The 113,772-nt window shown below is 44.6% G+C and overlaps 5 protein-coding genes and 2 pseudogenes across 7 annotated transcripts in view; 1 reads left to right on the forward strand and 6 right to left on the reverse strand.

Annotated features, from left to right (window-relative positions):
• Window positions 1-14,377: 14,377 nt before the first annotated feature.
• On the reverse strand, window positions 14,378-17,033 carry LOC120640190 (annotated as a pseudogene).
• A 2,611-nt stretch (window positions 17,034-19,644) lies between these two features.
• Window positions 19,645-20,580, reverse strand: LOC120640191. Its single transcript, XM_039916054.1, has 3 exons — window positions 20,301-20,580; window positions 20,090-20,161; window positions 19,645-20,012 (listed from the first exon to the last, which is right to left on the reverse strand). The coding sequence occupies exons 1-3, from the start codon at window positions 20,554-20,556 to the stop codon at window positions 19,645-19,647; spliced, it is 696 nt and encodes a 231-aa protein (XP_039771988.1). The 5' UTR covers window positions 20,557-20,580.
• Window positions 20,581-29,490: 8,910 nt separating this feature from the next.
• Window positions 29,491-57,816, reverse strand: LOC120641226 (beta-glucosidase 12-like). 3 transcript variants are annotated; one of them, XM_039917258.1, is made up of 12 exons: window positions 57,590-57,783; window positions 32,766-32,835; window positions 32,494-32,552; window positions 32,340-32,415; window positions 32,050-32,127; window positions 31,873-31,960; window positions 31,136-31,391; window positions 30,842-30,957; window positions 30,523-30,746; window positions 30,405-30,436; window positions 30,202-30,304; window positions 29,491-29,996 (listed from the first exon to the last, which is right to left on the reverse strand). In XM_039917258.1, the coding sequence occupies exons 1-12, from the start codon at window positions 57,755-57,757 to the stop codon at window positions 29,719-29,721; spliced, it is 1,548 nt and encodes a 515-aa protein (XP_039773192.1). In that variant the 5' UTR covers window positions 57,758-57,783; the 3' UTR covers window positions 29,491-29,718. The 3 variants fall into 3 exon arrangements, with proteins under 3 accessions (XP_039773192.1, XP_039773191.1, XP_039773194.1); XM_039917257.1 differs by lacking the exon at window positions 57,590-57,783 and adding an exon at window positions 33,176-33,409; XM_039917260.1 differs by lacking the exons at window positions 29,491-29,996; window positions 30,202-30,304; window positions 30,405-30,436; ... (6 more) ...; window positions 32,494-32,552; window positions 32,766-32,835 and adding exons at window positions 53,304-53,860; window positions 54,063-54,165; window positions 54,265-54,296; ... (6 more) ...; window positions 57,057-57,115; window positions 57,199-57,268 and having other exon boundaries at window positions 57,590-57,816.
• A 5,443-nt stretch (window positions 57,817-63,259) lies between these two features.
• Window positions 63,260-67,976, reverse strand: LOC120641227 (beta-glucosidase 12-like). Its single transcript, XM_039917261.1, has 11 exons — window positions 67,749-67,976; window positions 67,555-67,624; window positions 66,881-66,939; window positions 66,650-66,725; window positions 66,307-66,394; window positions 64,811-65,317; window positions 64,508-64,725; window positions 64,223-64,254; window positions 64,022-64,124; window positions 63,788-63,896; window positions 63,260-63,622 (listed from the first exon to the last, which is right to left on the reverse strand). Exons 1-11 carry the CDS (start codon window positions 67,911-67,913, stop codon window positions 63,454-63,456), a joined length of 1,596 nt encoding a protein of 531 aa, XP_039773195.1. The 5' UTR covers window positions 67,914-67,976; the 3' UTR covers window positions 63,260-63,453.
• Window positions 67,977-69,872: 1,896 nt separating this feature from the next.
• On the reverse strand, window positions 69,873-73,309 carry LOC120640192 (annotated as a pseudogene).
• Window positions 73,310-95,329: 22,020 nt separating this feature from the next.
• On the reverse strand, window positions 95,330-97,129 carry LOC120641228 (beta-glucosidase 12-like). The gene is made up of 6 exons (XM_039917262.1): window positions 97,008-97,129; window positions 96,700-96,917; window positions 96,384-96,415; window positions 96,186-96,288; window positions 95,689-95,797; window positions 95,330-95,576 (listed from the first exon to the last, which is right to left on the reverse strand). The coding sequence occupies exons 1-6, from the start codon at window positions 97,127-97,129 to the stop codon at window positions 95,408-95,410; spliced, it is 753 nt and encodes a 250-aa protein (XP_039773196.1). The 3' UTR covers window positions 95,330-95,407.
• Window positions 97,130-111,850: 14,721 nt separating this feature from the next.
• LOC120640193 (G-type lectin S-receptor-like serine/threonine-protein kinase LECRK1) overlaps window positions 111,851-113,772 on the forward strand; it is a 2,429-nt gene continuing 507 nt past the window's right edge. Inside the window, exons 1-2 of the mRNA XM_039916056.1 lie at window positions 111,851-111,859; window positions 112,628-113,772. The exon at window positions 112,628-113,772 is cut by the window's right edge and continues 507 nt beyond it. Coding sequence (XP_039771990.1) covers window positions 111,851-111,859; window positions 112,628-113,772 — 1,154 coding nt within the window. The remainder of the gene's footprint in view (window positions 111,860-112,627) is intronic.

Consider the following 113,772-nt stretch of genomic DNA (forward strand, 5'->3'; position numbering starts at 1 on the left):
TAAGCAAAGAAAGGTGATTACTCATGGACTAAGCAACCGACAATCTACTCGTACGCCTACAACCGCAGAGTAGTGAACCACCTATGCGGTTGTCACCGAGGCTTTGCTCGGCTGGAGCAAGCTTCCTCGCAGGGAATGAACGCGCCTTGGACCTTCACGGCATGGCTGCGGGCGAGGCCGGCCCTGAAGAGACCACTGTATTCAGCCGCCGCAAGGTCAAGCCGCCGGATGAGGGAGGACGTCGCCGCGTCTTGCTGCAGGCACATTGGCGAGCTTGTTCTTTGCGATCCTTGCGCTGGCCCTAGTAGTAAGCGTAAAGACAGCAGTGGTGAATTGATTCATGAGCTCCACGCAAGCAAAGAAATGAGCCATGTCGTCTCTCTCTCGAGTACATGTCGCAATCGATAGAGCTACTGCAAAAGTAAAATACCAGTTTCCTTTTATTTCATCCTCTCATCCTTTCTCCTCAAAGGAGTGAGCCAGTGAACGCCCAGATTGCTTTTCCTATTCAGCATGAGTTGACTCCCAAAACATGAGTCGAATTTATCTCTCTCTACTCTTCTATGAATCGGCTAGCTCCGATGATTATATGAACCGATCATATCCACGTGGTCTGATGGATCGGCCACTAAAGACGGGCTGCAGATGTACTGGATCTGTGAAATGGCGACCGCTACGCGAGCCCCAGTCCTCTATTTCCTCCGGGCGCATCATATTATTTACTGGATCTGTGCAAACTACTCCCTCCGTTCCAAAATATAGTTCGTTTTGGTTTTTTAGATTCATAGTAATTACTATGCACCTAGATATAACATATGTCTAGATACATAGCAAAATATATGAATCTAGAAAAGTTAAAACGACTTACATTTTGGAACGGAGGGAGTACATATTATTTTGTGTTTTATAATCTGATGCTCTCAGCTTCAATTGACGCTCCTTTGGATACTTTATGGCATGCAAACTGTGTTATTTTCTATTTCCTCTTTAATACCTTAGTATTGACTTTTATTTTGAATAGTATCCCGAGCAACCTGCTAAAATATTAGTGCTTATTGCCAAATGTAATTATAATATATGAATTGATATAGACCCTACGGGTTGCGGATGCCATTCAACAAGTAATACTACTACTATTAATTAGATATTTGCATGAGATATTCTCTAATGTGTCTGTTGTTCGAATCATTGCTATATTGGGTTTCTAATTTATGCTTGGCGTGCTGCTAGCTCGCTCCTTCCCAATTTCTGCATGGTCAACTCTCAGAGACTCTTTATGTCTTTTCTCATTGTTAGGAATAGAGATTTGATGGAAAAATATCCTTCAACAGCTTCTCTAAGTAGTAGTTATTCAAATATAGCCATCCTTTATTCCACATTTCTCGCAAGCCAAAGATAGATAAGAAAATTGACTTTTTACTGTTGGAGAATGAAAACATACAGAAATATGTAGAAGTATCTTCAAATGATAATTTAGAGAGTGAAATTAAATTTAGAAAGACTCTTGGAGATGCTCATGTATATAATCTCTGTTGTTGCTAAATTAGGTTTCTATATATTTGTATATTTCCATTTGCTATCTTATGCTATACTTGGTTATGTATATTAATCTCTGTTTACTTGGTTATGTTCTAGTAGAGTTAGTTTCACATGCCCATGATATGTACTCACGCACATATAGCTAAACTACTGTGATCCACGTGCTCCACGCCGATTCCGCTGCCCTCTGCTTTTTCTCCCACCCACTTCTCATCGCAGAGCTCCTCCAACTCCCACGCATGGTTCACCAAACCGGTGAGAACCGGTCAGGTTTCGGTTTGGGCTGGTTTGTCCAAATTCAAAATTCAAATTTGAATTCAAAAAAATGAAAAATTTTCAAAAAATTCCTAAAAATACTTCAAGGTGCGACGAATCTAATGGTGTCAAATTTTCTCAAAAATTCGTTCATTTAGTATAGTTTGCGGAGATTTGAAGTTAAATAAAAAAAATGTGCATACAAAAATATACAAATACAATGTAAAAGTAGTACAAAAGAGGGTTGGAGGGTTCACTTAGGCTAAAATATGTTATACAAATATTCATTTAGTATACTTTGCGGGCATTTGAATTTAAACCAAAAAAAAATTTGAATTTGGCGGATTACCAGTTAAACCGACCGGTTACCAGTCAAACCGGCCGGTATACCAGTACGAACCATTTGCACAGAGAATTTTAAATTCAAATTTGACTTCGATCGGTTTCGACCGGTTTCCGGCCAAATCGGTCCGGTATACTGGTACCGGACCCCACCGGTTTGATCGGACCGGTCGGTAATGTAAACCTTGCTCCCACGACGCCTCAACCCCTTGCACGCCGTCCCTGCTGCGATCTCTGCTGCCTCTGTTCGGCTGCTCAACATTCGCGCCCATGTGCCGATCACACTGGACTAGGCCGCCTCCAATTAAGCAGTGGAGCACCTTCTTCAACCTCTAGGCTGATTCAGTTTAGGGTTCAGAGCAGCGGCCAATATGCAATTTGCTCATTATATATAAGCCCATGTGTGTACCCGTGCATGTACTTGTGGATGTTAAAATATGTGATATTGAAATCCGGCCTTGGACTTCTTCAAATAAAAAAAAATCCGGCCTTGGTCAGAACAATAACTACACTATTAAAAACTAAAAAGTCAATTGGGTCAGTACGATAACCAAGTTGCGCACGCTCATTGCGAGATTGCATCTTTGCCATAAGGTCAGCGCTGAGTTGGGACAATTTATAATTGCTGTAGCAAAAAAAAACTCAGCATGCGATAGGCAAGCCGCATAGAAAAAATTGGAGCTCAGGTTCGAGGTAGAAGAGAAGCAATGCGGAGCAGCCGACAGAAGAAGATGTGTTAGGCTACAAGATCTTTGATGGTGAACAATACCACCACTTAATGATATATAGAGGGTAATTTTGTAATTATTTTCAGTTATAAAGAAAAATGACACTGCTACAAGAAATGTTTTTAGGAGCGAGAAAAATATATTTTTAGGGGCGGATGCGATACCCATCCTTACTCCTCACAGCTAAAACTTAGGGTTTACCCGCCCCTATAAATATATTTGTAGGAGTAGATCATGGCCTTACCCACCCCTACATCTCTACAAATCCATATGTAGGGGCGGGTGATGCCATGACCCATCATTACAAATCAATTTCCAGAAAATTGAAAGAATTAGAAAGAAAACTCGAAAATAGCAAAATGAAAAAATTATCCCAGCCAACCAGCTAACACCACAAGCCCCTCTACTCGAGGTACAATTCTTTTTGGCAAAATACACACACTTGCGTAAACCAGGTTCGAATCGCGCCTGCATATCTTGCTCTCCACCACAACGCAATCACTTGTGACTCTATGGGACATGCTATTCTTTTATATTAACTCTGGAATCAATTTATAGGAGCGGGTGACGCCATCACCAGTCCCTAAAAATATTTTTCTATTTTATTCTAAAACTTATTTAAATCTTTAAATATAGTAGAACAAATAAAAAAGTAAAACTTCTACACAGTGGTTATTATGAACTATAGATATAGAAAAAATTGTCCAATATATTTTAGTGTATATAAAGGTTAAGATTGTGGAAACCTCAAAGTATGATTTGAGTTGTATGAGATACCATATAGTCATAGCCATATCTAGAGCACAACTAATAAAATGGTGACCATTTTACTAATGGCGAGTGATGGCGTCACCCGCCCTTACAAATAGTTGCCATTTTCAAGGACGGGGGACGCCATCACCCGCCACTAAAAATGTATTTTCAGGGGGCGGGTGAATTACAACAGTAACATCGCTCCATTTGTAGGAGCCGGTTAGTTTTTGGGCCGTCCCTAGAGAAAATGGGGCGTCGATACAAAACACTCTTTAGTAGTGTGAAGATGAGGAATTAGAAAGATATAGTCCAAATGAAGTTGATCCTGACATCATTAATATTTTTTCTATAACACCCTAACACTACCTATACTACTCATGTATACTATCAAACTTTTCAATAGTATACAATTATTGCCATAAAATTCGAAGCGATGAACACGCGGAGCATGACACGGTAAGGTCTGGGAGCTCTGCTTATCTCTAGTGAAGATTCCGCTTTCGAGGTTTTGCGGCATGCCAGCCAATTTGACCTGCAATTAAGAAAAAAATTAATTAGTAATTAATAGGGAACTTATCGTCTGTATTCTGAATAGTTTCATAAAAAAGTGATATTGGCTAAGAACTCTGATAAGCAGAGAGGATCATTAGCTATAAAGCCGATTCGCATGTGATACCAAAAATGAATCCGATCATAAAGAAAACCCCATCTAGCTCATTCAATTCAATTTACCATCACCATTAGTTGATCGGACTTAACCGAGACAATGCTAACAGCTAGGGCGTTAAATCAAATAAATTTTGCAGATGAATCTAATTATAAAATGATTTATTCTTGGCTCATGACTGTGATCGACTAGAATAGCAGATTGATAACTCAAGCTATAGTAGATTGAATCAATCCGATAAGAAAAACCTAACCGCACCACTCAAGGATCAGACCTAACCAAGACAGTTTGAGATGGTAAAATCAAGTTAAGCGAACTAGCCGACAGAATTAACGATACACCAGCTTCAATTTAAGATGAGGATCACTAAACCTATCAGCTATCAACATTATGCAAAGAAAAGGGTTAGACAGCACATAGATATATAAGTAATCGTCGTGGGATAAATTGTAAAATCTAATAAAAGCACATAAGAGATCGGACCATGTAGCCTTACGAGTATTTAAAAGAAGGAAAAGTCTAAATTACTCCCCTCAACTATAACAAAGTTTGGATAACCCCCTAAACTATTGTTTGGTTCATTTTAGTCCTCAAACTATATTTTTTAGTTCAAATTACCCTCTACTACAATTTGTCTTGTTCATTTCTCCGTATATAGGTGGAGTTTGAAGTTGAAATTTTACGAAAAAAATCTATATCACCCCTCACCTATGGAGGGTGGACTACATAACCCTCCAAGGACCCAACCTTTGAAACGGTCTATATTACCCCTTGAACTTTCCAAAACCGATCAAATTACCCACTAAAACAGTTTTGAAAAATCATAGTAAATCACAGAAAAATCATAAAATAAAAAAATCCAATTGTGTTGGACTCTAAATAAGTAGATCTATACAATGAACATATAATATGATATGCTTTAATACATTTTTTACAGTTATGAATAAAAGTATAGATCTAAAGATACAACAAAAAATATACTAAAGCATACTATATTATATGTTCACTGTGTAGATCTACTCATTTGGAGTCTAACACAATTGGACTTTCTATTTTATGATTTTTTTGTGATTACTATGATTTTTTAAAACTGCTTTAGAGGGTAATCTGACCGATTTTGAAAAGTTTAGGGGTGATATAGACCGTTTCATAGGTTGAGAAGTTATGTAGTCCACCCCCATAGGTGGGGGTGATATAGACTTTTTCCAAATTTTACAAGATGATAGTACACATCAGAACACATATTAAAAAATATATCATAATATTTTATCACCACTTTTATAGGTTAGGATATTTAATAATAAATTAATAATTGGAGTTCGATATTGTATGAAAAACAATGAAGAAAAAAATATAATATTTTTTTAAATGCATTGTGATGTTACTACCCTACAAAATTTTAAACAAAAATTCATCTTGTATATAGAGAAACAAAAAAGATAAATTGTATTATGGGGTGAAATGAACTAAATGACATAGTTTAGGGGGTAAACTGAATCAAGTTATAATTTAGGAGGTTATTATTTTGACTGTACTTGAAGGGAGTAAATTGGACTTTTTCCAAAAACGAACTCGGTAACTTTTGAACTCAATTAAAAAAACTAGAGATTGAAGCAATGGCAGCTTTGTTCGATTTAAAAGAGATCGGATAACTTGGTAGATAAACTAAACGAAATCACAGTGATGCATCCATAGTTAAACCTTAGCAAATTTGATAAGACGATGCTTACGAGCAAACGGCGAAGTGATGCAGCACTGTTTATCAAAAAAGTTGCCGAAACTACTCTACTTCTACTCCAAGAGTTTTTGGCGTGATGCCAAAAAGAGATGTATTGATTGATGATTTTTTTTTACAAAACCTGAGGCCTAGTATTTATTTGTACCCTGAGAACTAAGACTCCTAGTTTATTACGATGTGACAGACTTTTTCAAAAGAAACCAACTAAATCTATTATATTTACAAATACTTTCAAAAAAATCGGACTCCTGGATCTTATGAGGACGTCACCTTCTAGTCTGTTTCACAGCCACCCATTACGTAGCCTTTGACCAATCCTTGACCGCGCATTTTTTTTTTTGCGAAAGGGGTTTTATTAAAAAGGAAGCACAGTACATCCCTTGAATTTTACATAAAACACCCTGGATGAACTGAAAATTGCAGCACAACACCCCATCAGAGCTCATGACTCCACAGCTTCTGGCCACCGGCGACGAGCACCCTGGCGAAGATGAATCCACCTTCCTCCTCCACGACCGACTCCACAGCATGGAAATACCGCATGAGCCAACGCCTGACCAGACCACGACGCATCGTAGACGCTGAAAGAATATCAGCCATCAACACGTAGAGAGAGGAAGAGGAAGCGCAGTCCGCCGCCGCCGACCAAACGCGAAGTCCCGCGATGCTGACCAAAGCAGTGAAGCAGACAGAGGGCGCATCCCCAGGGATGCAAGGGATCTCCACCCTTTCGCAAGGACGAAGAAAAACAGACCTAGTACCATCGCCCACGAAGTAGGGGAGGAAGACGATGGAGCCACCCGCCATGCCGAAGATGAGCCTGGATCCACCGTCTTCCCATCCGCCGTTGAAGAAGCAACACAGGTAGACACAGCCCCGCCGCCTGGTCCACCCAGAGCAGCAGAGACAAAAGGCGCCGCCATGAAGCAGATCTCGCCGCCGTCACTACCACGGACGGAGACGTCGTCGCTTGCTTCACCGGCAACCGAAGCTTCCCTGGAGCACCGCCGGAAAATATAGCTCCGGACTTGCCGACCCACACGCCAGCTCCGCCATCACCACCAACCCCGACGCCGCCTTAGAGGAACAAAAGCACCGGCGTGCATCGAACTGATGCCACCCGGAAACGATAGAACCTAGAACCTAGTCTAGACCTAAACTATCTACACTACTGAACGATCACTACTAGAAAACGGGCCATCGGTCCTGGCCAAAGGTACCAGCTACTGTTGCAGCCGGTACCGATGGGTACCATTGGTAGATAGGTACCGGCTGCAACAGCAGCTGGTACCTTTGACCATCGACCGACCTAGTGGAGGGCAATTGGAACCGGGTGGTGGTTCCAACCGGTTCCAATGCGTCACCATAGGAACCGGTCTGAACCACCACCGGTACCAAATGAAGACTGCGCTAAAGGCACCGATTTATAGGAATAACCGGTTCCTATGGTAATGAAACGTGGCAGCTACCAAGAGCTCGGGCCTAAGGCACCGGTTGGTGCCTTGACACGGTGCTATTGAATTAATTTTAGCACCGGGTCATTGAAATCAACCGGTGCCTTTGGCCCGAGCCTATAAATACCCCAGCCCCTCCCCCTCTCAAGCTGTCGTGAACTCACTGTTCATGGCAGCTGAGTGGGGTGAGGGGAGGCGAATTTTTGCTTTTTTTTGAAAAAAGATTAGTTATTTTTCTTTATAACTTAGCAATTAATTTTTAGAAACAGTTATTACTTGATTTAGTTTATATATGTGATAATTATTTTTATTTGTACCATCTTATTGTAGTTATATACATTATCAATTTATTTGATATTTGAATACTATCAAATTATTGTATTTATATGTTTTTTCAATTTATTTGATAAGTGAATAGTATCTATTTATTATAGTTATATGCATTATCAATTATATAAATATATTGTTATAAATTGGTAGTATGAATGAACTATTTGTACAGTACAATGATGTATATAAATGTATTGTGGACCCAGATGAGTCGGCAATGGATGTACATGGCCGACCGGTGTTCAAAGGAGTTCATGGATGGCGTACATGAATTCATAGAAGCGGCCGAGAAACACAAGTATCGCGGTTTCGTTCGTTGTCCATGCAAATTCTGTAAGAATGAGAAGGATCACTCATCATCAAGAACCATCCATAGTCACTTGTTCAATAGTGGTTTCATGCCGAACTACTATGTTTGGACCAAGCATGGTGAAAGATGAATTGTGCTGGATAATAATGTAGAAGAAGAGGACATGATTCCTGACTTTGCAGCCAATTATAATTCCTTTTTCAATGACACTGCAATGGGTGAGCCTGAAGAAGATACTGAAGGATACGTTGTAGAAGATGATCTTGGTCAGATGCTGAGGAAGGTTGCGAAACAGAAAAGGAATCGAGAGATCTGAAGCGTATATTGGAGTACTACAGAACATTGTTGTACCCTGATTGCAAACAAGATCAAAAGAAGTTGGGTACCACATTGGAATTATTGCAATGGAAGGCATCAAATGGTTTGTCTGACAAGGGATTTGAGGAGTTGCTGAAACTTATAAAAAACTTACTCCCTGAGGGTAACACCTTGCCGGAGACAACATACGAGGCAAAAAAAGTTGTTTGTCCTTTAGGATTAGAGGCACAGAAGATACATGCTTGTCCTAATGACTGCATCCTATATCGAGGTGAGTATGAAAATTTGGATTCATGCCCTATATGCAACGCATGCCGGTATAAGATCCCTCGAGATGATCCAGGCAACGTTGAGGGGATGCGTGTCAAGAAGAGGGTGCCTGCCAAGGTGATGTGGTATTTTCCTCTAATACCACGTCTGAAACATTTGTTCATGAACAAAACGAATGCTAAATTGATGCGATGGCACAAAGAAGAACGTAAGCAAGACAATATGTTGAGACACCCCGCTGATGGGTCGCAGTGGAGAAAAGTGGACAGAACATTACCAACATTTGCAAATGATGCGAGGAATATAAGGTTCGGCTTAAGTACGGATGGCATGAATCCTTTCGGTGAGCAGAGCAGTGGCCATAGTACCTGGCCTGTGACACTCTGTATATACAACCTTCCTCCCTGGTTGTGTATGAAGCGGAAATTCATTATCATGCCGGTGCTTATCCCCGGCCCGAAGCAACCCGGTAACGATATAAATGTGTATCTGAAACCACTGATTGAGGATCTTCTATTGTTGTGGAAAGATGAGGGTGTTCGTATGTGTGATGCGCACGCAGAGGATCATTTTAACCTGCATGCAATACTTTTTGTAACCACCAACGATTGGCCAGCACTAAGTAACCTCTCCGGACAATCCAATAAGGGTTATAGGGCATGCACCCATTGTTTAGAAGAAACCGACAGCATGTACCTCAAGCACTGTAGGAAGATCGTGTATATGGGTCATCGTCGATTTCTTCCGATCAAGCACCCATTAAGGAGGAGGCATGCTCACTATGATGGAAAGGCAGATTATCGTACCAAGCCTAGGCATCGTTGTGGGAAAATGGTGTTTGAAATGGCCAAAGATATAAAAGTAGTATTCGGAAAAGGACCCAATAACAGATCAGTGCAGAGTGATGATGGACGTGCACCTATGTGGAAGAAGAAGAGTATTTTTTGGGAGTTACCTTATTGGGAATTCTTAGACGTCCGCCACGCAATTGATGTGATGCACCCAATAAAAAATCTTTGTGTGAACCTTCTTGACTTCCTTGGTGTCTACGGTAAGCCAAAGGATACATTGGAAGCGCGGCAAGATCTTCAACGTATGAAACAACGGGCCGCCCTACATCTAGAAAAAGGGATAAATGACGTCATTATCTAGGTCCTGCGTGCTACACTCTTAGTAAGGAAGAGAAGCAAAGTATGTTCGACTATTTGAACAGTATCGAGGTCCCATCAGGCTACTCTTCGAATATAAAGAGGCTACTGAACTTGAAAGGGAAGAAATTCGCACACGTAAAGTCCCATGACTGTCACGTGTTGATGACACAATTGATTCCATTTGCACTTAGAGGTATTCTACCAGCTAATGTTCGAGCAACAATCAAAAAGCTATGCTCAATTCTCAACACAATTTCTCAGAAGGCAATCGATCCATCGAGTTTAAGCAGGCTACAAGAGGATGTTGTCCAAAGTTTAGTCAGTCTTGAAATGATATTTCCTCCATCATTCTTCAATATTATGACGCATCTTCTAGTTCACCTGGTCAAAGAGATTGGTATTCTCGGTCCTGTTTTCCTTCATAATATGTTCCCTTTTGAACGATACTTTGCAGTCCTAAAGAAATACATTCGTAATCGGGCTCATCCAGAAGGAAGCATTGCGAAGGGTTACGTCACAGAGGAGGTCATTGAATTTTGTGTTGACTATGTGGAAGAACTCTGCCCAATTGGGATTCCAATATCACGTCATGAGGGGCGGCTGATTGGAAAGGGCACACTTGGAAGAAAATCAGTAAATGCCACAGATCATGCCACGTTGAGCAAAGCACATCTCACAGTTCTGCAACAATCAGCCTTGGTTGCTCCATACATGGAGGATTACATGCAAATTGTGCGAAGCATATACCCTTTGAAGTCTGAGACATGGATTACAAAACATCATAACGATACATTCGCCACCTGATTGCAGAAGGAAGTCATGGCCAACGATCAAATTCATGAGCAGCTAGCTTGGCTGGCCAGGGGTCCGGCAAATTCAATCCTGATGTACCAAGGATATGAAATTAATGGTTACACATTTTATACAAGAGCCCAAGATAACAAGAGCACCAATCAAAATAGTGGTGTCCGTATAGATGCCACCGACTCTAGTGGCCAAACGAACTCATATTTTGGTTACATTGAAGAGATATGGGAACTCGACTATGGGCCGTTGAAGATACCTCTATGCAGCAGAGAAAATGCAGCAGATAAAAGACTATCAGAGTTATGCAGCTTATCCTGGAAACGGAGACTCCAAACTTCACAGGCAATCGACTGGGGGTTGCGTACGCCTAGAACTCAGCAACATCTTCAATAGACTCCACCATAACTTTTTCCTTCTGAGCAGCAGTAAGCAAAGGTGAGTACACTTATGGTTGGTACTCAGCAAGGCCACAAGAAATAACCAGAATGTGATTTATATCCATCTTTAAGTTTATTAATCATGTGAGGGTCCAAGCCGCTCTTGACCGTGAGCACGGCTAACCGGTTAGTTTTAACTCTGCAGAGGTTGTACACTTTCACCACAATTCACGTAAAAGTTCCGAAGAACTTTGAACCCAACCACGCAATGTGCTAGCCAGGCACAATACTACACTTCCGAGGTGTGATTGCATAGGGACGCTACGAGGCCTTTACAAAGATTCCCTAACCTATGACAATCCGCTAAGGTTTCAAGTCAAAGCGGTCATAACACTGTCATAATGAGGTGGTACCTTGCCAAATGACCATTAAACAATACCAATTGCCCCAAGAGGACCGAGCTATACCCCGTCGATGCATCCCCTCTTGCCATATCGGTAAGATTATCACAAGCTAGAGTCTCTAATTAATTAGCCAAGACCAGAGTCATGTAGTATTGTGGTTGTACGGTTTTCTTGGGTGGTTCTCCATGTTCCAATTAAATCATATAATCTTGTAAAAAGCATAGATAGAAGTATGGTTATGGTCACTTGCCTTTCTCCAACGAAAAGCTACTCTTACTGCTCTTCAGCTTTTGCTCACTTAGAAAACTTGATCTTCAATCTTCGAACAACGATCCTTCTACTCGAAACAATCTTCAGGCAAACATACAAAGCAACAAACAAAATATACAACTAAGAACAATACACCAAAACAAAGAAAGACTTTAAAAGAATGTACTGAAGGATAAGGCTCGCTGCTACGATGATGAGAGCGCAAGAAATGCGGAAAACGGAACTAAAACGGCGATTCTATAGACTAAACGGTGCTTCAGGGATCTAGTCGCGATTAACAAAAGGGTTAATGACTAACAGAAAAGATTTGTAAGACACAACAAGGTGTGCTCACAGAGGATAACAAGGTGATAAATCTATTGCACATGTCACAAGGATCACGTGAGCGCAAGAATCGCTGAAAACGGAGTTGAAACGTGAAAGATATGGCTAAAACAATGTTCTAAGGACTTGTTTGCGATAGATATAAACTTTCAGGGGCTAGCTCTAAAGAAACCAGGGACTAAAATGAGATTAAACCTAAAATACAAGGGCTAGCTTGCAAAACAGCGCACTAAGGATGGCGTGTCCTATTTTGGAGAAGCTCAGGGGTTAAACCATAAAAGAAAGGACTGGTTTGTAAATTCTTTTCACCTAGCATGGACCGCGGGTTGATTTCTAGAAAAGCGAGGGCCTCTTTTGCAAATCCACCATGGTTGACCGGTACCCTGGGGTTTGACTTCGGTTTAGATCCAATCTGGTCCATTGGATTAAGATCGGACGGGCAGGGAGATTTGGGGCGGCAGCCGGAGGCGCAAGGCGCCGGCGACGAGCTGTGACGGTGGCGGCTTGCCGGCGTTGGCCGGACTCGGCCATCCGGACTGGGATTCGGACCGGGTTTGGGTCTGGAAGGACGAGGGGACCATGGCGAACGCGATAGCAACGTCGGCGCGGTCACGCAGGGCCGGGACGGGGCGCGCCACGGCGACGCTAAACGCCGATGGCGAGGCAGGGGCGGCGGCGCTCCGCCGGCGTAGGCCGGAATCGGCCGTCCGAGCACGAAACCGAACGCGGTTGGGCCTGGGAGCTAGAGGGTGTTGTGGCGAACCCGACTACGGGGTTCGCGCGGGGCATAGGCGGCCACAGAGAGCTCGCGACGGCGAGCTGCGGCGCGCGGATTTCCGGCGAGGCCGCGCGGATGAGAGAGAGAGGGATAGGGAGAAAGGATGGGTCGGCGAGCGTCCCCTCTACCTCGCGGAGCTCTTGGGCGTCGAACTCGTCGAGGAGAGGCGGCGGAGCGGCGGGTCGGCGTCGAGCCCGAGCTCGGCGGCTCCAATGGCGACGGCGCGGCTAGGGTTTCGCGCGGAGGTGGCGGCACAGGCTCGAGGGGATTCGGGGAGGGGGCGCGGTGCTTTTATAGGGGTGAGGACCGAGCCTCGGCGTGCGGGCCCAAGGCGGCGCAGCAGCGTGCGCTAGGCCGGGTCGGACTCGGCAGAGTTCTGCCCGAGCACGGGGAGGAGAAGGCCCTGACGGGCGGGCCCCACGCGTTGGTGAGGGAAAGGAAAAGGAAAGGGAGGCGGGTCGGGCCGGAAGAGGAAAAAGAGAAATGGGCTGGCGGAGGAAATTTGGGCCGCGGGAAAGAAGAAGAAAAAGAGTAGAGAGATTGGGCCGGGCTGAAAACGAGTTAGGGAAACAGAAAAGGTTTTGTATTTTCTGAAAAAAGGCTCAAACACATTCAATTCAAATCCGAATCCAGTGAATTCAAATTCAAATTGGACAACAAACAATAAAACAATGCATTTCAGCATGAATGCAACACAAAAAAACAACCCTATTTAATTTAGAAAAACAACCAATATTTATTTTCTTTTACACTAAATTCTCTGCAAAGAAAATAAATGTTGGGAGAATTTTAAAATTATAATAAAATTGTTGTTTTATTTTTAATTTTAATCACATCTTGAAATCCAAAAATTTCAGGGTGTGACAGGTCCTGGTTTAGGGCCATTATGAACTCCCAAATAACGAATAAGCGTTCTACCGAGGTGTTTCAGTGAGACTGTGGGTAATGGGGTTCCAGTAGTGCATCAAGCTACTGACGACGCATTGGTCCGGTACTTTCTGTTACTACTAAGGGTGAACATTAGTATGATACGAACATTAGCCTTAACCGTTCGATCAAGTGGGAGAATGTTGGAAATAAATTTTAGTTAAGATATTTGTGATCTTCACTATTAAGGAAGCATTTAAACCACCTAAACGTGATTAAGGAAACCTAATGATAAAATCCTAATGGGCTATGATCAGCAGGCCCATTAGGCCTGTTTCCAGAGGCTGGCCCCCAGCCCCACAGTGGCTATAAATATAAGGTCGTGGTTAGCACCTTAATCAACTCATTCATCTCATTCTAAAACCCTAGCCACCACTAGTCTGATCGCTAAGGGCACTGGAGGGGTTTGGAAGGCTAAGCACTCCCGTTGGCGCCCAGAGGATGCCGATTCGCTGCTGCATCTCCTACACCGACAAGAACGCCTACTTTCTCTACGGATCAGGCGTAAATGGTTGCTGCTACTGCTAACGCTGGTATAATGATTACCATTTATTTCGCATTAGATTGATTTGTCATGAACTAAGTTATGTTTAGATCCTGAAGTAATGTGCCTCTAATGTTTAGTTTTGGCAATTCTAACAGTTGAGTCCAATGAAGTCGAATGAACCCTTGATCAACTTGTATTGTCCCTTGGGTGAACTTTGGCAGGCGATTTCCAACCGATGCTCTCATGCTTGCTGGGTAGTCACCTCTAATAAGAGGGTCCATAAACCTGGCCGGAGGAATGTTGATGGTAAGATTTGCACACTATGAGTATATATCTTCTGAACTTTGACTGTGAGATTGCAGCAGCTAGAACCTACCATCCCAACATGAAGTCTGTGGTGCGTCTCGCTGCAGCGTCATTGGTTTTGGAGCGGGAGAAGGGAAGAAACCAGTGCGAGTTTAAAGCTATGCCAATCGTTCCCTCTTGAGTGCGCTGCATTGATTCGGGAAGCATTTCTATAAGACTAGTCTCTGTAGGGAGTGTTATTGTACATTTACCATTCAGATTGGTCTAAGTTTATGCTGTCCATTTAGGGCTATAAATTACTAAGCCTAAGGTTTATCAGTTCAGTTGATCAAAATTTTCACTTTGCAGCTGTACTCTAGAACCGAAACTTCAACTAATTTGCTGCGTAAATAGAACGTGATGGGTGCATCACCTGGTATTTTTCTCTGTACAACTGAACTGTTTCTGCATGTGCAAGTAGCTGGTGATGAGCCACGATGTAAGGTTCCCTTCCTGAATCCCCAACACCGCATCTGCCAACGTCCCATGGCGAGCACCAGTCTGGGGGCAACAAAGCCCATCGCGTAGCCCATTGAGCAGAAAGTCCAGGGCTCATTGAATGTGATCCAACGCTTCACTCGACCGCCAAACTCCTTGAAGCAGATATCAGCATAGTCCTTGAAGTCATTTCTGAGACATTTACAGTCTTTTTTTAACAGCTAGTATTTTTTAGTATGCATCGAGCTATTCGTATTTCGTAAGCGAAGCAATAACTGCAATGGTCACACGGAACCTAGTGGAAATTAATTTTGATCTTATAAAGGTGTGGTAATTTTGTTTTAGAATGCAAAGCTTGCAGGTTGATTCATGATACAGGAAGGCGTTGACTTTGTTATCAGTTACTACAGTAGTACACAACATATATATTCAAGCTGTTATTAGCTACGAGGATTTGAGGGTTTCTAATTAATGTCGTCGTACCATGCAAAAATGTTGACATCATCTTTTTTTGGTTAAATGGTCCAGATTTTGATACAATTAGATCTACATAATAATTTTGAAAGCGGCAGGTTTTTCAGAATGATCTGATTTTAAGAATCAACGAAGCAACAAATCTGGTGGTTAATAAAATAAACAGCTTCAGTGCAGTTAAGCAGCCTTCTATCTTATTTATTTACTGTACGGTAATCTTGTTGCTTTCATGGTTAACTTAAGCTTTGACTTACACAATATTGGGGCTAAGAAATCCTTCATATTTTGCCTGAGGTGTGTCCCAGTGAAAAAGGGTCACATAGGGTTGCATTCCTGCAGATGCACAATGCAAGATTACATCTCAAATAATTCATAAGGTGAAGTAAAGAATGGAGCTGATCAAGGAGTTACATCTAGACACGCGTACCTTTGGACAGGAGCTCATTAATGAGATTATTGTAGTAATTGACACCTTCTCTGTTAATTCCACCGCTCAGACTACCATCTGTTATATGTGCCATAGGAATAGGACATGCACGTTCATAATAAGAACATGTTATCAACTTGGAAATTCTAGTTCATGAAAACAATAAGCTCCCTCTATTTTAAATGTACGATGTTTAGATAAATGAACAATTAGCTTAGTATAAACTTTATATATGTATGCATAATTAGGGAAAGTTAAAAGATAATAAATTCATGTACTTGGAAGGATTCTGCTTCATGAAATGGAGAACCTGTACGCATCCATCCCCATGTCCTTCATGAGGCGCACATCTTCCTGCACATTTGCACACGTTTAATTTTGGTACTGCAAAATATGCATGCTCATGAAGATGAGAGGCTGGCTCGCACCTTGTAAAGATGGTCCACTGCTACATCCCCGTTGCTTCCGTCAGAGATTTTTTCTGCAAACACCCAAAATACCGTGTCATCAGGAAACTAAATTAATTGCATTTCTCATAGAAAAACAGATAGGCAGAAAGCACGCGTGCCTGGGTACGGTGCTGGTGGGTGAAAGTGTCCCAGATGCTTGGTCCTCTGCCCCCTTCCATAGCACCACCTTCATACTGCATGGGAATGAGAGTTCAGGCTAGTAAACTCAGAAGATCAGGCCAAGCAAGACAAAAACGAAGTTGCAACTTCTTTTATAAAAGATGCAGAATAGTTAATTAATCTGTTCTTGCTCCTCGCACGGGCATATCACCCACTAGCTACCCTTTTTCCTGTTCTTATTTACAGTTAATTATGCTGTACGGAAATGTAGGCTAGCGCTTTCTGAAGCTTGCTCTCTCGTACTTGTCGGGTTTCTGTGGCATGCATGCTCTCTTAATTAACTGGGGAAAGGGAAATTAAAGACGGAAAGCTCTTACACGTGCGAATGAATAGGAGTGGACTTTTTCTACCTGATAGGCCGACGAGGCCGTCCCGAAGACGAAGCCCTCAGGGAAGCTTTTCCGGCTGATCGGCGGCGTGTTGGCTGCATCGTAGCCGGCGCCGGAAGAAGCAGCTAGAAGGAGAAACGGGAGCAGGAGGAGGCAGGCCATGGCGGCGGCGGCGGCTGCTCACGCAGCCATTTGTTGGCATATGGCATCCAGTCTCGTTGAGAGAGAGCCGCCTGAGCATTGCTCCATCTCGCTAGCACCTGAAGTACTACACATATACAAGCAACGTGCACACCATCACGAATCATATATATTTTTATTTTAGGCGATTATTGCAATGCAAAAGGATGCATGGTGATAGAGGGAGGTACTTAGTCAATATGGGGGAGAAGTGCAAATTGATGATCCCATGGACTAAGATACAAAAATTTTCATTGCTCATATGGTTCAAACCACACAATTATCTTACATTGCCCACAAGCCATTGTTTCATAATTGCTATCAAGCCGGAAGCATTTCGTCCTATGGACTAATCAAATGCCGGTGGCTTTTTAAATGAGCATTGAAATGTCATCCGAGCAAGCTAAATAGTTTCTAACTTTTCAAATTGGTATCAATTTGATATTCTTGCAATTCATCTTGCTTGCTTTGTTTGTGTTGTCATCAATCACCAAAAAGGAAGAGATCGTAGGAAAAATGGCCTCTTATGTCACTTTTCAATATAATGTTTTGGTGATTAATATAGACAAAACAACACTTGGACTAATGCGATTGTTTAGATGATATCCTCAGGCTTTTAGGTTCAAGTGATGACAAATAGAAGGAAGGCGAAGCTAGGCCCGAAGGATAAGAATTGAAGAGACCGTGAAGAAATCAAGTCAAAACAAACAAGACAAAGACAATTTGCTACCACCGGTTAAACCGATGATGAGCAAATTGCACTCACCGGTGCAATGGACCCAGAAGCTGAGACTAGGGTTTTGCGTCGGTTAAACCAACGATAAAGAAAAGACATACACGGTGCAATGACTGAAGTGAAGTCAGACACAGAAGGACACCGGTTGAACCGGTGATGAAGGAAAAGTGAACGTCGGTGTAATTGTCCAGAGAATTGGTTTTTCGGGAATCAGGGGACAGTTACATTCACCGGTTAAACCGACGATACGTCAGTTGATTGCCCGTACAAGTAACGGATAGTTTTTCAGTGGGCAGTTTACATTCACCGGTTGAACCGACGATGGCTATTGGAGGAGCGTCAGTTTAACCGGTGTTACGTACTTTTTCTGTCAGCTTTCCTCTAACGGCTCTTTTGGGGTATGTGGCTATATATACCCCCAAGGCCGAGTCATTTGGAGAGGTTGGAGACTCTGGAAGTTCTATTGAAGATCAACATCAACTCCATCCACCATATTGAGCTTAGTGCCACATTCAAGCTTAGAATAGCTTAGTGCAAGTGTGAGCTTGAGAAGCTTAGTGCTTGGGAGGAATTGATCTTGCGAGATCAACCTTGAGCAAAGTCTTGCTACGGCAAGCAACCGTGTACTCGTCGTGTGACCCTCCAACTTGGTGTGGAGAGGCAATGACACTTTGTGCGGGGAAGGAGACCCCTCTTGGTGAGAAGCTCCAATAGTGAAGATGGTGCCGTTGGCGTCACTTAGTCTTTGCTTGCCGGAAGCCTTGGTGGCGATCGCAAGACGGTGATCAAGCGAAGAGACTCGGCATCACACTTGTTCTTGGTGGACAAGTGGCCGTGGACGTAGGGAGGGACTTGGTGTCATAACCGAACCACGTTAAATCGTGCGTCTTGGTGTCTTCACGGGAGTTTGCATATTTTCTCCATTACCTCTTTACTTACCGTATTACGTTTCCACATTTACTCTATCTTGCGTGCCTTTACTTTTCTAGTTAGTTTGATTATGATTGGCTATAGATTGCAAGTCTTTTGGGTTAAGTAGAGAGTAGCATAGATAAACCTTAGTCATAACTAGTATGTGCAGGACGTGTTAGGTTTATCTTATACAAGTAGATTGAGCCCTAGGTTAGAAAGCGAATTAGCGACCTTATTCACCCCTCCCCTTCTAGGGGCGGACACCCCGGTGATCCTTACAGCGTGTCGCGCGGGCATCCATACTAGTAGTAGTATATGATCATATTGTGCACCGTAAAAGTCCTCTGCTTTCAGTTACACAGCAATGTGGGTCCTAGCATTATCTTGCTGTATGTATATGGGCAATCCTTTCTCTTCAGCAGGCCATCTTTCTTTGATTGCGGGTAGAACCTTGTTCACAAGAAAATCACGGCTAACTTCTTTTGTCACCGATGTCATGGCTTTTGTTACAAGGACACCTACACATATAAACATTGTTAATAAAACTAATGATTCTTGTAGGATATGCAAAAAAAATTGCAATTTTCCTTACCTGCATCCCTGTTTGGGCTCCACCTCTTTGCTGGTTCCACTTTGACAAAGGAGAAAATACCCAGCTTACCATCAAAAATGCATTGACCATTCTCATCAAATCTAGGCCTCGTAACCACAGCTAGGAGCATCACCTTCTCAATAAAATTTTTGCTTTTAACGGTTCGTTGTGGTCTTTCTTCATCATTTGCAAGGTAATATTTTTGGTTCCTACGAGTCCTATAGAACCACTTTTCATCAATGTACACGACATTGTACATTGGCTTGAAAGACAAAGACTGAGCATTCAACATGGATAAACAATACTTGACGCGGGCCTTCTTGTTTGCATCGGTCAAACTAAACTTGAGTTCATTAGTGTGCCGACAAAAATAGCCTTCTTTGAAGGTTATGAAGTGTGCTCTTCTTAACACCTAATGCATCAGCAAGATCCTTAAAAGTGGTGCGCTGCCTAAGAGGCACATTTTTTATGGATTCCATGTCTATTTCTATTCTTTTTCTACCACAATTCCTGGCCCACTTGTTTACAATACCATTTATTCCACCAGCTTGTCCGTTTTTCCAAATGGACTGCACAACTCTTAGAGGCACATCAAATTTACGTGCAACTCCCTTAGAAACCCCACGACGTAAAATAGGAGGATCAGTTTTTGCCAATAACTCTAGGTATATGGAGATCTTTAAATCATCCGAATAGAATCTCCTTTTGTTGGCACTAGAACCTGCAACAAACAGTATGCATACTATTGGTTGTCCGACAGCGTGCCGAGATCTAGACAGAAGCATGAATGGAACTAACCTTCAACTGTTGCTGTTGATGCACGTTCCAGAAATGTTGATGCACCTTGCAGAAATGTTAATGAGACCATGTCTGAAACATGAACAGAAGGATGAGCTATATGAAACACATATGAAACACTGAACAGAAACTAGAAAGAAAACTAAGAATCCCTTGATTGAACTGAAAACACATGCATGTTGTTCTTTCTAAACCAAGAAAACTCAGTTACCTGGAGATACATGCACACCATCTCCTTGCACGGCATCTGCTTGCACGGCATCTGCTTGCATGACATCCTCGTGACCGGCTTGGTCTGTAATGGAAAGAATGATTGAAATCAGAACATAGAAAGAATTAAGGCTTGGGAAAACAGAAATCAGACTGAAAAAAGCACCTTCGATTCCATCGTTCCAAACCATGTCATACTCAAGTTCATGAGCAGGGCCTTCAAACTCTACAATGTCATCCCAATCTATGGGATCCATTTGGCCAGATTCGGGTGGCCCTAAGTTCAAATCAACATCTAGTCCAGGCATTATTCTTGGTGTCTAGATGGAGAAAGCAAAGGATGAGGGGCAGAGCTTTCTAGAACGCATGGATCGTGTCACAGCCCTGAGAAAAGAAAAAAAGAAAAAAAATCCTTCGCCGGGCCCACCCGTCAGCCTCTCCCTCTCCTCCTCTCTCTGTTTTTGCTCGGCGCGCCGCGCGCACGCGTCGCCCGTCGCCGGCGTCCATCCTCGCGAGTCGCGCCACGTGCCGGCCATCCTCGTGTTCCATGCCAACCCCTCCCTCCTCTCATCGCCTCAAGACCCAGCCCCAGCCCCGTTCCCCTCAAACCCTAACCCTATCCGTTCCCCTCCTCCATTACCGCCGCCCCCAAGCTCCTTGCCGCCGCCGATTCGCCGCCCTCGGTGAGCCTCTCGCCGATTCCTTGTGCGGGGAGCATCTCCTCCCTTCCCTCGCTCGATTTCGCCCCTAACCCGGCCCCCTCTCCCTCCCTGCAGAGCCGCCGGCGAGCGCCTCCGCCCGCCGCCGCCCCTGCTCGTCGCGCCGCCCGTCCGCCGCCGTTCCCCGCCGTCCAACCTGACGGTGAGGCTCGCCGCCACCTCCGCATCGCCGTGCACGCCTCCCCTTCCCCGCTCCGACCCCGCCTCGTCGCACTGCCTCGCGCCGCCGCCGCTCGCCATCGCCGCGCACGCGCGTGCGCGCGCGCACTGCGCGGTCAAGGCCGGCCTCGCCTTGACTTGGCCTGGTGGGCCGCTGGCCCGTGGGCCCTGCCTTTCAGCCGCTGGGCTGGCCAGCTGGGGGTGCATCTAGCATTTTTCAGGGTGTTTAGTTGAGCAGCAATTTTGCAAAATTTGTAGAAATTCATGTATAGCTCAGAAAAATATGAAACTTGTTTTGTTGGATTCTTATAGCTGAGATCTACTTATGAAAAATATTTTTTTGCATGTTAATTTTCTGTAGATTTATCTATAGTTTTATCTTACAAAAGTGAGTTTAATGCTTATTTATTTGTATTTTGCTAGAAAAATCTCAAACTAAATTTTTTAAGGCTCCTTGTGAGGTGTAGTTTCCAGAGGTGCTACTTTTTCATATGCTTCTTTGCTGTTTATCAAAGTTTTAGCTTGTTTTCTTATGCTTTATCTGAAAATGGTTTAATATAGAACTTTTTGCTGGAAAGTGATAAAATGGCAAAACCAATTTGGTTAGATTTTTTTAATACCTAGTATCTAATATAATTTTCTTGGTTTTGTTTGGATAAGTTTGCATGCCTTTTATGATTTATCTTGCTTAGAGTAGCTGAAAATTGATCTATTTATGATTACTTATAGGAAAATGTTTTTACTGCAAAACTAATTTTCATGAGTTACTTTTATTGTTATCTACATGGTCAATTATTTCCATGATTTATGCTTGTTGTTAAGTTCATTTCTTAATTCTTGCCTCGCATTCATGCATTTTAGTGACCGAACCGTCGGAGAACGAACCCGTGGAGCCCGCCGAGTCCGTTGAGCCTGAGCCTGGAGTCCCGTTCGTGGTCGAGTCCGAAGCTAACCAAGGCAAGCAGCTAAGCATGAATCCTTGCTCCTATTTAACCTGAGTTAATTAGTTATCTCACCGGGTAATGTTGGGTTATGTATATTAAGTTTGTATTGCATTCTTGTACCTATCTGCGTGCATTATCCTTCCTTGATTTGTCATCCTTGTTCTTGGCACTAGTTAGTTAGTTAATTACTTAATCTGACTAGATGCTTAGCCCTACTTAGAGTACTTCTTTCGCTCGCTAGACATGAATGTTTTGGAGGATCACATTTACCGGTTACCCTTGTTCGCACTGGTTCGGTTTGGTTGTTAAGGGTTTGGTAGCCTCGAGGTTCGAGCAGAATGGTAGGGCCTAGTGAATGGAGTCACATAGGCAGGTCCGCTTGGATCATTTAAGAACCGTCCGTGGATGATGTCGGCTTTGAGCACCTTCTCGTGCTACCACATATCCAATATAATGGTACAGATAAGCCAATTATCTTCCTTGACTTGATCATTGATATACAGTCCTAGATACGTGGCCAAGGGCTATGCAGAGAGGCTTAGAGGTGTCCCCGGATGGACCTACGAGTAGGAAAGTTTAGAGATGTCCCCGGTGGAAACTAAGTCTCTACGCGTAAGATAGGTGTGAAGATTTCAATGATCGAGCCATGTTGGGAACGGTTGACGCGAGTACCCCTTATTCAACTTTGGCCGGTTGAGTAAGTCGCATGGTCCTTGCATCGTGTGGGTAAAGTAGTACACCCTTGCAAGGTTATAATCAATTCGAATTGCCGCGCTCTCGGTTATGAGCAAGCTCTTTGTCCGTTGAACTCTTCGTAGAAAGTTTCGGTTATGATGGAAATGGTTCATGGCACCTCTGTGACTCATTATTTTGTATACTCTTAATGTACTAAAATTATTGGGGGTTTGGGCAATATTAATTAATTCTGATAGGTGATAGTGTAGAGAGCTAATGCTTCTGCAATAATTATTTAACCTTAAAGCTTTTACTTGAGCCATTTCATGATCCTTGTATATGTAATCGCGTAAGTCTTGCGAGTACCTTTGTACTCAGGTTGCTTTTAAACCTAGTTGCAGGTGAGCCAGAAGTGGTGTTTGGCCACTTCTACCCCGCTGATCCAAACGCGGGGGAAGAGTAGGTCGTGGTGGCTGTAATGATGTCCTTGAGCAAGGCATCATTATTTTAGTACGTCTTTATCGTAATCGAGCTTCGTGAGAGCATGTAAATGCAATAAACTTTCTGTTTAATATGACTTTCGTAAACCCAAGGCTTGTAAGTGAAGTTTGAAACCCACTTATATTGAACTTGTAATATTAAGCGTATAAAATTGCTCTTTGTGGATTATTGGCGATGTATTCGATTGTAAACGATATGTGCATATGCTGATTCTGGGCGTATGTTGGAGCACATACCGGGACTACCGGATTTGATATTATTTTGGATGAATGACATGTCGGTTATTCGTCTCTCTAGACGTGGGATAACACGTGGCACGCTCTCCGGCAAGCACGTGTTAACTCTCATCTGGATGATAATGACCGGCGATTTATTTAAAATAGTATTAAATAGGGCGGTTCTCACATATCGGAGGTGCTGATCCCCCAAAGCAACTTATATAGGCCCGGGCCATGGAACTTGAAAACGAACACATACATGGCGGGCAATGAAAATTTGAAGCACTGGTGTTTCGTTTGTTGCGGGAGGCAAAAAGACGTGATGCACTGGTGCCAATTTTTGGCGGGCGATTTTTGGTATGGGCGGCAACTGATGGAGGGTTATCCAAGCGCAAGGAGAGGAGGTGCATGCCTGCATGCGGCGTGGACCTGTGAATTTCCTTCTAAATGGCGCGGGAGCCGGGAGGTGCATGCCTGCATGCGGCGCCCAACTGAATTTCTTTCGTGATTACAGGCGCCGCGCGGGCTAACGGCGTTTCCAGGGGGCGGGACGGCTCAATTACTAGGGAAGCGAAACGGACGCCAATTCATTAGGGTAGTCTTAATACAGACTTCACTCGTAGAGTCTTAAACCTCAAAGACTTCATCACAAAAAACTATACTTTCTATAAAATGTGTAATAGTAGTTTCTATACATAAAGAAATTGGAAAGTGTGTAATAATATTTCCAATATAAAATACTATTACACATTTTGTATGGAGAAGTATAATTTTTTTTTTGAAATCCGGCCTTAGTCCGAACAACAACGACTACACTATTAAAAACAAAAAGGCCAACTGGACCAGCAGGACAACCAAGTTGTGCACGCGCATTGCGTGATTCAATCTTTGCCATAAGATCGGAGCTCAGATATTATATCGGGAAACATATCAGTGCAAACCACGACATCGTAAAAATTTGTGCAAACTATGGTAAAAAAATTATCTAAATTAATAAAAAAAATCACATATCTAGATGATATGATGATACATAATTTTTTAAAATATCTTGTCCAAACTCGACTTCGTCTGTGAGATATAAAAAGAACAAATTTCAAGCCAGCAAGTTGTCCAGATGATTTGTTAGAAATTTATTATTTTTATATTGCACAAACGAATTTTTATATCGCACAAACGAAGTCGAGTTTGGACATAATATTTTATGAGATTGTGTATCATCTACATATGTGATTTTTTTTTGAATTTAGACGACTTTTTTTGTTGTGATTTGTATGGATTTTCACGAAGTTGTGGTTTGCACTAGAAATGTTCCCATTATATCTAAGAAAGAAAATTAGAGTTGAGATATTTTATAATTGCTGTTGCAAAAATAAAACTGTCCCATTATATTATATCTAATATAAGCCGCCCCAATATTAATATAAGAAGATCTTTTTACACATATCGAGAAAAGCTCCTCCCGCTCGACCGTACCCTTGCATAGGGTGTCCGTTGCCCATGCGAGAGTGTGCCAGACCCATGTACTATGGCATGGTGGCAGGTGAGGGTATTTTTCAGAACTCCATTCTAAAATTCGCACTCTCTAGCTGACTAAGTTAGAGGGCTCAAGCAGCACATTTCCAGGTCATGGGTTCGCCTTCCTGTAGCAAAAACGAGTCTTTCTATAATAGAACTAGCAAGAGTCTTCAGAAATTAGGGCTCAGGCTCGAGGTAGAAGAGAAGCAATGCGGAGTAGTAGACAGAAGAAGCATGTCTTCGGCTATAAGATCATTGATGGTGCACAATACCACCATTTAGCGGTATATAGAGGGTAATTTTGTTAGTATTTCTCAGTTATAAATAAAAAATGACACTTCTACAAAAAAAAATTTGGGTGCGGGTAAAAACATATTTTTAAAGACGGGTGCAATACCAGCACTCGCTTCTCGCAGCTAAAAATCGATTTGTAGAGGCGGGCCCGCTCCAGATGGGTCATGGCCTCACCTACCCCTGCAACCCTACAAATCGACTTTTAGGGGAGGGTGATATCAAACCCACTCCTACAAATCAATTTCTAGAAAATTAGAAGGAAAACTTGAAATAGCAAAAGAAAAAAATCACAGCCAACTGGCCACCTCAACAAGCCTCTCTACTACTAAGGTAGAATTTTTTTTATGAAATATGCACATTTGCGTAAACTGGAGCACGAAAAAAATCTATACGTCGCGCGCGCGGGTGGCGCCGAGGCGTCACGGAAGCTCCCCTCCCCCGCCGCGCTACCCTTGTTCATCTTCTTCACCGAGCCAGGGGAGAGGAGGGGGGAGTGGCTGCCAGCGAGCTAGGGGAGGGGAGGGGGTGGCTGGGGAGGGGTGGTAGGTGGGCGGAGTGGTCGCCGTCATCTGGGGTGGTGGTCGAGGCGGCGGAGCTTTTAGGGTTCTGGGTTGTCGAGGCTTCCATGACCGGCGTTCCTAGAGAAGGGGGCTGGGGGGAGGGTGGTGGGTTGGCGAGCGGAGGGCGAGGCCGTGCATGAGCGCCGTCGGCTAGGCGGGGCCAAACATCCGGTGGGCGGTGGCTAGCGGCGGAGCGAGGGAGAAGACGGCGGCGGTGGACGGGCGGCGCGGCGACGAGCTCGATTAGCATCGGCGTCGGAGGCGAGGCAGGCTTCTACGACGGGAATGACACAAATCGCTGAAAGCGATGAATAGATGCCCCCACCCCGCCGACATGTATGGCGGGGACACTTTGCAAGCATCTCGCGCTCCGACCATGGACGACCGGGCTATAGTTGGCCATCCGGCCTGAGGTTCGTGGGCCGGCCCACATCCCGATTTTGTGGCCCGATATGAAGTTAATCGGGCTCGAGCTGGCCCGACACGGACATCATGTCGTACCTGGGCCAACGTCTCGGCACGTGGGCTGGCCCGACACAGCATGAATAAGACCAGGCCTGACCAAGCACGACAGGCCGGCCCGAACACGGAAGGCCCGATTAACAGCCGGCCCACACACACACTAGCCCATTTTAATCCCACCAAACCTAACTACTACCTCTACCAGCCCTCCTCTCAAAAAAAGAAAAAAAAACTTTCCCTGCCAGGCTGCGACCCTGCCCAAGCGCCGCCCCCACTCCCACCCTGACGTCCCCGTGCTGCCGGTCCTCCTTCTCTGAGCCTCCGCACGACAACCGGCGCCTCCCCTCCTGCACGTCGCGGTCGTTGGTCCCCCTCAGAGCCGTGTGGCGGAGATGCCGGAGAGCTGCCGCTCCCTTCTTTCTTAGGGCTCGGCGCGGCCGGGCTTGCGCGGATCGGTGGCGGCGAAGCCGAGGCGTGCTCGGGCTTGCGCGGATCGACGACGGCGAGGCCAGGCGCGGTTGGGCTTGCGCGGATCAATGGCGGCGTGGCCGGGCTTGCGTGGATCGACGGTGAGGCACGGCGTGCGGCGGCCAGGCATGCACGGGGATGGCGGCGAGACGCAGCTGGCCATGTGGAGGGCGGCGGAGAGGCGCACCACGCGGTCAGCCGGGGATGCGGGTGGAGGACGGGACCAACGTGCCATGGCACGAATGGGCTGTCGGGCCGGCCTGACACGGCTAACATGTCTTCGTGCTGTGCCTGGGCCGAGACCTCGGCACGTGGGCCGGCCCGACCTAGCACGAATAAGTACTCGAGCCAATCAGGCCGGCCCTAATCGTGCCGGGTCGAGTGGGGCCCGGGCCATGCTGTGCCGGGCAGACCGAATGGCCAACTATAGGCCGAGCTCCCCGGCCGCGCTGCCGCGGCGGGCGCCGTGTGTGGGCTCGGGCTCCGAGATGGACTGGACGTGGCTTCGCCGCTGGCCCCGAGTGCAGAGAGGAGAGCGGCTCGGTGCATGCCTATTCGCCCGGGGATTTATCTCGCCTTGGCGGCGGGCGTGCGCCGCGCGCGGCCGTTCCCTCGCCTTGCGGAGATAGTGAGATGCTGACGTCACTGACAGCTGCTGAAGGCTGTGTGCTGTTGGGCAGGCGGTCAGAGTCGTTCGACGATTTTACGGCGTTGCCACTTTTTGGATTCTTTTTTCACTTTTTCTTTTTTACCTTGGCATGGTAGAGTGGACAAAGACGAGAGACGCAATGATTTTGAACGTCAAAATATCTTCAGCATTTTCACCCTCGCCAAACGAACAACGTGTTCGGAGATACTTTCAGACTTGGGCACTTGGCAACCTACTGACCACTAGCAAACAGATGTAATCAAATTCTTTTTCGGAACAATAAAAAAATATGTTGCTAAAACAGCATCTTAAAAAAGGTGTCGCCTAATACTAAGTAGAACACGATCTTGCATTGTCAATCTCTCTCTTTTTTTACCATAAAAAGAAATCTCTCTTTTTTTTCGTAACATCAGAAATACAGTGCGCTTTCTTCTTTCTAGTTTTTGAACAACTGGACGTGCAGAGTGCAGTAGAGCTTTTCAGTGCGTCGCTAGCGGTAGCAGTAGAGCTTGAACAGTAAAGAACAAAGGCCAAGCTGGACTGCATGTCTCGTGAACTGATGAACACAGGAGTACAAGACAAGATCCTGAAGAAAGAAGTAGCTTTCCTAAAAAAGGATATGGGGAAAAAGTAAAAGTCCTACATTTGCTTATGTGATGCTACCACTACTAAAAAATGATTTTTATCAACAATTTATTTTTTCCAGGGGCGGGTCAAAATGTGACCTGCTTGGTGTTATTAAAGCAGTTGACATGCCTATGAAAATAGTCACTATTATTAGGCACATGTGATGTCATCACCCGTTCGGGTGACGCCATCATCCACCCTGGACATGACCACTAGTTTTAGGGGCGGGTGATGGCCTGGCATGACCTGCCTATACAAATGTTCTCGTACAAAAAAAAATTATAATTTTTTTATACGATTTCAGATGAAGAAAAAGTTTGTACCAAAATTGTAGAGCTTGACGAGATCTAAAATTTTGTAGTTGACAAATTTTTCATTTAAGGTCATTTAATAGTCCAAAAATTTATTATAAGTTCTCTAGTTTCAAAATCTACAAGTTTTGATTTGTTTTCGAACAACATCGAATGTAGAATATAGATTAGTTCCATATCAATGTTTTAAAGGTAAGATCTAAAATTTTATAGTTTATACATTATTCATTTAAAATCATTTAGTATCGCAAGATCATTTGCTAGTTGTGCCCTATATATGGCTATTACTATCTAGTATCTCATTCAACTCAAGTCATGTTTTCAAGTTTCCACAATCTTAATCTTTATATACACTAAAATATATTTGGTATATTTTTATTTAGTCTATAGTACACAATAATCATATTGTAGAAGTTTCACTTTTTTATTTCTTCTAATATATTTAAAAAAATTTAGGGGTGGGTGATGGCGTCACCCGCCCTAGAAATGGATTTGTAAGGGTGGACCATGGCCTCACCTACCCCTACAGATCGATTTCTGAGTTAATATCAAAGAATAGCATATCCTATTAATTCACGAGTGACTGTGTAGTGTGGTGGAGAGGATAGTACTTGCGAGGCTTGAGGTAACCATTTTGAACCCTGGTTTATGCAACTGTGCATATCTCATCAAAAAAAATGTAGCTCGATAGGAGAAGGGCTTGTGGTGGTGGCCGGTTAGTAGGGGCGGGTCATGGGCACATGCGCCCCTACAAATTGATTTTATCTATGAGAATTACTAGAGGCGGGTATCGCACCCGCTCCAAAAATTACGTTTTTATCCGTACCTAAAAATACCTTTCGTATTAGTGTACTGCAGAGGAAAATGGTCTACCAACTCCAACATATTGCCAAAACATGGCCAGGGAACACTTATTAATCAAAAGTAACTCACACTTGACTGAATCATGTTTATTTCCACTTTATTCGCAAGGGAACAGAATACTCGAAATTATGCAACATCCACCACTCACAGATCTAGTTAATAATTTTCCTCCGTGACATTTAAAATTTCAGCACCACAACATTGTTAAATATTGACAGTAAATATTGTAGAGCGATATAGAATTTATTTCAGATGAAAGTTGCACGTACATTGATCTTGATTTTATTTGTTTTCTCTGAAAGAAAGCATATGAGCGCTCATCTCCATCTACACTCATCAATACACATACAATTGCAATATAATGTGAACCCTTTTATTGCAGCACACTCTCTCAGGGTATACATAAGTCAACCACACCGTCCATTCATTTGTCCTAGCGCATCTCGTTCATGCTCATTTCTTGAGGAACTTCTTGAACCAGTGGGCAGATTTCTTGGGGTACCGCTTCAACCCATTGTTATAGTCGACGAAATATATCCCGAACCGGACAGTGTAGCCGTTTGCCCACTCGAAGTTGTCCAGCAGCGACCACGCGAAGTACCCTTTCACGTTTGCCCCCTCCCTTATAGCACTTAGCATAGCATGGAGGTGCGCGCGGTAATAAGATATCCTGGTGTCATCCTTGAGAGCCTCCTTTAGTGGCATGGTCTTGTTGTTGACTTCGTCAACACCTAAAATGCAGAAAATGGAAACGTATATGTTAGGTAGTTTCAGTCCTGTTCTTTGGGTTAGGAGTAGATCGAGCTGTTGCTTTTCTGAAGTAGACATGAGAGAAAAACTTGTTCAAAGTTTTACTGCAATTTCTGATGAGCGAGGTTGCAAGATCTTTAAACAGTAGCAAGGTATATATTGGATCGATGGTGTCAAGATCTGTACCATTTTCAGTGATGTAGATGGTCGGATTGCCGTAGTACTTTTTGATAAACAGCAGCAGATCACGGAACCCCGGAGGGTAAATGTAGAGCCAAGATGAACCAGCCTGCATGTTATATATATATTCACGGAACTGAATCGTTGCGCATAAGTGGCGAGGCGAATGAAATTACCACTAGTATTTTCTCAGAATAATATTGAGTTACCTGAGGGCCTATGGGGACGCCATTCCGTACACCTATTTATAATTAATTATAGAGGGTGTTAACATGGTAAGTGAAGGATATAGAACGAGATTGAACATAGCTAGAGACCCGGACTCACCGGTAAGGTTTGCATTTGAATCAGTGCTGTAGGTCTTGTTAATGTTAAGGCCATTTGATGGAGGGAGGTCGGCAGCATAGTTTGTAGTGTAGTAGTTGAGTCCAATGAAGTCGAACGAACCCTTGATCAACTTGGATTGCTCTTTGGTAATCTTAGGCAGGCGATTTCCGACCAATCCTCTCATGCTTGCTGGGTAGTCACCTTTGATAAGAGGGTCCATAAACCTGGGCGAACATTGATGGTAATAAAATTGACATATATATCTTCTGAACTTTGACTGTGAGAATGTGAGATTGTATGAGCCACAGATGAAACCTACCATCCAAACATGAAGTCTATGGCTCGTCTCGCTGCAGCGTCATTGGCTTCGGAGCGGGAGAAGGGAAGAAACCAATGCGAGACTAAAGTTATGCCAATCTTTCCCTCTTGCATATGCTGCACTAATTCGAGAAGCATTATTTCTAAGGTTATGCTATCCATTTAGTGCTAAATCACTAATTCTAGGATTTATTAGTTTAGTTGATCAAAAATTTCACTTTGCAGCTTTACTCTAGAACCGAAACTTCAACTAATTTGTTGCGTAAATAGAACTGTAACATCATTGGTGCATTACCTGGTATTTATCTCTATACAACCGAACTGTCTCTGCATGTGCAACTAGCTGGTGATGGGCTGCGATGTAAGGTTCCCTTCCTGAATCCCCAACACTGCATCTGCCCAGGTCCCATGGCGAGCACCGGCCTGGGGCATTAAAGCCAATCGAGTAGCCCATTACGCAGAACGTCCAGGGCTCGTTGAAGGTGATCCAGTGCTTCACTCGATCACCGAACTCCTTGAAGCAGACGTCAGCATAGTCCTTGAAGTCATTTCTGAGACATTTACAGTCTTTTTTAACAGCTAGTAATTTTTAGTATGCATCGAGCTATTCGTAAGCGAAGCAATAACTGCAGTGGTCACATGGAACCTAGAGGAAATTAATTTTGTTCTAATGACGGTGTGCTACTTTTGTTGTTATTAGTTTGTTGCTTTCAAATGCAAAGCTTGCAGGTTGATTCAAGATACAGGAAGGCGTTGACTTCTTTATCAGTTAGTACATTAGTACACAACATATTCAAGCTGTTTGCTACGAGGATTCGAGGGTTTTTAATTGCTGTCATCGTACCATGTGAAGATGTTGACATCATCTTTGTTTGGTTAAAGGGTCCAGATTTTGATACAATTAGATCCAGATAATAATTTTTAAACGAATGATTTGATTTCAAGAATCAACTAACCAACAAATCTTCTATCTTATTTATTTACTGTACAATAATCTTGTTACTTTCATGGTTAACTTAAGCCTTGACTTACACAATATTGGGGCTAAGAAATCCCTCATATTTATCTTCTAATGCCTGAGGTGTGTCCCAGTGAAAAAGGGTCACATAGGGTTGCATTCCTGCAGATGCACAAGATAACATCTTAAATAATTCATAAGGTGAAGTAAAGAATGGAGCTGATCAAGGAGTTACATCTAGACACGCATACCTTTGGACAGGAGCTCATTAATGAGATTATTGTAGTAATTGACACCTTCCCTATTAATTCCACCGCTCAGACTGCCATCTGTTATATGTGCCATAGGACACGTATGTTCATAATAAGAACAGGCTATCAACTTGGAACTTCTAGTTTATTATGAAAACAATAAACTCCCTCTATTTTTAAATATACGATGTTTAAATAAATGAACAAATAGCTTAGTGTAAACTTTATATAAGCAAAAACTGAGGAAGTACATAATTAGGGGGAAATTAAAAGATAAAAAGGTCATGTACTTGGAAGGATTCTGCTCCATGAAATGGAGAACCTGTACGCATCCATCCCCAGGTCCTTCATGAGGCGCACATCTTCCTGCACATTTGCACACGTTTAATTTTGGTACCGCAAAATTAAATATGCATGCTCATGAAGATGATGCTGACATGGCACCTTGTAAAGATGGTAGGAGTCCACTGCTACATCCCCGTTGCTTCCGTCAGCGATTTTTTCTGCAAACACCCGAAATACGGTGTCATCAGGAAATTAAATTGCATTGCTCATTGCTTAAAGGTGTAGATATAAGCGTGTGTGTGTGTGTGTGTGTGTGTGTGTGTGTGTGTGTGTGTGTGTGTGTGTGTGTGTGTGTGTGTGTGTGTGTGTGTGTGTGTGTGTGTGTGTATGAGCTTCTCATAGAAAAACAGATAGGCAGAAAGCACGCGTGCCTGGATGCTGGTGGGTGAAAGTGTCCCAGATACTTGGTCTTCTGCCCCCTTCCTTAGCACCACCTTCATACTGCATGGAAATGAGAGTTCAGTCTAGTAAACTCAGAAGATCAGGCCAAGCAGGACAAAAATGAAGTAGCAACTTCTTTTTATAATAATTTGTTCTTGCTCCTCGCACGGGCATATTATCCCCTAGCTAAGCCTTTTCCTGTTCCTATATTATGACACAATAATTGAGCCGTCATGAACTCCATTTATCAGTTAAGTTAATTATGCTGTAGTTTAGCGCTTTCTGAACCTCTCTCTCGCACTTGTCGGGTTTCTGTACGGCACGAATGCTCTCTTAACTGGGGAAAGGGAAAGACCGAAAGCTCTTACACGTGCGCGAATGAATAGGAGCGAACTTCTACCTGATAGGCCGACGAGGCCGTCCCGAAGACGAAGCCCTCAGGGAAGCTTTTCCGGCTGATCGGCGGCGTGCTGCCGGCTGCATCGTTGGCGGCGCCGGAAGCAGCAGCTAGAAGGAGAAACGGGAGCAGGAGGAGGCATGGCAGCATGGCGGCGGCGGCGGCTCTCGCAGCCATTTGGCCTCGACAGGCTCGCTGAGAGAGCCGCCTTAGTGCATAGTATCCATGTGACTGGATTGCTCCATCTCGCCGGCACCTCCACTACTACATATATATAGAGGCAAAATGCACATCATCATGAACCATATATTATTATTTTAGGTCATTATTGCATCTCTGCCATATCATATATTAAGCTCGATCAGATCTAGGATACCTTATTTTGTATAATGAATTAATGATATACTACCTCGGTCCCACATTATAGCAATTTTTAGATTTTCTGCAAGTTAAACCTAGATGAAAATGTTTGACTTTGACCAAGGGTAAAACTGTTATATTTTGGGACGAAGGTAGTAGATAATAGTCTCCCCAATCAATTAAGCAAGTATGATGGCGACCAATTAGATGGACTTCTGCCACGGCCAATCAAAGATGTGGCCACCACTACATAACACCACATCGATCTTTAGTCTTTCTCCCAGCTACAATTAAGCCCATGACTAATCTATCTGGGTCCAACGGCTAGGGAGTGGGAGGTCTTTTAGTCTCGGTTGGAGCCACTATTTGTTTAGTATTGGTTGGTGGCTCAAATCGGAAATAAAAGTATAAATAAATATTTAGTCCCGGTTGGTAACATAAACATGGACTAAAAGGTCCTACACGAGTTAGTTCAAAGGATAACATCCCAATTAGAGTCACATGCGCTGCGTAGGTGGGGTGGCAAAGAAACTATATGCGAGGCAAGAGGTCGCAATTTCAAATCCCGCAGGACACATAGTTTTAGTAGCACACAAAATTCTACGTAGCAACCGGGACTAGAAGGGGTTGCCAACCGGTATTAAATTATGTTTCTGTACTAGGGCAGTACAAATGAAACCACATTTTGTTTGTCTTTAAATAAAAAAGTCTTTTAATTCAGCTTTTTTTTCTCAAATACGTGAGAGAGCTGCGTATCTTTGTATTAGGTACAAAGAAGTTTTAATACAATGCGCAATGAGCGCCCATGAGGCCAGTACGGATTACAAGAGAGCAAAACGTAGCAAAGCCGTAAGCAAAGAAAGGTGATTACTCATGGACTAAGCAACCGACAATCTACTCGTACGCCTACAACCGCAGAGTAGTGAACCACCTATGCGGTTGTCACCGAGGCTTTGCTCGGCTGGAGCAAGCTTCCTCGCAGGGAATGAACGCGCCTTGGACCTTCACGGCATGGCTGCGGGCGAGGCCGGCCCTGAAGAGACCACTGTATTCAGCCGCCGCAAGGTCAAGCCGCCGGATGAGGGAGGACGTCGCCGCGTCTTGCTGCAGGCACATTGGCGAGCTTGTTCTTTGCGATCCTTGCGCTGGCCCTAGTAGTAAGCGTAAAGACAGCAGTGGTGAATTGATTCATGAGCTCCACGCAAGCAAAGAAATGAGCCATGTCGTCTCTCTCTCGAGTACATGTCGCAATCGATAGAGCTACTGCAAAAGTAAAATACCAGTTTCCTTTTATTTCATCCTCTCATCCTTTCTCCTCAAAGGAGTGAGCCAGTGAACGCCCAGATTGCTTTTCCTATTCAGCATGAGTTGACTCCCAAAACATGAGTCGAATTTATCTCTCTCTACTCTTCTATGAATCGGCTAGCTCCGATGATTATATGAACCGATCATATCCACGTGGTCTGATGGATCGGCCACTAAAGACGGGCTGCAGATGTACTGGATCTGTGAAATGGCGACCGCTACGCGAGCCCCAGTCCTCTATTTCCTCCGGGCGCATCATATTATTTACTGGATCTGTGCAAACTACTCCCTCCGTTCCAAAATATAGTTCGTTTTGGTTTTTTAGATTCATAGTAATTACTATGCACCTAGATATAACATATGTCTAGATACATAGCAAAATATATGAATCTAGAAAAGTTAAAACGACTTACATTTTGGAACGGAGGGAGTACATATTATTTTGTGTTTTATAATCTGATGCTCTCAGCTTCAATTGACGCTCCTTTGGATACTTTATGGCATGCAAACTGTGTTATTTTCTATTTCCTCTTTAATACCTTAGTATTGACTTTTATTTTGAATAGTATCCCGAGCAACCTGCTAAAATATTAGTGCTTATTGCCAAATGTAATTATAATATATGAATTGATATAGACCCTACGGGTTGCGGATGCCATTCAACAAGTAATACTACTACTATTAATTAGATATTTGCATGAGATATTCTCTAATGTGTCTGTTGTTCGAATCATTGCTATATTGGGTTTCTAATTTATGCTTGGCGTGCTGCTAGCTCGCTCCTTCCCAATTTCTGCATGGTCAACTCTCAGAGACTCTTTATGTCTTTTCTCATTGTTAGGAATAGAGATTTGATGGAAAAATATCCTTCAACAGCTTCTCTAAGTAGTAGTTATTCAAATATAGCCATCCTTTATTCCACATTTCTCGCAAGCCAAAGATAGATAAGAAAATTGACTTTTTACTGTTGGAGAATGAAAACATACAGAAATATGTAGAAGTATCTTCAAATGATAATTTAGAGAGTGAAATTAAATTTAGAAAGACTCTTGGAGATGCTCATGTATATAATCTCTGTTGTTGCTAAATTAGGTTTCTATATATTTGTATATTTCCATTTGCTATCTTATGCTATACTTGGTTATGTATATTAATCTCTGTTTACTTGGTTATGTTCTAGTAGAGTTAGTTTCACATGCCCATGATATGTACTCACGCACATATAGCTAAACTACTGTGATCCACGTGCTCCACGCCGATTCCGCTGCCCTCTGCTTTTTCTCCCACCCACTTCTCATCGCAGAGCTCCTCCAACTCCCACGCATGGTTCACCAAACCGGTGAGAACCGGTCAGGTTTCGGTTTGGGCTGGTTTGTCCAAATTCAAAATTCAAATTTGAATTCAAAAAAATGAAAAATTTTCAAAAAATTCCTAAAAATACTTCAAGGTGCGACGAATCTAATGGTGTCAAATTTTCTCAAAAATTCGTTCATTTAGTATAGTTTGCGGAGATTTGAAGTTAAATAAAAAAAATGTGCATACAAAAATATACAAATACAATGTAAAAGTAGTACAAAAGAGGGTTGGAGGGTTCACTTAGGCTAAAATATGTTATACAAATATTCATTTAGTATACTTTGCGGGCATTTGAATTTAAACCAAAAAAAAATTTGAATTTGGCGGATTACCAGTTAAACCGACCGGTTACCAGTCAAACCGGCCGGTATACCAGTACGAACCATTTGCACAGAGAATTTTAAATTCAAATTTGACTTCGATCGGTTTCGACCGGTTTCCGGCCAAATCGGTCCGGTATACTGGTACCGGACCCCACCGGTTTGATCGGACCGGTCGGTAATGTAAACCTTGCTCCCACGACGCCTCAACCCCTTGCACGCCGTCCCTGCTGCGATCTCTGCTGCCTCTGTTCGGCTGCTCAACATTCGCGCCCATGTGCCGATCACACTGGACTAGGCCGCCTCCAATTAAGCAGTGGAGCACCTTCTTCAACCTCTAGGCTGATTCAGTTTAGGGTTCAGAGCAGCGGCCAATATGCAATTTGCTCATTATATATAAGCCCATGTGTGTACCCGTGCATGTACTTGTGGATGTTAAAATATGTGATATTGAAATCCGGCCTTGGACTTCTTCAAATAAAAAAAAATCCGGCCTTGGTCAGAACAATAACTACACTATTAAAAACTAAAAAGTCAATTGGGTCAGTACGATAACCAAGTTGCGCACGCTCATTGCGAGATTGCATCTTTGCCATAAGGTCAGCGCTGAGTTGGGACAATTTATAATTGCTGTAGCAAAAAAAAACTCAGCATGCGATAGGCAAGCCGCATAGAAAAAATTGGAGCTCAGGTTCGAGGTAGAAGAGAAGCAATGCGGAGCAGCCGACAGAAGAAGATGTGTTAGGCTACAAGATCTTTGATGGTGAACAATACCACCACTTAATGATATATAGAGGGTAATTTTGTAATTATTTTCAGTTATAAAGAAAAATGACACTGCTACAAGAAATGTTTTTAGGAGCGAGAAAAATATATTTTTAGGGGCGGATGCGATACCCATCCTTACTCCTCACAGCTAAAACTTAGGGTTTACCCTGCCCCTATAAATATATTTGTAGGAGTAGATCATGGCCTTACCCACCCCTACATCTCTACAAATCCATATGTAGGGGCGGGTGATGCCATGACCCATCATTACAAATCAATTTCCAGAAAATTGAAAGAATTAGAAAGAAAACTCGAAAATAGCAAAATGAAAAAATTATCCCAGCCAACCAGCTAACACCACAAGCCCCTCTACTCGAGGTACAATTCTTTTTGGCAAAATACACACACTTGCGTAAACCAGGTTCGAATCGCGCCTGCATATCTTGCTCTCCACCACAACGCAATCACTTGTGACTCTATGGGACATGCTATTCTTTTATATTAACTCTGGAATCAATTTATAGGAGCGGGTGACGCCATCACCAGTCCCTAAAAATATTTTTCTATTTTATTCTAAAACTTATTTAAATCTTTAAATATAGTAGAACAAATAAAAAAGTAAAACTTCTACACAGTGGTTATTATGAACTATAGATATAGAAAAAATTGTCCAATATATTTTAGTGTATATAAAGGTTAAGATTGTGGAAACCTCAAAGTATGATTTGAGTTGTATGAGATACCATATAGTCATAGCCATATCTAGAGCACAACTAATAAAATGGTGACCATTTTACTAATGGCGAGTGATGGCGTCACCCGCCCTTACAAATAGTTGCCATTTTCAAGGACGGGGGACGCCATCACCCGCCACTAAAAATGTATTTTCAGGGGGCGGGTGAATTACAACAGTAACATCGCTCCATTTGTAGGAGCCGGTTAGTTTTTGGGCCGTCCCTAGAGAAAATGGGGCGTCGATACAAAACACTCTTTAGTAGTGTGAAGATGAGGAATTAGAAAGATATAGTCCAAATGAAGTTGATCCTGACATCATTAATATTTTTTCTATAACACCCTAACACTACCTATACTACTCATGTATACTATCAAACTTTTCAATAGTATACAATTATTGCCATAAAATTCGAAGCGATGAACACGCGGAGCATGACACGGTAAGGTCTGGGAGCTCTGCTTATCTCTAGTGAAGATTCCGCTTTCGAGGTTTTGCGGCATGCCAGCCAATTTGACCTGCAATTAAGAAAAAAATTAATTAGTAATTAATAGGGAACTTATCGTCTGTATTCTGAATAGTTTCATAAAAAAGTGATATTGGCTAAGAACTCTGATAAGCAGAGAGGATCATTAGCTATAAAGCCGATTCGCATGTGATACCAAAAATGAATCCGATCATAAAGAAAACCCCATCTAGCTCATTCAATTCAATTTACCATCACCATTAGTTGATCGGACTTAACCGAGACAATGCTAACAGCTAGGGCGTTAAATCAAATAAATTTTGCAGATGAATCTAATTATAAAATGATTTATTCTTGGCTCATGACTGTGATCGACTAGAATAGCAGATTGATAACTCAAGCTATAGTAGATTGAATCAATCCGATAAGAAAAACCTAACCGCACCACTCAAGGATCAGACCTAACCAAGACAGTTTGAGATGGTAAAATCAAGTTAAGCGAACTAGCCGACAGAATTAACGATACACCAGCTTCAATTTAAGATGAGGATCACTAAACCTATCAGCTATCAACATTATGCAAAGAAAAGGGTTAGACAGCACATAGATATATAAGTAATCGTCGTGGGATAAATTGTAAAATCTAATAAAAGCACATAAGAGATCGGACCATGTAGCCTTACGAGTATTTAAAAGAAGGAAAAGTCTAAATTACTCCCCTCAACTATAACAAAGTTTGGATAACCCCCTAAACTATTGTTTGGTTCATTTTAGTCCTCAAACTATATTTTTTAGTTCAAATTACCCTCTACTACAATTTGTCTTGTTCATTTCTCCGTATATAGGTGGAGTTTGAAGTTGAAATTTTACGAAAAAAATCTATATCACCCCTCACCTATGGAGGGTGGACTACATAACCCTCCAAGGACCCAACCTTTGAAACGGTCTATATTACCCCTTGAACTTTCCAAAACCGATCAAATTACCCACTAAAACAGTTTTGAAAAATCATAGTAAATCACAGAAAAATCATAAAATAAAAAAATCCAATTGTGTTGGACTCTAAATAAGTAGATCTATACAATGAACATATAATATGATATGCTTTAATACATTTTTTACAGTTATGAATAAAAGTATAGATCTAAAGATACAACAAAAAATATACTAAAGCATACTATATTATATGTTCACTGTGTAGATCTACTCATTTGGAGTCTAACACAATTGGACTTTCTATTTTATGATTTTTTTGTGATTACTATGATTTTTTAAAACTGCTTTAGAGGGTAATCTGACCGATTTTGAAAAGTTTAGGGGTGATATAGACCGTTTCATAGGTTGAGAAGTTATGTAGTCCACCCCCATAGGTGGGGGTGATATAGACTTTTTCCAAATTTTACAAGATGATAGTACACATCAGAACACATATTAAAAAATATATCATAATATTTTATCACCACTTTTATAGGTTAGGATATTTAATAATAAATTAATAATTGGAGTTCGATATTGTATGAAAAACAATGAAGAAAAAAATATAATATTTTTTTAAATGCATTGTGATGTTACTACCCTACAAAATTTTAAACAAAAATTCATCTTGTATATAGAGAAACAAAAAAGATAAATTGTATTATGGGGTGAAATGAACTAAATGACATAGTTTAGGGGGTAAACTGAATCAAGTTATAATTTAGGAGGTTATTATTTTGACTGTACTTGAAGGGAGTAAATTGGACTTTTTCCAAAAACGAACTCGGTAACTTTTGAACTCAATTAAAAAAACTAGAGATTGAAGCAATGGCAGCTTTGTTCGATTTAAAAGAGATCGGATAACTTGGTAGATAAACTAAACGAAATCACAGTGATGCATCCATAGTTAAACCTTAGCAAATTTGATAAGACGATGCTTACGAGCAAACGGCGAAGTGATGCAGCACTGTTTATCAAAAAAGTTGCCGAAACTACTCTACTTCTACTCCAAGAGTTTTTGGCGTGATGCCAAAAAGAGATGTATTGATTGATGATTTTTTTTTACAAAACCTGAGGCCTAGTATTTATTTGTACCCTGAGAACTAAGACTCCTAGTTTATTACGATGTGACAGACTTTTTCAAAAGAAACCAACTAAATCTATTATATTTACAAATACTTTCAAAAAAATCGGACTCCTGGATCTTATGAGGACGTCACCTTCTAGTCTGTTTCACAGCCACCCATTACGTAGCCTTTGACCAATCCTTGACCGCGCATTTTTTTTTTTGCGAAAGGGGTTTTATTAAAAAGGAAGCACAGTACATCCCTTGAATTTTACATAAAACACCCTGGATGAACTGAAAATTGCAGCACAACACCCCATCAGAGCTCATGACTCCACAGCTTCTGGCCACCGGCGACGAGCACCCTGGCGAAGATGAATCCACCTTCCTCCTCCACGACCGACTCCACAGCATGGAAATACCGCATGAGCCAACGCCTGACCAGACCACGACGCATCGTAGACGCTGAAAGAATATCAGCCATCAACACGTAGAGAGAGGAAGAGGAAGCGCAGTCCGCCGCCGCCGACCAAACGCGAAGTCCCGCGATGCTGACCAAAGCAGTGAAGCAGACAGAGGGCACATCCCCAGGGATGCAAGGGATCTCCACCCTTTCGCAAGGACGAAGAAAAACAGACCTAGTACCATCGCCCACGAAGTAGGGGAGGAAGACGATGGAGCCACCCGCCATGCCGAAGATGAGCCTGGATCCACCGTCTTCCCATCCGCCGTTGAAGAAGCAACACAGGTAGACACAGCCCCGCCGCCTGGTCCACCCAGAGCAGCAGAGACAAAAGGCGCCGCCATGAAGCAGATCTCGCCGCCGTCACTACCACGGACGGAGACGTCGTCGCTTGCTTCACCGGCAACCGAAGCTTCCCTGGAGCACCGCCGGAAAATATAGCTCCGGACTTGCCGACCCACACGCCAGCTCCGCCATCACCACCAACCCCGACGCCGCCTTAGAGGAACAAAAGCACCGGCGTGCATCGAACTGATGCCACCCGGAAACGATAGAACCTAGAACCTAGTCTAGACCTAAACTATCTACACTACTGAACGATCACTACTAGAAAACGGGCCATCGGTCCTGGCCAAAGGTACCAGCTACTGTTGCAGCCGGTACCGATGGGTACCATTGGTAGATAGGTACCGGCTGCAACAGCAGCTGGTACCTTTGACCATCGACCGACCTAGTGGAGGGCAATTGGAACCGGGTGGTGGTTCCAACCGGTTCCAATGCGTCACCATAGGAACCGGTCTGAACCACCACCGGTACCAAATGAAGACTGCGCTAAAGGCACCGATTTATAGGAATAACCGGTTCCTATGGTAATGAAACGTGGCAGCTACCAAGAGCTCGGGCCTAAGGCACCGGTTGGTGCCTTGACACGGTGCTATTGAATTAATTTTAGCACCGGGTCATTGAAATCAACCGGTGCCTTTGGCCCGAGCCTATAAATACCCCAGCCCCTCCCCCTCTCAAGCTGTCGTGAACTCACTGTTCATGGCAGCTGAGTGGGGTGAGGGGAGGCGAATTTTTGCTTTTTTTTGAAAAAAGATTAGTTATTTTTCTTTATAACTTAGCAATTAATTTTTAGAAACAGTTATTACTTGATTTAGTTTATATATGTGATAATTATTTTTATTTGTACCATCTTATTGTAGTTATATACATTATCAATTTATTTGATATTTGAATACTATCAAATTATTGTATTTATATGTTTTTTCAATTTATTTGATAAGTGAATAGTATCTATTTATTATAGTTATATGCATTATCAATTATATAAATATATTGTTATAAATTGGTAGTATGAATGAACTATTTGTACAGTACAATGATGTATATAAATGTATTGTGGACCCAGATGAGTCGGCAATGGATGTACATGGCCGACCGGTGTTCAAAGGAGTTCATGGATGGCGTACATGAATTCATAGAAGCGGCCGAGAAACACAAGTATCGCGGTTTCGTTCGTTGTCCATGCAAATTCTGTAAGAATGAGAAGGATCACTCATCATCAAGAACCATCCATAGTCACTTGTTCAATAGTGGTTTCATGCCGAACTACTATGTTTGGACCAAGCATGGTGAAAGATGAATTGTGCTGGATAATAATGTAGAAGAAGAGGACATGATTCCTGACTTTGCAGCCAATTATAATTCCTTTTTCAATGACACTGCAATGGGTGAGCCTGAAGAAGATACTGAAGGATACGTTGTAGAAGATGATCTTGGTCAGATGCTGAGGAAGGTTGCGAAACAGAAAAGGAATCGAGAGATCTGAAGCGTATATTGGAGTACTACAGAACATTGTTGTACCCTGATTGCAAACAAGATCAAAAGAAGTTGGGTACCACATTGGAATTATTGCAATGGAAGGCATCAAATGGTTTGTCTGACAAGGGATTTGAGGAGTTGCTGAAACTTATAAAAAACTTACTCCCTGAGGGTAACACCTTGCCGGAGACAACATACGAGGCAAAAAAAGTTGTTTGTCCTTTAGGATTAGAGGCACAGAAGATACATGCTTGTCCTAATGACTGCATCCTATATCGAGGTGAGTATGAAAATTTGGATTCATGCCCTATATGCAACGCATGCCAGTATAAGATCCCTCGAGATGATCCAGGCAATGTTGAGGGGATGCGTGTCAAGAAGAGGGTGCCTGCCAAGGTGATGTGGTATTTTCCTCTAATACCACGTCTGAAACATTTGTTCATGAACAAAACGAATGCTAAATTGATGCGATGGCACAAAGAAGAACGTAAGCAAGACAATATGTTGAGACACCCCGCTGATGGGTCGCAGTGGAGAAAAGTGGACAGAACATTACCAACATTTGCAAATGATGCGAGGAATATAAGGTTCGGCTTAAGTACGGATGGCATGAATCCTTTCGGTGAGCAGAGCAGTGGCCATAGTACCTGGCCTGTGACACTCTGTATATACAACCTTCCTCCCTGGTTGTGTATGAAGCGGAAATTCATTATCATGCCGGTGCTTATCCCCGGCCCGAAGCAACCCGGTAACGATATAAATGTGTATCTGAAACCACTGATTGAGGATCTTCTATTGTTGTGGAAAGATGAGGGTGTTCGTATGTGTGATGCGCACGCAGAGGATCATTTTAACCTGCATGCAATACTTTTTGTAACCACCAACGATTGGCCAGCACTAAGTAACCTCTCCGGACAATCCAATAAGGGTTATAGGGCATGCACCCATTGTTTAGAAGAAACCGACAGCATGTACCTCAAGCACTGTAGGAAGATCGTGTATATGGGTCATCGTCGATTTCTTCCGATCAAGCACCCATTAAGGAGGAGGCATGCTCACTATGATGGAAAGGCAGATTATCGTACCAAGCCTAGGCATCGTTGTGGGAAAATGGTGTTTGAAATGGCCAAAGATATAAAAGTAGTATTCGGAAAAGGACCCAATAACAGATCAGTGCAGAGTGATGATGGACGTGCACCTATGTGGAAGAAGAAGAGTATTTTTTGGGAGTTACCTTATTGGGAATTCTTAGACGTCCGCCACGCAATTGATGTGATGCACCCAATAAAAAATCTTTGTGTGAACCTTCTTGACTTCCTTGGTGTCTACGGTAAGCCAAAGGATACATTGGAAGCGCGGCAAGATCTTCAACGTATGAAACAACGGGCCGCCCTACATCTAGAAAAAGGGATAAATGACGTCATTATCTAGGTCCTGCGTGCTACACTCTTAGTAAGGAAGAGAAGCAAAGTATGTTCGACTATTTGAACAGTATCGAGGTCCCATCAGGCTACTCTTCGAATATAAAGAGGCTACTGAACTTGAAAGGGAAGAAATTCGCACACGTAAAGTCCCATGACTGTCACGTGTTGATGACACAATTGATTCCATTTGCACTTAGAGGTATTCTACCAGCTAATGTTCGAGCAACAATCAAAAAGCTATGCTCAATTCTCAACACAATTTCTCAGAAGGCAATCGATCCATCGAGTTTAAGCAGGCTACAAGAGGATGTTGTCCAAAGTTTAGTCAGTCTTGAAATGATATTTCCTCCATCATTCTTCAATATTATGACGCATCTTCTAGTTCACCTGGTCAAAGAGATTGGTATTCTCGGTCCTGTTTTCCTTCATAATATGTTCCCTTTTGAACGATACTTTGCAGTCCTAAAGAAATACATTCGTAATCGGGCTCATCCAGAAGGAAGCATTGCGAAGGGTTACGTCACAGAGGAGGTCATTGAATTTTGTGTTGACTATGTGGAAGAACTCTGCCCAATTGGGATTCCAATATCACGTCATGAGGGGCGGCTGATTGGAAAGGGCACACTTGGAAGAAAATCAGTAAATGCCACAGATCATGCCACGTTGAGCAAAGCACATCTCACAGTTCTGCAACAATCAGCCTTGGTTGCTCCATACATGGAGGATTACATGCAAATTGTGCGAAGCATATACCCTTTGAAGTCTGAGACATGGATTACAAAACATCATAACGATACATTCGCCACCTGATTGCAGAAGGAAGTCATGGCCAACGATCAAATTCATGAGCAGCTAGCTTGGCTGGCCAGGGGTCCGGCAAATTCAATCCTGATGTACCAAGGATATGAAATTAATGGTTACACATTTTATACAAGAGCCCAAGATAACAAGAGCACCAATCAAAATAGTGGTGTCCGTATAGATGCCACCGACTCTAGTGGCCAAACGAACTCATATTTTGGTTACATTGAAGAGATATGGGAACTCGACTATGGGCCGTTGAAGATACCTCTATTTCGTTGTCAATGGGTTAAACTCACAGGAAAAGGTGTCGATATCGACGAGTACAGAATGATAACGGTAGACCTCAAAGAGCTTGGCTATCGAGACGAACCATTCGTCCTAGCTAAAGATGTCACTCAAGTTTTCTATGTGCAGGACATGTCTAGCAAACCGAGAAAGGACAAGTCCAGGAATAAATCAAGTTTTGTAGGTGCCGGAGATGAGGTAAAGCGCCATATTGTTCTGGCAGGAAAAAGAAAAATTGTGGGAGTCGACGATGTCACAGATGAAGAAGAATACAATAAGGTTGAAGATATGACTCCGTTCGCAGTGGAGGTTGACACAAGTATTCTTTTAGTCAAAGAGGAGGCTCCGTACGCACGTCATGATCATAATGAAGGGACGATTGTAAAGCGAACCATCGTTAATATTCCCTTAGTTGAATGATTATGTCTTGCAATATTTTCCGTGAACATTATCAGATTTATTATGCAATGACCTGATTTATTAGTCAATAATCAGATTTAATATGCATTTAAATGATTTATTATGCAATTATAAGATTTATTAGGCACTTTAATGATTTATTATGCATTTACCCGATTTATTATGCACTTTAATGATTTATTATGCAATTACCCGATTTATTATACACTTTAATGATTTATTATGGAATTATTAGATATATTAGGCATTTAAATGATTTATTATGCAATTAAAATGATTTATTATGCAATTAAATGATTTACTATTCAATTATTTGATATTGTAAATAACCTATCGGTACCGGTTGAAAACTACAACCGATACCAAATACTTGGCGAAAAAAACGGGCGCGCGGGAGTCGAACCCGGGCCTCGGCGATTAGAATAGTTAGGGTTACCACTGCGTTACACGGTGTTATCGATCTCACTGGCGGCAAAAGGCTTAAAGTACAAATATTTCAGAAGCCTTAGGCACCGGTTTTTTGTTTCTAACCGGTGCCTTAGGCATTTTTCAATTCCCGCCCGTTGTATGCTTAAGGTACCGGGTGGACTTATCACCCGGTGTCTATGGGTTACCTTAGGTACCGGGTGAGTTACAAACCGGTGCCTTAGGCCCTATTATGCACCGGTTGGACTTACCAACCGGTACCTAAGGCCTTTGGGATATATAAGTTCCTGCCCTGTTTCCTTCTTCCTCACTTGTTCCTTCCACTGCCGGCCCTCTCGACTCCCCCGATCGTCCGCCGTTGCCACCTCCAACGATCGTCCTCCGCCACCGCCCGGTCGTCCACCGCCGCCGCCTCGACGCCTGGACCTCTTTCCGCCGTGACGCCGCCACCTGGACGCCTGGCCACCCCCGCCCGACCCGTCTTGGTGCGCCGCCGCCGCCTCTGCCTCCGCTTCAACGCCGGCGCCCCCTCCCCTTCGCACCGCCACCTCGATCCGGCTCTCCCCGGCCGCCTCGACAAGTACACCCCCTCCAATCCTTTCTTTCACCCAGAGCCGAGCCCCCAAACCCCTACGCCCAGAACACCGCCCGTCGCCGCCATGGCCGACCCCTACCAGCCCTTCTCCTCCACCTTTTGCTTGCGCAGCACACGTTCCGGCCCCTCCCCTCTCCATTCCACCCCAATCCGAGCCCCCACTCTCCTCCCTGCGCCCTGGAACGCCGCCCGCCATCACCATTGCCACCGCCGAGCACCACCCCGCTGCGGAGCACCCATCCCCGGTCACCCCCAGACCACGACAACCCCCTATCAAGCTTCGCCTTGCCTTCCTCAAGCTCACACACCGCTTTTCCACATGCAGGTCGCTCGGAGCTCGCTGGGAACGCCGCTCGCCGCCGCCGCGAACGCCGCCGTCGAGACCCGTGCGGTGAACTCCTTCATCCGCGCCGAATCCGTGCAAGACGACCCCCCAAAGAGCTTCACCAGGTCGAGGCAAACCTCCCCGGCACACTCTCCGCCCGAGCCCGTCACTGGAGCAGTGCCACCGCCACTCGACCTCGCCACCGACTGCCTGCGCCCGCGGATCCACTTCCACAGGCCACCTCCGCACACGCGAAGACCCTCTCTAGGTGGACCTAGGTCTCCTCTAGCGATTCACCCACGGGCCGCATGCCGCCGGCGAGCCTCCTCGCTGGATTCCGGCCGCCAGAGCCGCATCCCCTGCTCTGTCTCCGGCCAGGGGCCTAACCGTGAACTGTATTTCTTTCTAGGGGCCTAACTGCAAAGTCTCGTTTTTTTTTGTTTCAAAAAACATAAAACATGTAAAATCGATAATAAATCGTAGGAAAATCAGAAAAATGCAAACTCAACTGTTATGGGTTCCTTATAACTAGATCTACAACTTTTATTGCATGCACTAGAATTAGTAAAGAATTAGACAGAATTCATGATAATTAGTGAGAATTAGATATATTAACTAGAATTTATAAAGTGTTTGTATTATTAGATATATTAACTTGAATTGAATTATAGAAATATTTTTAGAATTCAATTATGGATATAGTGTTTTCTTTATTATATATTTGATAAAGACTTGTATGTATCATATATTTATTATTTAATTATGTCATTCAAAGACTTTATTTCATCATGTATTTAATCAAGTATTTAATCATGTATTTATATATAAAGTGTTTGTATCTCTCATGTATTTATTATTTAATTATATCATCCAAAGGCTTTAATTACATGTATTCTTCATTCTTAATTCAAATGTGTCATTTATATTACTGATCGAGCTCGCAAACTCGCGCTAACATGCAAACACACGCTCGGTCTCTCGCTCACTCACTTACTAACACACACACACACACACACTCACTCACACTCACACACACACTCACTCACTCACACTCACACACTCACACACACACTCTCTCTCTCCCTCTAACATACACACACACTGTCGAATACACTCTAACACACACACACTCTCTCTCTCTCTCTAACACACTCTAACACAATTGTATAAAGTATCGACCCTCGAGACACACACACACACACTCACTAACTCTCTCTCTCTTTCTCTGTCCCTCTAACATACACACACACTCTCTCTCAAACACGCATATTCGTTCAAAGAATTGAATTCTCCTGCTTCATTTAAGGATGGACACATACTCTAACACATTTTTACGGTTTCAGTTAAGGATGGACCCCTTCGGTGATGAGCAGGCCGCCGAGCAATACATGTTGGACACAATAAACGAAGATACGAGGGCCAACACCACCCAGCCAATCGCTGAAGAAGATGCTCGGACAGCTGATTCGTTCCTGAATATATCTGGAGATGCCGATTAAGAAGATGATGACTTTGCGCCGCCGCCCAATCAACAGCAGCATGTTCCAGTACGAATCTTAAAACTATATGCATGGTGACTTCGGTAGATTAGTTTTGCGATTAACATATCTTTTCTGTAATTTAGTCGATCTCCGCATCGACTTCGTTGAGCCAGTCAAAAGGGAGACGCCGGCTAACCAAGAAAATGGAGGGAAGATAGGTCGTCACAGAAGTGGACGCAGAGGGCTGTCCAAGTGCTCCAGAGGATGCTAGCACAAAATTTATCAACCAATGTGGGGTTATTGTTCAGGCAAGAATTCCAATCACCACAAGACTATGGAAAACGACCAAACCCGAAGAACAGCAACACGCCATGCCTGCACATCAGAAGGAAATGCTATGGGCAGAACTCAAGGATATGTTCATTCTTTCTGAAGGAGTTGACCAAGAACTTGTGAAGAAATGTGCCTTGAGAAAGATGGCCCTTGCCTTTGCAACTTTCAAGAAGAAGTTGTACACCAATTACATCAAGAAGGATAAGGAGCCGAACTAGGACGATCTTCCTCAGGTTAAACCATACTGGGAGGAGTTCAAACAATACAAACTATCAGAGGAAGCCCAAAAAAATCCGAACAAGCCAAGGTGAATGCAGCAAATAAGAAGTACAACCACCACCTTGGGGCTGTCGGGTACAAGAAGTCAGTTAAAAAATGGCAGAAGATGGAGCAGGACCTTATGGATAGAGGCATCAGGCCGACGACTTGGGATTGACCGGATAGATCCAAGTGGTGGTAATTTGCTAATGGCGTGACACTAAACCAGTTGGATGGAAGTTTGGTCATGCCCGAGCATATGCAAGAAGTGTCCCGCAATCTAGTCGCTGCAATAGATGAGACTCAACAAGGAACATTCCATCCTCAAAGGGAGAATGATGAGCTGACAAGGGCATTAAAGAATCCGGAACACCCTGGACGAGCCCGCGGCATCGGCGTGGGCCCATGGAAAGTTGCTTGGGCCGGAGGTCCCTCTTACAAGACTCACCGAAAGAGTAAAGCCGAACAGGAAGAGAAACTTCGTACCATAGAAGAAAAGATGAACAAGAAGGTTGCGTCCCTGGAATCTCAGATGGACGCCAGGGTCAATGAGGCGGTGCAGCTAGCTCTGACCCAAAGGGGCACTGCTGGGTCGCACCCGGATGTTGTGACAAGCCCGGCCTCTCAGCGACGCAGCAGCTGTGCATCCACGGCGGCGCCCGACATACGAGCAGAACATCAATCCCCAGATTGAGCCAACGGCGGTAGATGACCAGAGGTATCCAGTGGATGATATCACCATGCCGACACCATGCAAGCTTCATGTGCGAGCAAGAAATATATCCATTCATGTCGCATACGGGTCAGTCCTGCCCCTGAATCCTTCTACTACAATTCATGGAAGGCCGATACCCCCTGGCTACACCTCCGTCACAGTCGAGCAGATAGTTGGAAACAATGAGGATCTTGAGCTCGACTTCGTTGGAGGGGATGGAGAGAAGACATTGGGAGACGCACTGCATGGGGTCGTTCTATGGCGCAAGGCCGACATCAAACTTACTGCAAGCACAACGGCTCTTGTGCAGACCGATCGCCCGTCTCCGCGGCCTACCTCACCGCCGTCCCCACTACCACCTCCTTCACCACCGTCTCCGCCGGCGCAAAGGGCCACGAGTACTCCAACTCTTCCTACACCAGAAAAAGGGAAAGAAAAAGACAGCATCCCTCCCAGCGGCTGGACCCTCAAAGAAGAAGCAGAAAATGGGCGAAAGACAATTAACCTACGAGAAAACCGTTGAGGAGTTGGAAGAGGAGACTGCTTGATATATAAAAGAACAATTGAAGCCTAAAGTCCCCCCGCCGAGGGAAAAGGTACCTCTAGAACTAGGGAAAAAGCTTCTCGCAAACCTAGACAACCCACCAAAACCGAAAAGCTTACCCTCGGACTATGATCGTACTCTGACAAAGGCACACAAGGTGAGAAATCTGAAGAAAAAATGTGGCAACACCATTCCTCAGCTTGGCACACAACAAAAAGAACTCGAGCCCCTCCGGGTGCCAGGGTTGCCACTCCTACACTCGACGGACGTACAACTCTAGGCGGACCTACAGGCCGCAATATTTCTTTCTAAAACTGGATTAACGCTAGAGGAGGCAACGGGGCATGTGGAGGCAAAAATCCCTGTCGCTCGCGCTATTACTTCATTCCAGCATGGAAAACCTTTTGTCACTGAGGAAGAGGAGAAAAGTCTAGGCACGCAGATGTTCAATTTGCATAGATGGTACTTGCGAATGGCGAATGACGAAGGGAAAATGTTTGGAGTCAAGTATCGTGACCATGATTTCTTCCGCGGGGAGGACGACTTCTGGGTGTACTTCCAAAATTTATATCACATTTACCATCGACAAGCCCTCGACGCCTCTATCATCACCATTTGGGTTTTGTAAGTATCACTTACCTCTATATGAATACTTTTTGTTAACAAGAACATAATTATATGTGTGCATTATAAAATTTCTATTGCATCATTTAGACAGGAGATCCAAAGAAGCCGAAAACATAGATGGCACCATCAGATCGGCTTTATGTCTCCTTTGCTAGTCAACCAGAAATTCATCAACGAAAGTTACAAGGAAACGTGCCAAACATGTACGATTCGTTGACTAGGCAAAATTACAAATCCTATATATTCATACCATACAACTTTGGGTAAGCCTTGGTTGACTCAATCCTTTGTTATATTACTAAATAAATACTAAGTTGTCTAATACATTTATGTATATATCCTATCTATATCTGCAGTTATCATTGGATTTTACTCATACTTTCCGTAGAGACCGGCAATCTTATAGTCTTTGACTCAATGAGAAATCCAAAGTCCGCAATCCAACATATCATAAACCCCTTGAACAGGTAAGTTCAATTTGCACAATCAAATCCTTTTTCTGTTAATAACAATTCCTGAATATCAAACTTAACTTTGAGCGCAGGGTTTGGAAATTTTTTGTGAAAAATAACAAAGGACGTGGTCAATGGAGGCCCGAACTGAACGTTAACATGGATTATCCGGTATGTTCATTCATAAAGATTTGTCTAGTTAAGTATATAATCCCAAATTATTCTATAAATTGAGTAATTTATTTGTTTCTCCTTAAGTGTGCGAGACAACAACAAGGAACTGATTGGTGCAGGTACTACGTATGCGATTACTTGCACATCATGACTCCATGCGGGAAGGCTACTGATGAAGAAACGAGAGTACGTCCAAACCGTTCACTAGTATATTTTTATAATTGTACTAACGCACATGATGTTAATCTTTTTTCCCTAAATGATAGATGTCTCAAATGGGGGATGAATGTTACTCTACTGATCGGATCAACACCGTGTGCGAGCAGCTCGCCGGATTCATTTTGAACGAGATCTTGGATCCTAGAGGCGAGTTCTACCACGACGGTCACATCTATAGAGGACTTCCATCGACCTCCTGAGGGGACTAGTAGTTGGACTGCTAACATGACTTGTACATTTGTAAATATTTTTAAACATTATGCCTTGATGTTTGTAAATTTGTAAATATATTAGTTCATCTAATTAGCTTAATTATATGCTCGCATTTCACTTTTAGTTAGTTTCAAATATTCTTTGAAAACGAACACGAACGACCAATGAACATATAATACTGTAGAGCTTGAGTGCGTTTAGCAATTATAAAAGAATGAACAGTAATAAATATAACAAACAAAACTGGATTTGGGGAAAAAAAGGAAAAGTTCATTGGTACCGGTTGGAAATACCAACCGGTACCAAAGGGGCTGCCACCTTACATCAGCGTGGCAGCCTCTTTGGTACCGGCTGTTCTTTCCAACCGGTACCAATGGAAGCCTAAGGCACCGGTTGAAAAATCCGGTGTCTTAAGGCGAGGCCATTGGTCGCGGTTGCGGGGCAACGGTTGGAAAACCGGTGCCTTTAGCCCTTCTCAGCCGGTGCCCAAGGCCCGTTTTCTAGTAGTGGATTCGGCTTCCCCTCCCTCTCCGGCGGCGACGAGGTCGCCGGAGAGGAGGAAGCGGGCGAATGTAGGCCGGGGGCAAGAAAATCGCTTTCCGCCTCAGCTCTCTACTGTAGCAAGGGGAAAGGGGAAATGGTCTCACGCACAAAGCTTGGATTCTCTCCTTGACCGCGCATTGACCACACTTGCGTTAGCTCTGACCAATTAAGCATTCTGACAGCCTAGACCGAATGGGCCATCGGCCTTCACCGGAATTCTTGATCGGCTCAAATCTTCTTACAAAATTATCTTTGCAAAATTTTGGCGTCAACAACAATTAATCTTAACCATGAAATGTTTCTACACTATTCTTTTTCAAACACTAGTATAGACCAGTAATATGCACCACAAAAGACCTCTAGAGTATTCCTTAATTCCAATAAAAGAACGGACCTCTGTGTGGGAGGAGAGAATATACTCATGAAATTAATTAATTTCCAGCCTCGCTCCCCTTAAGTGTATAGAGCATAGAGTTAACATAATCGTAAAGTAATGACAAATAGTGCTTACTTAGACTAAGGATTGAAAAATTTGAGAATATCATAGATTCGGCCGTTGGGGATGCCGAAGCTTGAATGAATTGTGTTTATTTCCCCTTTATTCACAAGAGAACATAATACTCGTAATTGATCTGCAACATCCACCAGTCACAGATCTAGTTAATAATATTCCTCCATTCCATTTAAAACTTTTCAGCGCCACAAGATTGTTAAATATTAACAGTAAATATTGTAGAGCGATATAGAATTTACGTATTTGGTCTTGATTTTTTTTTCTCTGAAAGAAAGCATATGAGCGCTCATCTCCATTTACACTCATCAATACACATAAAATTGCACTAGAATGTGGACCCTTTTATTGCAACACAATCTCTCAGGGTATAAATAAATCAGCTGCACCGTCCATTTATTCGTCCCAGCGCATCTCGTTCATGGTCATTTCTTGAGGAACTTCTTAAACCAGTGAGCAGATTTCTTGGGGTACCGCTTGTACCCGTCGTTATAGTCGACGAAGTATATCCCGAACCGAACTGTGTAGCCGTTGGCCCACTCGAAGTTGTCCAGAAGCGACCACGCGAAATACCCTTTCACGTTTGCCCCCTCCCTTATAGCACTTAGCATAGCGAGGAGGTGCGTGCGGTAGTAATATATCCTGGTGTCATCCTTGAGAGCCTCCTTTAGTGGCAGGCTCTTGTTGTTGGCTTCATCAACGCCTACAATGCAGAAAATGGAAACGTATATGTCAGGTACTTTCAGTCCTGTTCTTTGGGTTAGGAGTAGACCGAGCTGTTACTTTTCTCGAAGTAGACATGAGAGAAAAACTGGTTCAAAGTTTTACTGCAATTTCTGATGTGGTTGCAAGATCTTTAAACAGTAGCAAGGTATGTATAGGATCGATGGTGTCGAGATCTGTACCATTTTCAGTTATGTAGACGGTCGGATTGCCGTAGTATTTTTTGATATACAGTAGCAGATCATGGAACCCTTGAGGGTAGATATAGAGCCAAGATGAACCGGCCTGCTTGTTATATATATTCACAGAAATGAATCATTGCGCATAAAGTGGCTAGGCGAATGAAATTACTACTAGTATTTTCTCATAATAATCTTGAGTTACCTGAGGGCCTATGGGGACGCCGTTCCGTACACCTATTTATAATTAATTAGAGGGTGTTAACATGGTAAGTGAAGAATATAGAAGGAGATTGTACATAGCTAGAGACCCGGACTCACCGGTAAGGTTCGCTTGAGAATCAGTGCTGTAGGTCTTGTTAAGACCATTTGATGGAGGGAGGTAGGAAGCATAGTTTGTTGTGTAGTAGTTGAGTCCAATGAAGTCGAACGAACCCTTGATCAACTTGGATTGCTCTTTGGTTATCTTGGGCAAGCGATTTCCAACCAATCCTCTCATGCTTGCTGGGTAGTCACCTTTGATAAGAGGGTCCATAAACCTGGACGAACATTGATGGCAATAAGATTGATATATATATATATATATATATATATATATATATATATATATATATATATATATATTTTCTGAACTTTGACTGTGAGAATGTGAGATTGTATGAGCCATAGACAAAACCTACCATCCAAACATGAAGTCTATGGCGCGTCTCGCTCCAGCGTCATTGGTTTTGGAGCGGGAGAAGGGAAGAAACCAGTGGGAGACTAGAGTTATGCCAATCGTTCCCTCTTGCACACGCTGAATGAATTCGAAAAGCATTTCTAAGGTTATGTTGTCCAACCATTTAGAGCTAAATGATTAACTCTAGGATTTATTAGATCAGTTAATCGAAATTTTCACTTTATTTGTAGCTGCAGTCTAGAACCAAAACTACAACTAAGCGGCAAGAAGTGACAAGTATGAGGCTCCCAACCTAAATTAGTTGCATAAATAGAATGTGATGGGTGTATCGTCACCTGGTATTTCTCTCTGTACAACTGAACTGTTTCTGCATGTGCAAGTAGCTGGTGATGGGCCACGATGTAAGGCTCCCTTCCTGAATCCCCAACACTACATCTGCCTAGGTCCCATGGCGAGCACCGGCCTGGGGCAGCAAAGCCGCCCGCGTAGCCTGTCGAGCAGAAGGACCAGGGCTCGTTGAAGGTGATCCACCGCTTCACTCGATCACCAAACTCCTTGAAGCAGAGGTCAGCATAGTCCTTGAAGTCATTTCTGAGACATTAACAGTCTTTTTTAACAGCTAGTAATTTTTAGTATTCATCAGCTATTCTTAAGCGAAGCAATAACTGCAGTGGTGACACTGAACCTAGAGCAAATTAATTTTGGTCTTATGGTGATGTGCTAGTTTTGTTGTTATTAGTTTGTTGCTTTCAAATGCAAAGCTTGCAGGTTGGGTCACGATACAGGAAGGCATTGACTTTGTTATTAACAACTGGCATTGGAGGATTTTTAATTGCAATCTCCGTACCATGCAAATATGTTGGCATTATCTTTTTTTTTGGTTAAACGTATGGATTTTGGTACAATAATATCTATATAATAATTTTGAATGCGGCAGGATTTTTTACAAATGATCTGATTTCGAGAATCAACTAACCGACAAATCCAGTTAAAATAAACAGCTTCAGTGCAGTTGCTTTCATGGTTAACTTATGCTTTGCATTGACTTACACAATATTTGGGCTAAGAAATCCTTCATATTTATCTTCTAATGCCTGAGGTGTATCCCAGTGAAAAAGGGTCCCATAGGGTTGCACTCCTACAGATGCATATATAGGATTATATATATCTCAAATAATTCATAAGGTGAAGTAAAGAATGGAGAGCTGATCGAGGAGTTACATCAAGACACGCATACCTTTGGATAGGAGCTCATCAATGAGATTATTGTAGTAATTGACACCTTCTCTGTTAATTCCACCGCTCAGACTGCCATCTGTTATATATGCCATATGACACGTTCATAAGAACATGCTATCAACTTGGAACTTCTAGATTATGAAAACAATAAAATCCCTCCATCTTTAAATATACAATGTTTAAATAAATTAAATGAACTAATTAGCTTGGTGTAAACGATATATATGTAAAGACTAAGGAAGTACATAATTAGGGGGGGATTTAAAAGTTCATAATTTAAATATATAATTTTTAAATAAAGAGAAAGTTCGATTTACAATCTTGAACTATCATAATAGTTCGATTTTCAATCTTCAATTACAAAACCGAATAACAGAGGCCTATCAAAACCAGGCAAAAATTTGGCCCTTTGAGAGGTTTCAAAGGTGGTTTTTCATTTTATACTAAAATTTTTGTAAGTAACTCATTTTATATCTTATAAATATGGAATAGGTATCAAAATATTTCTAGAAATGTAATCTATCTATTGGAACTATATTTATCAGTTATTCGGATCCAATATTTTCATGTTCATAGTATTGGTTGCTTGTCGTTATGCGTATTAATTTTGAATAAATACGATTCAAATAGAGCAATAGTAGATAGATTACTTTTTTAGAAAACTTTTATACTAGTTTCATATTTTCTAGTTTAAAATGAATTAGTTTTGATTTTTTAGATCTAATAATAATTTTTAGTTTTTAAAATACAAAACCACCTTTTAAACCTCTTGAAGCGTCAAACTTGTCTGGTTTCGATAGGATGGCCCTCGATATCCGGTTTTGTAGTTTGAGGTTAAAAATCAGACTTAGTGTAAACCAGACTTTTCCCTTAAATAAACTAAGGAAGTACATATTCAAGGTAGGGGGGGGGAGTAAAAAGGTTAGGTACTTGGAAGAATTCTGCTCCATGAAATGGAGAACCTGTATGCATCCATCCCCATGTCCTTCATGAGGCGCACATCTTCCTGCACATTTGCACATGTTAAATTTTGGTACCGAAAAATATGCATGCTCCTGAAGATGAGGCTGGCATGGCACCTTGTAAAGATGGTAGGAGTCCACTGCTACATCCCCGTTGCTTCCGTCTCTGATTTTTTCTGCAAACAACCGAAATTGCCCATTGCTTAAGCACGGTTGATATACGCATATGAGCTTCTCATAGAGAGACAGATAGGCGTGCCTGGGTGCTGGTGGGTGAAGGTGTCCCAGATGCTGGGTCCTCTGCCCCCCTCCATAGCACCGCCTTCATACTGCATGGGAATGAGAACTCAGTCCAGTAATAAACTCTGAAGATCAAGCCAAGACAAAAATGAAGCTGCGACTTCGTCTTTTATAAAAGATGCAGAATAATTAATTAATTAATTAATTTGTTCTTGCTTTTCGCTCCATTTATCAGTTCAATTATGCTGTACTGTAGGCTAGCGCTTTCTGAAGCTTCCTCTCTCGTACTTGTCGGCCGGGTTCCTGTGGCATGCATGCTCTTTTAACTGGGGAAATGGAATTGAAAGCCGGCGGGGGAAGCTCTTGCACAGCTGCATGTGCACGAATAGGAGTGAACTTCTCTTCTCTACCTGATAGGCCGACGAGGCCGTCCCGAAGATGAAGCCCTCAGGGAAGCTTTTCCGGCTGATCGGCGGCGTGCTGCCGGCTGCATCGTTGGCGGCGCCGGAAGCAGCAGCTAGAAGGAGAAACGGGAGCAAGAGGAGGCCGGGCGTGGCGGCGGCGGCTCTCGCAGCCATTTGGCATATGGCATTCACAGTCTCGCTGAGAGAGCCGCCTTAGTGCACCTCCATTAATTACTACATATATACAGGAAAAATGCCGGCTATCATCATGAGACGAACCATATCTATTATTATTATTTAGGTTATTGTTATTGCATCTCTATCGTATCATATAGTAATGCATATAACGTATAGTTCTTGGATCTCTCCAATATAATCAAGCAAGTGTGGTGGCGACCAAGCAATTGACACTTCTGCCACGGCCAATCAGAGATGTGGCGGGAACAAATGAATGACACCAAAAGTAACGTCACTATCTAGTTCGTCGTTCGCCTCAAAAAGAGATTATCTAGTTCCACACGACACAAATAAAATTACCAAATCTTCATATTTCAACGCTTCATTGTTATCTTGCAGAGGAAGCCCCACGCGCGCACTCTGCTGCCTTTGTGGTGCAACGTTTGTTTGTCTACCTAACCTGCTGAAGTCGATCTTTTACTTCAATTTATGGTGACAGTGTTTTCGTTTATATTTTTAACACTTTGCAGTTGACATCATCATATATATTTATCTTAGTGTTTGGTGGTGGGTCGATCGATCCTATAGGTGAAGATTTTGAAATAAAGTGTCATATTGGGGATGAGGCTGCTCTGGAGCGGTTGCTCTTGCACTTGAGTCACTGACACGTGGACCCAGGTCCACATGTCAGTGACTCAACTGTAGAGAGGAGTACTGCATGGGAACATTCCATAGAGAGGTTATATATTTTTTTGCCACTACTTTAAACCATTATTTGCCAATGTAAAAAAAATAATGGTACATTGGCCACAAGAGTCACCTCAAATCCAACAAACCTGCCACTAGTCGGATGGCTTCGACTAGACGGCTTCAACTAACGGTCGATAAAATCTAATTTTGAGGTTAAGTTGAGTGGCAAATTTGTAACTCAACCTCATCTAATGGCCAATTCAAATTAGCCAGGGTTTAGAGCAGCGGCGAATATGCAATGTATTTGCTCAATTTGTATAAGCCCACGTGTAGTGTACACGTGCATGCATGATATTCACACGTCCACATCACCAAAATTATGTTAAAACAAGTTACATGGAAGCCCTGATCAGGTAAATAACCACACTATTGAAAGATCAATTGATGGGTCCGTCCAACAACCAAGTTGTGCACGCCACTAGTTGCTTGATTTGCATCTTTGCCATAGGATCAGAGCTGAGGTCATTATCTAAGAAAAAAGATCAGAGTTGGAACATTTTATAATTGGTGTAGCAAAAACGAGTCTCGCGTGCTATAACAGGACACGCATGCAAGAGCCTTCAGAAATTGGGGCTTAGGTTCGAGGAAGAAGAGAAGTGCAGCAGCCGCTAGAAGAAACGTGTGTTAGACTAATCCTTAGTTCCATGAAGGAACGGGCCTCTCCCTTTCTCCGTGTGGAAGGAGAGAATATACACGTGGAGTTCTTTCAACAGCCTCCCATTAAGAGCAAGTTTAATAACAGGCTGAAGCTAAGGGCAGTTTCATGGGCCGTTACCAAAACAGCCATGTCAGCTTTTCAATAGGATGAAACTGTCACTCTCAGTGCATAATTTTATAGCACAATTTCATAAATAAGGTACATCATTTATTTTTTATATTGTGTTGTGATCAAGTGTGCCATGAGAACTCTATAGCTCTTTTGCAATTATATCTAAATTAAGGAAAAAGTCCATTTTTGGCGATCCAACTCTTGCCTCGGTTTGGTTTTAGCCATTGAACTCCAAAACCGGATATCTTTGACCACTCAACTATGAAAACCGTTCATTTTTGACCATCGGGCTGTTTTGGTGGCCGGTTTCGCTGACGTGCCATGTTGCAGCGGGGCCCACTTGTCAGCCCATTTTCCTCTCTTCTCTCTCATCTCTCTATTTCTTCTCTCCCTCCTCTCTCTCTCTTCGAGCCCCCTGCTCGCGCGCGGCCCCCGCATCCTCGGCGGCGGGCTCCGCCGCGATGGGCGCGCGCCTGCTCGGCCTGCCGCCGGCCATCGCCGGGGCCATGCTGCTCTCGCTCGGGAACGGCACGCCCGACGCGCTCTCCGCGCTCGCGTCCTTCGCTGCCGCGGGCGGTGGAGGGGCCGCCGCCATCGGGCTCAACGGCGTGCTCTACGGGGCGATGTTCGTGTCCGCCGCCGCCGTCGGGCTCAACGGTGTGCTCAGCGGGGCGATGTTCGTGTCCGCGAGCAAGGAGCGGTGGAGCAAGCCGACCGCGGTGACCGACGCCACGCTCGCCCCAATCTTCCTGTCCATCCTCTGGAGCCACCGCGCCACGGGGAACCCATTAACTGCCGTCCTCCTGGCGGCGTCGCCGGCATAGCACTGGGCCTCCAAGCCTTCCTCACCACGGACACAGCAGGGTGATGCCGGTGACGCGGCGGCGGTCACGGGATCCACGCGGCACGGCACGCGGCGTGGGGAGCGAGCGAAGCGGCGGCGGAGCGGCAGCTTGCGGGATTGACATGGGAGTGAGCGGAGGACGGAGCGGGTGGCGGCGCAGCCTGCGCACATCGGGCGACGGAGGCTCAGTCACGCGCGGTGCGCGGGGCATGGGGCGGCGGTGCGTGCAGCGCCCATTGTGGAGCGAAGGCGGAGGTGCTCAGGGAGCGCGGCCCTGTGGCAGAGGCAGAGAAGCGCGGCCCGTGACAGGAGCGTGGACGCCCAGGAGTAGCGGCGGCGCTGGCAGCTCGGCCTCCCCTACCTCGCACCGTCCGCGCCCGGTCCGGTGGAGGGCGGAGCGGATCCGCGCTGCCTACTCGCCGGAGCCCCAGCACTGGGCCTGGCAGGAGGCTCCCCTGCGTTGCTCGATCTGCTCCGCCGGTGCCGTGCGGGGCTCCGCCTCCGCACCGCGTGCTTCCGCGGCAGCGAGCAGGGAGGAGGCGAGCAGCGGCGGCGAGCAGGGAGGCGGCGAGCAGGGAGGAGGGAGGATAGAGGAGACAAGAGAGAGAAAGGGGATAGAGAGAAGAGAGAGGGGGTAACTGAAAAGTGGGTCCCACCTCCACGTGGTGTCCATGTCAGCAAAACCGCCCTGCAAAACTGCTGGATGACCAAATGTGAACGGTTTTGATAGTTAAATGGTCGAAGATACCCGATTTTGGAGTTCGATGGTCAAAATCGAACCGAGGCTAAAGTTCAATGGTTAAAAATGGATTTCTTCCCTAAATTAAATACCAGTAGAGTTGAATATGATAAATGAACATTCTTATATATAAAACTTATTGATTAATACCATATGTTTGTACTATATTAGATAGTCGAACCTATGAATGTGATTATTACATATAATTTATCTTAATCTCGAATATCTTCTTTTTAGCACCCTTTTGAAACATCTATATTAACACCGTCGCTTCAAACAGCTATGGGACCATTTGTCATTTTATAGACCCCACTTGTCATTCTCCATTATTTTTTCTCTATTTTTCTTTTCGCCCAACCTAATCTTCCTATCTTCTTCCTTGTGTGAATCGCATCGCCCGTCGCTCCCCTCCGCCTTGTGACTTATGAGCCACAGCTCCCGTCCGCCCTCCCTGGCTCCCCTTGGGCCTCTTCTCCGGCGAGCTGCTGCTCGCCTCTCCCCTCCGCCAGGTGCTCCCTCCGACCTACCCTGCGCTCCCTTCGGCCTCTTCTCCGGCGCAGCTCCTCTTTGGCCTCTTCTCCGGCGAGGCGCGACTCCCCTCCGCTCTCCCTTCGACCTCCCCAAGGCGCAGCTCCTCTTCGGTCTCTTCTCCGGCGAGGCGTGACTCCCCTCCGCCTTCCCTTCGGCCTCCCCCAGGCACAGCTCAGCCGCAGCTCCCCTCCGCCCTCCCAAGAGCTCCCCCAGCAAGCGCGGGAAGGGCAGGAGGCCGAGGGCACGCGCTTGGGATGGCAGAGCAGCTCACCGGATCCCCGATGAAACGATGAAGCTCTCAGTGCAGGTTTCATTCCGTTTCATCAGACTAGGTAGTTGAGCCCGAGCCGTGTCGTGGACTCGTGGCCATGCAACGATTTTTTTCTCTCCCCTCTTTATTAGACTGGCATGTCAGCAAAAATGGTGACGTGGCAAGAGTTTCAATGCTCATGAAACTCCCGTGAAACTGTATTGAGACTGGCCTAAGATGGAGGAGAAGAGAGGAGAAATAGATTTTAAGCAGCTTCGACACAAAAATCAAGAAATTTTGTGAGAGACAAACGGATTATATATATTGATGGTGACGAGCTAACCATTATACAAGTGGGCCGAGAAATATGCTACAAAAACCTTTACGGCCAGCAATCGGTCGTATTATTAACCTTGCTCTATGAGCAAGTATAATAACAGACTATAAACAGGCTGGATGCTGAGGTGGAGGAGAGAAAAGAAAGAACTTGTAATCTTACATCCGGCTTCGACAAGAGAAACAAAAAAAACTTTATGAGAGAGATAAGTTTTCCAAATATTAATGATGAAGAGCTAATTACTATACGAGTGGGCCGAGAGATTGACTGTAAGAATCCTTGCAGCCAGCAACCAGTTATATTATTAATCTTGCTCTCTAAGAGTATATAGAGCAATATCAAACTTTATATAATCGTGAGGTAGTGACAAATAGGGGTCACATGGGACAAGAACCGAAAAATCATAGAATATCATGATTTATTGGATGTTGGTATACATGGCCAAACAGGCCACCCAGGCACCAACCGGCTGTCTCCCACCCCCGTGCGCCCTGCAGCTGCTCGCCCGCCGCCGTAGCTCACCGGCAGCTGCTCGCGCGCCCTGCGTGCGCCGCTCTTGCTAGCGCTGCTATTGCCATGCCATGCGCAGAGCAAGTGGAGGCCGGATGACGGCGGCGGCAGCCTGCGTGGGACGACGGCGGTGGCCAGGGACGACCTGCTCTGCGGCTACCGAGGGCGACAGCGGCCTGTGCTGGCGGCGGTGGCGGCGGCGGATGCAGCCATTGCAGGAACGACGCCTGGAAGCAGGGGCACAGCAAGAGCGGCAACGGCGCGTGAAGGGGGCGAGCGGCAGGAGCGGGCGAGCGGCGGCAGCACGTGAAGAAGAAAGAGGAGGGAGTGGAGGAAAATGAAAAGAAAATTAGGATTTCTAATTTTTTATGGCTTTATCGGGCTGGGCCGGCACTGCGGGCCAACATGGAGGCCCAAGCGCAGGCACGGGCACAGTGGGTCATGGGCTAGGCTGTTCCAGTGCCATGCTTTTTCGACCCGTGCCCGTGCTAGCCCAGCGGGCTCGGCCCATTTGGCCACCTACAGTTGTTTGCCTGTTGGGTACGTTGATCGAAGCCCTCCAATCTTAGAGCGAAAATCATCGTGAGGTATAGGTGTACTCTCTCAAGTAAGCTTATCTACACCATCCGCGTGGTATCTTGGGATGCGGTGCATTCACTCTCCAGCTCTCCGCTGTTGGTATTTCACTTGCGTGTTTCCTGGACAATTCGCATTACCAAGTTTTGTTCGAAATAAAATTGTAATACCAAGCGGACCCAACGCCAGCAACTTTTCTCACAAGAACTACGATTATGAAGTCAATACACATCCCGGGGACGCGGCAGTGAAAGAACACTTGCCGCAAGGCATCATCAACTCTCACCAACGTGCACGCGCGCGTTGATCTTGGCACCGTGACAAGCACACCTTTTCCCCCCATAATTTGCTACAAATAAACACTCTCACTGCTCTTCCATGTATGCTTTACTTCTTCAGAAACTCCGTGAACCAGTGGGCAGAACTCTTGGGGTGACGCTTCAGCCCGTCGTTGAAGTCGACGAAGTTTATCCCGAAGCGAACCGTGTAGCCGTCCACACACTCGAAGTTGTCCAGAAGCGACCACGCGAAGTACCCCTTCACGTTCGCCCCGTCGCTGCAGTGGATCACAAGTCAGATGCAGTAGCTAGCCGCTGTACCAATACCAACTACTAGCTGAAATTGCACTGACATTACACTAGACGACCGTGTTGATGACGATGAGTGTATCTGTGTGTTGCAGTGTGTCGCATGGATTAATTAGTAGAGCTCGATCGCTGACCTTACGGCGCTCTGCAGCGCAAGGAGGTGCTTGTGGTAGAACTCTATCCTGGCGTCATCCTTCAGAGCTTCCTGGAGTGAAAGGCTCTGGTTGTTGGCTTCGTCGACGCCTAAGATGGATCATACCAGTTTTATAGATGAACTACTCAGTATTTCATATTTAGCTCTTTTAGGAAAGGAGAAATTTTTCATTATTCCTTGAAAGAGTGACAAGAGGTTGGCAAGTAAGAGTTACCATTTTCAGTGATATAGACGGTAGGATTGCCATAGTTGTCCTTAACATAAAGCAGCAACTCACGGAAGCCTTGTGGGTACACGAAGAGCCAAGCTGAAGCAGCCTACGCAAATACAATCCGTGGAAATGGACCGTTAATTACCAACACATAAAAAGGATGGAAGTTACTTATTGTGATGTGAGTATGTGATCAGTTGTTACCTGAGGACCTATTGGGACACCATTCCGAATACCTATTGATAAACAAGACGAGGTTTAGTTAGTACGTATCAGCAAAAAGTGGACTAGAAACACATGTACGTTCAGATCATAAATCCGAATGCGGAACAATGTCAGTAGTTGTAATAATGTCTTAATGTAATAGAGGCTATAGTTGATGCAATTGCAAGATTGTCAGAAATGCTAAAGTTTTGTTAAACAAGAGTTCTACCTCCTGTATGCACATTTCACAAATAGAGGCCTCTTCACTTGACTTTTGGTACTTACCTGTAAGATTAGCACGGGCGTCAGTGTTATAAGTTACATTGTGGCCATTTGGCAGAGGAAGGTTGTCAGCATAGTTTGTGGTGTAGTAGTTTAGGCCAATAAAGTCGAATGCACCCTTGACCAGCTCAGATTGTTCCTTTGTGAACTGTGGCAACCGATTCCCAACTAATGTCCTCATGCTTAGCGGGTAATCTCCTCTAGTAAGGGGGTCCATGAACCTACAATGAAATTCCTAGTGAGATGTTTTCTTCCAGGACTTCAACGGTGGAATTCTCAATTCTGTGAGGAACACAAAGAATTTACCATCCAAGCATGAAGTCAATTGCACGCCTCGCTGCATCATCGTTCGATTTTGAACGGGAAAAGGGAACAAACCAGTTCGAAACTAATGTTATTCCAATATTTCCCTTTTGCACGGCCGGCATTTTACATGTATAGTATGTGATGCATGTTAGTGATGAAGTGGTATCAACATTGGAGAAGCTGGAGTCGGCATTGATTTCATTGAAGAACTGAAAGTCATGATGCATCTGCTTGGAGATTTCATCACTGACCTGGTATTTTTCTTTATACAACCGAACTGTTTCTGCATGGGCGAGTATTTGATGATGACATACAGTGTAAGGCTCCGTTCCTGAATCCCCAGCACTGCACTTGCCCTGCTCCCATGGCGAGCACCGTCCTGGAGCGGACTTGCCAGAAGCATACCCGCTTGTGCAGAAGCTCCAGGGCTCATTGAACGTGATCCAGTGTTTCACTCGGTCACCAAACTCCTTGAAGCAGACTTCAGCGTAGTCCTTGTAGTCATTGCTGCAACAGTTAAAAGAAAATCATCTTACTATTACTAATTGGAGACTCTTTTTGAAGCCTCCAAGTGAAGCCACCTATGATCCTAGGTGGACAGTCTAAAAAAATATAGAAGTCCTACAAATTCTCACAAAAATCAAAAACATCCGGCCATCAATTGGGCAACTCTAATCATAATAGCCATTGGATATGTTATTTTTTTAATAAATTACCTACCTTTACCATTATGAATATAGACTAAAGTAACCCCTAAATATATATCTAAATTACCCACCTCTGCCATTATAAAGAACTAATCTAGAGTAACCCCCTAATCTTCATGTAAATTACCCACTTATGTCATTATAAAATAATATCAAATAACCCCTAAATTTTTATATATATTATCCAATGATAACATAATAAAAAGTTAGAATGAACCTCAAATCTGAATCAAAATTATGTTATTATAATAAAATCTTAAAGCGCATCAATATAAAATTCTAAATTACTATTCCTATCATTATTAATATATTATTTATATAAACATACTAACCATAATGTATTTGTCACCATATATTCATGTATAAGAAAAGAGAAAAGAATACTAATTTTCATGTTGTTCACATAGCTCAAACAAAATGTTCAATTAAACACATATCAAACATATATGGAGGTGTGATGTGAAGTGAGACAAAATTGTTAGTAACTAAACCTATCACATTTATTACAATTACATAATAATAAATATATATTTTTGCAGTACTGGATTATAATATTTAATTAGTTAAAGAGAGTGTGAGATAGATAATTATTAGATATCTCTAACTAGCCCGTGCGGGAGCATGGGTTGATGGACTAGTATGTTGACAATTGTAAAGCTATTGCCAAAATTCAAAATCAGGATTTTTGTTTTGTTATTTTTACCCTTCAAGATGTTGACAATTGTTGATAACATTTTCAGTCGAAATAAATAGTGCGCTGAGGAGTAAATTGAAAATCGTGATACTTACATGATGTTAGGACTAACGAATCCCCTGTATTTATCTTCTAATGCCTGAGGTGAGTCCCAGTGAAAAAGGGTCACGAATGGTTGCACCCCTGCAGATATATGTACATCAATATCTTCAGAAATATAAAATCATATGGTGGAATACTAAGATTAGATCTAAGGGACCTGCTTGTGCATGGCCTGCCTTTCAGCAGGAGCTCCTCAATCAAATTGTTGTAGTATCTGTCATTAGATTAGACTACTCAGACGGCGTTTAAGTTTGTTCGACAACTTTGCAGTTTGGAAGATATTCCTATACAAAAAAACAGGGATTGCAGCACGTCGAAACAACATGTCGCACTTACTTGGAAGAATTCTACTCCAGGAGATGGAAAACCTGTAGGCATCCATCCCCATATCCTTCATTATGCGCACATCTTCCTGCATTTTTCGGTAAGTCACTAGTTTCAGTGATATGCTGGTATTATCTTGTTATTTAAAACTTAAATATCTTACAAGCTTGTTCATCCAAAATTTTTTTACAGAAATCCATTACAAAGTAGAATACATATATATTTTTTAAGAGTGAATTCTACCTTGTAGAGATGGTAGGAATCTACTGCCACGTCCCCGTTGCTTCTGTCAGCAATTTTATCTGCCGAATCACAGAGTCTTAAATTCAAAGGTGGGTCCTCGTCCATTGTTTCTTGCCAACTAAATTCAACAATAAACACAAGTTGTCCTTTTTTTTGCCCCTGTGTCTATCCAGTGCCCATTCACCCTTTGACTATGTCAACTAAGGTTTGCTGCCACAAGTAAGATCAACAATTCAACAGCTAACTTCATACTCCGTGTTCAGAATAGCAATCTACTGAGAAAATTGAGCTGAACTGGTAGCGATAGGCTGACTGACCGCCTGGCTATGCTAATGTCATGAATTTGAACTTTGACTTGTGAGAGTGTCATGAGTGGATTGCGGATCAAGCTTATCACTAACCAGCAAAGGTTTGTATAGAATGATTGAATGGACAAGATCGTCTTCCTCGTAGTGATGTCACTGTGTGCCTTTGTAATATATATCTTTCTCTAGGAGGAGGATGCATGCCTTTTGATCCTCTGTCTTCGTTGAAATCATGTATACATAGGTTCTTAATTACTAATTAGAGTGACGCTAAAAAAAATTACTAATTAGATTGTGTTCCAATCCAGCGAGTGTAGATATATGAATAAGTAGCGTTCTGGAAAAACAGCATGGTGCGTGTATGCATGCCTGGGTGGTGATGAGTGAAGGTGTCCCAGATGCTCGGCCCTCCGCCCCCGTCCATTGCACCGCCCTCGTACTGCGTGTGGACACAACAGATGGAGCCATGCATCTCGTCAGAATCAGATCGTGCCAAAAACCAATGATCTTAATCCCAATACACTACGCATGTTTGCTGTGAACGGAATGAATTGAACTCTCACCTGGTAGGCTGAGGAGGCCGTCCCGAAGATGAACCCCTCAGGGAAGCTTCTCCTGCTGATCGGCGGCTGGCCGGCGCCATCGCCGTAGGCGTCGGAAGCCGCAGCAAGGAGGAGAAGCTGGAGTAGAAGACGACGAGCGAGCATCGCGGCCACTCTCACAGCCATAAACGGGAGGATCTTCTATTCTTCTTGGTGCTTGGGACAGCCTCCGGCCTCCGCTCATTCGGCGTCCCAACAGCTAGCGGCGCGGCGCGCAATTATTTATAGACGGACGACGACCATGGCATGGCCGAAACGCGACGTTGTGCGCTCTCCCTCGTCGCGAGTAGGTGGGTGACTTGGCACCGCGACAGGGACGTTGGGAGCTCCGTGACGTCTTTGCCCAAGAGCCAATTTGACAGGACGACTGTTCAGTACGTTTTATAGAACGAGATCCTCTGCAGTCGGCGGATGCTGACTTTCCTCTGCAGCCGCCGTGATCCACCATCCAGCAGCAATCCAACGCATCGCTCCCAGATGGCTCGTGCGCTGCTCCCTTCAAGAGGCTGGCTCAGCTCGCTCGCGGCTGACGACGGCTCAATTCCCCTTTCCCCTGTCCTCTTCTCCTGCTTACTGCTCGCCGCGGAAGCGACGGCGGAGGACTGCCGATTGGACAAGCATTTCAGGCTACACACCAAGCTAGCTGTGGCCTCGTTCCGCTCGTCATTGCAGCCATTGGTGGCGCCGCCGTCGCTGTCGCTGCGGCCGCCATTCTCGGACCCCGGAGCGGACGACGACCCACCGCCGGCCTCGTCGGGGAACATGGACATGAGCTGGTCGTCATCGAGGCGGTCGAACTCGCCGGCCGCGCCGTCCGTGGGCGCCACCTCGACGAAGGCCACCGAGTCGCTGAGCGACCTGCAGTGCGCGCCCCGCCGCAGCCCCGTGGTGGCCCCCTCCGGCCAGTGGTGCACCGCGGCCGAGATCCTGGCTCCGCAGCTGTGCCATGCGGCCGCCGGACGATCCGCCCGCACAACCCCGCGGTAGCTGGCTGGCAATGCGCACGCCAGCCGGCAGCGAGTGACCCAGCTCTTGTGTTAGCTCAGCCTCCCGAGGGAGCTCGCCCGCCATCGATGGAGCCGCTGCCCGACCTCGCCTTCAACCCCGACCGGCTGCGCACCGCTCCGCCCTCCCTCGCTCCAGCTGCCGCCCAAGCCTTGCTCGCCCGCCGCTGCCTCCTCCGCCGTCGCGGCCGCGGCGAGCAGTAAGCAGGAGAAGAGGACAGGGGAAGGGGGAATAGAGACGTCGTCGCCCAAGAGCCGCGAGCGAGCTCTGTCAAAAAACGTGAGCGAGCCTTTTGCAGGGAGCAGCGCGCGAGCCATCTAGGAGCGAGGCGTTGGATTGCTACTGGACAGTGTGGATTACGGCGACTACAGAGGAAAGTCAGCATCCGCCTACTGCAATCTCGTCCCCTTTATAGAAACTGAAACGAATGTGATTGGGTTTCTGAATTGCCTTCAAATTAAGGAAGTGCAAGAGATCGCCAGGTGCCTTTGCATTGCTTGGCACGTGACGTGCTAAAAGTCGCAGTTGGAAACACGGCGAGCGACCACGTGCGATGCTGCGAGACTGCGACTCTGCGAGCACAAGAAAATGAAAGGAATAATCCCGCGCACGCAGTAGGCCGTTCACAACTAATTAAGCCCAAAAGCCCAATTATTATGGCTTAATTTCAATTCTTTTATTACTGGTCCAAACAAATTACAAATGCCGAGAAGTAGTTAATCTCGAACATAATTCTAATCCTAACTTGATGATCTTGTATATCATGTATATATAAAGGGAACATATTAGGTGCAAATCAACCCCTTCGTGCAAACTATAGAAACTCCAATCTGAGCTATCGGATCAGCATCCAAAAGGAGGGGCACAGGGGGTGGGAGGAGGAATATGTAAAAATGTGATTATTCAATCCAAGAGCGGATTTAGATTGTAAAATTACCCAATCCTCTATGCCCGTTGGATGTTGATTTGATGATCCAGATTGAAGTTTTTATAATTTGTACAAAAAGATTGGTTTGCACCTATATTTAAAAGCCGGGAAGTAAATCTGAAATATTACACGTGACAGCAGCTTCATTCGGCTCAGCTGGCGATGGCGCACGGCGGCAGCGGCGTCCCACACAGGCACTTGTGCTTGTACGCCGCCGCCTTGAACTGCACCATGTGCCCGCCGGTGGGTATCTCCCCGCAGAGCTGGTTGTAGCTGAGGTCCAGCACGGCCACCTTCGACTCCCGCAGCGACGCCGGCACGCCGCCGTAGATCCGGTTGTGGCTGAGGTTTAGGAACAGCAGCTGCTGGGGCATCTCCACGCCGGTCAGGTTGAACCGGAACTTGTTCCCGGACAGGTCGATGGCCCCGCTCACCGTCTTGCGCCGCCCGAAGAGGAACGACGCGTCCCCGGTGAGCTTGTTGTTGGCCACCGTGAACTCCATCTAGTGCCTCTCCAGCGCGTACGTCCAGGGCACGGGCCCGGACAGCCGGTTGCCGTCCAGCATCAGGCCCAGCGGCCGGCCGGGCGTGCCGCCGCGCACCAGCAGCGACGGGATGGGCCCCTCGAGGTCGTTGTGCGCAGCGTCGAAGAAGGTCAGGTACGGCAGCCGCCGCAGCGACCTGGGGATGGTGCCGTTGAGCCTGCTCCGGAGGAAGCTGACGGAGGTGAAGTTGGTGCGGGAGAGGGACGCCGGGATGGGGCCCGAGACGGAGGTGACCATGAGGTTGAAGATGGAGAGGTGCGCGAGGTTGCCGAACGAGTCCGGGATGGGGCCGTGCAGGCCCGGCATGTTCTCGATGCTGAGGGTCTCGAGCTGGTCGAGCTCGCCGATGGCCGGTGGGAGCGTGGACGTGATGTCGAGGCTCTGGAGTAAGAGCTTGGTGAAAGTGATCGGGTGCTCTAGCCTAAGAGGGGGAGGGGGTGAATTATGCTCTAATAAAAACTTAGACCTATGGCTCCAACTAGTTTGCACAAAACTTAAACTAAAACATGCTATCAAAATGTGCAACTAGGTTGTTCTAGTGTAAAACCCCTATCCCAAAAGAGTTTAGCAACCTATAGCCTTTCCTATCAAGAAACTATTCTATGAAAGTAAAGGCATACAAATTACTAGAATGAAATGCGGAAGCTTAAAGAGCGGGATAGGAGATAGCAAACTCTTGACGCGGGTGTTTATCCCGTGGTTCGGTTAGCCACAAAGGCACACCTACATCCACGTTGTTGTAGCACTCACTAAGAGTATTGCTACTCGGCCACCAAGTCTCTTCCGTGAACACAATCACGGTCACCTTGGCCCCGGGTTCCACTAAGGAGCTTCTCCACAAAGGATGGGGGTCTCCACGTCCCCCGCACAAAGGTGTCGTCGCCGCTCCACACCAAGTCGGAGGGTCGATGACGTTGCCGGCGAGCTCCACGCTCCAAGGTGCCGGCGCACCAAGCTCTTGTTTTGGTTCACTAATGAACCACAGCACAAAGGCTCTAAGCCTTGCAAACTCACTCACTAAGAGCTAATCCTTTACACAACACTCTCAAAGTGTGCTAAGGGCTAAGGATATGATCTTGATGCTTTTGTATGGCTTGGAGATGTTCTTGGGTGTGTGTGGGATGTCCAGCAACTCCAGCACCCTTCAAATGGCCGGGGTGAGGCGTATATATAGCCCACCAAGTCTTGTAGCCGTTGCTCCAACGGTTAGCTGAAAAACTGCGTACCACCGGAAGAACCGATGCCTCTTGGCAGGGTAGCGTCGGTTCATCCGGTCACTCATAACACGAAGTAGCCGTTGGACTCCTGATGGCTGACGCAGATACCACCGGTTGAACCGATGCTTTGCACCGATGCCTCACCGGTTCAACCGGTGCAGAAGGAATCTTCTCCTTCACGCTGACGTCATTACACCGGTGGTATGCACCGATGCCCCATCGGTTGAACCGGTGCTGAAGACACTTCTCCTGGGCACCTGACATCGTCTCTGGTACAAAGGACGGCCAATGCACCGATGCCCCTTTTTGACCCGTCGGTTCAACCGGTGCTTATAGGCTGACTTGGCTTCGACTCCCTTCTGCACCAAAGTACCATGGCGTCGGTTCTTCCGACTACCATCGGATGCTCCGATGCCCATGGCGTCGGTTCTTCCGGTGCTACTGACCGAAGAGCTTTCAGGGCGCTGCCCTGAGACCCGCGAGGGGCGGCTCCCCCTCGACCCCCGTCCGCTAACCGGGTAGCGGAACCCCCGTAGGGGCTGCCCTTCGGGCCTTGCTACGCCTATTTCCTCTTTCTCTTTGTCATCACTTGAACCTAAAAGCCTGAGAATGATCATCTTAACAATCATATTAGTCCAAGTGTTGTGTTGTCATCCGATCACCAAAATTACTCGAAATGGCATAAATGGTGCCATGTTCGTTACACTTGGTCACGCGACCCTGCTCGTTGCAGGCCGCCGGCGGGGCGCAGGCCGTGCCGCCGGGCCGCCAGCCCGACAGCGCGGCCCGGTTGCCAAACTGCTCCCTGATCTTGATAAGCGCCGGGAGGTCTCGGTTGGACTGGGACTGAGAGAACGACCTGGTGATCAGTTGGAAAGATAGCAGCAGGAGGACAGTGTGGCTGGCCATGGTGATTGGTGAAGTAGTACTTGGTGTTGCATTGATCTCCTTCCTAATAGACCCAACGGCCTACTAGGCCTTTAATCCGCGCCCTGATCAGGGGCACCCAACTCTTAATGGTTGGTGGGCCTCCGCTGTACAGCGCCAAATAAAAGGGGTGAGGGGTCGAGGCACTCGGTACGAGGTTCACCGCGCCGCCAGCACCCTCACCCACATTCTCTAAACCCTAGCCGATCTGGAGGGGGCGCTGGAGCAGCGGGAAGTCTCACCGCCGCCGCCGTCGACCCTAGTCTGGCGCCGTTGGCGCCGTCATCCATGACATCGCCACCACGACCGTGAAGCCGCTGCATCGCTCGCCGCTGCCCTAGAGCAGATCTTCATCAGCGAACCAGTGATGGCCGCTTCAAGCTCCGCCGGTAGTGATGGTCTCTACCTCTCCCTTCCTGCGTACTCTATGTTCTAGATCTAGGACCCATTTGTACTCATGAAAAGGAAAGAGAAAGGAAATACCCACTCGAGTCGATCCTAGAAGTCTAACAATGGTATCAGTCGCCTACACGTGTCGATCGAGGTCGGAAAAGAAAGATTCAAGTGCGAATCGGAACAAAAGTCAAAGAAAAGCTAATCGATTTCGAATCGAACATAAATGGATCAAACCCTAACCCTAGAAGGGGACGCATGACTTACCTCGTCCATGTGCCACCACTGACCGCCGATGCGCGGGACAGGAATGCGCTGCCGCTCACCGGAGCGCGGCACAGGGAGCTGCCGCTCGCCGCCGGGATGCCAGGACGCACGCGTGCGAGCTCGGAAGCCGAGCGTCGTCAACGGCGAGCTCGACGGCGGTGTGCTCACCCACTGGTGGGCGCGCGCGCCGGCGAGCAAGCCGCGGCGGCGCCGTCCAGTCACCTCCTCCGTGGCTGCCATGGCCGTCGCTCTCACTCTGGCCGCCGCCGCTCGAGTAGTAGAGAGAGAAGGGGAGGAAAGGAAATGGATTAGGGTTTCCGGGGAAATCAGCAGGATGGGGTTTTTGTTTTGCCGGAATCAAAGCGGAGCCGTCGGATCGCATCCGACGGCAGGCGGCGGCCGGACGGCTCTCGGGCCAGATGTGGCCCAAGAGGGAGTCGAGCGCGGGCCAAATTTACGACCCAGGCCCACGCTGCGGCCTGGGCACGGGGGGAACGCCACGCGCTCGCGGACCGCGGGCCGCATTTCCGGCTGGGCCGGCTCAACAGTGTTCATTTTCAAGTTTTTCTATTTTTAGAAGCATTTTTTATAGAATTTTGAATGGATTCCGTTATAATTTGATCTCTATTCATATTTGCACCAACATGTATATTGTTTAGAGATGAAAGTTCATAGTTTTGCTTCTGAAAATAGAAAATCCTACATGTTTCCACTGCAAAGTTTATATGGTTGCTTTTTACTTTAATTCAAACCAACGAGACAATTAAAGTTTAAGAGCATGGTTAAAAGGTTATTTTCAGCATTATGGTATTGTTATTTTTCTGACCAATGTTGTTAATTACAATACTGTAATTTCATAATTCTTTTGCATTTATTTCTATTTCTGCCCAACGGTGATATAGACTTAATTACATAAATAGTTGTATGTTCTATTTTTGACCAACGTTGGAATTATTACATGCAATTATTGTTATTATGTTCTCACTATTTTTTGAAATTTTCAGCGGGGATGAACTTGATGGGATTCATCAATCACATCCCGACCCTAAAAGGAGACACTATGGCGAATGGGTCAAGAAGGTTGATCTTGCTTTCGTCTGTAGAGAGGTGGATGAGATAATCACCACTCCAAAGCCCACTGAGCCACCGGCTCCAGTGAGAGGGGAATCTGACACTGATGTTGAGTGGCAGAAAAAGAAAAGGGACTATGCTCCCTTAAAGATGGTTTATGATCTCAAAAAGACAAAGTGGAACAATGCCAACAAGAAATGTGTGGCAGTGATAAAGAACACAATTGATCCTAACATTTTGGGTTCAATTGGAGAGTGTGATTCTGCTGTAGAGTACCTTGAAAAGATAAAGAACCAGTTTACTGGTTCTTCAAAGACTTATGCCACACAGATCATAGAGCAGTTGGTCACAAAGAGGTACTATGGCAATGCCGGTACTATAAGAGATCATATCATGGGGATGTGTTCCTTGAACTCCAAGCTCAAACCAATGGACTTGGATCTCAAGGAAGAGTTTATGGTGCACCTGGTGTTCGCCTCTCTGCCAAAAGAGTTTGCAACGTTCGTTGTAAACTATAACTCACAGCCAGAGAAGTGGAACATGGAAAAGGCAATTGGCATGTGTGCCCAAGAGAAAGATAGACTCAAGAAATAGAATGGTGTGTCTATCAATTTTGTGCATAATAACAAGAAAAGGCCCTTCCATGCTGCTTCTTCCCCTAAGGCAAAAGATAAAGCTCCCATGTCATATCAGCATCAACAGCAGCGTCCTCCAGCAGGCAAGAATGAGTGCCACTACTTTCACAAGGAGGGACATTATAAGCAAGATTGTCCCAGCTACCTGAAAATGATAATGGCAAAGAATGGTAAGAATGTTATTTCATTTGTAAATGAATCTCTGTATATAAATTTTCTAAATCTACTTGGTGGATTGACTCTGGTGCAACTATGCATATTGCAAATTCTTTACAGGGGTTCTGTTCGACAAGGACTACGCTAAGAAGCGAAAGACACATTAAAGTCGCGAACGGAGTACAAGCAGATGTGGAAGCTATTGGCGATGTCTCCCTCGAGCTAGTTAATGGTTTCATGCTTGTATTAAAAGATGTTTTATTTGTTCCTTTGCTTCAGAGAAACTTGATCAGTGTATCACACTTAGACACAGATGGTTTTGGTTGTCATTTTGTGAATGGCAAATGTGAACTATGGTTTGATAATAATTGTATTGGTGATGCTTTCCTTTACCATGATCTTTATTTATTATCTATGCGTGATAAAGTGTATTCTGTATGTGATGTGAATGTGAATGAATTCTTGTCAGAGAAAGAAATAAAGAAAAGAAAGAGAACACAAGATACTTCATCGAAATTATGGCACTGTCGTTTAGGCCATATTTCGAGGGGGGAATTGAAAGTTTAGTGAAGAGTGAAATTCTTCCTCAGCTAGAGTTCTCTGATCTTGAACAATGCGTTGAATGTATTAAAGGAAAATTTGTAAAGCAAATTAAAAAGGGTGTCAAACGAAGTGCAGTAACATTAGAAATAATCCACACTGATATATGTGGCCCGTTTCCTGTGAAAAGTGTGGATGGCTATGATTCGTTCATAACATTCACAGACGATTACTCCCGCTATGGTTACATTTATCCAATTAAAGAAAGATCTGAGGCATTAGATAAATTTAAAATATTCAAAGCTGAGGTTGAAAATCAGCTTGACAAAAGAATTAAAATAGTAAGGTCAGACCGTGGAGGGGAGTACTACGGTCGACATACCCCTTATGGACAAGTTCCTGGACCTTTTGCAAGGTTTTTATAGGAAAATGGTATAGTTGCCCAATATTCCACACCGGGGGAGCCTCAGCAAAATGGAGTAGCTGAAAGGCGCAACCGTACACTGATGGATATGGTGCGCAGTATGATGAGTTATTCCACACTGCCATTGAGTCTGTGGATGGAGGCGTTAAAAACCGCCATCTATATTCTCAACAGAGTGCCAAGCAAATCGGTGCCCAAAACACTGTATAAGCTATGGACAGGAAGAGAACCCTCACTGACTCACCTGCGGGTCTGGGGGATCCTAGCTGAGGCTAAAGTGTTTAATCCAAGTATTGGAAAACTGGATCCCAAAACTGTAAGCTGCCATTTTATCGGCTATCCTGAAAAGTCAAAAGGTTTTCGTTTCTACTGTCCAGACAGACATACAAAGTTTGTAGAAACGAGACATGCTATCTTTCTAGAAGACGAAATGATGAGGGGGAGCATGGTACCTAGAGAAATTGACCTTGAGGAGAAGCGGGTGTATGTACCTACTCCTATGATTCAAGAGCCATTTTTCTCACTACCTGTTGATGCTGCACCAAAAGTTCTAGAGATAGTGACGCCAGCACCTTCTTCGGTTGTTGCTATGCCAACTATTCCAGATATTACGGTGTCAACACCTGTCGCAACTCCACCCATACCAACAGTGAGTGAAGGTTCGGAACCTGTCATCCAGAAACCGCCTGAACCCACGGTTGGACATGAGGAGGAGGAGCTACAGCCCCCCTATAGAAAATGTGCCAGAAGTTGAGGCACAGAATGTGCCACAGGCAGTGGCCCTTAGAAGGTCACAAAGAGAAAGAAGGTCGGCTATTTCTAGCGACTATGAAGTATATAATACTGAAGAGATTCATATGGAGGGTGATCCCACTTCATATGAAGAAGCCATGAGAAGTGTTCACTCATCTAAATGGCTGGAAGCTATGAAGGATGAGATAAAATCAATGAGTTCCAATGGTGTTTGGGACTTAGAGGAAATTCCTAAAGGAGCCAAAACAGTAGGCTGCAAATAGGTCTACAAGATCAAACATGACTTCAAAGGGAATGTAGAAAGGTTCAAAGCACAACTCGTGGCAAAAGGCTTCACGCAAGGGGAAGGGATAGATTATAACAAAACCTTTTCTCCAGTTTCGTGTAAAGATTCCTTCAGGATTATAATGGCATTAGTGGCACATTATGACTTAGAGTTACATCAGATGGATGTGAAGACGGCATTCCTTAACGGGGATCTGTATGAAAATGTTTACATGGCACAACCGAAAGGTTTTGTCGTGGAAGGAAAAGAACACATGGGATGCCGCTTAAACAAATCCATTTATGGATTAAAGCAAGCCTCTAGTCAGTGGTACCTAAAGTTTGATGAAACAATAAGGAAATTTGGGTTTAAAGAAAATGAGGAAGACAATTGCATTTATGCAAAGTTCAGAAGTGGAAAATTTATTTTCCTGATCCTGTATGTGGATGACATTCTACTTGCTAGTAGCGATGTTGATCTGCTACTGGAGACAAAAAAATTCTTGTCCTCAAACTTTGATATGAAAGATCTCGGTGAAGCTTCATTTGTTTTGGGAATTGAAATTCACCGAGATAGAACAAAGGGGGTATTAGGACTATCACAAAAGGCATACTTAGAAAAGATAGAACAAAGGGGGTATTAGGACTATCACAAAAGGCATACTTAGAAAAGGTTCTAGAGAAGTACAGTATGCATATGTGCAAGCCATCACCTGCTCTAATAGTCAAGGGCGATAGATTTGGGAAATTTCAATGTCCCAGGAACCAGTATGAGATCGATCAAATGAAAGTGGTTCCATATGCTTCAGCTGTCGGAAGCCTACAGTATGCTCAAGTTTGTACACGCCCTGACTTAGTATTTGTTACCGGGATACTTGGCAGATATCAAAGTAATCCAGGACAGGCACACTGGATCATGGTAAAGAAAGCTTTACGTTATGTGCAAGGCACAAAAGGCTCATGCTAACATACAAAAAATCCAATTCCCTAGAGATAGAAGGGTACTCAGATGCGGATTTTGCGGGGGACATCGATGACCGAAAGTCCATGTCCAGTTATGTGTTCGCACTCGCAGGGGAGCTATATCGTGGAAAAGCTCCAAACAAAGTGTCACTGCATCATCGATGATGTACGCTGAATTTGTGGCATGTTATGAGGCCTCGAGGCAGGTTGAATGGTTAAAAAAATTTATACCCAGTTTAAGAGTGGTAGACATCATTAAAAGACCACTTAGAATGTACTGCGACAATGAACCAACAGTGTTTTATGCTCACAACAATAAGTCAAGTGGTGCTGCCAAACACATTGACATAAAGTTTTATGTTGTGAAGGAGAAAATCCAGAATCACACTATTACACTCGAGCATATAAGTACAAAGAAAATGCTTGCGGATCCGCTCACTAAAGGCTTACCACCCAATGTGTTCATGAAACACATAGCCGGCATGGGTTTAAGGGAAAGCCTATGATTTCTGGAGAATAAAAGGGCCCAAAAGATAAAGAATTTGTTTCAAAATAGTGATATGTGTGGTAGTTGTTGAGTCTATCGGTCTTGGACCATGACGATAAAGCATGCTCTATTCATTAATCTGTGATGGAACAATTAAAGGAAAAAGTTTCAAGTTAAAGTATAAAGTTAAAGTATCAAGTGAGATCAAGGGGGAGAATGTTGGATTGATCTCCTTCCTAATAGGCCCAACGGCCTATTAGGCCCTTAATCCGCGCCCTGATCGGGGGCACCCAACCCTCAATGGTTGGTGGACCCCCGCTGTACAGCGCCAAATAAAAGGGGGTGAGGGGTCGGGACACTCGGTACGAGGTTCACCGCGCCGCCAGCACCCTCACCCACATTCTCTAAACCCTAGCTGATCTAGAGGGGGCGCTGGAGCAGCGGGAAGACTCACCGCCACCGTCGACCCTGGTCCGTCACCGTTGGCGCCGTCGTCCACGACAACGCCACCACGACCATGAAGCCACTGCATCGCTCATCGCTGCCCTAGAGCAGATCTTCATCAGCGAACCAGTGATGGCCGCTTCAAGCTCCGCCGGTGCTGATGGTCTCTACCTCTCCCTTCCTGTGTACTCTATGTTCTAGATCTAGGACCCCTTTGTACTCATGAAAAGGAAAGAGAAAGGAAATACCCACTCGATCCGTGCACTAGTCAATCCTAGAAGTCTAACACTTGGCACTTGTACTAGCATGCTTGAGGTGTGCGGTCAAGTGCACGGCCATGCATTCGGGAATATGTAGGCAATGAGGTCAACTTTGGAGGAAGTTGCGTTGTGATTTTGAAGCTAAGGGCATCTTTGACAACACTCCACTCAACCAAAATTGACTCCACTCAAAAAAAAAATGTCCAAACACTTCAGCCAGTTTCACTCCACTCCATAGAAAACTAGCTCCACTCCAAAAAAAATGTGGAGCACCTCTAGAGGTACTCCACCAAAATGTGGAGCAAGTTAGAGCAGATGAAAATTACCCACCTTGTCACTCCTTACACACTCCATCGTATTGGTTCGATAAGAAAAAAAAAAGAAAAGCCAAGTCTCCCTTCCCGGCTCCCCGCCGACCTTGGTCTCCCTCCCCGCCGGGCCTCCCTCCACCGCGGGTCTCCCCTATCCCCCCCCCCCCCCCCGCCGGCGGACCTCCCTCCACCGCCGAGGACACGCGCCGCCGCTCGACTTCCTTCGGTCCCCGATCCCCGCCGCCAACGCCAGCAGCCATTCCTACCCATCTCCGTTGGTCCCCGGTCCCCACCGCCTGTCCACCCTCCGCAGCTCGCCCTCCACCGCCCCGCGCAGGAGTCTCCGCCGCCGGCGCCTGTCTCCGTCGGTCTCTGGTCCACTTCCCCTATCACTCCTCCCAGTTCGCAGCAAAGCTCGCGCAGTGGGCCGTCGCGGTCACGACTTAGAGGTCGTCGTCGTGCGCTTCCCTCCCTCCCTTCACCGGTGCCATGCCTTCCTCCGCCCTAAGCAACCAAAGTTTTGGTTTAAGGCTTCCAGAGTTGTTTGATGCAGCTGTTGTATCTTCTAGCAAAGTAAACAGCGAGCCAAAACTACCCCTTTTGAACTTCCCTATTGAAAAATACCAATGCATACTTGAGAAGGTTCTAGAAAAAATTGGAAATAGCAAGAGAGAGGAGTTGTCATGCTTCATGGCAGGACAAGAGTTCTCTAGATTTAGATATTTTGCATAGCTTGATAAAAATAAGAAAAATTATAGAGTTAGATATTTTGTTAAGAAGAGTGTGGAAGTTGCCACATGGCAACACCACAACACCCATGAGCACATATAAATAAAGGTGCTCCAATCCCCTCTTACCACAACACTCATAAGAGGTATCAAGTAGGTGGTGGCACCTGAGACCGCATAGTTTAGAACATTCTTCTTAGGTATGTCTATTTCAAGCTCTTGCATCTTCTGGTATTGAATGCTCATCGCAAGGTTTATCTATTGCATCCAACATAGAAAGTTGAAGCATAGTGATCCCAACAGTGTTCAATGTAGAGCTTATTCTCAACCATCTCACCTCCCATTTCATGAGTCTTCTAGTATTGGAGCTTGATTGCAAGGTTCACTTTACTCAGGAAGCTCAACGACAATGTCCCATGGAATCCACAACTCAACACCCTCTACTCAGTCATCTTAGTTTCTATATGGTGCATATCTCTGGTGTTGCATCGCAACCACTCAGTGCTGAAGCTTTTCTCCAAGGCACTACTGCTCTTTACAACGAAACTATTTTTGGGCCTAGTAACCCTTCTAGATATGTTACTACAGAGCATGTAGATCTAATATCTCTGTACTGGCAATCAACACCTCCTTCTAAGGACAATAATGATGATGACACATTTGGTAGAAGCTCGGATAGGACCTAGATGGTTAGAGTTAGCAATATTGCCTTTCTTTATTCAAAATGAACTTCATTTGATTAGGTTTGTAATTCCTAGTGATTTGGGTGGTGAAGCCTATGAGTTTCCTTTAGATCCTACAGGGAAATTCTGCTTGATCTCTGCCTATAACCTTCACTGCTTCAGCTGATTCAAAAAAAATGGGTAACTTTGGTCTTAGAGTTTCTATGAACTTCATTGATTTTACTCTGCACACTAGCCTTAGCTTCCATGCTTGATATAATACAAAGATCAGCAACCATTGTCATTACATCGTCGATATCCTTACCAATATCCTTCAACTTGTTGTCCCCCCTCCCTTGGCCTTTCCAAAGTTCAGCAGGGTATCAACCCGTAGGGTTTCACGCCCATTGTCCACATTTGGTTAAAATGTCCTCTTCTGGGTTTCTTAACATTCATGGGTGCCCAAGATCTTCATATCATACATAGTTGAATTGTACAAACGAATGACATATGGAGTTAGGTATTTGCAACGCGTACCACCAATGTGTTCCATAACAATTGCTCAAATATTACTTTGTTTTGGCAGCATGTTGGTGTTTTACTGGCATGCCTACCTAGGGATACCCTAAGGTAGAAGAAAGATCGTGGGAAATTGCCGAGATTAAGGATGGTGCAGGCAACACAAGGATTTAGACAGATTCGGGCCGCGGGTTGCGTAATACTCTACGTCGTGTTGGGTAGTTTGTATTGCCTGAGGGTTGCATGAGATGCGTATGCTTTAGGTTATCTCTGTCGATCTGGGTACCCCAACCCTCCTTTATATACTTCAGGGGGGTGGGATACTAGTTGGTTACAAGGTAGGAGTCCTAATAGAATTACAGAGGAGTCATAATTGGAGTCCGATCACTTTCTTCCTTGTGGGTAGCTTTTTTGTGGGTACCCGGGGTTCTATCTATGACATAGTATATATCTTCTGGCAAAGTAAACAATGAGCCAACACTACCCCCTTTGAACTTCTCTATTAAAAATACCAATACATACTTGAGAAGGTTCTAAAAAAATTTGGAAATAGCAAGAGAGGGGAGTTGTCATAATTCTCTAGAATTAGATATTTTACATAGTTTGATAAGGATGAGAAAAATTCTAAAGTTAGATTTTCTGTAAAGAAGAGTGTGAAAGTTGCTACATGGTAACACCACAACATCCATGAGCACCTATAAATAAAGGTGCTCTGATCCCCTCCGTCCCCTCTTGCCATACCCATGGCGTTAGAGGTATATCAAGTAGGAGGTGGTATGGTAGCCATGGAGTATAGTTGTGTTATGGAATGGTAGCAAAGAGTACAAGAGTCTTAAATTGTACTAAGTTATAGTGTGAGAATCGAGTGGTGCTCGGTTGGTCAGCTGAGCGGGGACTCGAGCTGCCCGCCCGCGTTCAAGCGCTGAGGCCGACGCGGGCACCTCATCCTGGGGCTTTCCCCTATTGTTCCCATATATGTTAGGGTACACCCACACTCATGTGTACGCGGGTTTGTGCGTGCGGTGTAGCGTGTGTATCGTGTGCATCCTAAGTTATACTCTCTCACAAAAGTTACAGTGAATAAAGACTTTTTCTCTTATATATAATTAGTCTCCCATGTTGGTGTATAGGTCAATATCTCATCAGTGTAGTGTGGGTATAGGGTCCGTAAAAGAAGTAGTATCATAATACTTTGGTTTCGCTTCTCAGGAGTCAATGTCAAGGTTGGGGGCATCGATTTCTCAATATTGCCTTATCCAGCCAAAACATGAAGCGTCGACCCACACTTTGAAGCCTCAGTTAATGAAAACTAGAAACAAAATGAGATAGTGAGTGCGCGAGTAAGATAGTGACTGAGTGATTGTGTTTAAAGTAGAATAAAATGCACCCTATTTTATGTGCTCTACATCACTAACAACAGGTTGCCTAGCACATCGATCATAATTAGATAGAAAAAGATCAGATTAATGTACCTCTTATCAAGTAGGCCGTTGTTGATGTAACTAATCTCTTCATTGATGTGTTCAGGGTTTACAAAGTCACTATTTGCTTCACCCAATAACAGGATGGCTTTATAGAAACATATAATGGCTTTATCCGGATCTTCATTTGGTTTATTAAGAAAATTCAGCACTTATCCTTTGCGGCAATGGAGAAAGACTACAACGTGCTCATAGTAACACTCTTTCCCTACATTGCTGGAATGTAGCTGCTTAGATAAGACTCCAAATCAAGCTAGTTTTTAGACACCAGCATCTCCTCCACAACCTTTTACTCAAATCTAAGAAAAAAAGATAGACAACAGTTAGAAGCAAAATTTCCACATAAATTTATCCACAATAATTACACAAGCAAAGAAAATTTTAGGAAAATCCATAATGATGAAAGCTGAAATAGAGAGCTAGTAGTAAGAAGCACAAACAAAGTACTGATAAAGCACAAACAAAATACTGATAAAGGCTGCATTCAACAGTAGATATGAATTTGATAGGCGAGTGCAAAACCTCAATTAGTTGTGAAACTTTACTGAACATTTATATTACCAATTGGAATTTAGTACTTCTAGTTCTAGCACACTGTAAAAACAAGGAGCCAAGTTTAGTCAATCTGAATAAATTTTTCATGGCCACCTTATTGCTGCAAAAGAGTTTCACCATTACCAAATATGTGATGTGCAAAAATCATTAGTATCACTAATTTTTTATGGGGACTACTAAATATTGTTGACAAACTAATAACAAGTTTTCCTATGTTAACCAATGTTATTGATATATACAAGCCTGGTAGTAGGCTACATTTAGGAAATTGTCTTTATCTAGTTCCGCCAAGATCCTTACCAATTTTGTTGGTGTGACAAGAATTTTCATTATGAATTTGTTAACTTTATAGTAAAAATTGTATATATTTAGGACTTTTATAGGTATCTACAGATATAGTGGGGACCTCAGTTTTACTAAAAAAATTTAGGAGTTTGTGTGGGACATCAAAGGGTTAATTGTACTTGTTACGTATATGCAACCTATGAAACAGAACAATGAATTTTACAAAATTGTGCAAAGATAGAAACTAGAACAAGAGGCATAATTCATGAACTTTGTATTAAGATTTTGGTGAATTATCTAAATAAGGAAATGAGATGTCACACCCTAAAATTGTTGGATTTCATGATGTGATTAAAATTAAAAATAAAACAACATTTTTTCTCATAATTCGAAAATTTTTTCCAATATTTATTTTTCTTCACAGGGAAATTAGTATAAAAGAAAATAAATTGGTTGTTTTTCTAAATTAAATAAGGATATTCGATGTGTTTTGCATACATGCCGCATCACATTACTTTAATGCTTGTTGTTCAACTTGAGTTTAAATTCTCTTGAATTTAAATTTGAATTGATTTGTTTGAATCTATTTCAAAAATGCCAAAACCCATCCTTTTTCCCTTTCTCTTTAGGGCCCAAACCCCCTCTCCCTTTTCTTTTCTTTTTCCCTCCCGCGGCACAACTCTAGCCGCCGGCCCATCCCCTCTCTTGGTCCAGCCCGACGGCCGCCCCCCCCCCCTGGCGCGTGCAGACACCGCCAGGCAGGCCCCGCTTGTCGGGGCCTCCTTCCTCCCCGTGCTCGACACAGACTCGAGCAGAATCCGGGCGCCGTGCGCGTCGCCCCCATGGCCGCTCCTTGGCCCGCACGCCGAGGTGCCCTCGGCCCTATAAATAGTGCCACTCCGCGTCCCTTGAACCCCATGAACCCGCAGCCGACATCCTCGTCTCGCTCGCAAACCCTAGCCGGCACCGCCATTTTTGAGCTCGGAGCTCAGAGCCGCCGCGCATCTCGCTGTTCCGCCACTTCCCCACAGTGCTTGAGTCGCTCCGGAGCTCCGCATCGAGGTGAGGCACACTGCGGGCCCATTTTCCCTCTCTCTCTCTCTCGCTCTCCTCCGCCGGGAATAGTTTGCCGGAGCGCCGCTTCGCCGCTCCGCCGCCGCGCTCACCTTCCGCTGTATCTGCGCCTCGCGCAGACCGTCCATCGAGTTCGCCGCAAACCCCTCATGCTCCCCGTGCAAGCCGCGCTCGAAACGAGCCCCGGACGGCCTATTTCGGCTAACGCCGGCGAGCCGCCGTTGCGCACGCCTCACCGCCGGCCGCCGCAGCACCGCCTGCCCCGCTCCAGCCGTCCAGGTCCATCGGATCAAGATCCCACGGTCCGTATCGGATCTGACCCGAGTCAAAAAACCATATACCGGTCAACCCTAGGGCTTTTTGAAAAAGAGCCCCTCGTGTTTCTGGAAATCAAGCCGCGGTCCATGCCAGTTCAAAAGTATTTACAAACTAGCCCTGTATATTTTGTTTTAGCCCCTACGCTTTTACAAATTTGAACACACTATCCTTGAGCTGCGTTTTTGCTAGCTAACCCCTATATTAAGTGTTTAATTATATTTTAGTCCCTGGTTTCTTCACCCAGAGCCCCTATTCTTTCCAAAACTTTTACAAATAAGCCCCTAGAACCATGTTTTAGCCATAACTTCTTCGTTTTAGCCCCGTTTTCATCAATTCTTGCGCTCACGTGATCCTTGTGACGTGTGCAATAGCTTTATCACTTTGTTATCCTCTGTGAGCACACTTTGTTGTGTCTTACAAATCTTTTCTGATATCACATGATTCTTAACTCACTGTTTATCCCATAGTTTCCACGTCCTAGCTCCGTTTTCCGTGTTTGTTGTGTTCTCGTAACCGTAGCAGCGACCCTATCATTTAGTGCACTCTTTTGGAGCCTTTATTTTGTTTTGGTGTATTTTTCTTAGATCTACTTTGTTTGCTTTGTATGTTGCTCGTTGATTGCTCCGAGTAGAAGGATCGTCGTTCGAAGCTTGAAGATCAAGTTTTTCAAGTGAGCAAAAGCTGAAGAGCAGTAAGAGTAGCTTTTCGTTGGAGAAAGGCACGTGACCCTAACCATACTTCTATCTATGCTTATTTATAAGAGTATTGTGAATTAATTGGAACATGGAGAACCATCCAAGAAAACAGTACAACCACAACACTACATGGCTCTAGTCTTGGCTGATTAATTATAGACTCTAGCTTGTGACAGTCTTACCGAAAGGGCAAGAGGGGATGCATCGATGGGGTATAGCTCGGTCCTCTTGGGGCAATTGATATTGTTTAATGGTCCTTTGGTAAGGTACCACCTCATTAGAAAAGTGTTATGACCACTTTGACTTGAAACTTTAGCGGGTTGTCACGGGTTAGTGAATCTTTGTAAAGGCCTCGTAGCGTCCCTATACAATCACACCTTGGAAGTGTGGTATTGTGCCTGATCAGCACATATGCGTGGTTGGGTTCAAAGTTCTTCGGAACTTTTACGCAAATTGTGGTGAAAGTGTACAACCTCTGCAGAGTGTAAAACTGATATATCAGTCGTTCTCACGATCAAGAGCGGCTTGGACCCTCACATGATTAATTTTACTTAAAGATGAAATTAAATCACTTTCTGGTTATTTCTTGTGGCCTTGCTGAGTACCAACCATAAGTGAGTACCCTTGCTTACTGCTGCTCAGAAGGAAAAAGGCGTATGAAGTCTTTTGAAGATGTTGCTGAGTTCTAAGCGTATGCAACCCCCAATCGATTGCCTGTGAAGTTTGGAGCCTTCGTTTCCAGGATAAGCTGTATAACTCTGATAGTCTTTTAACTATTTTAATTCTCTTTTTCGTGATACTGTTACTGATTATTCACTTATAATGTCTCTATATGTATGAAACTTGATCCTAGCATACATATAGATATGCATTCGGTTTTGTCCTTAAAACCAGGTGTGACATGAGACATGTAAGATATTGGCTTCGGATTCATCACTCCATGTTATTATGAGCTTGAGAGATATGGATACGAGAGGGAAAATGACTTACAAAAATACATGAGGATGTCCCGCACGGACAAGCCCCGGAATCATGGAGTTGTTGCGCGTCCTCTCCTCCAAGAACGCCCATGCCAAACTAAAGAGCATACAACTATAGTGCCCCAAGCGTCGTTGGTGGAACCATACCGTCGAGGCAAAGGGAGCCTGTTGGTGGAACCATACCGTGGCACCGACGCGGAGCAGCAAAGCTGAGGGAGTGTTCTGGTGCTACCCTCCCGTGGTGATACCTAACACTGAAGTTGGCAAGGGATCATGTTGTTGTATCCCTCCCATTGTGACAACCGTAGCCTAAAGCTTGTGCTCCCCTTCCGTGTCGGCCATTGCAGTCGCAGGGGGCGTGCTGCTAGTGTGCCCCTACGGCAGAGGGAGTGACGACCGTAGCCTGAAGCTCAGCTCTTGTACCCCCTTTGTGCCAGCCACTGTAGCCACGAGGGCATGTTGTTGTGTGCCCCTGTGGGAGGGGGAGGGAGAACTGGGAGCACTTGCTGCGAGGTAGCTGCTTGGTGATGTGTGATGCTCGTCCCCAGTTCAGGGCCGCACAAGCTGTTTTCTAGAAGATTGTTAAAAAATGTGAGCTCACTTTAGGAGATAGGAGATTCAAAATTGTCCCATTCCAGCCCCCTTCCTCCATGGAAGGTTGGTTCGAGCTTTTAGAGCAGAGCGGAGGGGCGCAGGAGGAGGAGGAGGAAGAGAAGTGGGGAGAGGAGATGCTAGTGCTGGTCACTGCTTTTGCTGCCCTAGACAGTGGTGGGCTTTTGAGCACACGACACAGCCCCCAAGTTGGTGGGGTTTTGGCTTTGTACACACGTCAGCCTTCTCCTAGTGGTCATGACCCCCACGATTTGCAACCTCGGTAGCAGGAGGGTCCTCACCGACGCGAGCCTAAGGTTAAACTTGCTCTCGCCAGAGGTATTCTGTGAGATGAGATGCAGGTTGGGACACAAAAATTGCTGCCATCGCTCCCTTTCCACGCAGTGACCAAGGGGGAAATGCTCCTCTCAGGAAAAATTGAGCTTCCGGTCACCTTCAGATGGCGGGGGCAACTTCTGCACAGAGAACATCATCTTCGACATGGCAGAGTTTGATCTACCGTACAATGCAATCTTGGGGTGCCCAACTCTCACGAAATTCATGGTGGTTGTGCACTACTCCTACGCCACCTTGAAGATGATCTCCATTAGGGCTGATGTCAAGGGATCTGTGCATTGCACGGAGAAGCTGTATAAGGCCATTGCCTCATAGGTGTTGGAGGAAGAGTGACCGAAGTCAGCTATCTGACCTCCAACCAAGCATCGGATCACCCTAGACGAGGCGGCTCTAACCAAGACAGTTCGCCTTGGGGATGATCCGTAGAAGATGGTCAAGATCGGGGCCCTAAGCAAGGAATAGGAAGGTGCGATCGTCACCTTTGTTCGGGCTAACTCCAATGCGTTCACGTGGAAAACGTTTGATATGCCTAGGGTCTCCAGAAAGGTGATTGAGCACCACCTCATTGTGCATCCTGACTCCCGACGCACGACCGGTTCAATAAAAGAGCCGCCGCTAAGCCCTAGAGCGGCAAGACTTCATCCTCGAGCAAGTGAGCAAGATACTGGAGGCCGGGTTCATCAGGGAAGTCATCCACTCCGAATGGCTGGCAAACCCCGTGATCATGCCAAAGGCCAATAGCAAGCTTTGGATGTGTGTGGATTATACTCACATCAACAAGGCTTGCCCAAAAGATCCTTTCCTCCTACCTCACCTCGATCAAGTGGGGGACGCATACTCCGGGTACCACCAGATAAGCATGGCAAAGAAATACTTGGAGAAGACATCATTCACCACCCTGGTGGGAAGATATTGCAATGTCCGGGTCCCTTTAGGATTAAAGAACGTAGGTCCGACGTTCCAGTGGACCATGCACATCACCCTCAAGGACCAGCAGGTGGAATGTCTAGGCGTACGTTAATGACATAGTGGTGAAAACACGAGATTGGGACATCCTGCTCAAAGACCTGTCAGATACATTCGACAACCTGTGCATGACTCATGAAACTAAACCCGGAGAAGTGCGTGTTTGGCATCCCATTAGAAAAGCTCCTGGGCTTCCTCGTCTCCAACTACGGGTTAGAGGTGAATCCCTAGAAGATAGATGCCATCGACCACTTGCAACCTCTAACACGTTTGAAGGAAGCCCAGTGCCTCATTGGATGCATGGCGGCCCTCGAGCGCTTCAGGAAGATCTTGGTCACATGGCCCTGCTCGTTGCAGGATGCCAGCGAGGTGCAGGCTATGCTGCCAAGCCGCCACCCCGACAACACGGCAAGGTTGCCGAACTACTACTCCCTGATCTTGATGAGAGCCGGGAGATCTCGGTTTGACTGGGACTAAGAGAGCGACCTGGTGACCAGTTGGAAAGAAAGCAGCAGGAGGAGGATTGTGTGGCTAGACATGGTGGTTGGCGAATTATAGTACTTGGAACTTGTACTTGTTGGAATTGATCTCCACCAGTTGGCCCAACGGCCAACTAATCCCTTGACCTCGCGCCCTGATCGGGGGCCCAGCCCAAAACGAGGCTGGTGAGCCCCCATCGCGCAGCCCTATAAAGAGAAGGTGGGGACTGACGGCTCAAAATACGAGGTTCACCGCCGCCACTGTTCCCCACCTCAAAACCCTAACCCGATCAGAGAGGGTGGGCTGCAGCGGCGGGAAGCGCCACTACGCCATCGCCGGAGCGTCGTTACCACCGCGACGTCACCGCACCTGTGCCACGCCTCTGCGACCTCGTCGTCCACGACATCTCTGCGCCGCGCGTCGCTGCCCTAGCGCAAAACTACTCCGACAGACTTTGACTTCCACGACGACTCAATGGAAGTCGGCAAGGTTTTTCCCTATGTAAAGTTCACACCCACTCGATGTACTCCTAGATGTTCCTAGAGTTTCTAACATTAGTATCAGAGCCAACACTAGAGTGTAGATTGAGATGGGGAAAGTGAGGATTCGTCCGCGAATCGACAGAAATCAAAGAAACAAAAGCCAAATCGATCTCGAATCGAAAAAGAAATGCAAACCCTAAAGGAAAAGCGCGGCCAGGGCTCATCTTTATCCCTGGGCTGCCAACAGCTGCCGGCGCGCGGGTTGGACCCGCGCCACCCCTCGCCGGGGGTGCGGCACAAAGGAGCCACCGCCTGCATCCGGGACGCCGGAGCAGCGCGCCGGGGGCTCGACAGTTTTGGCCCCGGCAACGGCTCACTCGACGGTGGTGCGCTCACCCCAAGGCGAGCGCGCGTGCCGGCGAGCAAGCCGCGGCGGCGCCGCACCACCGTCTCGCTTTCCCCGGCCGCCATGGCCGCCGTCTTCTCTGCCCTGTGGCCGCCGCTGCTTCACGTGGAGAGAGAGAGGGGGAGGGAAGCAACTGACCTAGGGTTTGATCCGACGGCCGGCGGCGGCCGAGCGGTGAACGGGCCAAAAGAGGCCCGAGAGGGAGCCGCGCGGGAGGCCGAAATCCCGGCCCAAGCCCAGGTTGCGGCCTGGGCGCGGGGGGCGCCGCGCGCGCCGGCATGGGCCGGGCCAATTTCGGCGCTGGACCGTATGCACAATGAAAATTGTTTATTGTTTTTTATTTTTTCAGAAGCATTTTCAATAGAATTTTGAATGGTTTTGTTTATAGTTTGATCCCTATTCAATTTTGCACCAACGTGTATATTGTTTAGAGATAAAAGTTCACAGTATTGCTTCTGAAAATAGAAATTCCTTCATGTTTCTGCTGCAAAGTTTATATTGTTGCTCTTTAATTTAATTAGAACCAACAGGACAATTAAATTTTAAGAGCATGATTAAAGAGCCTACTTTGAGTAAGTTTTACCTCTATTCAATTTTGAACCAACGAGATAAATTGTTTAGAGAGAAACTGAGCACAAAGTATTGTGTCTATAAAAGAAAAGGTTTTTCGCTGCTACAATGATGTTATCTTTCAATTAAGTCAGAACCAACGAGAAGATTTAATTGGAAGAACAGTTTAAAACTCTTAAATGAGTTTTTCCCTGTGGGTTAAAAACACTTTTGAAGTTTAAAGCCTCAGAAAAGCTTATAGTGTCTTAAGTTAAAGTTAAGTTTTTGCATCATTTCACCATTTAAAGTCTCAAAGTTGAGCATTGGTTTGTCTTGACAACGGGAGCCATAAAGAAAGCTCTCAAAGAAGAGATTTTTAAAGTTAATTATAATATTGTTATTTTATTCTATTTCTGCCCAACGGTGATATAGAATAGAACTTAAAGTTTTGATTATTGTCTTTTCAGACAAAGTTTTGCATGTAGTGCTTCTTGCAGGAACAAAAGAAAATGAACTGGGTACTTGTGACTCAGAAAGAGAGAAAGTCATTGCATCAGAAAATGTATTCTCTGTAAAAGAATGGCTTAAAAGGAAAAGTACTCATGGATATTGATCCAAGAAAAGGAGATAGAGTAATAAGAGTTCAGTTTGAGAAATGTCTCTTATGTACTTTCTATCAAGAAGAATTTATTTTGAGTTATAAGGCATGCACGGCTAATTTGACCAACGTCAGACTAAGCATGTGTGTTATGGAATATTCGGATTAATTTCTGAATTAATGATTGAACACGATCTAATCTTGGCATTTATGTCCAGGAAAAGTATAGAATAATACCCGCATTGTGGTTAAAATTGGCATAGTTTTATCCTGCATGGCGGGAGAAAGTTGTGATGACTCATGTGCTTTTGGTGCATCCCATACTGGGAGAGAACTTTTGGAGTAGCTCTTATGCTATTCTAAAATTGATCGGGCACTTCTATTGTGTCAAAGTGATTAAGCACTTAATGAGTTTAAGAAGAATGGAAAGTTAAATGCGAACCTCAAGATAAGGATGATACGCGAGCGTGACTCGCTAAATTACTGGTCATAAAGGACTTTGCTGAGTTCTCGAAGTGAAATGTGGAAAAGTACTCCCATACGAATTAAGAAATTACTTTGTCCTACATGATGTAATCATGTGGATGAAGTAATAAAAGTTCCCTTATTCACAAGAGTTATGAATAGATTTTGAAATTGTGGCTGAAAGGTTCATGCCACATTTCGAGGGGGAGAAATGTGAAACAGTTAAGAAAAATACTTCCCTGCACTTTATGATGCGTACTATGCATTGAAAGCAAAAGATGATCTATCAAAGGTAAATGTGACCGCCAGGGGGAATACAACGGTCACTATATTGATACCCCTATGTAAAGAAATAGCTAAATTCCAGGACCTTTTTACAGTTCCAAAAGGAAGATAGTGAGTTAGCCAGTATTCATACTGGACAACCCTCAAAGATAGAAAGATGGTGCTTCAGAGCATATATAAAGTCTTTAACAGATGGAACCCAAACAAGAAATTTACTGACATGCCATCTTTACAGAAGATGGAATAATCTGGGGGAGCATGGTATGTAGAGACTTAAGCCTTGAAGAGAAGTAGGAATGTGTGTCCACTTCGATGATTCAGGAGCAATAAGTTTCTCATACTTGTTGATGTTGTATACAACACCTGTTGTTAGCTTTTCAAAGAAGATGAATAATGTAAAGAAGGTTCTTGTTATGCAAGAGCCTATAGAGTCCATTGCCTTTTGGCAAAGAGCAACAATAGCCCTATACAAAAAAAATAATGTGCCAAGAAAATAAATGGAGGTTGATTCCACCTCATTTGAAGAAGTCATGAGAATTCTATGGGATAAGTCCATGGAAAAGGAAAATGATTCCTAAAAGAGTCATCACAGTAGGTTGTAATGGACCTACAAAGAGAAATGTGACTCTAGAGGGAATGGTGAAAGATATAACGCAAGGCTTGTGACAAAAGTTTCACACAAAGAGAAGAAATGTTTACATGACACTACTTGATGTTTTGTCAGGGAAAGAAAGAATATATGAGATACCACAAGAAGAAACCCATTTAAAGCCTTGAGATGGTGGTTCATAGAAATAGTAAGAAAATTTGGGTTTAAAGAGATTGAGGAGGACAATAGTTTTAAGGAAAGTTAAAGAATGGAAAATTTTATTTTTACAACTTAAAGATAACACCCTACCCACTAGTGGTGGTGTTAATATGCTATTTCAGACAAAAAAATCTTGTCCTCAAGTTTTTGATCTCGGTGGTTGGTTTTCGTTCTAAGAATTGAAACTCATCGAGATAAAAAGAAAGGGGTATTATGGTTACAACAAAGGCATACTTAGAAAAGATTCTAAAGAGATGAAGTATGCATGTGAGTAAACCTACGCCTATTCCTATCGTCAAGGGTAATAGTTTTGATAACTTTAGTGTTCCAGGAACCAATGTGAGATGGAAATAGTTCCATAAGCTTCAGCTGTTGGAAGCTTTATGAGCGCGCAAGTAAAGAATTTACCCTGACATATTTCGTGTATCCGGGTCATTTTGGCAAAAGTTCAATTCAGATATAGATCACTGGAATAAAATTGAGAATATCGGCGTCATGCTAAGAAAGAAATAACTAGTGCTCTCAAAGGGTTGTGAGTACAAAAGTAGAGCTTGTGAAATATGTAGCGAAATCCACAATTGTCGCTAACTTTCACACTTGGAGTTTTTGTGTGGAAAATCTCCAAAATAAAACAATTAACATCAATGTGATGCAAAGACATGGTATAGCATGATACGAGGCCGAGGGACAGGCAAAATGGTTAAAAGGAACCTGTACCCGGAGTTTGATAATGGTTGACAACAGCGATAACCATTTAAGTAGTTTGCTCCTATGACAACGAGTCAAGTGTGGTGCCAAACACATTGACACAAAGTTATACATTGTAAAGGAAAAAGTCTGGAATTATGTTGAAATGCATGTAAAAGAATGACAGACATGTGTTTGTGGATTCACTTATTAAAGGCTTGTCGCCCAGTGTGAATAGAGAACACACAGTCGACATGAGTTTATGGTATAGTCTATATCTTTTCCGGACAATAAAGGGCCCCAAAGTTAAAGTATCTATTTCAGAATAGAGACATGTATTGTAGCTATTGAATCTATCGGCAACCGACCGTGACGATGAAACTGCTCTATGCATTAATCTGTGATGAAATATGAAAAGAAGTAAAAGATATAAAGGTGAAAGTATAAGAGGAGATTAAAGGGGAGAATGTTGGAATTGATCTCCACTAGTTGGCCCAACGGCCAACTAATCCCTTGACCTCGCGTCCTGATCGGGGGCCCAGCCCAAGACGAGGCTGGTGGGCCCCTGTCACGCAACCCTATAAAGAGAAGGTGGGGACACTACTACAAAATAGGTCTTTCTTCCAGGCCATTTGTCCCGGTTACCTTTGGGCCCGGGACAAAAGGTGGCTTTTGTCCCGGGTCCAACGGCTAGCCGGGCCAACGTGGGGGACAGGGGCTTTTTGTCCCGGGTGGAGCCACCAACCCGGACAAAAGGCCCCCATTTTGTCCCGGTTGGTGGCTCCACCCGGGACAAAAGGCCCAACCCTTTTATCCCGGGTGGTAACACCAACCGGGACAAAAGGCCCATTTTATCCCGTTGGTGTTACCAACCCAGACAAAAGGCCCATTTTATCCCAGTTGGTGTTACCAACCCGGACAAAAGGCCCCTCCACGTGATAGTTCAAAAGGAAGTTATTCTATACTGAGTCACGTGTACTACTTAGGTGAGTTGGCAAGGAAACCATGCGCTGGGCAAGAGGTCTTGGGATCGAATCCCGTGGTGTGCAAAAAAAATTTTAACGTCAGGCACATTTTGTCCCGGTTCTGCCACCCGGGACAAAAGCCTCGAGGCTTTTGTCCCGGAAGCCTTGTCCCGGTTTCAAAACCGGGACAAAAGCCAGTTTGGAACCGGGACAAAAGGCTAAATCTGTAGTAGTGGGACTGACGGCTCAGAATACGAGGTTCACCGCCGCCATTGTTCCCCACCTCAAAACCCTAACCCGATCAGAGAGGGTGGGCTGCAGCGGCGGGAAGCGCCACTACGCCATCGCCGGAGCGCCGTCACCACCGCGACGTCACCGCACCTGTGCCACGCCTCTGCGACCTCGTCGTCCACGACATCTCTGTGCCGCGCGTCGCTGTCCTAGCGCAGAACTACTCCGATAGGGTTTGACTTCCACGACGACGCCATGGAAGTCGGCAAGGTTTTTCCCTCTGTAAAGTTCACACCCACTCGATCTACTCCTAGATGTTCCTAGAGTTTCTAGCAGTACTAGCATGTGTTGAGGTGTGCAGTCAAGTGCACGGCGATGCATCTGGGAATATGTAGGCGATGAGATCAACTTTGGAGCAAGTTGACGTGTGATTTTGAAGCTAATAAGCGACCAAAGTTTGGTCAAGGGCTTCCGGAGTCGTTTGATGCAGCTGCAACTGCAAGGAAGAGGAACGTGGACCTAGTCAGTTCCTTAACATGCACTGGTGCAGCGACTTATGCTCAGCCTTGTCTCACCACTCCTGTGGGCTGTGGATACGCATCCATTGTTTCTCTTTTCTTTTTTACGAAACACAATATGAATGTTGATGCTCAGATATGCGGAGGGTACGACTGAACGCTGAGGGTATACACTGTCTTGATTACCAGACTAACACAGACATGCTTTATTGCAGCAAAACGCAAATGCATTTGTTTTAGCACAATTTCCTTCATGCCCTGCCATATGCAAAATCAATCAACGTACACCAATAAAATCTTGCACCGTTCCAAATGCTTCTTCCATTTGCTAGGTCTGGTCCATGTTCAGTTCTTCAGGAACTCCTTGAACCAACGGGCCGAGTTCTTGGGATACCGCTTCAACCCGTCATTGTAGTCGATGAAGTTTAGCCCGAACCGGACTGTGTAGCCGTATGCCCACTCGAAGTTATCTAGCAGCGACCATGCGAAGTATCCTTTCACATTTGCTCCATCCCTGTGAGTTGAGGAAGTGAAATATAATGCTGTCAGGTGTCATTAACTGGCATATGCAAATTTACTAGTAACAGGGTACAGTATGTTGCGTAAGCTAGCTAGAGAGATCTGACCTTATAGCACTTAACAGGGAAAGGAGGTGCTTGTGGTGGTACTCTATGCGAGCGTCATCCTTCAGGGCTTCCTGGAGTGGCAAGCTCATGTTGTTGGCTTCATCAAAGCCTGGATTGAAGAAAGAATATTTTCAGATTGTTTCAGTTCACCTTTTCCTCCCTCCTAGTTGAGGAGACTAATAAATACTATTATAAAATAAAACTCATTGAAGGAGAAAATTCTAAGTTATACTCCGTTCGTTCTCAGATGGGTACCATTTAAATTTGGCCATTCATACATAAACAAAATTTAAGATTTGCCATATAAAATTGTTGCTAGTTTTTCTTTCTTTTACCGCCTGAACTCTTTTGGTTAATCAACTGTTGAATATCGTGTCAGTGTCCAAAGCGACCAATGAACAAGAATAAAGGTAGTGTACAAAATAAGTAGATGGCATGGTATGACACTGAATCACCCCCTCTATCAATAAAGGTAATACTTATTGATTAAAAGTTACCATTTTCAGTTATGTAGATAGTAGGGTTGCCATAGTTTTCCTTAATATAAAGTAGAAGCTCACTAAAGCCTCGAGGGTACATGTAGAGCCAAGGACTAGCAGCCTGCATATATGTTGGTTATGCAAATAAATCACCACACATAAAATGGGCTGGAAATCAATCTCATATATATCTGTTATTAGGAAATGATAAGTTACCTGAGGACCTATGGGGACACCATTTCGAACACCTATAATATAATCATAAGAGGTCAGAACATATATTAAAAATAATTGTATAAATGTAAAATACTAATTATGAATAATTTAAAAGTAGGGAGTCAATTGAGGGAATAGAGATTGCAGTTAACATAACAGCATGCCTGTCGCAAATGCTACATTAATACTATTAAAATAAGAGTTCTGGTGCATGGAGTTTTGCTACAACATTCTTGTGCGAATTCAGGAAAAGAACTTCATCAATAGTAGACTGCTAAGAAAAATAGAAGATCCTTTATTTGGCTTGGTGACTCACCGGAAATATTAGCTTGAGAATCAGTGTTATAGCTAATGTTAAGCCCATTTGCTGGAGGAAGATTAGCAGCATAGTATGTAGTATAGTAGTTGAGTCCGATGAAGTCAAATGCACCCTTGAGCATCTCAGATTGTTTTTTTGTGAATCGTGGCAAGCGATTTCCAACCAATCCTTTCATGCTGAGTGGGTAGTCACCTCCAACAAGGGGGTCCATAAACCTAGCAGGATATGGCTAGTAAGTTTTGTGTTCTTTTCCTCAACTTTAGTGACAAAATTATGTGATGGTCACAGTTTTATGGAGAATGTACCATCCAAATATGAAATCAAAGGCATGTCTCGCTGCATCATTGTTGGATTTGGATGGGGACGAAGGAAGAAACCAAAGTAAGACTAATGATATTCCGATCTTTCCTCCTTGGACCGCCTGCATGCAAATGTGAGCAATGAGTACAGATTATAGTCAAGGTGAAAATCATTTGGCAAATGTATTATATTCTTCTTATCATTCATATGAAGTGATGTTCTGTTTGGGATCTAGTATATACAAGACCATGGCCTTATATAGTTACTAACCTATCAACCCGTGCTCCCGCATGGGCTAATTAGAATTAATATAAAAATAAGACTTATAGCTAATAATTATAATTATCTACCTCAAACCCTCTTTCATCTATTAAACATTCTCACTCTAAAATACACATTTATCATTATCTAGTTGCAATAGATTTTATTTTGCATTACACCTCCATGTGTTTTTGATATATATTAAATTGAATCATTTGTTTATGAATTGGTATTCTTATCTCTTCCATCATATATGAATATATACATGGTGACACATATCGTGGTAATATTTTCATATAAACAATAGTATAAATAATATATTAAAATGATAGAAATAGTTATTTGGAATTTATATTGGTGCACTTTAATACTTTGTTATAGTTATATAATTTAGATTCAGATTTGGAAAAGGTGCATATTAACCCCTTATACTTTTAAAGAGGTGTAGAATACCCCCCTTAAGATGTTAAATAGTGTACTTTTAACCTTAGTCTCTCTAAACCGTGGAGATTACACCCTTGGCCTTAAAGACCTTTTCAGATGCTTAGCAGACACAAATTGTAATTCTACTTGCATTTGTATGCTAAACTAATTGCGATTCACAACAGCCAGTAGAATTATGCTAATAGTTCAAAGTGTAACAAAAGGGCATAAACTTCTAGCAACAATTTAGGAGGACCAGGATGCCTAAATATGCCACTTGCAATGCCACCAACAAATAGATGAAGCTGCCACAGCTGTGTACAGAGCTTTTTTTTTCTCGAATACGCAGGAGAACTGCACATTTTTGTATTAAGGAGAAGAAATAGTCCAATTACAAAGCACCACACCCCACCTTGGACTAGAATGGGGGTCATGAACAAAAGTTTAAAAGAAAAGAACTATTACAAATTGAAAATCAAGAGAGACCTGTCCCTCAACCAGGACATCAAGACCCTTCGCACCTGCAGCGAGCCACAATTGCCGTTCATCCTTAAATTCTTGGAGTGTGCGCTGTAGATTGGGAGCAGACCCATCAAAAACACAGGTGTTCCTATGCTTCCAGAGGATCCATGCTCTTAGAATAATTAGAGAATTGAACCCCTTTTTGTGATGTTTAGGAATTTTCCTCCAAGATTTCTTCCACCAATCAGCCAACGAACTGCTTCTTCGGCTAGGTACCAAATTTGTTAGACCCAAGGGCTGTAAAATGTAAAACCAGAATTGTCTAGCGAACACGCATGAAGTGAGGAGGTGCTGAACTGTTTCATCCTCCTGGTCGCAAAGTGGGCAGCGGTCAGGGTGAGGTAATCCTCTTTTTTGTAACCGATCTGCTGTCCAGCAGCGGCTCTAGATAGCCAGCCAAATAAAGATTTTGCATTTGCTCGGTGCCCAAGATTTCCATATCCTTTTCCAAGGCTCAAAGGAAGTAGAACCGATGAGGAATACCGGTAAGCCGACTTGGTGGAAAAAATGCCCGATGAGTCAAACCACCAGATGTGGGCATCATCATTAGTGTTGAGAGTAATGCCTGCTAATGTGTCCCAAAGTTCCAAATACTCAGCTAGTCCCTGCCAACCGAGAGCACCCCTTATGTCTGTGACCCAAGTCAACTTATGGAGGGCTTCTGCCACAGTTCTTTTGTTCCTCACTCTTATAGGAACACTCTTAAAAACATTCGGTGCTAGATCCTCGAGGCGGCTGCCATGAATCCATCGATCAGACCGAAAAAGAGTGTTCTTCCCATTTCCAATAGAAGTCACCACAGAGATGGCAAACATAGCCGAAGTATGAGCATGAACAGGGATCTTTAGGCCAGCCCAAGGGCGATCCGGATTAGTTTTTCAATCCAAAGCCATCTCATCTGCAAGGCCAAACCCATGATCTCAAGATTATGAATTCCCAGCCCCCCTAAATCGAGAGGGCGCATGACTTTCTCCCAAGCCACTAAGAAACATCCGCATTTACCTCTTTCCTTCCTTTCCACAAGAAATTCCTTCTGATTTTGTCGATGGCACGGATAAACCACTTAGGGACATTGAGTGCGATCAACAAGTATATTGGGATATCCGTGAGGATGACTCTAACCAAAACTGCTCGACCAACTAGAGTCAATAGAGGGGCTTTCCACCCCGGTAGTTTGTTGGCAATTTTCTCAATCCAAACTAAAAGATCTCTCTTCCGTAGCTTTTTATCCGAGATTGGTAAGCCAAGATAATTGGTAGGGAAGGATGAAATATGGCAATGCAGTGCACTGTCTATCACTTCCGCAATATCGTTGTCACATTGAATAGGAATCACACAACTTTTGTGAAGGTTTGTTTGTAAACCAGATACCTCACCGAAAAGCTGCAATAATGTTTTTGTTAACTGCAGGTCCTCCTCAATGGGGTGGATGAAAAGGGCCACATCATCAGCATAAATGGAGAGGCGCTGTCCAGCAGAGTCAAGAGGCTGCAGCAAGCCTTCCAGTTCAGCACGACAGAACATGCTGTTTAGGACATCCATTACCAATATGAACAGCATGGGGGATAGAGGATCTCCTTGACGGAATCCTCGCTGATGTGATATGGAATTGCCCGGTTCACCATTCAGTAGAACTTGAGTAGTTGCAGAGTTGAGTAAGTTGGCAATGAGCGTACACCATGAAGCGCCAAATCCCAAATGTTATAAAATTTCCAACAAAAAGGTCCAAGCAACAGAATCAAAGGCTTTGGAAATGTCCAGTTTTAGGAAGAGACTTGAAATCTTGCGACGATGTAGTACCTTGATGGTTTGTTGTACAAGCATGAAGTTATCATGGATGCATCTGCCTCTTATAAAAGCACTTTGATTGGTAGCGACCATACTGTCCAGCAAAGGCGCCAGACGATTTGCCAACAATTTTGTGACTAGTTTTGCAAAGCTATGCACCAAACTGATCGGTCGATAGTCCTTGGCTTCCTATGCCTCCGATTTCTTGGGAATAAGAGTGAGATAGGCCGAGTTCAGCAGCTCTAACTTTCTTGCATCCCCTTGTTGCAAAGTGATCAGTGCAGCCAAGAAATCAGTTTTGATTATCGGCCAGCATGCCTTATAAAATTTACCCGTATACCCATCTGGGCCTGGAGCACGATCAGCGGGGAGGGATCTGATCGTTGTCCACACCTCATCTTTAGTGAACGGCGCATCTAGTGCTGATAGATCAATGCCAGCTCTATGGAAGGCTGACAGCTCAAGAGTAGTTGTTCGTTGTGCAGCCGTGCCCAGGACACTGTCAAAATAATCAAAGAGGATCTAGTGCTTGTCTTGCTGAGATGTTACCACACAATCGCCGTCTTTTTAGCTTGTAGATAAAATTCTTGCGTCGCCTGCAGCTAGCTTGTTTGTGGAAGAATGAAGTGTTTGCATCTCCATCTTTCAAATGTCTCACCCGAGAACGTAGCCGGGCTATTGTTCGTTCTAGGGAAGCAAGAACGAGGCAATGCCGTTTTAGTTCACATCGTAACCAGTTCTCATCCACCGAGAGGTCCCTAATGTCTTGGGCTATTTCAAGATGATGCAGGATGTGCCGTGCAAGAGCTAGCTGTTCCTTGATATTACCAGTTTGTTTTTGGCTCCAAGATTGTAGAGCTCTGGCAAGTCGCTTCAGCTTGATGGAAATGCGTTCGAGAGAGCAGGAAGCTTGCACAGGCTCATCCCAAGAATGTTGAACAGTTTCATAAAACCCAGGCAGACGAGGTCAAAAACTCTCAAAATGAAACCTTCTTTTGCCCACGGTCCCTTCGCAGAGGCCTAGGATCAATGGGCAGTGGTCAGACATCTCTGTAGCGGTACTTTGCAGCAAGCTTTCCGGATAGAGATCTTCTCAATCATTAGTGCATAGGACCCGGTCTAATTTAACCAAAGTAGGTGAATCTCTTTCATTCGACCAAGTGTAGCATCTTCCTAACAGCGGAATTTCTTTCAGCTCTAGATCATTAACGAAACGTCAAAATCTTCCCATCATTGCTCTGTTCACATTATCATTGTTCTTATCTTCAGAGCTATAGATCATGTTGAAATCACCGGCGATCATCCAAGGTCCGGGACACCTGGATCGGACATCACGGAGCTTAGCCAGGAAGGATAGCTTGTCGTCATCACGTTGAGGGCTGTAGATCCCAGTCACCATTGCTGCTATTGAGAAGGACTGAAACTGAGTAACGGTGTATCAAATGGTGCTCAACCGAGAAGGATCCATCCCGCCAGGCAATAAGTATGCCTCCTCTTGTCTGTTGGGCTGGCAGAAACACAAACTCAAAGAAATCACTACCAAGAAAAGAGGCCACATCACGCTCAGATACGTGAGCTAATTTAGTTTCCTGTAAACAAACCACAGAGGGTCTGAAATCATCTACCACTTTTCTGAGGTTATCCCTTTTTCCCCTATCATTAAGACCACGAACATTCCAAACCAGTATGCTGACGTTTTCCATTGATTCCAAGATAAACAGCATGACCAGTACAACATCTCTCAGTACACCAAGACTGAAATGGCCTCAGCTCTAGCTTGCCCCTCAGGAGGGACCTCCCACCCAAACAAGGCTGAGAGAGCTACAAGATTATCACGCCCTAGGCAATGGTTGTAGAATTTGGAGTACCGGGCTAGTGTTTCATCCGAAATTCTGCCTTCTTCCTCTGTCAGGCCAAGTTTTCTACAGACCGTAGATGCAGAGGCTCTATCCGTCTCAGGGGGCAAGTTGGCGAGTCGGCGGCTGCATCTTGGCATACTCACAGGCCCCATGGTTTTTTGTCTTCTCTTCTTGGTGGCCGGAGTTGGCACAAGGGCGTGCACCGGCTTTGAGATTTTTGCAATGAACTCAGATACCTCAATGTTACGTGCTTCCTGCTGCCTTGGCTTGTGCGTGTAGATGATTAGATTGTCAGGGAGGATCCGCTAGTGCAGTGCAGGGGCAATCAGTGGTTCATCAGTTGGAGAAGCCGTAGGCACTTGGATGCTAGACGGTGCCACCTCTGGCTCTGCATCAACTTCAGTTGAGTCATCCAGCACATTGGCGGTCGCAGAGGTAGTAGGAGCTATAGTGCAACCGCCTCCGCCGAGGAGGAACCCGTGTTCCCTCCCGTAACAGCCAGAGTAGTTGTCATGGTCGCCGTTGTCGTAGTGGCTGTATCCGCGTTCGCCGAAGGGACATCGCGGGTGCACGTAGGCGCGAGGACCAGAGGTGTGACGGAACCGTCAAATTAAAATTCAAATTAATTGTAATAGCCGTCATTTGAACACATCGGGTTCATTAGCTTAACGGTTTAATTTGGCGATCCTTTCTCAACCCACGTCCCGATCGAAACATCACCGATAGTCCCACGCGAAGGTGGGCGCAGATGGTACAAGCACGACACATATTTGAAAATACAAAAAATATACATAAGACTTTACCTTAAGTTTTACAAACCAAGTTTGAATAAATACATAATTTACAAACTTTGCATTACTGAAATTCCGAGTCAACTAGAGGAAAGGGGGCTTACAACTACCAAAAATGTACCCTAAGAAGATCCTTAACTAAATGTCCGGCTCCACAACTTCCCATCCCTCTGCATCCCGGCGGATGAACTTGGCGCAGCAGGGACAGAAGTCTACGTCTGCGTGCCCTGAAATAATTGTGGCAACAAACCCTGAGTATACTAATACTCAACAAGGCTTACCCGACCAGTGGGTATAACTTAGCTCACTTATCTAGACATGCAAGGCTTTTGGCTGATAGTTATTTTGCAGAAAACAGCGACTAAAATTATTCCTCACTTTCCTTATTTTAGCCCAAGTTCTATATAAATTAACATAGTCTAATATATGCATAATCAAATCTAGAGCAAACATAATGTAACAATAAATGATATTGCATATGTTCATCAATATGGGTAACTCATATCCTACTCCCGGTATGCAGTTAGTACAGTTCAAACATGATCAGCAGGGCCAACAACGGCTCGGTCCTTAACCGACACAGGAGGAACTACACCTCTCCCGCCCGGTCTCAGATTCTATTCTTTCTTTCATTTCAAGACTTTCATCCATAAATTAGTAACTCATATCTGGAAACATAAAGCTATCATATATCTCGTGAGTAACAAGAATTACTCGACTTCTACCGAACCCTATCTAGCATAGCATTTCTATCGTCCTATACATACTAGTACAACTCAAGGACTCCTAGGGTTCATGCAACTAGGGTTTCAAACAACTCTTAAATGTAATGCATAAGTAATAAATACATATATAGGTGTCATAATTTAAATTAATAGGATGTGCACCGGGGCTTGCCTTTGGGCTGCTGCACAGAACTGGGGTCAGACGGGCCTTGGGCCGGGTGCTCACAACTCTCTTCCTGGGCTTGCGTCGGCTGCTCCTGCGGTGCCGCAATCACCTCAAATACGGTGCCCTCAGCTGCGGATGCTACACGTATGCATATGAAACAAATGAGTGCATCTCAATGATGTAACTAATTTACTTTAACTGGAATGCCCTGCGGACTGTCCGCGCCCAAGTGGCAGACCGTCCGCAATTCACGTATTCAATCCACCAGAGACGGCAACGTCTCTGGACAAAATCCTAGACTCTACTGCGGACTGTCCGCGCCCAAGTGGCGGACCGTCCGCAGTTCAATCCTGCGCACCCCCACCAGAGACATCGTCTCTGGACAAACTTCAAATTTCAACGGCGGACCGTCCGCTCCCCTATAGCGGACTGTCCGCAGTCAATTCTGCTAACCCACCAGAGACGACATCGTCTCCGGACAAAACCTAATCTGACCAGCGGACTGTCCGCGATACCTAACTTCTGACCCGCGCCGCAGGCGGCAGCAAGTGCGGCGGCGACGGCAGCGGCCGTTCACCGGAAGGGGAAAAAGAACAGGAAGCACAAGGAACTCACCACGAATCCATTCCCGCGGTCGGTTCGAGCGGAGGACGACCGGAGAAGCAGATCGACGTGGAGCAAAGCTTCAACCACCTCCAAAGGCAACCGGCGGTGGCGGGGGATTATTCCTGCCGTAAGAAGCCGGTCTAGGGGTTTGGGAAGGTGGAGGAGGTGCCGAGGAAGGTTCCCCCGCGAGGAATCGAGGTTTGGTGGTCAGAGGAGGGAGATCGACGGAAGGGACGCCGGCGAGGCTAGTGCACGAGCTCCGCTCGGCTCTGGACGAAGTGAGGAGGGAGGGAGGAATGACAGGTGGGTCCCACGACCATCTAGATAAATATCTGGGCGTTGCCTGGCGGACTGTCCGCCGGTTCCGAGCGAACTGTCCGCGAGGCAGGTGTTACAAGAGGATCACCATCGACAGTGGGCACACCCACTGGAGACGAATCCTCAACGGCCATGAACTCCAAGGCAACATCATCAGCATCCTCCCGGCTCTGGCCCTCTTTTTCCGAAGTGAAATCATCAGCCGCATCGGGTGCCGCGCAAGCAGCAGGCCTAGCAGGGTCCGCGGATCAGATGGTCGAGGAAGGCTCGAGAACCAAAGCGACTGCGTGGGCCAGAGTCGTTGTTTCCCGAGAAGGCGTAACGGCCGCCTCGATGTCTCCGCACGGTGTCTCCTGGGAGACATGGCGATCAATGCTGAGGGTTGGGGACGAGGCGGCACCTCGGTTCCTGGTGCAGTTCATACCCATAGGGCCCCCAAGCCACGAGTGGACTGGGCCCCGATTGTTCCCGATTGGCCGGCGATCACTGCCCTCCGTTGCCGGAATTGAAGCAGAAGCCGCCGAGCGCCGAACCCACCGCCGGCGGCGTCGGCCATCAGGATCGGCGTGGGGAGGCGGAGGAGGGGCATCCACAGCAAGCGGGGCACCGTGGGGTGTCACCGAAATCCTGACCGGGTAGGTGAGTGTGTGCCTCGCCTGGGCGTCGATCTCCCCTGCGATCTCCGGTTCGGGAATCACCAGGTCGATCACCGGGGGGATGGCGCCACGGTTGGAGCGCCAGGCAGAAATCCGGAACACCTCATGCTAAGTTTCAGCATCTGGATGAACCGCGCCGGGCACACAGTGGTCACCCAGGAGTTGCGAGACCGTCTCCAATTCCCAGGCATGAGCCGGGATTCCGCGGAGTTCGACGTCCATCGCCGTGGGGAAGATTTCTGCTGAAGATTGGAAGAACCGCGACCACCTCATGACGTGCAGTCGTCCAGGGGGAACCGAGATCGGACGCCCCCTGTTGAAGATTCGAGTAGCCATATGCTCATCCGGCTAGATCAAGAGGAAACTTGCCGTTCCAAGATTGACAATGGACAGCAGGTTCACATCGATCTCAAACCGGTGCGCAATTGCTGGAGCAATAAGCTCAGTCAGGCTTTCGGGGTCGTCGGCGATCACCGAGAGTACGAGAGCACGCTTGGCCAGGGGCTCTTCCCGCGGAGCGACGGAAGGCGAGCGTCTGATCACGCAGCACGGCCTTTGTTGTGACTCCTCATTGGTGTCTCGGCGATCCACCTCACCGGAGATGTCGGTCAAGGCATCATCGGACTCCCCAAGGGAAGGCACAGGTGTCGATGACGAAGGGCCGCGAGTGCTGCGATGCTTGCGGGAATGCCATCGGCGTCGGCTAAGGCCAGCACCATCGCCTGAAGTAGCCGTCGCCGCGACCTGAGGATCCACCACCGGAGCCTGGACAGCCGGGGCCGCCGCCGCCGGAGACGTGGAGGAAACTGGTCACCAGACAAGCCTGGAACGGGGACCCGTCGAAGGGGCCACGCACCGTTCGAGGCAGTCATAGCACCGATGGCCAGAACGCCGACACCTGAAGCACCGAGCGCCAGAGCGACATGACGCCGCGCGATGTCGGGGAGAGAAGCAGTTGAAGCACTTCCCTCGGAGGTCTGCCGGGACGCGCCGTCGAGGACGCCACTCCAGCCGCGTGAGCTCCTGGCGAGTGCACCGGCTTACCACGGGATACCAGCCGCCCGCGTCAGGTCCGGGGTGACGCCGAGGAGGGTGGGGGTCATGCAGGCGAACCACCAGGCGAGTGGACGCACACGCAGGACGAGCTGAAACAGGGGAAGGAGGACGCCCCGGCTCCGGTGAGGTTTTGTGCGCCATAATGCTAGCCAGGAGGATTTCCTTGAAGGTGGGCTGGGTGTCGCCGCCGCCCGTCTTGCCGGATGGAGGAGAGTCGCAGGCCCACCGCAAGGCCTTGTCGTGGCTAGTTTGAACACTGGAAGGGGGTGTCCCCGACGCCAGGGGGGAGCAGAGCTGGGGGGTGGCCGCCGTGGTCGGGGTGACTGCCGGCGTGGGGATGCTAGGGGAAGTGGCGGCGCCGGGGAGGGGGAAGGGCGGGGACAAGGTGGTGACGCGGAGAAGCGAGTGGGTCGCCATCTCGCTGTGTACAGAGCTGAGGACTATATCCAGTATATTTGCCATATGCCGGACATAGAGGCTCATTACATCCAATATGTGTAATGCCTCGCGTTATAGGCTTATGCTAATGTGTGTGATGCTAGAACTTTAGGCTTATTGGAATAATCTTTATTGGTTGACATTATATGAGCTTTATTACTATGAATGCCACAGACAATGTGTATGATGTGCACTGAACAGGTCTTTAAGGCCAGATGGGGTAATCTCCATAGTTTTGAGAGTTCAAGGTTAAAAGTACACCGATTAAGAGCTTAAGGAGGTAATCTACACCTCTTCAATTTTTAACAATGATATAATTGGGTAATTTATAAGAAAATTTAGAGGGTTATAATGGCATAGGTGGGTAATTTACATGGAGATTAGGGGTTACTTTAGATGTTTTTTATAATGGCAGAGGTGGGTAATTTATATACATGTTTAGAGGTTACTTTAGTCTATTTTCACAATGGTAGAGGTGAGTAATTTATTAGAAAAGATAACAAATCCAATGACTATTATGATTAGAGTAGCCACATTGATGGTTGGATGTTTCTGATTTTTGTAAGAATTTTTAGAATTTCTCTATTTTTTTAGAATATCCACCTAGGATCTTACATAGCTTCATGTGAGATTTTAAAAGGAGCCCACAATTAGTAATTGTAAGATGTCTCATATTAAATTGTACAGCTTCTGAATTTAGATCATAAACTAGAAAATCCGCATAGGAGATATGGGCAGTAGTAGCTCTTTCTGCTTGAGAGTGAAAACAGGGAAAAAACGAGAGTCTAAGATTCAGTTGAGTAATTAAACGAGTTGACTGCATTTGCACATGGTACACCTAGACAAAAACTGAACTCTTAACACGATTAATTTACGTATCAAGCGCAATCTAATTTTTCACATTGCCAATTAGTTCATTCAGGAATTTCAATTGCATGGTGGGAGTTTTTCTTTGGGAATCACACCATTCTTTTTGAGGAATTGCATGGGGAGTTCATCACCGACCTGGTACTTCTCTTTGTACAAGCGAACTGTTTCTGCATGGGCAAGTAGTTGATGATGACATACAGTGTAAGGCTCCGTTCCTGAATCCCCAACACTGCAGTTGCCCTGCTCCCATGGCGAGCACCTGCCTGGTGCAAGCACTCCAGATGCATACCCTGCTGAGCAGAAGCCCCCGGGTTCATTGAACGTGATCCAGTGTTTGACTCGGTCACCAAACTCTTTGAAGCAGACTTCAGCATAGCCCCTGTAGTCCTTTCTGCAAATTGCAGTAGTGAATGATAAATCATACACGGAGGAAGTTTCTATTACAGTGATGCCAATGGCAATGCCTAAGGTCATAACTCACATTATATTAGGACTAAGAAATCCTCCGTATTTGTCTTCTAATGCCTGGGGTGAGTCAAAGTGAAAAATGGTCACGAATGGCTGCACCCCTGCAAACTAGATGCATAAGATTGAATACAATTGGATTGCAATAGGCTAACCAATGGATCAAGACATGCAGGGATACCTTTCGACAAGAGTTCATCAATCAAATTGTTGTAGTATCTGACGCCTTCTCTGTTGACTCCACTGCTCAGACTTCCATCTGCCATTAGATTCAAATAGTTAAATTTGATACAATGGATCTACTTTGGAATATGACCAAGGCAGGCGACCTAGAACGTCTAAGTAATAGGTTGGTTACTTGGAAGAATTCTTGTCCATGAGATGGAGAATCTGTATGCATCCATTCCCATGTCCTTCATGCGGCGCACATCTTCCTGCAATTTTGCGGCAAGTCCTCCCTATGGATCAGTGATGTAACATGTTTTTATTGGTAGTTTGGATAATCTTAAAAAATAACAGTGGCGTAAGCTTATCTGCTTAATGAGACAGAACTAAAGAGAGCACAACATGGAGTGTATCCTTGAATTTTTTGTAAGGAAGTATTTAACAAAAAGGACACCTGGTTAAATATATTGAAGTTATACTTTGTAGAGATGGTAAGAATCCACTGCCACATCCCCATTGCTTCTGTCAATAATTTTATCTGCTAGATTAGAAAAATTGTTACAGGTTTCAAAATTCAAAGACTGTTCCCTATTTTGATTCTTGTCATTTTAATTGGAAAATACAAAGTTTCCGTGGTATATCCATAGGCTACGTCAAATTTAAGTTTGAGTGCCGGTCTGCCACAATCAAACTTAGTAAAATGCCAGGATTTGATGATTTGTTTACCTCAGTAAATTTCTTCCACAAGAATATTTGTTTACATAGATGGAATATTCCCATAGAAATCTCACCAGCATTTCGTAATGGTAAAGCCGTCGATAAATGGATAGCATGGATTAATTTTCTACAAACATGCCAGTGCTTTAAGAATATAAATGTGGTTGTAGTTCTTATTTATTTGCTTCGCCCTTTCATCAAAAGTTGCATGAACGCACAACGTGATTAAACACTACCAGAAAACGTGCTTAAACAACGTGATTAATTCTTGACGGCTGGAGAAGAACACAAAGCAAGTTATGTTTTATATACATAGTAGCCTTCTATTCATCTTTATACATGCCTGGGTGGTGATGAGTGAAGGTGTCCCAGATGCTTGGTCCTCTGCCCCCCTCCGTCACGCCACCTTTATACTGCATGATTACGCCATTGACTGCTTGGGTCAGTCTACATTCTGGTTTTACTAACTACTCAAGCAAACAAATACAAGGCTGTATGGCAGATGACAGATGGGAACTCGACGGATCTCACAGTCACAGCCCTCCCTAGATGGAAAACAAGAGCAGAGAACTTTCACCTGATAGGAAGCAGAGGATGTCCCGAATATGAACCCCTCAGGGAAGCTTCTCCGGCTGATCGGCGGCTGCCCAGCGCCGTCGTGGGCGCCAGAAGCGACGGCTAGGAGGAGAAACGGAAGTAGAACACGACTCACAGCCATTGCTTTTGTGTGTGTGTGTGTGTGTGTGTGTGTGTGTGTGTGTGTGTGTGTGTGTGTGTGTGTGTGTGTGTGTGTGTGTGTGAGAGAGAGAGAGAGAGAGAGAGAGAGAGAGAGAGAGAGAGAGAGAGAGACGACAGTCAGTGGATCGAGCTTGTTAACAGCTAGGCTCCCTTGGCACCCCCCATATGTAAGCTCATGCATCATGCATGGCCGCCCAAAATGGTCCAATATACTCCGTGATAGAGACATGCAAAACAGCAGAAAAATTCTTCGATCTTGCAGGCCGCATCGCTGCCATGCCATAACACTACGCTGGGGCCTCATCAGTTTCTGTATTTTCTTTCGTGAAAAAATGGCATGAGTTCCACGTGTCTTTGCATTAAGGAACCTGAAACTTGAAACACAAACTGACAAAAAGAAAAGAACAGGGAGGAGAAACAGAGATTGAGACACGGCAAGCTTCTAGAGGCAAGGCCGAAAGGAAATGAGTATGGAACCGGTTGTGCGAACAGTTCCACAGCCTTGGCCTGGACGCTGGGATTGTGCCGAAACGGTTGGACACAGTCACCTGTGTCACCTGTAACCCAGTATTTCTATATACTCCTACTATTTTTCATAATATGCATGACAAGTGGCACAATTCAGTGGCGGAGCTCGAATAAAAATTTAGATGGGGCACATCGCCACTGCTCCATTGCTCACCACCTCGCCAGAAGGCAGAAAGACAGGGTCCTAGTGTGCGACTCCGGCAGTAGGTGGGGCAGCTGCCCCAACCTGCCGCATGGGGAGCTCCGCCTTGGAGGGGTATGGGTGGGTGATTTATTTTTGGAAAAAGTTCAATATACTCAATCAAACTATCACAAGAATCTGATTTTCAACTATAAAACCAGATAATAAGAGTCATCCAACTATCGAAATTGGACAAGTTTATCCCTTTGGGTGGTTTGAAAGTTGGTTTTGTATTTTTTAATGGATTAAAAATCAAAACTAATTCTTTATAAATTATATAAATATGAAACTAGTACCAATTTTTTTCTAAAAGTATAACCTATCTATTATTGCTCTAATTGAATCTTATTTATCCAAAAATAATGAGCATAACTACAAGCAAAAAGCTACTAGGAATATAAAAATGGGATCTGAATAACTGACAAGCAGAGTATCAATAGACAAGTTGCAGTTTTTGAAACATGCTGGCGCTCATTTTGTATTTTTATTTAAAGTGAATTACTTATAATTTTTTAATTTAAAGTTTAATATTTTTAATTTTTCACAAAATGAAAAACAGGTTTTGCTACCCAGAAGGCCAAATTTGTCCGATTTCAACAATTGTATAGCCTAAGTTATCCAGTTTTGTAGTTGAAATTGAAAACCGGACTTTATGATAGTTCGAGATATAAACTAGATGTTGCCCTTTTATTTCTGACCTGAAATCACTACTCCTTTTTTATTTCATTTGAACCACCATTTGGCATAATAAATTCAATGAAATAGATTCTATTATTTGTATATTCTACTTTTTTACTTTAAAAGTTCAACATTAAGATTGTACAACTTAATGTCTTCTAATACACATGGTTAATATTTTAATATGTTCACTTAAGTTTCACATATATTTTGGATATACTGCTAAATGAACCACCCCACCCTAGCTCACATATATAGAGTGGCCACCATGAAAGGGACATGTGCATTACTTATCCTTGGAGAGCAGGTTCCAGCTAGTGAGTTGGACAAATGTAAATGTAAAACAGCAGGAAAAAAACTGCAAGTCTTTTCTCAAAACAGGGAAAAATCAAGAAAAAAACAAACAAAAATTTTAGCATACTTTTCTCTTATACTATCATTTTCATCACTATGATACCAATATCGCGTAAAAGTACTCTAAAATATAGATATAATTATAGATGCATGCATAAATTTGTCTAGTTGTTGATCAACATACCAACTGTATATTTTATCTGTTTGAAAGTACTCGAAGGAGTGAATACTCGTCAGCATACACTAGAGTACACAAAGACAAAAAGAAAAAAGGAACACGCTGGGCTTGGGCCTTGGGCCGAACCAGCTGAAGCCCAAGCTCATGGAAACACAACGAGTGATCCCCCGCCACGACTATGTATCGCGCGGGCTACAAATTCATCATCTATCGCCTGAAAGATTCACGAGCTCCAGCAGTCAGGTGGGCCAGCACGCAGCAGTAGCCCACGCGGTGGCGCGCAGCACCAGCACAGCTGGGCCAGGCGGCCCATGCGAATGTGTGCGGCACAGCGAGCCCATGGGAGGTGTAGTGCAGCACGCCCAATGATTCCCGTAAGTTAATTTTTTTATTCTTTATTATTTTTTCATATTTTATTTAACTAACTTATTAACTATGAACCTACGTAAGTTGTAGAATGTGAACATGTCCTGTATAGTTCTTTTATAATTTACTTTTTATATATTAACTTGTTCAATATGTGTATATATGCTTATAAGGATATTTTCAAAATGTGGATACAATATTCTTTGTGTCTATGTATAACTAATTTGTTCGTGACGCTAAATTATTTGTTCTCTTTGTAGATTAAATTGTTCGACGATGTTGATTCATTTGTTCGCGATATTCATTTTCCAGTAGTTATTCTATATAATTAAATGTTCGCATTGTTTACTGTTTTTATTCGTTGTACATTATTATTTGTTTGTGATGTTTAACTTTGTTGTTCGTATGAATAATTATTTGTTCGTTGTGTCAAAATATTTGTTCTCTATTTTAAAATTAATTATTTAGTGTTAATAAAATGTTTTAAAAATATCGAGAAAATATAGGCAAGTGTGGTCTTATTTTGAAGATCTTATCATAAGAAAGATAATGGCGCAATCTAAATTTAATTTGGATGCTCGGTTTTATAGTTATAACTTTTTTAGTATTTAGATTTTGCATGCACATAGATGATGTCAACATTTTGTTTATATCTACACGCATGGCAGATTCTCTTTTCTATTTTGTCTAGTTATACTGTTTATTGATTTGGCAACCAGTATTAAACTCCTGATAGTGTTTATTAATTTGACAACTAGTATTAAATTTTGAATCAGAACAAACGCGGAACAAAAGTGGAAACAGCAGAACAAACAGGGAACAACAAACAACAATATACGCGCACGAACTCTTCAAGTGCTCCAAACTATTCGTTCTTTGATCAAGAAGGAAAGTACAAAGGGTGCAAACCAGACTTCGCATTACAAAGCTGTGACTTGAGGGAGGCACAAGTACTAGAGCAGTTTCAAATGATTCCAATGAATAACATTGATTGGCCTCTTCGTGCCTACGGCTACGAGCAGTACTTCCCCATGAACAAGACTACTTGCCAAAACTTATGCCTGACGGATTGCTTCTGTGCTGCCGCCATGTTTGATCAGGATGGACATTGCTGGAAGAAGAAACTACCTCTGTCTAATGGAAACCAAGGAAGCCAAGTTCAAAGGACGGTTTTTCTCAAGGTACCAAAGAATAATTATTCACACCCTCTAATTAATACTGAGGCTACAAGTAAATGGAAAGCCAATAGGAAGGATTGGATACTTGGAGGATCCATCATTATAGGTATCTCTGTCTTTTTGAACTTTCTCTTCATATCAGCACATCTTCTCGGGTCAAGCTTTAAGACCCCCACGAAAAAGAACCAAACACAACCATGGACCAGGGTAATGACAAGAGATTTTACGTACAGAGAGCTTGAGGAGGCAACCAATGGGTTCAGTGAGGAGGTGGGCAGGGGGGCTTCTGGTATAGTCTATAAGGGACACCTGCATGATGAGTTTGGCACCGGCATCGCAGTTAAGAAGATTGATAGGATCCCCAGAGAGACGGAAAAGGAGTTCACAATGGAAGTTGAAACAATTGGGCATACACTTCACAAGAATTTAGTCCAGCTGCTGGGATTTTGCTATGGAAGAACTGAAAGGCTCCTGGTGTATCCATTCATGCCCAATGGCTCTCTTACTAAGTTCCTTTTCAGTGGCATGAGGCCATCATGGGACCTCCGAGTTGATATTGCCCATGGGATTGCAAGAGGACTGCTCTACTTGCATGAGGAGTGTGGCAAGCAGATCATACACTGTGATATAAAGCCCGAGAACATCCTTCTTGATGAGCACTTTATAGCCAAGATATCAGACTTTGGCCTTGCGAAGCTCCTGAAAGCTGAGCAGACACAAACAAGCACTGGAATCCGAGGTAC

The sequence above is a fragment of the Panicum virgatum genome, chromosome 7K, assembly GCF_016808335.1.
Source record: "Panicum virgatum strain AP13 chromosome 7K, P.virgatum_v5, whole genome shotgun sequence".
In the NCBI taxonomy this organism is placed as follows: Eukaryota; Viridiplantae; Streptophyta; class Magnoliopsida; order Poales; family Poaceae; genus Panicum; species Panicum virgatum.

Excerpts from the sequence above, each read along its gene's own strand:
- LOC120640191 (XM_039916054.1), bottom strand. The coding sequence starts at position 20,556 with ATGGATCCCATAGATTGGGATGACATTGTAGAGTTTGAAGGCCCTGCT. Across the intron at positions 20,162-20,300 it reads TGGTGTGCATGTATCTCCAG|ACATGGTCTCATTAACATTT; the intron begins GTAACTGAGTTT and ends TTCATGTTTCAG. Across the intron at positions 20,013-20,089 it reads ATCAACAGCAACAGTTGAAG|GTTCTAGTGCCAACAAAAGG; the intron begins GTTAGTTCCATT and ends TGTTTGTTGCAG.
- LOC120641226 (XM_039917257.1), bottom strand. The coding sequence starts at position 33,349 with ATGGCTGCGAGAGCCGCCGCCGCCGCCATGCTGCCATGCCTCCTCCTG. Across the intron at positions 32,416-32,493 it reads ACTCCTACCATCTTTACAAG|GAAGATGTGCGCCTCATGAA; the intron begins GTGCCATGTCAG and ends GCAAATGTGCAG. Across the intron at positions 30,305-30,404 it reads GCGTCCCCATAGGCCCTCAG|GCTGGTTCATCTTGGCTCTA; the intron begins GTAACTCAATAT and ends TATAACATGCAG.
- LOC120641227 (XM_039917261.1), bottom strand. The coding sequence starts at position 67,913 with ATGGCTGTGAGAGTGGCCGCGATGCTCGCTCGTCGTCTTCTACTCCAG. Across the intron at positions 66,940-67,554 it reads CTTCACTCATCACCACCCAG|ATAAAATTGCTGACAGAAGC; the intron begins GCATGCATACAC and ends GTGATTCGGCAG. Across the intron at positions 64,726-64,810 it reads ATTGACTTCATGCTTGGATG|GTTCATGGACCCCCTTACTA; the intron begins GTAAATTCTTTG and ends ATTTCATTGTAG.
- LOC120641228 (XM_039917262.1), bottom strand. The coding sequence starts at position 97,129 with ATGCAGGCGGTCCAAGGAGGAAAGATCGGAATATCATTAGTCTTACTT. Across the intron at positions 96,416-96,699 it reads TTCTCAAGCTAATATTTCCG|GTGTTCGAAATGGTGTCCCC; the intron begins GTGAGTCACCAA and ends ATTATATTATAG. Across the intron at positions 96,289-96,383 it reads GTGTCCCCATAGGTCCTCAG|GCTGCTAGTCCTTGGCTCTA; the intron begins GTAACTTATCAT and ends ACATATATGCAG.